The sequence below is a fragment of the Tachyglossus aculeatus genome, chromosome 15 (genome assembly GCF_015852505.1).
Source record: "Tachyglossus aculeatus isolate mTacAcu1 chromosome 15, mTacAcu1.pri, whole genome shotgun sequence".
NCBI classification, from domain to species: Eukaryota; Metazoa; Chordata; class Mammalia; order Monotremata; family Tachyglossidae; genus Tachyglossus; species Tachyglossus aculeatus.
Window position 1 is genome coordinate 6,624,508 of NC_052080.1, and position 121,896 is coordinate 6,746,403.

At 43.7% G+C, this 121,896-nt stretch overlaps 2 protein-coding genes across 7 annotated transcripts; one reads left to right on the top strand and one right to left on the bottom strand.

The window, feature by feature from the left end:
• Positions 1 to 76,940: 76,940 nt before the first annotated feature.
• On the top strand, positions 76,941 to 106,697 carry AP1S2 (adaptor related protein complex 1 subunit sigma 2). Of its 6 annotated transcripts, XR_005454138.1 has the most exons (7): positions 76,941 to 76,977; positions 84,314 to 84,492; positions 88,678 to 88,786; positions 89,461 to 89,598; positions 94,974 to 95,068; positions 104,167 to 104,175; positions 105,163 to 106,697. XR_005454138.1 is itself a non-coding variant. In XM_038757044.1 (6 exons), exons 2-6 carry the CDS (start codon positions 84,314 to 84,316, stop codon positions 105,208 to 105,210), a joined length of 483 nt encoding a protein of 160 aa, XP_038612972.1. In that variant the 5' UTR covers positions 76,941 to 76,977; the 3' UTR covers positions 105,211 to 106,697. The 6 variants fall into 6 exon arrangements, 4 of the variants coding, with proteins under 4 accessions (XP_038612972.1, XP_038612974.1, XP_038612975.1 ...); XR_005454139.1 differs by lacking the exons at positions 104,167 to 104,175; positions 105,163 to 106,697 and adding an exon at positions 101,618 to 102,937; XM_038757044.1 differs by lacking the exon at positions 94,974 to 95,068.
• Positions 106,698 to 106,846: 149 nt separating this feature from the next.
• On the bottom strand, positions 106,847 to 121,594 carry ZRSR2 (zinc finger CCCH-type, RNA binding motif and serine/arginine rich 2). The gene is made up of 11 exons (XM_038757043.1): positions 121,531 to 121,594; positions 119,646 to 119,725; positions 117,581 to 117,659; positions 116,097 to 116,205; positions 115,750 to 115,836; positions 113,240 to 113,278; positions 112,118 to 112,236; positions 110,479 to 110,692; positions 109,378 to 109,433; positions 109,049 to 109,158; positions 106,847 to 108,633 (listed from the first exon to the last, which is right to left on the bottom strand). Exons 1-11 carry the CDS (start codon positions 121,569 to 121,571, stop codon positions 108,164 to 108,166), a joined length of 1,404 nt encoding a protein of 467 aa, XP_038612971.1. The 5' UTR covers positions 121,572 to 121,594; the 3' UTR covers positions 106,847 to 108,163.
• Positions 121,595 to 121,896: the final 302 nt, after the last annotated feature.

Here is a 121,896-nt window from a genome sequence, read left to right on the forward strand (position 1 = left end):
CCTGGGTGGGCAGATTAGATCCAGGGTTGCCCTCGAGCTCAACCCCATCTTGGGGAGAGTCAGAAAGGGCGAGGACCGAGCTAAAAATTCCCTCCCTGAGAGAATCTGGACCTCGTCGAGAGTTGTGGGGAGGAGGGGGCCTGGGACCACCTCCCCGCCCAGGCACCTGCTTTAAGCTGAGGATCACATCTCTGGAGGTGACCCTAGCACACCCCAGAGCCCATTAGTTCCCCAATACAAATATGCTGGGATGTTCTGAAGCCCTTCCCGACATTACCAAAAGCATCCTATCCAAGTTCAGGGTTTGGGGAAGGTTATCATTCTTTCCACTCTCTTCCACATATCCTCTCTGTGCTGCAATTTCTAACGGTCAGACTCCCACATAGAGGAGAATTAAATCTCTGGGACGGTGGCAATAGGTACAGGTCCAGCTGCCTTGCAGCCAATATCTCCAGTTGCAATAATTGTGCTTCAATATATTTAAAAGATCATAGAGGATTCACTCTAGACATTTTTACTGAGGCGTATGTAAAAATGTGTTTGTCTCTTAATAGCCAAAAACCACCTAATGAGCACATTCTACTCTCAAATCGATGGGGAGGAATAAGATATGGAGGATTATCGCCAAGCTCTACGAAGTCAGCTCTCTCCTCTCCCAAAAGGCTGACTTGGATGGAGAAATTCAGCATCACCTCAGATGTACAAGTGCAGCCTTTTGGTTGCCTGAACGAACCAAGTGTTAGAGAACTGTAGCAGGAGACTTGAAATTAGACTCACGATTTGCCCGCCAGCTGGGATGTTCTCCTGGGATACAGCTCTGTGCAAAGCAGGAGCGTTTGGAGCTGTTGGAAGAAAACAGGAGAGGAGTGATATACATTCTCAGCTAATTCTCCTACAGACCATAAGCTCACGGACAAGGAACGTGTCTACAGACTCTGTTGTACTGTACTCTCCCAAGAGCTCAGTACAGTGCTCTCAGTATACAATAATGCTCAGTTAATACCAATGACTGATAATCACACATTTCCCTCACTCCACCAACACTCTAACATACCTGGCTTTGTCTGTTCACTTGTCTGATTTCTCCACTTTATCATTTAGCCATTATCATATTCTTTAACTACTGCATTTTCAGCAATTGGGCCTACTTCCCTATTCTGACTAGATCGTATCTTCCCCAGGAGCCTAGCACAGTGCTCTGCATATAGCAGGCACTCAAAAAGTACTTGACAGATTCAGGCAAGCTCATTTGATCTTTTAAGACAAATTCATTCATTCAATTGTATTTATTGAGCGCTTACTTTGTGCAGAGCACTGTTCTAAGCGCTTGGGAAGTACAAGTACAAGTCGGTAACATATAGAGACGGTTCCTACCCAACAACGGGCTCACAGTCTAGAAGAATGACAAATGGTCATTGTAGCAGCAGAAAACTTCACTATCACTACTATAGTACAAAATGGTGGGTGTCCCACTCTACAGGAACCCTGTGCTGATTTTTGCCCTAGTTTGGGCTTCTGTATTCATTTCTCAACACAGACCCGGCAGGAAAGGATAGAAACCATTCATGGCAGAGCCTTCTAGACATGACTGGTGGTGAAGGGGAAGAGAGAGAGTTTTTTATAATAGCATTTATTAAGCGCTTACTATGTGCAAAGCACTGTTCTAAGCACTGGGTTATCTGGACTATTAAAAGCATTTTACCAAGGATTTTTTTTATAAGCTCCTCTGCCAGACTGTAAGCTCTTGGAGGGCAGGAATCGCGTCTACCATGAGAAGCAGCGAGGCTCAGTGGAAAGAGCCCAGGCTTGGGAGTCAGAGGTCATGGGTTCTAATCCCAGCTCCGCCACCTGTCAGCTGGGTGACCTTGGGCAAGTCACTTCCCTTCTCTGTGCCTCAGTTACCTCATCTGTAAAACAGGGATGAAGACTGTGAGCCCCACGTGAGACAACCTGATTAGTTTGTATCTCCCCCAGTGCTTAGAACAGTGTTTGGCACATAGTAAACACTTGACAAATACCATCATTATCATTATTATTATTACCAACTCTACTACACTCTCTAAGCACTTAGTACAGTGCTCTGTATGTAGTAAATGCTCAAAGACTACTGAATGATTCTGCGTATGCTTATCCTCCTGGCGGGGGGAAGGGTTTGAAAGGTCACCAATGGACTTGGGTCTGTACCCTGTAAGTAGTTTGATTTTGACCCCATCCTAAGGTACTTATGTACGTATCCAGCAGTAATTTTTAGAAATAGCTGTCTCCTCGTCTAGTCTGTGTGTTCCTTGGAGGTAGGGATCATAGTTACCCTACTTGATTTTCCCAAAGAGGCTACCTATTCCAGGTTGGGATGCTGCTCCTTAAGGCTTAACTGATGCCTTCAGCTTTGGTTGTGTATTCAGCCCACTTGCATTGGAACGCAAACATCCTCAGACTGTTTAGAAAACCTTCATTCACTCTGTTATTGGATTTAATAAGAACATCATTTGATTGAATCACTTACTGTTACTTTCGGCCGGTAGTTCGGGCTCACCTTTTCTATACTGGCATTAGAAAAGCATATTGAGTGGACATGAAAAAAAAATGGGGAAGACCATATGACCCACTAAAGGCTAAATCAGGAACAGCATGATCATCTCATCCGAGTATTTAAAAGAGGAGCTTTTTCTAAATTCTTCTAACAGCAGTGCAAGATGAAGCACAAAGAAACTTCTTTCAGCTACCTTCCTGGGGCCCTGCTTAGCTCAAGAGACTAATCCTATCTAAACCATGACAAATATTCAGAAAACACATCAAGGTGACTGCACCCTGGGGAATGGAATCTTAATGAAGAAGGAGAGTGATGCCCTGATTAACAAGCATTAATAAGAAAGAGCAGATTTATTTTTTAATAAAGATACTTGCACGTTCCCCGAATGATAATAGGTGTGTTTACTAAAGCAAATGGCCTTCTACTTCAATATGAGGAGGTGATCAGCTCAAGGCTGATTTAATGCGTGGCCTTCAAAGAAGCCAAACGAATCCATCAGCTGACCTGTTAATGGGCACAGGAGTTGACCTAACCTTACGTAGGCTTCCAGAGAAATATTTTTGTAGATGCGGATGCTGAAGTACCCAACCTGCAGGGCCAACTATCGTCCTGGACCACCTAACACCTCCTCCAGAGAGCTACAGCCCAGCCAAGGGCCATCACTGCTTCTGGGACTTCCAAGGCGTCTGTCACAATGCAAGCTGAATTAGGCAGGAGAGGAGGACTCTCTCAAACTCCCCTTGAGGACCCTCCCCCTAGAAATAACCCACCACAGACTCCCTTCCCTTCACCTTCCCCAATTCTGTTGTTTTAAGTCAGGCTTTCTGGGTCCCTCAGAGAACAATGTGGGGTGTGATGGCAGAGTCCAGACTCATCCTCTTTGACTTGTGTTTGGAATAAGCCTTTTCTCTAGTGTTTTTCTTTTCCCTAAAACCTGTGCACATGAAGGTTTGGTTTTTTGGTATTCTATGACCTTAAAAGTCTTTCTCCTCTCTGAAACCATAGATCACTTCCAAGCAGAGGAAAAGGTTAATTTCACGGTCCTTCAAGGAAAGTTATTTTTGACTTCACAAATTTCAGAATCCTCCTGGTTCAGAGAGGAAAACCAAAAGGAAACCACACCGGCACCCAAAGGGCTCCCTGACCGGATGGTGCAGGAAACTGAACTGACAGCAGTTCGGTTCCTGGAGCTGGTTTCGAGGAAAGGTGCAGAGTCTTTACACTTCCTGTCTGCATTCTTCAGCCTGGACACAGGTTGTAGGAGTACTGGGAGCCCTCAGGAAAGATGTTTTCCGGCTTAGACAGCCTAATTGGAAAAACTCTCAGCAACCCTTCAAAGGCCATAAAAACAAGGGACACCAACATCACAAGCAAAAAATGTTTCCTAGGTAAGAAAAATAGAGCAAAGCACTACATCATTTCACCTGACTGCTAGGCCTCATCATTACTGCTAGACAGTAAAAAGAAATAGCCAACAAAATTAATCAGTTTAAGAGTCAATATACCTATGTGGCATATTCAACAGACAAATATTTTGAACAGGCCATTATTTATTAACTGACCCCACCCACATCTCACTGTAGAACAGACTGTTGAACAAACAGACAAAAAAATACATGGCCTACGGAAGAGAGTAAGGTAGGCCTAGTGAAAGAGCTTGGGACTGGAGTCAGAAAACCTGGGTTTGAATCCCAGTTCTACCCCTTGCCTGATCTGTGTCCTTTGGCAAGTCACATAGTTGTTCTGTGATTGTTTCCTCATCTGGAAAATGGGGATTAAATACCTGTTCTCTTTCCCCCTTTGACTGAGAGCTCTATGTGGGGCAGTGAATGTTTCTGATCTGATGTATAGCATCTACCTTAGCACACAGTAAGCTCTTAAATACCTCAATTATTATTAGTATTATTGCGCCACCATTCATTTAGTTTCACCGTGTGGAAAGTAGCTATGATTTACCTGTTACATACGTGTTTGATTTTCAATATTAGTCTAACCGACATATTTGGGAGGAGGGGGGGAAATCAATGTTCAAACCTATCTCATTTAGACTCACTTGGTTACTAGGAGCTCAAACATTAGCACATAGGTAAGGGCTAATTAAAAGTTTGTTTCACTTGGCTGAGGCCCCTGTTTTCTAATACTTTCTCCACCTAAGTGCAAAAGAACAATTTTTTAGAATTAGGATGCTCTCCCAAGCGTCCTTATGAAACCGTGATTTGATGAGACTCCAGAGACATCCCCTTAATTTTTTCCTTCAACCATTATAGCCTTGCCTCATCCGCTGCCCGCATTTGGTAAATAGCTTCAAGGCGCTGGATCATTTGGTGACATTTCTTATTTACACGTCCCAAATTGAAGGCATCACGGAAAAGAGCAACCAAGAGGGCTGACGATTCATCGTGTCCATTCCCTAAAGCTTTGTATGCCCCTTGTTAGACTGTCTTAGAAACTCCAGGCTGAAGTCATTGCCACAAAAGCCTAGATGTTCTTCAGACAGCTTGTCAAACCTTAGCCAGGTCAAGAAAAGACAAGATGTCCAGGAAAACCAGTCTTTAGTGTCGGTTTAGGCTGGGCAATGTCAGCTGTTGTAGAGTGAGCCAATCCTTCCAAGGGGCTGACCAGCTCAAGCGTCCTGAGCCTCCGGGGGTGAATCAGGGCAGCACTAAGCCAAACACAGTCTGGCCCAGGCCAGTTCAGATAATAACAATAATAATAAAAATAATAATAATTGCGGTATTTGTTAAGCAATTACTATGTACCAGGCACTGTACTAAGCACTAGAGTGAACACAAGTAAATCAGGTTAGAAACATTCTCTGTCCCATGAGGGGCTCACAGTCTTACTCAGCGCTTAGAACAGTGCTTTGCACATAGTAAGCGCTAAACAAATACCACCATTATTACCATTTTTACTCCTCACAGATGAGGCAACAGGAACAGAGGAAGTCGAGTGACTTGCCTAAGGTCACACAGCAGACAAGTGGTGGAGCCGGGATTAAAACCCAGATCCTTCTGACTCCCAGGCCTACTCTCTCCAATAGACCATGTTGCTTCTCTCCTCCCCCTACTGTTGTCACCCCACTGTACTCTAGAACTCAACTATTTATTTTAACTGTACATATTTACTACTCTATTTATTTTATTAATGATGCGCATATAGCTACGGTTCTATTTATTCTGACGGTTTTGACACCTGTCTACATATTTTGTTTTGTTGTCTGTCTCCCCCTTCTAGACTGTGAGCCCGTTGATGGGTAGGGACCGTCTCTATTTGTCATTGACTTGTACTTCCCAAGCGCTTAGCACAGTGCTCTGCACACAGTAAGCGCTCAATAAGTACGATCGAATGAATGAATGAATGAACTGGGCTACCTCCAAAAAAAAGCCCTCCATGTGGGCAGTAAAACTTTCGACCACCTTGTCACCTCTCCTCAACAATGTTATTCAGGCCAGCGTCCATCCACCCCAAGAGTCCTCTTCTGAGGGTCATCGGCCGCCTCAGCTAAACATCCCTCATCTCCCACAGGGCTTCTACCACATCCTCTGTTCCACCCAGGCAAACCTATTGCTGTGTTCTCTTTGACAGTTATCACGGTCTTCATTCATCTGGTGACTGAAAACCACCCCCGATCCCTTTTGGGATGTACCGTGCTCCAGTGCTGTTCATCAGGGCCTTCATTTGAATCACGCAACACGTCACTGAAGCAGAGTATACCAAGGGCTTTATTAAAAAGGACACATGGTTGTCTATTTTTCAGACAATTTTGTCGCTCAATCCAAAGGGCTGTGAAATTCATCTAGCAAAATGTGCTGCAAGCTGATGATTTTGCAGCTTGTAATTCCATTAGCCTTTAGAGGCTAATAGCATGTTTATCTTATTTACTAGCCTAAAATATGTGTATCACCAGGATACAGTCAAGGTACGATTAGGTGGGAGGAAAATAATTAGAGTTTTGGGTTTGTTATTTATCATACCAAAGGCAAGGTAAGAAAAAGCATCAAGACCTGGACCAAGTGACAAAATATGGCTTTGTGAGAGCTGAACAATTGGCGCTCAAGTTTCTATGAGCCAAGAAAAATAATGCCAATAAATCGAATTATTCCATCTCTAATGGATGACCTTTAGGGAAATGGAGAAAGAATATTTCAATAAGAGTATTTCCTAGTTTGAAGAGTGATTCAGTCAAGAAACCAATTTCAAATAAACCCTTTTCTTAAAAAAAGCAATTTGTGATCTTTTCAGATTATAGTGCATTGTCTGTTTGGTTTTTTTTTGCTGAGGCATCCTAAAAGCAGATGTACTTTATAAAGTGGCTCCAATGCCTCTTTTCTGTAAATTTTTCCTTTCTCTCAGAGGTATGCCCTAGATGCTTGTTTTAAATAGAAACTCTCTCCAAAGCAACTGTCTTCCCCTTTGAGAAACTTCAGTGAAAGGCACATCAAATATCCCACCCCAGTCTCAAAAAAATAACTCGGGCAAAACGCAACAAGTTCAGATTCTACTGATCAGAAAATTGTTTCAGGTTGGAACTAAGTGCTCATTTTTTACACCTTTTGTAATTGCAGATGAATGACATCTGAGAGATTATATCTGAAGGAAAAAAAATACTTGGATTATCTACAGACTAGATAAACCAACCTTTAAATAATCAACAATTGCCATTTGCCAGACAAAATTTTATTTTATGGCAAGTGGCTGCTCTAGTCTTCCCACTGGTTCCTGGGCTGTTAATCTACTATGAACACATGGGAAGAACAACCTTCACTCATATACATTTTGGTTTTACTGACACTTACTGGATCTTTTTTGAAGTTCCTGTGGAGCTTCAGACCAGAATTAAATGCAAAAGTTATTTGAATCTTTCTAAAAATTTAGACTGTCAAGAATAGGAAATGGCCTAACGAGGGAGTTGAGTCTACCTGGGTACTAATTTTTTAGGAGGCACTAAGTTGTAACCTGGTACTCTCCACTGGCAAGAGAACCTTGAAAGAATGACATAACTTTGGAAAGAACATTACTTCACTCCCTAGGAAAGTCTCCTGCCTGGGCAACAAATCTGTAATTTTAAACTGCTTGAAAACTAGGCTTCCAGTAAGTTTCACTGTGTATCGAACTGAACAACAGAAGTCAATTCAGTTTCAAAAAAAAAAAACAAAAAACAAAAAACAATCATCCTCTACAGAATGCTAAAAATTTATTCAGGTTAGTCAATACTTCAGGTGGTGGTGAACTGTGAAATTTACTTCCAGTCACTCAGCAGTATTATAATAATTATGGTGGTATTATAAGGTGCCACGTATATGAAGAGTATAACGGAGAATAATTAAGTTTATTCTGCAGTGCATAACCGAGAGAGAGAGACTCATGTACCTAATGGACTCTATTGGGATTGGCGAAACTTTAGGTTGTAAGCTATTTGCAAAGCTAAAGACCATGTAAAGAAAAACCTTATACACTAGTAAGATAAATCAAATCATAGGGATTGCCAATTTTGAACTTTCTCTCTAAAGAGGTACTGTGAAGACAGAAAAAGAGGTTAAGTGAATTATTTCAAAAAACTAGAACAAAGCCAGACGCTTCTAACGTTTATACTATCAGACAAATAAACCAATTAAATGCAATGCTCAGAGAAGTTAAGTGACTTGCCCAAGGTCACACAGCAGGCATGTGGCGGAGCCGGCATTAGAACCCAAGACCTCAGACTCCCAAGCCTGGGCTCTTTCCACTGAGCCACGCTGCTTCTCTGTCTTGCATAAGACAAGACAATGTGACAAGCAGTTTGGCATTATTAAACTCTTATTATGTGCCAAGCACTGGAGTAGATAAAAGATAATTAGGTGAGACAGTCCCTGTTCCACAAGGGGCTCATAGTATAAATTGGAAGGAGAACAGGTGTTGAATCTCCATTTCTCAAATGACAAAATAGGCCTAGAGAAGTTAAGTGACATGCCGAAGGACACACAGCAGGCAAGTGGAGGAGCCAGGATTGGAACCCACCTCCTCTGACTTTTGAAAAAGAGATGCTGTTCTAATACCACTATAGTTCTATTTTGCATGGCGTTTCAGTTTTCATACCAAGAAGGCGTTAAGATGAGATTATAGAGGAATAGGTTCCCTTATGTTTCATCCATTTGTCAAAGAGTTGGAAATATTAAAAGCATAAACCACAATGAACTGCGTGGGTAAGAATTATAAAGTTTCCCCATGATAGGATGAAGCTTAAAATAATTAAGACATGTTTATGGAACATTACAGAAGGCTGCTCTCCTAGAAAGAAAGTTCTACTCCTTCTTAGAGTTTGTGCTCCACGTGGGACAGGGGCTGTGTCTGACCTAATTACCTCACATCTACAAGAGGCCAGGCTTGGGAGTCAGAGGTCGTGGGTTCTAATCCCACCTCTGCCACTTGTCAGCTGTGTGCCTTAGGGCAAGTCACTTCACTTCTCTGTGCCTCACTCACCTCATCTGTAAAATGGGAATTAAGACTGTGAGCCCCACGTGGGATAACCTGATTACCTTGTATCTACCCTAGCGCTTAGAACAGTGCTTGGCACATAGTAAGCGCTTAACAAATACCATCATTATTATTATTACTAAACTGCTTGTCACATTGTCTTGTCTTATGCAAGACAGAGAAGCAGCGTGGCTCAGTGGAAAGAGCCCAAGCTTGGGAGTCTGAGGTCATGGGTTCTAATCCTAGCTTCGCCACATGTCTGCTGTGTGACCTTGGGCAAGTCACTTAACTTCTCTGAGCCTTGGTTATCTCATCTATAAAATGGGGATTAAGACTGTGAGCCCCACTTGGGACAACCTGGTCATCTTGTATCCCCCCCAGTGCTTAGAACGGTGCTTGGCACATAGTAAGCACTTAACAAATGCCATTATTATTATTATGCTGTCGAGTTGTTTCTGGCCATGGAGTCTGGCCATGGCCCATGGCAACTCCTTTTAGACTGTGAGCCCACTGTTGGGTAGGGACCGTCTCTATATGTTGCCAACTTGTACTTCCCAAGCACTTAGTACAGTGCTCTGCACACAGTAAGCGCTCAATAAATACCATTGATGATGATGATGGCCACATCTGTGCCAGAATGCCCCATCTCCGACTGCAATCATTCTAGTAGTGCATCCATCAAGTGTAAGCACTTAAATATTATTATTGCCTGGGCCCACTCTTGCCCACCCCCAAACATGGCATCAGTGGTATTCACTGAGTGCTTACCGTGTAAACAGCACTGTACTAAGCGCTTGGGAAACTACAATAAAATAGAGTTGGTAGGTGTGTATCCTGCCCACAAAGAGCTTGCACTCTATGGTCCAAGATGGGCATTGCAAAAAGGTACAGCAAAGGGAAATAAACTTTAAGGATATGTACATAGGGACTGTGAGGCTGGGGTGACTATCAAAGTGCTAAAGGGGTAGAGAAGCAGAGTGGCTCACTGGAAAGAGCAGGGGCACTCCAAAGAGTCAGAGGTCATGGGTTCAAATCCTGGCTCTGCCACTTGTCAGCTGTGTGACTTTGGGCAAGTCACTTCACTTCTCTGTGCCTCAGTTCCCTCATCTGTAAAATGGGGATTAAGACTGTGAGCCCCACGTGGGACAACCTGATCACCTTGTAACCTCCCCAGCACTTAGAACAGTGCTTTGCACATAGTAAGTGCTTAATAAATGCCATCATTATTATAAAGGGGTACCCAGCCGAGTGCATAATAAACTCAGAGGTGAGCATAGGTATGGGAAATAAAGGCAGAGTCGGGAAAGGCCTTTTCGAAGATATGATTTTCAGAGGGGTTTGAAGGTGGGAATAGCAGTGGACTGTCAGAAATGAAGGGGAGGGAGTTCCAGGCCCAAGGAAAGATGTGGGCAAGGGGTCAGCAGCGTGCTAGAAAAGACCAAGGAAAACAGAGTAGGATGGAGTTAGAAGAGCAGAATGTGCACATTGGGTTTTAATAGGAGATATCGTCTTTTAGTCTCCCAAGCACTTTGTACGGCACACAATAAATACCACTGAGTATTTAGAAAGGTGAGGTAGGAAGGGTTTTTTTTGTTGTTTTTTAATGGTATTAGTTAAGCGCTAGGGTAGATACAAGACTATCATTCCCCACATAGGGCTCACAGCTCTGAACCCCATTTTACAATGGGGTAACTGAGGCACAGAGAGGTTAAGTGACTTGCCCAAGGTCACACAGCAGACAGGCGGTAGAGCCGGGATTAGACACCAGGTCCTCTGATTCCTCGGCCTGTGTTCCTTCCACCAGGCCACACTGCTTCTCCGAGAAGGAGTGAGCTGACTGAGGCCTTAAAGCTGACGGGAAGGAGTCTGTTTGATGCAGAGGTGGAGGGCAGTCACTGGAGGCTTTTGGGGAGTGGGGAAGATATGGACTGAATGGTTTCTCAGAAAAACAATCCAGGCCACAGAGTGAAGTATGGGTTGAAGAGGGAAGACTGAGGAGGCAGGGAGATCTGCAAGGATAAGTACTTGGATTAACATGGTAGCAGTCTGGATGGAGAAGAAAGGGTGTATTCTAGAGATGTTGTTAAAGTACAAAGGACAGGGTTTTGTGACAGACGATGTGTGGTTGAATGAAAGGAGTCAAGGATAATGCCAAGGTTACAGGCTTACGAGAAGGGGAGGAGAGTGATGTTGTCTGCGGTAATAGGAAAGTAGAGGAAAAGGGGCAGTGTATGTTTTTCTATTAAACTACATTTGCCTGTTTTTATACTTGGTACATGTCTACTTGCTTTGTTTTGTTTTCTGTCTTCCCCCCTTCTAGACTGTGAGCCCGTGGTTGGGTAGGGTTTGCCTCTATCTGTTGCCGAATTGTACTTTCCAAGCCCTTAGTGCAGTGCTCTGCACACAGTAAGCGCTCAATAAATATGACTGAATGAATGAACGCATGCCTAGTAAAGTGACATTGTTGTTTTTCAAAAGCCTTTAACATGCATAATTTGAAGGGAGGCTCTTGAAAGTCGGAATATCGAGAAAGTTCTTGAGTAGAAATCACTGGTGCTTAGAGTGTTTCTAATTTTACATTCATTTTCAGCTTGATATCACTCATCGCTCCTCTATGGCACTTGCTCTGGAGAGGTAGGCAAATGGGGAAATTATTTAGGAGTCATGATTGGGGAGTTGGAGGCAGAAACCTGATGGAATGCTCAGAGAGATTAGACACGTTTTAATTCCCCTCTCTTGGAACTTCTATCGTGAGAAACAGCATGGCCTGGTGGACACAGGACAGGCCTGGGAGTCAGAAGGACCTGGGTTCTAATCCTGGTTCTGCCACCTGTCTGTTGGGTGACCTTGGGCAAGTCATTTCACTTCTCTGTGCCTCAGTTACTTCATCTGTAAAATGGGGATTAAGACTGAGCCCCACGTGGGACACAGATCGTGTCCAACCTGATTATCCGTAGCTACCCCAGTGCTTAGTACAATGCCTGGCACTGCTTAACAAATACCTTAAAACAACAATAGAGAAGCAGCGTGGCTCAGTGGAAAGAGCACGGGCTTTAGAGTCAGAGGTGATGGGTTCGAATCCCGGCTCCACCAATTGTCAGCTGTGTGACTTTGGGCAAGTCACTTCACTTCTCTGGGCCTCAGTTACCTCATCTGTAAAATGGGGATTAAGACTGTGAGCCCCACGTGGGACAACCTGATCACCCTGTAACCTCCCCAGCGCTTAGAACAGTGCTTTGCACATAGTAAGCGCTTAATAAATGCCATCATTATTATTATTATAACACAAAAAACTTATCTAATTCAACTCAAACATATTCGTATAGCGCAACTGTTCAGGTACAAGATTCTGTGTGATTTCAGCGTGATTTTAAGATTCTGTGTGATTTAGAGAAGCAGCGTGGCTCAGTGGAAAGAGCCTGGGCTTGGGAGTCAGAGGTCATGGGTTCGAATCCAGACTCCGCCACTTGTCAGCTGTGTGACCTTGGGCAAGTTACTTAACTTCTCTGAGCCTCAGTTAACTCATCTGTAAAATGGGGATTAAGACTGTGAGCCCCACCCCCGTGGGGCAACCTGATCTCCTTGTAACCTCCCCAGCTTTTTGAACAGTGCTTTGCACGTAGTAAGCGCTTAATAAATGCCATCATTATTATTATTATTATTATTTCAGTTGAGAGCCCTGGTTCAGGAAACAATCCTCCCATTTGCAATACTGCTCCCAGGAGGAAAGTGGTTTCCAGTTTACATGAGGACTGCATTTTAAATCAGTGGATTTCCTGTAATCGCTCACACCTGCTGTGAGGATGGAGCACTACAGTTCTCTGTAGCACCTCACAGGAGAAGTTTAACTTTCCATCAAGACACCTCTCGCACAGATCAGGTGAAATAGGAAGTAGAGGGTGTAATATTCAAAAATGGGTGTGTTCATGTGATTGCTCTAAAGATACTAAATGGATTAGGGGAATGACTATGGAAATATTTGGAAAGGACATAAAACAGATGGCAAAGGGAGACACATCCGGGTCTTGAGTGCAATAGCAGGACTTATTTCACATGTAAAATTCCATAACTGGCCCGATGATTGTATTTCCTTAAGAATTCTATTGTCAAAGGGGGGTTTGTTCAATTTACACCCAAAAAGGGCTTGCAAAAATATGCTTTTGAGCTATTCCTAAATTACTGAAGGACCTTCTCCATTCAGTCCATTTTGTGATTAATAAGAGGCAGTGAACTACTCATACCGGGAAGTTCAAAGTGCATCCCACAAAACCCCAGTTCATGCGAAGGCCAATGAAATCTTCAGCACTCTCATCTTTTAGAAAGGGGGCTCCTCAACAACGTTTACAAATTGGATTGCTGACTTTATCATACCTTTTGTCTTCTCTAGATTGGCCAACAGCAAGTCTCCAGCTCCTCTGTCAAGACATGGATTTTCCCAGGTCACTGCAAGTGGGGAGAACTTGGGTCATCATGGAGTCAGATCAGAAACCTCTTTAACCAGTTCAAACCCTAAAAGGTCTGCTCCTTCCTCCCGGTCTGTGGAGTCATCCCTATTGTTCCACCTTCCAAGTCCAAATGAAAATCCTTACCCCTTTAGGGGTCTTGACAAACCCTTTTAACTGCAGAAACAAACACAAACACCCCCCTTTTGGCAGGTGATCCCAAGTCTTCATTTTCACCCGTCCAGTGCACCTTTAGGGCCAGTAATTTTATTTTACATGCCCTGCTTCCAACTCCCACGGCTCGGACTTGGCACCTCTGTTGAGAGGGCTCTGGGGCGGGGGGAATACGATGGCTTTGGAGAGCAAGTGGGGTTGGAGTCCCCCCAAGAGGCACTCTCTAGGTTTGGGCACACTCCTCTATGGCATAATTATGATACTCTTGGTGTCCGATGCAGCGCTTGTTACAGTACCTGCATCTGGGTTTTCAGTACCCACCAGCCTCTTCCCTAGCCATCCTACTGAGATGAGGTGGGTAATGGGTAGAGAAGCAGCATGGCTCAGTGGAAAGATCCCGGGCTTTTGGAGTCAGAGGTCCTGGGTTCGAATCCCGGCTCCGCCACATGTCTGCTGTGTGACCTTAGGCAAGTCACTTCACTTCTCAGAGCCTCAGTTCCCTCCTCTGTAAAATGGGGATGAAGACTGTGAGCCCCACGTGGGACAACCTGATCACCTTGTATCCCCCCCAGTGCTTAGAACAGTGCCTTGCACATAGTAAGCACTTAACAAATGCCATCATTATTATTAATGCAAAAGCAGGGAAGGTCCTGGTGAGAGAAATTATGATGCGGTGGACAGAGCACAGGCCTGGAAGTGAGAAGGTCATGGGTCCTAATCCCAGCTCTGTGACTTGTCTGCTGTGTGACCTGAGCAAGTCACTTCACTTCTCTGGGCTTACGTTACCTCATTTATAAAATGGGGACTGAAACTGTGAGCCCCATGTGGGACGGGGACTGTATCGACCCCAGAGTTTAATACAGTGCCTGGAACAAGTGCTTGACAAATACCATTAATGCTATTAATAATAATGATGAAATTATAATAAAATGATCTATAATGCATTTTATATATTTTATATATAATATAATAATAAATTATAGAGCCGGCAGGAAGACGGTACATAAATAGAATGCTACCCTGAGTGGTGTAGGAGTACCTATGCATTTTTGAAGCCAGGTTAATTGGGTTTTGTTTGGTTCATAGATACATCTGTCCTAAAAATGAAGGGTATTGCTGCAAAAATGTTTCTGCACAACCACGCTCCTTTCAGTGAGTGCTACATGATTTTCATCCCCAGTAAAAATTTTTGGAAGTCCCTGGTGCTTTTATATCTCACTAGATAAGAGTCTGCAATTTTGATCAACATTCTACTACCAAAACAGTTTGACATAAAGTAAATTGATTCTAGTTTGAAAGATCTATAAAATCGATGTGATGTTCAAATAATGTTCCCCTGCATTTTAGAAGAGAGCTCATCCAAAGTTTGTATCAGCAGAAATATCTATATATCAAAGCCAATAACTGTATTCATTTTTGAATGTGCACATGATGGAGTACGCATCACTTAAGCAGTTGGGTACTCAGACCATCCTGTAGCATTTATGTACGAATCTTTATCCTCTATTCCTTCTCCCTACTGGGAATGTATTACAGTATCTACCTCTCTTGTTTGACTGTACACTCCTTGAAGGCGGTCTCATCTCCTCTAGGCTGTAAGCTTCTTGTGGGCAGGGAATAATAATACTAATAATAATGGTATTTGTTAAGCACTTACTATGTGTCAAACACTGTTCTAAGTACTGGGGTAGACACAAGCTAATCAGCTCGCACACAGTGCCTGTTCCATATGGGGCTCACGGTCTTCATCCCCATTTTACAGATGAGGGAACTGAGGCACAGAAGTTAAGTGACTTGCCAAAGGTCAGACAGCAGACACGTGGCGAAGCCAGGATTAGAACCCAGGTCCTGCTGACTCCTAGGCCCCAGCTCTATCCACTAGGCCATGCTGCTTCCTGTGTCTACCAACTCTGTGCACTGTACTCTCCCAAGCATTTAGTACAGTGCTTTGCACACAGTAAGTGCTTAATAAATACCATTAATTGATTACTAAATCTACTCTTGTAAATCTTGTAATAATAATAATAAATATGGTCTCCGTTAAGCGCTTACTATGTGCCAGACACTGTACTAAGTGCCGGGGTGGATACAAGCAAATGGGATTGGATGCAGCTCCTGTCCCACCTGGGGCTCACAGTCTCCATCCCCATTTACAGATGAGGTAACTGAGGCACAGAGAAGTTAAGTGACTTGCCCAAGGTCACGCAGCTGACAAGTGGCAGAGGTGGGATTAGAACCCACAACCTTCTGACTCCTAGGCCTGTGCCCTATCCATAATGCCATGCTGCTTCTCACTCTCCCAAGTTCTTAGATTGGTGAGCTGCATTCAGTAAGCACTAATTGACGGATGCATGCAGTAAATCACCTTTAGAATTTTTCAAATTCTACCTCAATTTTTGTACCAAATCTTTAATATCCACCTTTAAATATGCCCTAGTAAAATAAATGAACTAACAAAGGATTTATGTCCCTCAACAATATTTTAAAACTATTTTGAGAAAAAAAACCTGAATAATATTCTAATTTTATTATTATTATTATTGTTATTATTATTATGGTATTTGTTAAGTGCTCACTATGTGTCAAGCACTGTTAAATGCAATTTAATCGGGTCAGACACGGTCCAAGTCCCACATGGGGCTCACAGTGAAAGTAGGCAAGAGAACAGGCATTGAATCCTCATTTTATATATGAGGAAACTGAGGCACAGAAGTCACAAACAGGCAAATCACAGAGTCATGATTAGAACCCAGGTCCTCTGACTCTCAGGCCTGTATTCTTTCCACTAGGCCACGCTACTCTTCAGGGCTTAGATTTCAGGGCTTTCAATTTAGAGTGCTACATTCCCAATAAATATTCATGTTTCCTAGTTCTGTATTAAAAGCGTCTAGATGATCTCAATTGAAGTTACATGCTCCATACTCTTCTTTAGATAATTTTTGATACTATTATTATTCAGTTCTTTTTAAAGTACAATGCTCGATGTGAAATCCAAGAAATATTATGTTTGGTTGTCACTTCTTGTAAAATAAAAGGTTATTTTCAAACAGCACACATAATGATCACATCGATTACAATGGATTCTTTTTCTCTAAAAAAATTGCTCTTGTAAAAGCCTTAGGAACACAATTTAAAATCCAAGACGTTGAGAAACTGTGTTGTTTGGAATTTAATAGTGAATCTCTTTCAAAACATAGTAGGATGGAAAAAGATTTTGGAAGCAATTATCCTTCTACACCAATAGGTGTGGTGGGGATGAAATCAAGGCAAAGGGCTTTCAGGCAGAGTTCTGAACAATGGTCACTTCCCTGTGGGTATTCCTAGCTCCCTAACATCCCTCCATTCCCAAAATCCTCCAGCCAACCCCAGGGGGAGGGGGAGAACTGGGAGGGAGGCCAAAGCAATCAATCAATCCACTGGTGGTATTTGTTGAATAATAATAATAATAATAATAATAGTATTCGTTAAGCACTTATTATGTGCCAAGCACTGTTCTAAGTGCTGAGTAGATACAAGGCAATCAGGTTGTCCCACGTGGGGCTCACAGTCTTAATCCCCATTTTACAGATAAGGTAATTGAGGCACTGAGAAGTTAAGTGACTTGCCCAAAGACACACAGCTGACTAGTGGAAGAGGCAGAATTAGAACCCATGACCTCTGACTCCCAAGCCTGTGTTCTTTCCACTAGGCCACAGTGCTTGAACATCTACACCATGCAGAGCACTGTATTAGTCTCTTGGGAGAGTAAAACAGAAGCAGAAGGCACTTTTCATTGGCCTCAAGGAGCTAACAATCTAACAGGAGAGGCGGGTGGGGCCTCCACAAATGACCCATGGTCAGTTACAACCCACTAGCCTGCTTAATTAAATCCACCATATCCCTGTATCAATCAATCAATCGTATTTATTGAGCGCTTACTGTGTGCAGAGCACTGTACTAAGCGCTTATCAGAACCATGGAAACCATATCTCTCTGGACGATCTTCATTTTAGAATATTTGTATCACGTTTTGTTCTAATTCATTCCAGGATGGGAGGTTTTATTATTCATAAAATACTTTCAGGGTCTTCTTAGAATACAGATAACTATATATATGCATATATAAACATATAAAATATACACGGGAAGCAGTGTGGCCCAGTGGAAAGAGCATGGGCCTGGGAATCGGAGGACCTGAACTCTACTCTTGGCTCTGCCACTTATCTGCTGTGTGACCTTGGGCAAGTCACTTAACTTCTCTGAGTCTCAGTTCTCTCACCTGCAAAACAGGGATTCAGTACCTGTGCTCCCTCCTGGTCAGACCGTGAGCCCTATGTGGGACCAATTAATTAATCATATTTATTGAGCACTTATTGATATTATTATTATATTATTGAATATAATAATCATAATAATAATTGTGGTATTTGTTAAACGCTTACTCCGTGCCAGGCACTGTACTAAGTCCTGGGGTGGATACAAGCTAATCAGGTTGGCCCCAGTCCCTGTCCCACTTGGGGTTCACAGTCTTGATCCTTATTATACAGATGAGTGAATTGTGGCTTGGAGAAGTGAAGTGACTTGCCCAAGGACACACAGCAGACAAGTGGTGGAGTCGGCATTGGAACCCATGACCTTCTGACTCCCACGCCCGGGCTCTATCCATGAGGCCACACTTACTGTGTGCAGAGCACTGTACTAAGTGCTTGGGAGTGTGATTATCTTGTACCTTACCAAGTACTTAGTACAGTGCTTGGCACATAGTAAGTGCTTTACAAATACTACAATTATGATTTTTATTGTCATTATATTCATTCAATAGTATTTATTGAGCACTTACTAAGTGCAGTGCACTGTATTAAACACTTGGGAGAGTACATTATAACAATAAACAGCCACATTCCCTGCCCACAACGAGCTTTCAGTCTAGAGGACTGTATACCAGGGGACAATTATATACAATTATATGTCTATATATACTTTCAAGGTAGACACCTCCAATTCAGGCCTCTCCATGACAATCTTTCTTTTGTTCTCTTCTGGTTCTCCTTTCTAAGGAGTAAAATGAAGCACAAGCAATAAAAATAATAATTATTATACTTATTAAGCTCTTACTGTGTGTCGAGCCCTGTACTAAGTGCTGGGCAGATACAATACAATCTGATGGGACACCATTCTTATTTTACATGGGGCTCACAGACTCAGAGGCCTTCCCTGACTAAGCCCTCCTTTCCTCTTCTCCCATTCCCTTCTGTGTCACCCTCACACTTGGATTTGTACCCCACTCTCAGCTCCACAGTACTTATGTACATAACCATCAATAATTTATTTATATTAATCTCTGTATCCCCCGAAGACTGTAAACTCCTTATAAGCAGAGAACGTATCTACTGACTCAATTATGCTGTACTCTCCCTAGTGTTTAGTACAGTATTTTGCACATGGTAAGCGCTCAATAAATACGACTAATTGATTCTCAAGGGCAGGGACCGTGCCTTCTCCTTTCAATGGACTCTCCCAAGCTCCTAGTACAGTGGTCTGTACACAGTAAGGGATCACTAAAATTGTGGAATGAATAAATGCACAGGGTAAGGTCAGCAGGAAGCATGTACCAGGCAGGAAGCCAAACCTCATATCCTCAGTGGGCCTTAGTGAGCCCCACCTAGGGATCTTAAAGCCAAGAGAGTTCAAATGTCATAAAAGCACCAGTTATCCCAGATGAAAAGTAAGTCTGGAACCACCATAGCAGTTAAACAACAGAAGGGATCCACTCAGGGGTCGCCCCCCATCCCAATTAGCCAAGCCATTGCCTGTTAAGTAATTATGCAATAAAATGAAGAGCATTTTCTTGAACAAGAGAAAAACTCCAAATTGGGGATATTTGGGTGGTGAGGGGAAGAGAGAGAGGGAACGAGAGAACCAGTGTCACCTAGACCACTTCCCTTCCCTTAGCATGCCCAAGCCCAGATGATAATTCACCCTGCTGTTAGAGCCTTTTGGAGGTGGAGTTTAGGAGAGAAGATCTGGAGGAGATGTAATTTCAACAAGGCTTTGCAGACGGGGAGAACTGGTTTCTGGCAGATATGAAAGGGCAGGGAGTTTCAGACAAGGAAAGGCATTTAGCAAGAGGTCAGAGGCCAGAGACATGGGAATAGGGCCCAGTGAATAGGTTACCTTGAGAGGAGTGAAGATTATGAGCTGGGATGTAGTTGGAGAAAAAAGTGGATAAGTAGAAAGAAGGAGCTGACCGAAAGTCAACGGTCAAACGGCCAAATCAGTGGTCAGGAATTTCTGTCTGATGTGGAGAGGTTGGCAATATGACATTTCTGAAAAGTGATCCAAGATGTCAAGTATGGATTTGAGAGAGGAAAGATCAGGGGCAGGGAGATGAGAAAGGAGTTTTATGCAGTAGCCAAGTCAAAATATGACATTGATGATGCTGGTATTTGTTAAGTGCTTACTATGTACCTTCCAAGCACTGTTCTGGGGTAGATTCAAGGTAATGAGGTTGTCCCACATGGGGCTCACAGTCTTAATCCCCATTTTACAGATGAGGTAACTGAGGCCCAGAGAAGTTAAATGGCTTGCCCAAGGTCACACAGCAGACAAGTGGCGGAGCTGGGATTAGAACCCACGTCCTCTGACTCCCAAACCCGGGCTCTTTCCACTAAACCACACAGATGCTCCCTTGCTCCCTTGCCAGGATGGCTTCTCCTCTCTTCCAAGAAGCAGGGACATCCCGTGGTCATGAAGAGCCAGGTCACCATATCAATTAGCACAAGTCTGACCTCCCTACTGACTGTTCCATTCACTGCCCTCCCACCTCCTACTGATGTCTGGTCTCAGAGACAGTCTGTGCTCTCTCTGATAGTCAAAGACCAAGGGATTGCACATCACACAATCAATTGAGCAGAGTAAAACAGAACTAGTCTATTATTTATGTTTGTGGCTATTTTCTCCATTGGTTCCTCTTCATAAGCAGCCAAACACAGCAGTGCTCACAAAAGGACTGTATAAATATATACTTTTTTCTTTTTGAGCCAGCCAAAAGCTTTGATAAAGAGAATAAATGCTACTGGTTGCTCTTCCATTAAAAGTGATTCTGTTGGTACATTTGATACCTCCAAACTAGCTCTCTTCCTCCCTTCAAAGCCCTACTGAGAGCTCACCTCCTCCAGGAGGCCTTCCCAGACTAAGCCCCCTTTTTCCTCTCCTCCTCCCCATTCCCCCTCTGCCCTCCTTCCTTCCCCTCCCCACAGGACTTGTATATATTTGTACAGATTTATTACTCCATTCATTTTACTTGCACATATTTACTATTCTATTTATTTTGTTAATGATGTGCATATAGCTATAATTCTATTTATTCTGATGATTTTGACACCTGTCTACATGTTTTGTTTTGTTATCTGTCTCCCCCTTCTAGACTGTGAGCCCGTTGTAGGGTAGGGACCGTCTCTATATGTTGCCGACTTGTACTTCCCAAGTGCTTAGTACAATGTACTGCACACAGTAAGCACTCAATAAATACGATTGAATGAATGAATGAATACCATCTGGACTCCAAACAGAATGTTAACTATGAGTTCCGTGGATTTAAATAGCTGGCAAACAGCATAATGGGGTAGCTACTGGACCCAGGCACTTTGCATGATACCAAAAGCCCAGCTTTCATTATCTCAAAAATTAGTACTATAAAGGGTAAACTAATACTTGGTGTTAAAAACATATTGCTCAAAATGTGTTGTAATAAACTGTTTGAATACTTTAGCTCTTCTTTCAGGGGGAGAGCAATTAATTAATAATATTTGGAATTTTCAGTCCAGCATAGTCAGACCATCAAATAGCATGGCCAATATATTCCTTTAGTGACCAACACTCTTTGGCAGAGAAGTCCCTAGCTGGAAATAAAGTATCACTCTGGGAAAATTTCCTTTTTTATGGGCTCTTCATTCTCTTTCTGGAAAAAATCAATACAAAGATTCTGTAAGAGAATTTGAAGCACTGCCAGGAAAAAAAATTGGTATGTGGCTGGGATGCCTGCTTTGCAGACATTAGACAGGGCCCTTGAGATTTACCTTAGGCTAAAGTCTTCCCTCACTGAATCAGTTCCTTGGTAGTTTCCAGAGGAGACTAAAAGGGCCCAGTCTGGGAGACCAATAGCCACCTCGACTCCCTTAGGTGGGGAAGTCATCATCATCATCAATCGTATTTATTGAGCGCTTACTATGTGCAGAGCACTGTACTAAGCGCTTGGGAAGTACAAGTTGGCAACACATAGAGACAGTCCCCACCCAACAGCGAAGTCCAGAGTTCGGGACTGTTCTTGTCCAAAGACCAAGAAAGCAGAACTGACTGGTGCGATCTTAGGGACCAATGTACTTTGGAAAGTTTATTTCTATTTATACTGTCAAGGATAATAGTTCCTGCACCTATTGGTTTGGGATCAGGGCTGCTTTCCCTTTCCTTACACTGAATATGGAATTGAATCCTTTCCAAGCTCAAGATTAACAGTTCTTGCTTTGGCATCAGCTCTTTGGTAGTTTTGATGTTTACATTCTCCCAAGTCTAAACTTTAGCAAGGCAGGCTAGGGTACACGAGAAACTGCAACTCAGCCAATTAATAGTACTTCCTGAGCGCCTACTGTATGCGGAACATTTGTACTAACTGCTTAATGCAGAGATTGATTGGGCGTCTGGTGGCTCTGCCTGGATGTCATATCTCAGACCTCACCAGGGATTGCAGTGAATGAAAGTCAATGTCATTGCGCCCATCTAGTCAATGTCATCGTGTCCATCTCTCCCAATCCCCTGAGCTGGGGGGTGGGGGGGGGGGGGGGGGGCGTTTGTGAGTAATTCAAAGTACAAGCAAGTTCCAAAACGGGCTGGTCGACTGCTCGTGGCAGCATTACTTTATTGAGTTATTCGGGAGTTTAGAAATCGTATCTTTTCCATTCCAATCTGTCTGTACTGTCTAGCGCTTTAAGGTTTAGCCATTTAACACCATCCTGTGGGGCCCCAAACCAGCTTCACAAGTTTGCTTAAAATAATTCCGCATTCTCCACTTGGAACTAAAAGTTGGAGTGTGAAATGGCTCCCCAGCTTGCTGAATTTCTGCTACAGCATTGGGAAAATGTTCAACTTGCAAATAAATGGCCCACATCCCCGATGCTTGTTCTTGCTTTCAAATATGCAAATCGCTAGGCTTCACAGTTCCAGTCATAAATATATGTAAATCCTGAACTAAAGGAAAGAAGTCTTCCTGCCCAGCCCTGGGTTAAGATTCTACGAGTGGGTTCTTTGAGGCAGCAAACAGTCAAGACTAAAGTTTGCCGGAACGCTTGGAGGTTTGGTTTTCAGTTGGGTTTCTGGTCACTGCGGCCGAGGGTCACTCTCGCTGGCTGTCGCTGGCAGAGGCGCCAGAAATCTCCCTGGCACCGCCAGCAGTTGTCAGGATAACTTTACCCTCTCTGCCTTTCCTCTTCCCAAATCTTCCTTTAAAATTTCATTTTCCATTGTTCACGTGTCCTCGGTGCGCTGATAACCTACCCTATCGTGCCTTGATTACTGTATAAGCCTCCTTGCTGACCTCCCAGCCTTCTGTCTCTCCCAACTCCATTCCGTACTTCACTCTGCTGCCCAGGTCATTTTTCTACAAAAACATTCAGGCCATGTTTCCTCACTCCTCAAGAACATTTAGTGGTTGCCCATGTACTTCCACATCAAATAGAAACTCCTCACCCAGTGACTTTGAAGCACTCAATCACCTTGCCCCCTCCTATCTCACCTCTCTTCTGTCCTACTACAATCCAGACCTCACACTTCGCTCCTCTAACGCTAACCCTCTCACTGTACCTCCACTTCATCTATCTCACCGCTGACCTCTCGCCCACACCCTGCCTCTGGCCTGGAACGCCCTCCCTCCTCTTTTCAAACCTGACAATTACTCTCTCCCCACTTTAAAGCCTTACTGAAGGTACAACTCCTCCAAGAGGCCTTCCCTAAGCCCTCTTTTCCTTTTCTTCAACTCCCTTCTGTGTCGCCCTGATTTGTTCCCTTTTTTCATCCCTCCTCCCAGAGCACTTAAGTACATATCTGTACTGTATTCATTTATATCCATATCTATCCCCCCGCCCCGTAGACTGTAAGCTTGCCGTGGGCAGGGAATGTGTCTGTTAAATTGTTATACTGTACTCTCCCAAGAGCTTAGTATAGTGCTCTGCATTCATTCATTCAATCAATCATATTTATTGAGTGCTTACTGTGTGCAGAGCACGGTACTAAGCGCTTGCAAAGTACAATTCAGCAATAGAGACAATCCCTGCCCACACCGGACTTACAGTCTAGAAGAGGGGAGACAGACATCAAAACAAGTAAACAGGCATTAATATAAATAAATCGAATTATAGATATAAAATATGGAATGCATCTCTGCACACAGTAAGCACTCAATAAATGCAATTGACTGACTGACTGATAGTTGGCCAATTTTCTCTAGCACGGACCCAGAGAGAAAAAAGGGAGTGGGAGCCAGAAGAACAGGAAGACCTCGCCTTGCCCTGTCCTGCTCCACTCCACAGCAAGGACACCTGTTGAGACTGCACCCACTCTGGGCTGGTTTCAGACATGATTTAGCCGTATCATCCCGTTGGTCAACCCTAATCAATTAATGGCATTTAATGAATGCTTACTATGTGCAGAGCACTGTACTAAGCGCTTCTGAACTTATTTATACCCTCCTTAGCACTGATGTCTGTATGTTCACTCAATTACTTATTTTAACCATTCAATGTGTAGATATTTTTAGGAGTGACGCCCCCCCATAGCATGTAAACGCTCCTGGTGGGCAGTGTAGAATCAGTCAATCAATAGTGGTTATTGAATGCTCTCTGTAACCTTGGGAAAGAACAATACAAGGCAGTTGGTAGGAACATTCCCATTCCACAAAGAACTTAAAGTCTACAGGGGAGAGACAGACATATAATTGAATAAGTGATAGAGGAAAAATAGAGTATAAGAATACGTGACTTCTTCATTCTGTATTTTCCAAACGCCCACTATAGTGGACCTCACCAAAGTGGCGCTCAATAAATGTCGCTACTACTAGCACTACACTACTTCTACTGTGAACATGAGAGGTAGCCACTTCTGGTGTAACCTGACACTGCAACAATCTTCTATTCGACTATTTAGGAACAGCAATTTTTGAAATCCACTTGTAAAATTAAAATTGTTAGTAGATGAGATTTCTCATTTATTTTTACTTTTACTACTACATTTGTTCACACAGCTACTCCATTTTTTTGCATAATTTTGGCAACTTCAAAACAGGGAAGGGCTATTATGTGGGGTCGTAAAAAGAATTACATCTAGCAATAAGGGAAGCAGGAGAAAAAACAAGGAGGAAGACAGTTGGGGAGAAGGAAGAGAAAGGTAAGAGGGCACTTGAGATTGGGTCTTCTTGCTTTTATTGCACTTTCCAGAATGCTGCATACCACATTTGGTGCCTCTGGGCATTGTCTCTTTTTCCTATTTTACACTCTGTTAAGAAACAAAGGCACTTTGGGATACAGGAGCAGCATTCCAAGGATGTACTTACATCTGTCACTGGCAGTTTATGGGGAAGATACGTTTCAAATGGTTCACTCTAAATATGCCGTGCATTTGTAGTTTGGGTGGATATTTTGAAAATCACTGACCCCTAGAGAGACAAGGAGATGGGGAAAAAAATCAAAAGAACTAAGAAAAGAGAGTCAAGAAGAAAAACAAAAGAACCTGTATCTATCTCAGAAAGCACCAAAACAGAGCTGGCTGTGAATTAAAGTTGAGTTCTTTGAGAACATGAATTGGAGGCACATGCTTTTCTGATTCATAGACCTCTTCTGGTAAATGAGCTAGACTTCAGGATTTCAATTGAAAACAAAAAGAGAGAACATGGACTCAAGTTGTTTTGTTCTCTTAAAATAAACAACTAGAGAGAGGAAACCAGGAAATGGATATCCTGGACAGCATTAGGTAATGCTTTTTTATGGTATTTGATAAGCACTTACTACTTGCCAGGGACTGTACTAAGTGCTGGGGGAGATACAAGATATTTAGTTTGGACACAGTCCCTGTCCCTAAGTAGAAGAGATGAGGATTTAATTGCCTTTTGCAGATGGAGTAAACGAGGCACAGAGAAGTTGAGTAACTTCTCCAAGGTCACAGAGTAGACAAGTGGCTGAACTGGGATTAGAACTCAGGCCCTCTGACTCATAGGCCAAGCTGCTTCTCAGGGTGACATTCTTTAACCCAGCTACAGTCTCTGCTGGGCTGGAAGGATATATGTTGTCTAGAGCAATCAGCTTTGGTGCTTGAGGAGATGTGCATTCTGAAAATTCTAGAAGCCTGTGACTTGGCAATTCCTTGGCTGCGAAGTGGTTTTGGATGGGTTACTGCTCCCCAGGTCTTTAGGGCCAGAGACTCTGTCACTTCCCTTGGTGGTTCAGTAGAGTGTTAACACTCTCCACTGGCAGAAAATTCTTTCTCATATTAAACCCAAATACTGTCTGGTTTTGCCCCACTCTTGTCCTGGAGAACATCTGACCAACACTCTTGGCTATAATTTCTTTATATCAGTCAATCAATCAATGGTATTTGAGCACCTGCTGTTTACAGAGAACTGTGGTTAAGTGCTTGGAAAGTACAACCAAAGGCTGATTCCATGTCTAATTCCCACCTGTATACTTTCCCAGGGTTTAATAAAGTGCTCTGCCCACAGTAAGCTCTTAGCAAATACTATTACTACTACAACACCAAAAACAAAACTTCTGTTCCTTGCCCTCAAGGAGCCTACAACCTATTCACAATCTCTCTTTTTGATAATCTAATTTTTGTGTACTTCTACATCACCCTTGCACTTGGATGTGTACCCTCTGTTTACCCTACTCCCAGCCCCAAAGCACTTATGTACATATCTGTAATTTACTTTAATATCTGTCTTCGAATGTAGATTGTAAGCTCCTGTGGGTAGGGAATGTGTCTACCGAGTCTGTTGTATGCTACTGAGAGTACAGTGAGCACTCAATAAATATTATTGATAACTATTACTAAATGACCTCCTCTGGTCCCTGGATAAGTGTTCCATCTCACCAAATGGCTATCCAAAATTGCCCCATTGAAGGTAGTCCTCAAAACCAAACTATTGCTCACTAATTGTCAGAGACAATCCCAAGATGTGTCCCACTGTATCCAAAATCACATCCCAAGGAACACTTGGCATAGAGAAACAGCGTGGCTTTGTGGAAAGAGCACGGTCTTGGAAGTCAGAGGTTGTGGGTTCTAATCCCGGCTCTGTCACTTGTCAGCTGTGTGACCTTGGGCAAGTCACCTGACTTCTCTGTGCCTCAGTTACCTCATCTGTAAAATGGGGATTAAGTCTGTAAGCCCCACATGGGACAACCTGATAACCTTGTATCTACCCCAGTACTTGGAACAGTGTTTGGCACGTAGTAAGCGCTTAACCAATACCATCATTATTATATCAAAAATGGGGTTCTACTTTCCCATGATAATTAATAATAATGATGGTATTGGTTAAGCGCTATGTGCAAAGCACTGTTCTAAGCACTGGGCACTGTTCTAAGTGCTGGATAGTTTACTATACATCACATGCTGGGTTAAATGCAGGGGTAGAAACAAGATAATCAGATTGGACTCATTTCCTATCCCTCAAGGAGCACACAAACTGAGAGCATTTTATTCCATTTTACAGATGAGGAAACTGAGGCCCAGAGAAGTTAAGTGACTGCGCTTGTTCTTTCCCCTAGGCCAAATAGCTTCCCTGAAATTTGGCAAAAGATTACACTCCGGGAAGCCAATGGCCCACCTTGCCAATGCAACTTTGTATCATCAGACAAAGAAAAACACATTAACGGATTAGTCCACCTAGGCACTACAGCTATCACATCCTTTTGAAGCTAGGCAGTTAGATATCCTTTTGCAGTCCGTTTATTCACTCAAGCACTTAGTACAGCGCTCTGCACAGGGTAGGCGCTCAACAGATGCTATTGATTGATGGATTGAATTTTTAGGGCTCCACAAGCCTAGCAGGAGTGGAAAATGCCGACCTTCCCATAGTACCCAGTGCTTAGTACAGTGCTTGACAAATAGTAAGTGCTTAACAAATGCCACAATCATAATTATTATTATTACTGTCATGGCTCTGCTCCCTGTCAGAGTCTTTTCCCACTTTTCCTCATCTCCCACTCCCTTCTGCGTCACCCTGACTTGTTCCCTTTGCTCTTCCCCCTCCCCTAGCCCCACAGCACTTATGTAAATATCTGTCATTTTATTTATTTGTATTGATGCCTGTCTCCCTCCGTCCCCTGTTGTGGGCAGGGAATGTCACTGTTTATTGTCGTACTGTACTTTCCCAATCGCTTAGCACAGTGCGCTGCGCACAGTGAGTGCTTAATAAATAAGACTGAATGAAGGAATGAACATCAGTTTCGTAGGAAAAATTATTTTTCCTCAGAGTTCTGTAAGGGTCTGTGACACTGCCTGTATTCCATACATGTCAGAAAATAAGAACAATGATAATGTTGCGATGGTAGATACTTGTTTAGCAGTAGGAAGTTTATTCACTAAAACCAAATTACTTAGCAGCTGACTCTCTTAGGGTCCAAAATTCACTGAAATTCTCAGCTCCCCCCAATAACCCAATAATACTTTTAGTAGACAATTGCTCAAAATTAAATGGCTAAATGGGGGTGAGAATGGCTCTTAAATAATCCCACAGTTCAGCTTGGAGCAGTTTAATTACACACTGGGGTAAGACTTTTCATTCATAATAAATACAAATTTGGTCACAGCACATTTACAGAGCTTTTTCGCTGCATAATTCCTCTGGACTTCCTGAATGATGATAGCTCTAAACCAATCATCATGAGGCAGTTCAATCATGGCTATTCTTCTCTGTTGTGCAGTTATGTGCTTTTTATTTCACTGCTCCCAGGAATTGACAGTGGGGTTCCATCTGAAGATGATATCTATGGCCAGCTTAAATGCTGTCCAAGGAGACAGCCTTAAAGCCTCAGGGATTATCAACCTTGTAAACCTAAATCCTGGGCTCCCACTGATGAATGATTTTCTTTGTAGTTCATTCTCAAAGAACCTCCGGGGCACTTTCCCTCCCTCTTTGTTTAGAGACAGACAAGTTTAGGCCTGGGGAAGTGAAGTCACTTGCCACCGTTGCACACAAAAGCAAATGGCAGAATGGGCATTAGACATCCCAGCCCCAGGCAGCCAGACAATAAGTTATGACTGAGGCATAACTAGAGCAACCGGCCTCTCCATGAGATCGGTGGCTCCAAAGCTTTTCCAGTGATTTTTCTGGTCTTTAGGGAACCCCTTCCTTCCACCGAAAAAGCAGCTCTACAGAAGCAGATTAAGATGAATGGATTTAGAGATATTGACATCTGGCTAAACAATCACGCGGATTTGTTAAAAGCCGGTGTAGAATATGTCGGTATGCTGCCAAACACGTTAACTAAGGCCCATACACTTCTGCTGCTCTACCCAAAGTACACTAGGTTTGCGCAGGACTATCACAGACAGGAGAGTTTCCAAGGGGTCCCATTGGGGTCATCAGAGGGATCCGCCAATGATCTGTCTCCCCCATTCTCCCCTGGGACCTTTTCTACGCTATGCCATCTGCCCTCTAATAGAAGCCCCAGAAGCACTGGAGAGGGAAGAATGTGTTCAGAGCAAAAAGTGGGCAACAGGTACTTGAAGGCTACCTGCATTTCAAATGAAATGACTCCCCTTCAAATGGAAGGTCTTCAGCGGGATTTGATTCACACATGGAACATGTAAAGACCCTCTCTCATAGGGTCTTTAAACCAATGTCTGCTCCAGTATCATGAAGCCAGGAATAAGGTGGTGGGGGAAGAGATTCAAATGTATATTTTTCTCCAGGAACTTGCAGCACTTCTAAAGTTATACGTTCTTCTAAGCAGCCACTACGTTTGCTTTCAATATTCATTTTACTGCTTTGAAAGGATGAAACAAATCCAATGGTATCATGAGAGAATGACAGATGAACTCTGTCCAAACTAAGTTTAGATATTTGATTGAAAGTGACAAATGGCTCCAGAGATAAAGTCGGGTCTTTCTGTGGGAAAAAGGGAATAGCCATTTAGAAATATAGCTATCCAAAATAACCGCTCACCCAATTCTGTCGAGTGTGAGGGGAGAGAAGCCAGTCTCTGGGTCAGGAAAGGGAAAAAAGAGAATGCAGCCAATTACTGCAAACTCTATTTAAATTTGGTAACCACAACTAGAAGCTCAAAGGAAGAGTACTGCCTGATGTCTGCCCTTGGGCAAGTCACTTAACATCTAAGGGCCTCAGTTTCCTTAACTGTGAAATGGGGGTTGATACCAGTTTTCCTTCCTACTTAGACTGTGAGCCCCACAAGGGAAAAGGGACGCTTGTCCAACCTGATTGACTTGTATCAAGCCCCGTGTTTAGATCAGAGCTTCTTCATACATAGTAAGCACTAACAAATATAAAAATAATCATAATAATGATGATAATAATAATACCACCAGTAGAGATCCATACTGTCTACTGTGTAAGGCTTCATAATTTCCTTCCACATTTTTAGCCCCTAATTCATTCATTCATTCATTCGAATGTATTTATTGAGTGCTTACTGTGTGCACAGCACTGTACTAAGCGCTTGGGAAATGCTATCTTCTGGAAGCTACAGGTCTTCAAATTCCACCAGAAGGCAGGGCTGCTGCCCTGGGACTGGGGAGGTGCCTCTGCCGGGCTGGAGTGGCCTGTCTGTAGTAGTGGCCAGAGGCCACCCCGGGCTCAAGGCAGGCACTGCTTCAGGGCAGGAACCCTGACCTAAGCAGGAGTGTGTTTGGAATTGCCAGCTGGGCAGCCCTGGATCCAGAGGCAGTATAGTGTTTCTCCAAGACAAAATAGGTGGAAGACAGGTTCCCTGCCCTCTGAGAGGGAGTTATGGGATAACGAAGAAAAATTATCTGTAAAAACGTTTTACGAAAGGAGGCTATATAATATGGAAGATACATTGTTAAAATAATAGGGCATGCAGGAGATGTACATACATGCTATGGGAGGTAATGAGTTCACAAGTGCTCAGGTGATACTGAAGTGCTCCCCAGGAATCTGGGAAGAGGAGGTGTGATTTCAGTAATGCTTTGAAGGTGAAGGAAATCTGCCAGATTTGAAAGGGGAAAGAGTTCTAGGTAGGGACAAGGTTATGAGCAAGTGGTCAGTCAAGCGGAAGACAGAGGGGATGCGGGAAGTCGGGAAGGGAGATGAGAACAAGGCATCTGTTAGCTTGATAGGAGTGAAGAATGTGAGCTGGGTTGTAGTGGGAAGGAGAGGATTGACTGAGTGCCTGAAAAGTGATGTGGAGCGGAATGGATTACCGTCAGAGGCTTTTTGAACAGTGGAGAGATTTGGGCGAGAGACGCTTTAGAAAAATAATCCAGGTGGAGTCATGGATTCTAATCCCAGCTCTGCCAATTGTCAGCTGTGTGACTTTGGGCAAGTCACTTCACTTCTCTGTGCCTCAGTTACCTCATCTGTAAAATGGGGATTGAGACTGGGAGCCCCATGAGGGACAGGGACTGTGTCCAACCTGATTTGTTTGTATCCACCCCAGAGCTTAGTATACAATGCCTGGCACTTAACAAATAACAGTGACAAAAAAAAACAACCCCCAAAAAAACCCAGAGAGTGGAGAGAGTGGAAGCAGGGATATCAGTAAGGAGGCTGCTTCTTTCAGTGGTAAGTACTCAGACTGAGTGCTTTCTGTTGGCAAAACACTATTCTAAGCACTCGGGGAGTAAAATATAACAATAAAGACATATTCCCTGAAGGAGCTTAGCCAAATCATGATATGCATAGGGAAATGAATAAGTGAGAAAGAATCATCCTCAAGATAGCCAGTAAAACTTGGAGGGAAGATGACTGAAATAACAAGGAGCAACTCCTTTGTGCCATAAAACAAAAATATGAAGTCTATATTACTGGCCACCAAAACCTCTGCAACATCAGGGCCAGTACACCTCCCTCCCCACTCCCACACTCACCCCGAATGCACACATGCACGCAAGCACGCATGCATACACACACATGTACGCACACACTCTTTAGAGAAGCAGCATGGCCCTCAAATGTAAAATGGGATTTAAGACTGTGAGCCCCATGTGGGACAGGGACTGTGTCCAACCTGATTACCTTGTATCTATCCCAGCACTTAGAACAGTGCCTAGAACATAGTAAGCTTTTAACAAATACCATCATCATTATCATTAATTTAACACCATAGCCAACTTTCTAGAGGTCTGCTGTTCGGCTACCTTGCAGCTAAACAGCAGGCACTGCAAAATAATCTTTAAAGATTAAGAAAAATATGCACTGGCAACATAGGCAGATGTCAAATGAACTGATGTACTGACATTGAATGCAGTGGCTTTTACAGATGTTCGACATAAAACTAGCAATATTCCAACTGAATGCTTTTTCTGTTTGCCCTGACACTTTTACTGAAATGTACAATATAACATTTATGACTTTAGAATTTGTTCAGAGAAGCAGATTCTATTTTAAACTTGAAGGAAATCTTTTGACTCTAGATTTACTTTCTGTCTGTCAGTCACTAGTTATTGTGCCCACCAGCAAGATAGGAGAGAAAGATGCAAGGCTTACTGGAAATAGACTTTATACTACTCGCTACACTGTAAATTAACCATAGCAAGGGAACATGTCTACCAAACTCTGTTTGACTGTACTCTCCCAAGCGCTTAGTACAGTGCTTTTCACATGTAAGCACTCAATACTTACCACTGATTGATTGGGAAGAACATGGGTTTGGAAATCCGAGGAATCTAGTCCTGAATCTACCTCTTGCCTCCTGTGTGACCTTGAGCAAATCATGTAACTTCTCCGTTCCTCAGGTTCCTCATCCATACCTTGTATCCACCCCAGTGTTTAGAACAGTGCTTGGCACAAAGTAAGCACTTAACAAATACCATCATCACCATCATCATCATCTATCAAATGGGGATTCAGTTCCTGCTCTACCTCCCTGTTAGACTGTGAGGCCCCTGGGGGGCAGGGACTGTGTCCAACCAGATTATTTTGTATCTACCTCAGTGCTTAGTAAGGTGCTTTAAAAATATCATAAAAACACCACAATTATTATTATTATTATTATTATTATTGTATTGTGCAGTAAATTTCTGCTGGAGGAGGTGACTTCTAGGAGGATTCCAAAGAAAGGGAGATAGAGTTTTAATATCTGTCTCTCACTCTAGACTGCAAGTTCATTGTGGGCAGGGAATGTGTCTGCTAATTCTGCTCTATTGGACTCTCCCAAGTACAGTGCTTAGTACAGTGCTCTGCAGGTAGTATGGGCTCAATAAATACCACTGATTGATTGATGTAGTTTGGAGGACTTGTGAAGAGAGGCTTCTCAAGCAGTTGGGCGAGAGAGTAGAGAACAAGGCCCAGTTACGTTTGCTTGGAGGGAAGAACACCAACTGTGATGCTGTGAAAGAAGAGGAAGAATAGGTAAGAAGGAGGAAGCTAATGTGGAGCCTTCAAGTCAGTGGGAAGGAATTTTTGCATTATAGGACCCACTGGCTTCTTTTGAGCAGGAGAGTGACGGGGTCAGATACAAGTCTTTTAAAAGGCACAGCTACTACTACTACTACTACTACTACTGTTTATACTAAGTAAGGGTAATAATTGTGGTATGGCTATTGCAATTTGTTGGCTAAGTATATGGAGGATAGGCCACATAGAGGAGAAGCTAGACACGGACAGAAAATCAGGAGGCTGTTCAGGCAGGTGGTGACGGGAGTGTGAACTAGGCTAGCGACTGTGAAGGTAGAGAGGAAGGGGTGGGCCCAAGACATATCTCAGAGGAAAAATGACAGCAAGGAATCAAAGATGACATCAGGTTGCCAGTCTTGCGACAGAAAGGATGACGGTCACGATGGGAAGTTAGAAAGAGGGGTGAGTTTCAGATGGAACATGAGGGGTTTAATTTTGTCCAGTGCATCACCTAGATGGAGTTGTCTTCAAAGGAAGAGGTAAACTGTGGCACTGAAGGGCAGGTCAGGACTGGAAAAGCACATTCAGGAGAAGCAGCCTGGAGAAGGTAGCTAAAAACTTGTCCACAGATGAACGCCTAAGAGGGTGAATGTGAAGTGAGAGCAGGGGATTGTACACCTAAGCTTTGTGACCTAACTACAGTTTAAAGGTGAAAAGAGGAAGAAGAGCCGATTATTAAGACCCTATTTCTTAAAACGGTTTAACTGGAGGGAATTTCATCTCAACTCCATATTTATTTTAAAAGGACATGATCTTTACTTTCCTGAATTTAGAACACTGCAAGAGTCCAATGCTCGTTAGAAATATGAATCTTAATTACAGCTTCCCTGTAAACAAGAGATAAAAATCAGATGGTTTAACGTTCCCTTCTTTGCCTCCAGTTGCAATCAAGTCCTGGATAATTATCTAACATATCTCCAAGGAAATTCCAGGAATGTGGTTCTGCCTCATTAATACAGCTGTATTAAAATAAACATCCCCTAATATATGGAGTTTTAATAAGGTTTACAAATATAAAATGAATGCCTGACTAAGAGTACTATTCAGGGGATTGAGAGCAAGTGATGGTAATCCAGGAGGAAAGAACATTAATAGAAAACAGTGGGCACCAGAAATATATATATACAGTCCACCAACTGGGAAGTTCTGGATTCAGAAATTTCAGGAATTGATCAGTGTGGTGCTTAACACACATCTTACTTCACATATCCCGTGAAAACAACAGTAAGGTTTAAGCATGGAAGGGTTTTAGAGAATCTTTTCATTCTAGATTCTGGTCTTTATCCAATGGATGCCTGGAGAAGACTTTTCAAGATTCTGTTTCTAGTCATCATTTCCTAAAGCTCTAGGAGAAGATTAACACTCCTGTCAAAAAAATTCCAGCTCCGCCACTTGTCTGCTGTGTGACGTTGGACAAGGTACTTCACTTCTCCGTGCCTCAGTTTCTTCATCTGTAATATAGGAATTAAATCTTACTCCCTCATACTTAGAATGTGAGTACCATGTGGGACAGGGACTGTGTCTAAACTATCTTGTAACTACCGCGGCACTTAGTACGGAGATTGGCACAAAGTAAACCCTTAATGAGTACCAATAAAAAAAGAAAAAAAGTGAACTGAGTATTTCTGAGCATAAATTAGGGTCTTCACATATAAATCATCCAGATTATTCCGACCTAAAAACCCAGATCACCTATTATAAGTGAGATGGAAATTCTTTTGGGTCACAGGTGGGTAATTTGCTAGCCTAGAACTGGCCTAGGGAGGGCATTTTACAATAGGCTTTTAGTTTTAATGAGACCCAATCAAATGATAAAGATTTCTGCAAGATACAAGTACAGAACATTAATGCACATAAAAACACGCTGCTTGACATAATGGCCAAAAGTGGTAAAACTGTCAAATTAATGGATCCCCGTCATCCATATTGAATAAGCCTCTAAAGGCACTAAAGAGTCAAACCTGAATGCAGTCGGTGTTCAGTAAGTACTACTGACCAATGGAATGATTAAAGCCCACAAATCTCAACCCACTCTCCAATGCCCCAGGCCAGTTTTAGTTTAGGTGCGTGTAATGTTAGCTGTAATTTAATGTGCACTGTAAAGCTCCTTGTGGGCAGGGAGCACGTCTACCATCTCTGTCATACTATACTCTCCCAAGGACTTAGCACAGTGCTCTGCACACAGTAGCACTCAATAAACATCACTGATTGATGAGGACATTTTGGGGTACTGCTTCCTCTTTTTCTCCTACACGGCTCTCTTCACCCCTCTTCCTAGTCTCGCTGAAAGGAATCCATTTTAAAATGGGAACAAATAAAACCATTTTTAATGTGCAGGTAATATGTAAACATGTACTCAGTGCAGTGGGAGGGGGTGGAGATGGGCTAGGGAGGGAGTTTAAAGAGCTGAACACCTTGCCAATGCAATAGTTACACCCTTAAATTGCTAATCAACCCAGAACAATCTCCTGGAGCCATTACTTTGCCCCTTGCTGGAGGAGGGGGTAGGGAGTATCTCTAAGGCCCTGGGCAATTACCCTAATCCGCCCTACCCTGCAAATACAACAACATGCAAGCCATTTACAAAAACAATTATATGCAATTAGCCGTATGTGAGCATATGATAATGCTCAGATAATGATAATTATAATAATAATGGCATTTATTAAGTGCTTACTATGTGCAAAGCACTGTTTTAAGCTCTGGGGAGGTTACAAGGTGATCAGGTTGTCCCACGGAGGGCTCACAGTCTTAATCCCCATTTTACAGATGAGGTAACTGAGGCCCAGAGAAGTGAAGTGACTTGCCCAAAGTCACGCAGCTGACAAGTGGCAGAGCCGGGATTTGAACCCATGACCTCTGACTCCAAAGCCCGTGCTCTTTCTACCTAAGCCGCGCTGCTTCTCTAATAAAACAATATTCAAGCAAAGACTAAACATGCTACACTACAAATACAAAGTGTGCAGAGTTATTCAAACTATATAGACAAATACTGGGATGGCTCCCACTTGTTAGGGACTGCCACAGAAAACCCTCCATGGCCATTTTCTGAGGGAGACGTCATGTGCAACAGGAGACTGAAGCATGGTCCCACTCAGGGAAGCCAACCTGTTAAGGTAGCTGTATCCCCTAGACTGTAAACTAAGCAGGGCAGGGAATATGTCTGTTCATTCATTCATTCATTCAATTGTATTTATTGAGCGCTGTGTGCAGAGCACTGTACTAAGCGCTTGGGAAGTACAAGTCGGCAACATATAGAGACGGTCCCTACCCAACAACGGGCTCACAGTCTAGAAGGGGGAGACAGACAACAAAACAAAACATGTGGTCAGGTGTCAAGTCATCAGAATAAATAGAAGTAAAGCTAGATGCACATGGGTTTGAATTCAGGCTCTGCCAATTGTCAGCTGTGTGACTTTGGACAAGTCACTTAACTTCTCTATGCCTCAGTTCCCTCATCTGTAAAATGGGGATTAAGACTGTGAGCCCTCCGTGGGACAACCTGATCTCCTTGTAACCTCCCCAGTGCTTAGAACAGTGCTTTGCACATAGTTAGCGCTTAATAAATGCCATTATTATTATTACTATCATTGACAAAATACATAGAATAGTAAATATGTACAAGTAAAATAGAGTAATAAATCTGTACAAACATATATGCAGGTGCTGTGGGGAGGGGAAGGAGGTAGGGCAGGGGGATGGGGGGAGAAGAAAAAGGGGGCTCAGTCTGGGAAGGCCTCCTGGAGGAGGTGAGCTCTCAGTAGGGCTTTGAAGGGAGGAAGAGAGCTAGCTTGTTTATTGTTATATTGCAATATAACAATTTCACCCATTCAGCCTGTGGTGACAGTTCATCCAACTGAGGAGACAGCATTTGTCTCAAATATTGTCATACCAGTGTAAAATCTGGTTTCTCTATTGACACTGATAGTAGTTTCTCGAGTTCATTTCTTCATGTGCTGGCCCATTCCACACTCTTATTCAGCAGTAGTATTTATTTATTGTCTACCATGTATAGAACATAGAAGCAGTGTGGCTAGAGAAGCAGTGTGGCTCAGTGGAAAGAGCATGGGCTTTGGACTCAGTTGTCATGCGTTCAAATCCCAGCTCTGCCAATTATAATTATATTAAGCCCTTACTATGTGCAAAGCACTGTTCTAAGCGCAATTGTCAGCTGTGTGACTTTGGGCAAGCCACTTAACTTCTCTGTGCCTCCATTACCTCATCTGTAAAATGGGGATTGACTGTGAGCCCTCCGTGGGACAACCTGATCACTCTATAGCCTCTCCAGCACTTAGAACAGTGCTTTGAACATAGTAAGTGCTTAGTAAATGCCATATTATTATTATTATAAGTACTTGGAAGAAAGCAATGTAGTTAGTAGGCATGACCCTTGCCTTCAAGGAGCTTATTTTCTGAGTTTCGTGGTGAGGGGCTCCTCCCATTGATACAGCTGGATTGGATTTTCTTTTCTTCACATTGCATGGATGCAGGTTATTAATTATTTTCAGTCAGTCATATTTATTGAGCACTTACTGTGTGCAGAGCACTGTACGAAACACTAAGGTAGACACCAGATAATTGGGCTAGACAGAGCCCCTGTCCCACATGGGGCTTTCAATATTAACCCCCATTTTCCAGATGAGGTAACTGGGACATGGAGAAGTTAAGTGACTTGCCCAAGGTCACACGGCAGACAAGCGGTGGAATGGGGATTGGAACCCAGATGATCTGACTCCTATGCCCGGGCTCTTTCCAGTAGACGACACCGCTTCTAAAATCGAGCACAGAAAGACTACATCTGGGCTATGATCTTCTGTTTCAAAAAGGTTCAGAATCCGGGCGAAAAGAAGAGCGTCTGAGTTATAAGGATTAGACAGGGAATGAATGCTTGGCTTGATGTTTTCGGTGTTCTTATTTGCAATGATGAGTGGATGCCTTGATATACACAACTTTTGTATAACACTCAGCTTTTCCCAGCATTTAGGACAGTCCCTTACATTCAGAAGGCACAGTAACAGTGCCTTCAGGTGCCTAAATCTAAATAAACAGTGCCTAAATCCCGTGACTGTTACTACTGCTACTGTACATAGTGCGGTACCAAGTGATTCAACAGTCTGGCAGTTCTAGAATGAAACTGGGCCTTTGCAGGCTCCAGTCATACTTCAGACCATCCTCAGCTCTCTATTTTTTGTGTGGATGTGGCCATCAATCAATCAATCATATTTATTGAGCACTTACTGTGTGCAGAGCACTGTACTAAGCGCTTGGGAAGTACAAGTTGGCAACATATAGAGACAGCCCCTACCCAACAGTGGGCATCCTGACACTGTAGTCTGTGCCAAAGTCAAATGCTCCCAAATGCCACAAACCCATTTCTGGAAGGAAAAAGAAACACTGCAGAGGAAGTTGTTAAGAAACCTACACGCAGCTTGGCTTAATATACCCCTCACCGCAAACAGAAGGTCTTTTAAAAAATATGAAAAGCCTTCCAAGTTGGAAATTCAGAGAGGGGGCCGAATTCTGCAACATGAAAAAGGTTGCAGAGGAATTGTCATTTCTCACCAAATACTCCCGGGAATTTCTGAAATTGCCCAAGGAAAGGTCAATGAGACTTTTAGAAAGCATCTACTGGAAATCAGAAGGTGCTGTTGACAGAAGCCATCCAAATGTTAACCTGATGATTTGCAGGGCTGGTCACGAAGCAATTTAGAATCTGGGGAAGCGGATGCAACCTAAATCAAGGTCCCTGCTGAATCAATTTCAACTGCAGTTTGTAATTTGACAGCTTTTATGCCACCTATGTACTTAACTTGCTTATGCATTTGCTCTTTGTATTCTGCTTGCTTTGAAATTTGATATTGTTGTTCTTTGAATGTATTTTTACAATTTGGCAGGGGTTTCAGCAATCCAAAACATGTTTGAACCTCTTCAAGTCCATTTCCGTGTCCTTCATCAGATCCCCTTTCTCACCTCTAGGCAGACTGATGTCTCAAACCTCCCGACTGGACTCAGGAGCACGAGCTGGCTTCATGTAGGCCCAGCCATAGAAACCCAGCTCTTTAAATAATAATAATAATAATAATAATGGTACTTGTTAAGCACTTACTATGTGCCAAACATTGTTCTAAGTGCTGGGGTAGACACAAGGTAATCAGGTTGTCCCACTTGGTCTTAATCCCCATTTTCCAGATGAGGTATCTGAGGCACAGAGAAGTTAAGTGCCTTGCCTAAGGTCACACAGCAGACAAGTGGCAGAGCTGGGATGAGAATCCACATCCTCTGACTCCCAAGCCAGGGCTCTTTCCAATAAGCCACGCTGCTTCGAATACTTTCTTTTACATCCAACCCCCATTTCTGGAGGTCAGAAAAGAAGAACACTGGATGCAATGGATTAGTTGGGAGGAGGGAGGTCACGCTAAACCTTGTTTGAGGCAGCCAAGATGAATAAATCTTCAAAGATGAATGATCTTCTAGACTGTGCGCCCGTTGTTGGGTAGGGACCGTCTCTTTATGTTGCCGATTTGTACTTCCCAAGCGCTTAGTACAGCACTCTGCACAAAGTAAGCACTCAATAAATACGACTGAATGAATGAATGAATACAAAAATACCGATCCTTACTCTGAGTGCTGATGATACCCATCGGGCTGCATCTGGCTCCAGGCCTAAGGTTGGGTTAGAAGTGGAAGCTGAAGCCATCTGTAAAGGGGCTACAGCTGGGGTAAGGCACTCAATCAGTTTGCCCTCCCCTTACCTATCCTTGCCACTCTCCCACTACAACCCAGACTACATACTTTTGTTGCTTTAATACCAAACTACCCACTGTGCTGCGACTCCCTCGGTCGAACCTTTGCTCCTGCCCTTACTCCAGTCTGGAAGGCCACACTGTCCTCCTTCCTATCTGATAAACCACCAGTCTACCCATTTTCACAGCCCGACTATAATCATGTCTCCTGCAATAAACCTTCCCGACTAGCTGTATGCTCTTTGAGTGCAGGAGAGTATCTGCCAACTCTACTGTATTGCGCTTTCCCAATCCCTTAGTACAGTGCTTTGTACATACTAAGTGCTGCATAGAGTACAAGTTCAATAAATACGATTGATTGAGTGAAAACTATTTCTTTCTGGTTGTTCCAGCCACTGGGGTGCAAGGATGAAAAAATGCATGCAAAACATGAAGACTCTTTTTTATAAATGGTAATATTTTCAGATGACGGCTGCAAAATGCCCCTTTTCTTGTTTTGTGAGCAAGTGCTCGTACAAAAAGACGAATGGGAATGCCATCATTAAGCATTTTATGATGCTTAAGAAGAGGCATTAATTTAGACCAGTGCCTTTTATTCTTTATAAAAAAGGTCCTGGAATTGTCTAGTTCTGAGCCTGAGTTTGTCTTTTAGGTTGGGGTGAAGGGCGTGAGATTTTTCAGTAGTGGTGGTCCAGATATTGGAGTGGGAGTCTAGGTACAATTATGTGGAAAACAATCTTGCACCTCTACTTTTCCTTCCTTGATCTGGGTGTTTGCTTTGCCACATGCGCTGTATGCTTAACTCTCCCATTAAAATATGTAGCGATGTCTTTCTTATGGGGAAAACAGAATAAAACTCCAAACACCCTGAGTTTAGACATAATAGGTGAGAGAAAATTAAAGCAAAGGAACTTGCGCTATACGTTTTACAAGATCTGTGCATCTGCGGATTAGATTGATCTCAGATCTATACGTTTTACAAGATCTGTGCATCTGCAGATTGGATTGATCTCAAATCTCACAAAACATTCCCAATTTAAGGAACTTAGAAATTTCAAACATTTACAATGGTGACATCTTGTGCCGAAGAGAGGAGTTACAGGGCCTGGATTTTACTCGGAATTTCCAGGTAATGCTTCAAAGGAGCAGTGTGGAAGTCTAATTCTGCCATGAAATAATACAATTGCCGATTAAATAATGCCACAAAGCAAGCAGCCCTTTCGGGCTTGGGACGGGGATATGATACCCTCACCTTCTTCAACTAAATTGGCTTCAGAAGTATATAGGTTATTGTTCTGAACCCAATTCTTTGGTTTTGACCTTGCAACCTAATCAATCAATCAATCAATCAATCGTATTTATTGAGCGCTTACTATGTGCAGAGCACTGTACTAAGCGCTTGGGAAGTACAGATTGGCAACACATAGAGACAGTCCCTACCCAACAGTGGGCTCACAGTCTAAAAGGGGGAGACAGAGAACAGAACCAAACATACCAACAAAATAAAATAAATAGGATAGAAATGTACAAGTAAAATAAATAAATAAATAGAGTAATAAATATGTACAACCATATATACATATATACAGGTGCTGTGGGGAAGGGAAGGAGGTAAGATGGTGGGATGGAGAGGGGGACGAGGGGGAGAGGAGTCTGCCTAATGCAGGCAGACTGTGAATTTCATATGCACACCTGGAGTTTACCGAATGAAAGTTACTCTGGTTGATCCGTAAGATTGGCCGCGTTTTCATTCGATTAGATCAAAAACTTTCATTGATAAGGTCATGGGAATTGAGTTAGAATCACCCAGCTCCAGGGATCTCCATCGTGGACTTGAGCGCTGACCTCTCAACCTTCCTGGAACCTGACTCCAATCACCCAAGCTATCAATGAATGAATGAATGCTTTCATTGGGTGCTCATTGGGTGCAAAGCACTGTACTAATCACCTGGAAAAATACAATACGATAGAGTCGTCAGATGCTCCACCCGACCCTTTGTTTCATCTCTCAATGGAGAAACCAACTAGTTTAGGCCGGTCCAGCCTCAGAGGCGCCTGCAGAGTTCCTGAATCATCCCTGTACTGGAGGCCCAGCAGCCTCCTCTCTCCTGGAAGTCTGAATCCACTCGAGGCAGGAGGGGGCTGGGATTGGTTGGGAAAGCCACCATTGGGCTTGGGGTAACTCATCTCGTACGGGGAGGGCTCCATTGGTTGGGACCGGGCTTGGGAATCAGGGGTCATGGGTTCAAATCCCAGCTCTGCCACTTAGCTGTGTGACTTTGGGCAAGTCACTTCACTTCTCTGGGCCTCAGTGACCTCATCTGTAAAATGGGGATGAAGACTGTGAGCGCACGGGGGACAACCTGATCACCTTGAATCCTCCCCAGCGCTTAGAACAGTGCTTTGCACATAGTAAGTGCTTAACAAATGCCATTATTATTATTATTAAGTCACTTAACTTCTCTGTGCCTCAGTTACTTCATCTGTAAAATGGGAATTGAGATTGTGAACCCTATGATGGACGGGACTGTGTCCAACCTGATGGCCTTGTACCTACCTCAAGGCTTAGAACAGTGTTTGGCACATAGTACTTAACAAATACCATAAGTATTATGATTATTATCTTGAATTTCACATCCCCAAGTCGGTCCAAAACACCACCCACTCCTCTTCCCCTCCCTTGCCAGCAGGACATGGGGCAATCCTGGGTCCCTCACTTCCTGTTGGGGGTACTCAGAGTGGACAGAGCATGGGCCCGGGAGTAAGAGGACCCAGGTTCTAATCCCGACTCTGACACTTGTCTGCTATGTGACCCTGGGTAACTCACTTCACTTCTCTGGCCCTCAGTGGCCTCACCTGTAAAATGGGGATAATAATAATAATGATGGCATTTGTTAAGTGCTTACTATGTGCAAAGCACTGTTCTAAGCACTGAGGGGGGGGGGTACAAGGTGATCAGGTTGTCCCACGTGGGGCTCACAGTCTTAATCCCCATTTTACATGTGAGGGAACTGAGGCTCAGAGAAGTTAAGTGACTTACTTGCCCAATGTCACACAGCAGACATGTGGCGGAGGCGGGACTTGAACCCATGACCTCTGGCTCCAAAGCCTGCGCCCTTTCCACTGAGCCACGCTGCTTCTCAATCACCTTGTCTAAGCCCAGTGATGAGTTCAGTGCCCACTGGGTGGGGGCAAGAATTAGCCTTGGAGGGGAATCCGGGCCATCTGCCCAGGGCTCCCCTCGGGCTGGGGCTCCCTCTAGACTGTAAGCTCGTTATGGGCACGGAATGTGTCTATTTATTGTTATATTGTACTCTCCCAAGCGCTTAATACAGTGCTCTGCACACAATAAGTGCTCAATAGTGAACGAACGAATGATGGGGAACCAAGCTGTTGCAGAGTGGAATGGATCAGCGTGGCTAAGTGGTAAGAAAACAGGCTTTGGAGTCAGAGGTAACGAATTCGAATCCCGCCTCCGCCACATGTCTGCTGTGTGACATTGGGCAAGTCACTTAACTTTTCTGAGCCTCAGTTCCCTCATCTGTAAAATGGGGATTAAGACTGTGAGCCCCCCGTGAGACAACCTGATCACCTTGTATCCCCCCAGCACTTAGAACAGTGCTTTGCACACAGTAAGCATTTAACAAATGCTATTATTATTATTATTATTATTATTATTATTATTATTATTTATCTTGAGCTTGGAGCTCTCCATTTCTCCTACTGGAGAACGGCCAGGAGGTGGTGCTCAAGTATCTCCTCAATTCAGATCTTTGTTTCAATGAGAATAACGAGTTTTACTGCTTTGTTTTGTTTTTAATGGCATTTATTTAGCACTTACTATGTGCAAAGCACTGTTCTAAGCGTTTTAACCCCTGAAGTCAGGCTGTGCACATCTTATCCTACCTCAAATTAAACGGGTGGTGAATTAGAGCCTAAAGCCATGACCTAGGCAGGGGCTACAGAGTCAGCCCTTTCTTCTATGACAAGTTTACCTTTTCCTCGTTTTTTCTCTTGATATGGTCTGTCGTCCTAAGGCCCCCGTGATGCCATTGTACTGTAGTTAACTTCACTACGGAGTAATTAGGGCACATTTTTCTTGCAAAGGAGCTCAAATTACCCAAGACTCAATTACTCCAGAGTCTAACACCCAGGGGAAAAAATATTCTGGAGCCATTAAGAGGAAAAATGCGTGGGTGAATATTTCACATCTGAAATGGCTCCTTCCAAAACTGATATCCGATTAATGGGGTCTTACGACTTCAGTGATTCATGTCAAGCCCTTAACGTTAATTCCCAGTTTAAACCTCAATCTCTCAAAAGGAACTATAAGCCTGCTCTGAACTGATGAATTCCATTCATTCTAGGCAGAGTCATAAAGGAACTGACAGCACCTTTTAATTTCACCGTGCACATTTTTTAATGGTATTTGTTAAGCATTTACTATGTGCCAGGCACTGTACTCTGGGGTAGATACAAGCTAACTGGGTTGTACACAGTCCATGCCCCAAAGGGGGCTCGGTCTTAATCCCCATTTTCAGATGAGGTAACTGAGGCACAGAAAAGGGAAGTGACTTGCCCAAAATCACAGATCAAACAGAGGAGTGGAGACTAGAACTCAGGTCCTTCTGACTTCCAGGCTCTGCGACGGATACCACCGTAAGCTCTTGATTTAGACTAAAAGCTCCACATGGATATCATGGCATCCCTTAAACTGAATATGGTGAAAAACAAACTGCTCATCTTTTCTCCTAAATCCCCTCTTCCTATCTTTGCCATCACAGTCAATACCACCATCACACTCACTGTCCCACGTTGGTGCAGGGGCCCCGGGGGTTCAGGGTGGGGAGGAAGGAGTAGTTACCAAACATTAATTCCACCCTTAATTCTCCCCTGCCAGCTCAAGGCAACCCCAGGCTCTGTGTCCTTGGGGGAGCCCCTCTTCCTAGCAAGAGGACTCTAGAAAGTCGCCACAGACATGAGATGTGAGCTTCAGATCTTACTGGAGTTTATCACACAGAGGAAAAAACGCCTTTTTACATCTATGTGTAATGAGTGTCATTATCCAGATTGGATAGTCACATGACAATCATTCTACTTCTTGAGCTCAATCCTGATTTTCTGCAGTGATTGTCTCATAGTTCAGGTTAGCATGTTCTTGTATGCTCAACACTTCCCTGACTAGATTAGATTTTTCCGAGGCTGCCACAGGCAAAATTGGACTTGTTTTCCTATCAATCAATCAATCATATTTATTGAGCACTTACTGTGTGCAGAGCACTGTACTAAGTGCTTGAGAAGTACAAGTTGGCAACACAGAGTCAGTCCCTACCCAACAGCGGGCTCACAGTCTAGAAGGGGGAGACAGAGAACAAAACCAAACATACTAACAAAATAAAATAGAATAGATATGTACAAGATAAATAGAGTAATAAATATGTACAAACATATATACATATATACAGGTGCTGTAGGGAAGGGAAGGAGGAAAGGTGGGGGAGATGGAGAGGGGGACGAGGGGGAGAGGAAGGAAGGGGCTCAGTCTGGAAAGGCCTCCTGGAGGAGGTGAGCTCTCAGTAGGGCCTTGAAGGGAGGAAGAGAGCTAGCTTGGCGGAGGGGCAGAGGGATTGGGGGCATTCCAGGCCCGGGGGATGAAGTGGGCCGGGGGTCGATGGCGGGACAGGAGAGAACGAGGTACGGTGAGGAGATTAGCGGCAGAGGAGCGGAGGGTGCGGGCTGGGCAAGGAGAGAAGGGAGGTGAGGTAGGAGGTGGCCAGGTGATGGACAGCCTTGAAGCCCAGGGTGAGGAGTTTCTGCCTGTTGCGCAGATTGATTGGTAGCCACTGGAGATTTTTGAGGAGGGGAGTAATATGCCCAGAGCGTTTCTGGACAAAGACAATCCAGGCAGCAGCATGAAGTATGGATTGAAGTGGGAAGAGACACGAGGATGGGAGATCAGAGAGAAGGCTGATGCAGTAGTCCAGATGGGATAGGATGAGAGCTTGAACGAGCAGGGTAGCGGTTTGGATGGAGAGGAAAGGGCGGATCTTGGCAATGTTGCGGAGCTGAGACAGGCAGGTTTTGGTGACGGCTTGGATGTGAGGGGTGAACGAGAGAGCGGAGTCGAGGATGACACCAAGGTTGCGGGCTTGTGAGACGGGAAGGAAGGTAGTGCCGTCAACAGAGATGGGAAAGTCAGGGAGAGGGCAGGGTTTGGGAGGGAAGATGAGGAGTTCAGTCTTGGACATGTTGAGTTTTAGGTGGTGGGCAGACATCCAGATGGAGATGTCCTGAAGGCAGGAGGAGATGTGAGCCTGGAGAGAGGGGACTTGCTTTCCTGGCTTTACCCTGAATGGTGCTTTGCTCATATTGTTTTGCTAACTGATGCAAGCCAAACTTCTTCCTTCTTCTGGTAATTTTCATCCTGGAAGCAAGTCATTATCTTCATTTGTATCCGGATCTGGTGAGCATCTACTGTATGCAAAGCACTCTGCTACACCCTTGGGAGCATCTATCTAATAAATGTAGAAAACATTGTTCCTGTCAGTCAGTCAACTGTATTTATTGAGCACTTACTGTGGGCACAGCACTGTATTAAGCGCTAGGGAGAGTACAGTAGAACAATTAACAGACACAATCCCTGCCCAGGAGGAGATTACAGCCCTCGAGGGTCTTGAAATTTAATGGTGGAGTGAGGCAAAGACAGTATACTGTACACAAAATGGAAGCAAGAGGGAAAACAGAAACAACTGATACCGACTAAAGCCAGCCACAAATGAATGCATATGTGGAATATATGAACCACTTTATAGAGTCCATAAGGGCTAAGGGTGGATGATGGGATGGGATGAGCTGACTGGGGAAGTGTGGATTAGATGGGGAAGGCTTCCTGGAGAAGATGGCATTTTAAGAGGGTGAGAGGAGGGGGTTGGCTGTTAGACTCAGTTTTTCATTTTATTTCCATCTTTTACTATCCTATTCTAGTAAAATACCAACCTGAGCTCCAAGGTCCAGTTGAAAAGAAACCCCTATTCTGTGAATTTCCACTGCCAGGAGTCATGGTATCTCATTACTACTTTGGGGTTTTCCCTCATCTACATGAGATTCATTCGTGACCATTCAACAGTTTGCCTGAGAGGTTTTAGTGGTTGCACTAAGCAGCATCTTGCAAAATGGTTCTTCCTGCAACATTGTGGCACAGTTTCCAAATTACAGGACCTGGTTTAAGTCCTGGCAACAGGCCACTCTTCCTGCATGCCCACCTACAAGCTCTCTCCCCTTGATGGCTGCATTTGTGCCAGGTGACTCTATGCTTTGAGTGTGGGGCGGGAGGCAGGGGGAAGGGGACTCTGTACTTTGACTTTTTTCAGACTGTATTCTCTTCTGATTAGCTTATGGTTAGTCTTGTCGGGTGGATGGAACTCATTTGCCTGGATTTTGACATTTCAGCTATTCTGCTGATCAGGGAATTCTTATCTAAGGCAACGTTCCCTTTCCTCCAACAGCTTCATATTACAGCTTTGAATGATATCCCATAGAAACCCTTTCCCTTGTCAACCTCTGAAATTCCCCAAAGCACAGGTCTGACTCAGTGTCTTTAGGCCTGTGACACAGTGGTCCGCCCCCCGCCGCCCCGCTTCAATCCCCCAAACCTTCCAAATGGTTGGCTCTTTTCTGGTGTAAAATGAATCAAGTTGGTCAGTTTTTCCACTCATTTCATGTTTTCCTTTTTCAGACTTAAAAAAGATTCTTGTCTTTCCTCCTTTGTTGCCTCCCTAACGATACGCAGAAAAAAGGAGGATTTTGCTTTCTCTTTCAATCTCCCAGGCGATATGCTGCTAAATACAAACTACAACAATACAAACCTCTATCTGGTTTTCTAGAAGCCCGCCAGGCAGCTGAAGACAAAGTAGAGGTTGTAAAAGCATCCAGTTAACATTTTTGGTCTCTCTAGTGTACTAGGAGTCCTGTTTGAGGCAGGAAGAACTACCGAGGCATTTTTTTCCTTTTTCTCTTATGTCTCCCTGGGCTTTCCGTTCACAGCTTCCTCTGCCTTTCATATCTTTCCTACGTGCCACTTCTGAAGCTATGTAGTGATCTTAGGGCCCAGTAATTACAGCGTCTCTGTGAGTGAGGAAGGACAATAGGAAAGCAGACCCTGGCCTGGCAGGGTCCTGACTTACCCTTCAAGATGGAAAGCTGATAAGCCCCTACGGTAATTTCCATTCAACTCCAACTAACACAACTTTGCCCACTTTGGGCGAGACCCAACGGGAATGTCCCCCCCCTGAACCCACCCTCTAAAACAGGGACTTGAGGACCCACACAAGTCTCGCTTTTGACCACGTGGCCAAGAAAGCAGCAGCAGAACTGGAAGTAAAGCAAGAGCTCATTGTCATTGCTGCCACACTCTGTCCCCTTTCTGAATCTCTCTCTCGCTTTCTCTCTCTCTCTCCCCTGACCTTTCCCCCACCCACCATTGGTCGCACCCAAGGAAATCAGTCACAAGTCTGGTTCCAGTGAAGGCAGTTTGTCTAAAGACAAACTTCACTGCCCCTCCCAGCTGTTTCCTCACTACCACAGTGCATAAGGGCTGAAACTAGGGTTTTACCCCCGGGTAAACAGGTTTTCTGCACTTTTTTCTATTATACACTCCATTTTCTGCCCTGTTAAATTGTGTATGACCAGATCAACCCACGAGAGGATGGCAGGCCATCTGGAACACAGAGTAGGGAGCAGGAAGAGCAGGGAGAAATGCTGAAGGCTTTTTATTGGATTGCTTTTTTCAGGTGGAAGGGGTGGGAAACTGAAGAAATGCCATATGTTACAAATAAACTGAAACGTAACGTTCCTTGCACTGCAAACTTTTAGCCACAGAACATTTTAGAAATGGGCCTTACAATCAGTGGTACTCAATGTATGCATAGCACTATATTTAAGACTTAGGAGAATTCAACAGAAACAAGACACACGTTCCTCAAAGAGCTTACAAAGAAATGGAGGGAGACGTACGAAAGCTGCAGACAGATAGAGGGAGCAAGAGGAAGGACAAGGATATTATATCATATCTTATATATATATCCACACACGTTTATGCCAGTCATCAGCACTAACATACAGGTAAGGATTTAAAATAATTCAGTAGGAAAAAAAGCCTAATCAACGAGGCTTCTATTTTACCACCGCTATTATTATCATAATTTAACATTCCCTGAGTATCAAATATGGGCAAAATCCTGTACACCACTGAGTTTGATCACGTCCTTGCCCAGGGACTTGATAGCATGCACGTGTATTCTCTCGATCACAGCTAACGGTATTTTGGGAAATATCTAAATTGAATGCATTCCATATATGCTAAGAAGTAGGAAGCACCACTGGAAGCCACAGAATATTGACAGCAGCAGCTAGGAGACCGTAGAAACACTGACCATTTAAGCAAGGGCTGTCCTACCCATGGACGAGGAAGGTGGTGAGTTTGCTTAGGTTGTCTGGGGTCCTTCAGCCAAAGCTGCAACTCTGTTCCAAGGGATGGCCATTCCTGCCACCCAGCTGGGAGCCCCTGGGTATCCACTTTGGGTGAGGCCTGATTGAGGGGGGGGAAGAGAGAGAGAGAGAGAGAGAGAGAGAGAGAGAGAGAGAGAGAGAGAGAGAGAGAGAGAGAGAGTGTGTGTGTGTGTTGGGGGGGGGGGGGGGGGGCTTCTTAAGCCAACCTACTGCACTGACCCGCCTCTGAACACCAGCCTTTCTGGCCCTTTCCACTCTGCCTGCTCCTCCTGACAGATTTGTTTTTAAGCCTCAGGCAGTGAGTGACTTGCACTAAGACTTAATATCCTTGCCCCTGGCACCATTGCTGTAGGGGCTTATCTCCCAGCTGTCTCCTGGGGTGTCACTCTCCTTGGAGTGGGAGTGCATTTAATGCTGGTTTTTCTGGCCCCATTCACATCTGAGGGTAAACTTTATTCGTAGTAACATCTACAGCAGTGGAGGGCCGTAGTTTATGTATATAATATATATAACACATTATATATATTATGCACACACACATACACGCTCTTCCCGATAATCCAACCAACTGCAGATAAAAGATGCTTGCTAACATTTTGAAGTAATGGCAAAGTGTCCTCATCTGCAAAAAGAGGATAATTACAACTGTCTCTCCCTACCTCGCAGAGGGATGTTGTGAGAATAAAATGAGATACTTAATGTGAAGCAGAGCCTAAAAAATTAGACATTATAACAAAACAAGGCATTATCCTCTGTGGGCTACGCATTTGGAATGATAGGGAATGAAATGAAAATACAACTCACACTAGTCAGTAAGTTTAAGCAATATTTCAGGTTACCAGTTTTGCTGACAATTGCCAAAGCATTCTAAGACGAAAGGTCAGATACTAATCCGACATCAGTTTACCATTTTCTTTCAAAGGTGCTGAAGTGTCAGAATTGCGGGGCAACATGGTTAAAACCACTGGGCTGGAATGGGAGTGTTGGCTGTCTTAAAGGATGGCATTCACTTTCCCCAGATGGACACGGTCACTTTGACAGGATCAGCCAGGCCCGGCCAAAGTTGGACCAGACTTTTCTGCTTCCCCCAGCCACCCTCCCTTCTGTGCGCCCTTATGCCACTGACCTTCTGGGGGCCTTCAGAGACGTCACTGTTCTCCCTCCACCTACCTGCTGGGAGAAAACAAAATTGAAACAAAGAATGGCTTTTGGAGCATTTCAGAGAAAGGCATCATGGGGCTCATATGCCGTTATTATTATCAACACTAATAATACTCTTTGACCTGCGATAGGGTCAGCCCCCCACCCCCCATCCCCGGGGTTTTTGGAGAGATGTAAGGGTGTGTGATAAGGCCTCCCCCATAAAGAGAGAGAGGTACTAGCCACACTCTCCTGAGGCCAGATGAGCCCCAGGAAGAGGAATGGAAAAAGTGTGGGCGTTGCAGCTGCCCTCAATATGCCTGGCTCCTCCTGGTGCTTCTAGGCCTCACTTTTTCACAGCTCTAAATGCTCCGCTCTGTTCTCTTCCAAGGGTACAGCCATGCTCTGAAAAGTTAAAAATAAACGGTTTTAAATCCCAAAGGAAACCGTACCTGTTCAGCACAGAATACTGCTGAATTTTCCTAGGACTTAATTGAGAAGCAGCATGGCTCAGTGGAAAGAGCCTGGGCTTTGGAATCAGAGGTCATGGGTTCAAATCCCAGTCACTTAACTTCTCTGTGCCTCAGTTCCCTCATCTGTAAAATGGAGATTAAGACTGTGAGCCCCCCGTGGGACAACCTGATCGCCTTGTATCTCCCCCAGTGCTTAGAACAGTGCTTTGCACATAGTAAGTGCTTAATAAATGCCATCATTATTATTATTATTCCATCCATGAAATTCCTAAAGGCAGATAGACTTTTGGAGTGGAATACGAAGACTTAATCAACACTTTTTCTCCCTGCTTCCCAAAGCTGCCTTTCCTGACCCTTTTGGCTGGGTCCGTCACAGGTCCTTCTCCCCGCCGCACGGGTCTCAGTTGAGAAGGAGGAAGCAGAGGAGGGCAATACAAGCTTCAGCTGAAAAGAGCCAAGACTTTAGGAGGGAAGGCTGGAAAGACTCCCAGTTGGGTCTTTCTGACCCACTTGCCCTCTGAAGACTGCCTGGTCCCTCCAGCCGGCTTCTAAAAGGCCCCATCACATTTTTCACCCCCCATGCTCAAATAGGAAAAGTCGGCCTGTGATTGAAGAACCCTAGCTGGCCTGAAAGAATCTGAGATGCAGTGGAAGACCTCCCCCTCTTCGGGAAGTGAGGCTCTCAGCAAACACCTTCCTTCTCTGCAAGTCACGGTCTGGCAAAAAGCAATGGAAAAACTCTGCCCTAATGCGGTGGTCAGGCTGTCTTGGTTTCCCCAAATGGAAAACACCTCTGCAGCGTACAAATGCAAGTTAATGTGGAGGATGTGGCTTTAAGCTAGTGCCCCGCCTCCCTTCTCCCCCCACCCGCAACCCCGAATAAAAATAACCTCCCAACTAGAGGGGAATTTGTCACTTGTGATTCCAGTTTAGAGACCTTGTGGGAGAAGGGGGCAACTTCTGACTGCAGGCTGGTGATCCAGAAATAATTGGAAAGGTAGCTTAGGAAGGAGAATTAAATGTTTACCCGATTTGAGCCTTTCATTAGAGCAAAAGGCACTGTTTGTTATGCTGAAGTCTCCAAATATAAAACAAATTCTCCAGATTCAACATAAACTATGGAGACTGAAAACAAGCCAAATGGAAGCAGCTGTCACTAGATTAAAAAGTCATTTTCTCAGCCAACTCTGATTAAAAATGAGCCATTTTATAAACATATTTCTTCAGCCCAAGCAGATTCTTATTGCAGTGTGTTTCAGCCGCATGTAAAAATAAAAACAGCATGACTGTTTGCCAGAAATTCAATTTCAGATAAACAGATGGGGCTAAACTAAAAAATATTAGGAAGCTCTTGCCTATAAAATCCACATTTTCCTTATGTGTATTTGGTGGATTTTTTTTTTTTTTTAGCACGGTCAAAAATTGTTAGTAGACTGCATTTAGGGCCCTCTATTTGGTCCAGTGGAGAGATCGCTATGCTGAGAATCGGGAGACCTGGGCTCCAGTTGTGGTTCGGTCTGCCGGACGACACTGGGGGAGCCACATGCAGGTCTCTTTCACTCGCTGAGCAACCCGTGGTGACAATCTAGGTAACATATGCCTTGTGGCTCGATAAGGAGAGAAAATATACTGGAACGGGCTGGAAAGAAAACTGCTGGAAGGGCTCTTCCGATACGCAAATTACTCCACCGAGGCAGCAGTCTGCAGTGTGGTTGTGTCAGCTACCCTCCGGGTGGGGAAAATGTCTCTGGCTTGCCCGCTCCACCCCCGCTCGCTTAATCTGTGGCCCTTGGTCACATTACATTTTTGGTTTCCAGCTCTGTGATTCGTGAGACTGGGCCATCCCTGTGTCAGTGGTGAAGGTCTCTGACACAAGAACCAACTTAGGGCATTCTGCAAGGCACAGAGACACAGCAGGAAACCTGAGGAACAGTCGGTTGACATGGAGGAAAAGGCCAGGGTGGTTATCAAGGCAACTGCCTGTTGGGTCACGGCGCTACGCACAGCATGGGCAATCTGCGGCAGTCCCTTTGGCCTTAAGTGGGTCTTTTGCCTAGAAAAGAGTCAAAAAAATCTTTGCATGCACTTTTAAACGTGCTATACCGCTGCAGGCCTACTAGTTTGCTAACTCTACTGACCCTGGCTGGCAGGAACGAGAGAGGGCAAGTGGTCCTGCACAAAACAACTAGCACAATAATCAATCCCTGCACACAGATCCTTGGTCCTTAATCATAGGTCTGAGGCTCCCCCGTCACCCTGACCAGAGAATTGCATTGTCATCATCATCATCATCATAATTTTGGAATTGGTTAGGCGTGTACTATGTACCAAGCACTGTTCTAAGCACTGGGGTAGATACAGGGGTAATCAGGTTCTCCCACGTGGGGCTGACACTTTTAATTCCCATTTTACAGATGAGGTAACTGAGGCACAGAAAAGTTAAGTGACTTGCCCAAGGTCACATAGTAGTTATCATCAGGTTGTATTTGCTATTCATTTTTACTATTTTGGTGGCAGAATTTTGAATGGACTTAGCTGCAGATTTGACAAAATATCCCACTGAACAACATTAGGGTCCAGAGGTTGCCCAGTGTGACCCACATAAGGGCATATATACCTGGGCGCCCACCCTAGGGAGAGGGTACCAAATCTGTCCCCCCTCAGAGTGGCCAAATGTCTGAAGCAGGCCCTGGGCCCGGCCCAGTCTGCGTTGGCACTGTCAGTCTTGGGACTGAGCTGGCCCTCTCTGGGAGCATTGGGACCCGGCCTGGGGCCCCCAGCAGCGGAGCAGGCCTGAGCCTTAAATAGGCCAGATGGGGGATAATATGAACTCAACGGGGCTGGGTCAGACCAGCAAAGGGCCACACTCAGTCAGGCTCAGGAGGGCTTGGCCAGTCCTCGAGCCCCCTGCGTTGTAGCCTTGGGGAAGGAAGGAGGCTACAGAATTTCACTCTGCAACTAAGCGCATTGGGCACAGCTACGGACATGCTACAGACGTCTCGCCTCGCTTGCTTCTAAGCAGGTAAGCCCACCTATTCCACTGCAGCTCCTTCTTCACTTGTCTTCCCTCCTGTGGCTCTTGGAAACCTCCCCGCAGCTTCCCTGAACCTCGCCTTTGGACCCCCCCCAACCTCGTCCCTCATCCCCACAGTTCCCTGTGGCCTCGACTTCCCTTCCTGTGGAGCTGCTCAGCTTTCCCCTTTCATTTTGCTTCAGTGCCGCCACTGCTGCCTGCTCCTCTCTGACTTCTGGCTCCCACCTCCCAGAGGCACTGCAGCTGCAGGGACTAAACACAACAGAGATGGATGCCTGAGAAGGGACTTGCCCCCACTCCACGCTCCTCCACACTCCTGGGCTGGTCAACCTCCCTCTGACAGAGTACGGCGCCATGTCCGGCATCAGGAAGAGAAGCAAGCTCACCACACTATTGTGCAAGCGTATTGACAACAGGCCTGGAATCTTGAAACACTGAAAGGTTGAGCAGGGAGGAAGTGAGGAGAGGAGAAAGGGGTGAAAGGAGATGTGGGGACTAGAAATTCTTTTTGGAAATTTTATTTCTGTCCTAATTCCTTTCCCGATGACAGGAGATGAGCCCTTTTCAGGTAAGAGCATCCCTAGAGAGTTCGAGGCTGTGGAGTTGAATAGGGGATGCAACTAAGAGTCTTGAAATCTTACGCATGTGCAGTTATCTAGAGCCCCGGGGGCAGCCTCACAGGTTGGGCTCTCACAACTGAGAGTGGACCCCTGACATCTGGCCTGGGAGCCCACCCATTCTGGTTCAAGTCCTGGACGTCAGGGGCTTGAGCCAGTACTAGGTTGGGCTCAGGCTGGGAAGTGCTTAGTACAGTGCTCTGCACACAGTATGAGCTCAATAACTATGACTGAATGAATTCTGGAACGCAAACGAGAGGAACTCAGGCACAGAAGGCCCTGGGGCTTCCATCGAAAATAAACTTGGAGAAAACTCTCTTTTGGAAATATCCCAGGCTCTAGGAAATTCCTTTGCCCTCTCTTCCATCGGCCAGTGTTTTCAGAAAATTGAGACACAAATAAGGAGAAAAAGGAGGGAAGAGGGAGAAAACAAGATGAGAAAGGACAGAAGGGAGGGAGAAAAAGGGATTGGGCACAGAAATAGAAAAGAAAACTAGAGCAGAAAAGGGGGAAAGAAACAGAAAAGAGGCAGCAGATAATTAAAACAGGATCCCAAGGGGTAAAAAGCTCAACCAGAGGAAGATACGAGATCACTGGAAATTCTCGGCAGAACGGTACAAGGGAAAGGATGCTAAAACGGGAGTAAAAAGGAAAGGAAGAGAATGGCAGTGGCAGGGAAAGAAAGGATTAGAGGATCAAAAAGTGAGCAGAAAGTGGGGAAAGGGAAAGGATGACTGGGATAGGGTAGTATAGTGGTGAGAAGGAGACTCAGGGAAGGAGTCAGTAGTGGGGAGAGAGGGAGCAAGAGAGAAGGTAGGGATCTAATCACATGATGCTAACAAGCAGCAAATCACAACTGATGTAATTATAAGGCATCGGTGATGCTTGTTCTAGAAATTGTGGGGTTTATAGACTCCAAAACAATATAGACCTAAGTTCTTCCTATCGTGACCAGGTACCTTTCCCATTATCATTTCATCATTCATAAGCATCTGAATTTTTATACTGTTACCTGAAGCCCCACACTCTGGAAGACGATGCCCCCTCCCCTGTCTTGTTCTTGCACAGTGAGCAACTGCTCACTCAAAATGAAAAGTCAGAATCTGTGCTGTCAACGATAGGGGGGAGACTTCTTAAGCTTCACAATATATTTCTGTTTTTACGATCCCCACCATGACTGCCAAAAGATGCTTCGCTAAGCACTAAGTTAAAAGCTGCTTCATGCAATGAGACAGGAGAAAATTGTGAAGATTCAAGATTTGACGGCAGACATGCCATAATTTGTGGCCACAAAAACAAACTTCTTCCTCAGGCTAACCTTTCTGATGACTACAAAATCATGCCCCTAAGTGATGATCCATATTTTCCATTCCACAAGGAAGCCAGTAAATTATTTCTGAGGAATATTTTCTTGATTCTTCCTCTTTCAGGCCACTGTGGACTTCTACGTTCATCTTTTTTCAGCTCTTGTATACACTGTAGAATTTTTAGGGTAAAGAGGTAGGATGAAACTCTTCCCCAACTATTCCCACAACCATTGTAGTACAAGCTTATTGGATATTATAGCAAAGAGACGGCCCCATGGCTTTGGGAATGTCCGTTAGACTAGGCTGAGCATTTCCAGGTGCGGGAATTGGAGCCTGGAGAAGTTGAAGGTTTCACAGTAAGTCCATAAGCGGATTCAGGAAAACAATCCTTTTTTCCTGAATCCAACTGGGAAATACAATGACTTCAACAGGTTTTTGTTTGAGGAAATCTCTCAGTTATGATCAAGCCACTGATATCAAAACACATTTCCACCAGCAGACTTACTTCTTATTTTTTCTGGCTGGAGTCTTTGTCCTTCATTTCAAAGATTACCCTTTTGAAGGTATTATTTATTGCCCTGGGTCTTCCGCTCCCAGCATAACTTAATTAATACTTGACTTGATTACAATGAAGATGGCTTAACATAATGGCCTGCATGGCTTCTAGCCCATCCACCTATGCCTGAGGCAACATGTAACCTGGACCTATGGGGCAGGGGTTTGTTGCATGATAGAAGACTCAAGGTAAAGTTTGAAATCAACTGCAGATAAAAAAAAGGATAATGCAGTGTGTGCCTCCCTTATTTTTGGCTTGGACCCATGGACAGCCCCCAGTATCTCGAGGGAATAGGGAGGAAGAGGAAGCTCAGAGATTCTGAGGATTGTATTGAGGCCCCCAATTTGGTTTGCCCCCCTCTTTGGCATATTCTGAGCATGGAAGTGTGCCTGCCCATGTGAACAGAAACCACGGCATTCCAGGGCACTCGGAGGTATATGAGGAGGCTCCCCCAGTCACTCCAGTATCGGTATATCGGTATAGCTGTATTTTTGTGTTCAAAGATGGCACTGATGGTGAGACTGCATCAGAGAGAGAGAGAGTGTGTGTGTGGGTGGGTGGGGGGAGTTGTGGGTTAACTGACAGTCTTTGGTACAAGTTCTGGTTGGCACCTTTCCTCCTCCAGTGCCATTTGCAGCGAGCGTTGCTCCACTACATGCCCAGGCCTCTACAGTTCTGCTGAATGGCACTGCGGCTTTCCCTTCAGCAGCCTAGATTTTAGTGGCAGGTTGGAAAAGCAGGAGAGGAAAGAAATGCAGGGAGGCTGCAAACGGCAGGGAGGGTTTACCCTGAGGGCCCCAGCAACCAGCAGCACAATTTGCAAAGCAGCTGGTGAGGTTGGTGGGGGCGACCTGTGGTCACGGAACAGGAAGTCTCTGTGAGACTCCAGGAGCAGACACCATTAGGCCCTCACACATTTTGTCTGCGTTGGACTCCGGCCTTCAGGATGGCTTTTGAAAATGGTGTGGGGGAGGTGGGGCTTTCTTTTACATAAAGACCCACACGGTTCCAGAATCTGTTCCCTGATGGGAGCATAATTACAACCCCTCCCTCGTGGGTGGCAGTGGGTGAATACATGAAAGCATTCCAACCTCCCCCTGCCTGAGTCAGAAGCAACGCTGAGCTTATGGGGATCCGGGAGGGAAGAGCAATGTTGGGAGCAAACAAGAGGCTGGAGGGCCACCAGAAGAACCACTCTAGTTTGGGGTTATCTTTCATTGTCATCACAGTAAACTATACACCCGGAGCATTCCAGGGTGACTTGCCCAAAGTCACACAGCTGACAAGTGGCAGAGTCGGGATTAGAACCCATGACCTCTGACTCCCAAGCCCGTGCTCTTTCCATTGAGCCACACTGCTTCACAATCCCCCGAACTTAGCATTTGGGAAATACAAAATAAGGAAGGGACACATTCCCTGCCCACAAGAAGCTTACAAAATGCGAGTCCCCCGAGGGTCAGGGTCCATGTCTAATTTCCACTTGTGTATTCTCCCACAGCGCTTGGCATTGGGTAAGGGCTTAATAAATGCCATTACTACTACTTACAGTCTAATGAAGGAGATAGACCTAAAAGGATTTACAACTGGTAATGTGTCTACCAACTGTCTCGAACTGTACCAGACCAAGCGCTCATTACAGTGCTCCACACGCAGTGAGCACTCCATAAATACCCTTGCTGCAGACGATAATCAAAATAGAGCTTGCATCCGCCCTAATAATGGTTTTGTTAAGCACTTAGTATGTGCCAAGCACTGTTCTAAGCGCTGGGGTAGATACAAGGTAATCAGGTTGTCCCATGTGGGGCTCAAAGTCTTACTCCCCGTTTTACAGATGAGGTAACTGGGGCACAGAGAAGTGAAGTGACTTGCCCGAAAGTCACACAGTTGACAAGTGGGGGAGTCAGGATTAGAACCCACGACCTCTGACGCCTAAGCCCGTGCTCTTTCCATTGAGCCATGCTGCTTCTCTGCCCTTTTCTGCCCTGCTGACTTCCCCCTGCCAGAGCACCTGGTGGACAGAGCAAGTGGGGGGCTGCTGCTACTTGTCTGCTGTAGGTTTCCAGTTCAGCACTGCAGTGTGATGGAAGCTAAATTGGAAACCTCCGGGACGTGGCTGGGAAGCAGAGGGAGCTACTTTCCCTCATCTTCTTTCTCCACTCCTCTGCTGGCCAGCCAATCAGCTCCCAGCCAAAAGCAGGATCCTAATCGACCCAGCCAGGGGTATTCCAAGGAGTCGTGACTGCTCCCCTTAAAGTCGGACTCTTGCTCATATTACGCCGAAGGGTCACTGCACACCATTTGGGAAGCAATAATATCATCAGTCGCCTTTCTTAGCTATGGTATGGCTCCGTGCTTTCTCCACTGCATGCAGCATAGCTCTCTTCAATAGAGATAACGCCTGCTCATATCATTCCAGAGGACAAACTGATTCAACTACGAGAATGTAGGATTAGACCAAAAAGATAGACTCTGTGTGCTCTGTCACATGTTAGGGTGATCCACAAACCACCATTAATCAGGAAACGTCCATTCAACAGCAAATGTCCAAAAGGGAATAGTTCTGCCTCTCTCATCCTGACTGCCTTAGGGAGTCCCTGGCTCCCAAATCATTTTTCTTACCATTCTGAAGCTCCCGGCTTAGAGAGCAAAGGCTGGCTCAGGATCGGCTTTCTCCTGCAACCTCTCCCGGTCCCTCTTTGCTTCAACAGAGCAGGACTGAGGAAGGTAGAGGTGGCAGGTGGAAAGACGGGGAAGGGAAGAGGGTGATGTCTAGGGATAACACTGCAAATGTCTCCTGAGGAACTCAAGAGGTGACAAAAATATCTTTTCTAGAAAGGGGAAAGGTAATCAACAGAGCCTCTCTGAGCTACTAGAGACTCTGAAGTGGGGATTAATTTCAGCACCTCAGAAATCATTCCTCTAAAATCTTGTAAATCTCATGAAAATGAATGTTCGCCTGAAGGAGGGTTTTCTAAACTCCAAAAAGGTGGGTGAGCTGGTATTACACTACGGACTCGAGAGGCTTCTGCTCTCTAGGTTTACATGAATAGGGAGATCTCTCAGGGATAGTTTGCTGTTTGCTGGGAGGGAGGGCGCTATCTCCACCCTTCCTCACCCTTCCTGGAGCTAAAGAATGGGACTGAATGTCCTTTTGATGGGAGGGTGGGAGAGGGAAAGGTATGTCTTACGAGTGCATTGGCATACGTGGATCCTGCTTTATCCCTCCAATTTCCCAATCCACTTAGTTCAATCCAGTCCCACTGGACATTCTGGCAGACCCACCCTGTATATGCTTTGCCAGGCTATAAATAGCCAAGACCCCTGGGGTTTCAAAGCAGATGTGAGGCATCACTCATGCTGAGGAAGGGCATACCGATATTCGGTCCCCAGCCAATGAGTGCACATGCCTTCTAAGCAGACAATGATGATGGCATTTATTAAGCGCTTACTACGTGTGAAGCACTGTTCTAAGTGCTGGGGAGGTTACAAGGTGATCAGGTTGTCCCACGGGGGGGCTCACAGTCTTAATCCCCACTTTACAGATGAGGTAACTGAGGCCCAGAGAAGTTAAGTGACTTGCCCAAAGTCACCCAGCTGAGAATTGGCGGAGCCGGGGTTTGAACGCATGACCTCTGACTCCAAAGCCCGTGCTCTTTCCACTGAGCCACGAAAAGTGTTGTTGATCCCAAGGGAACTGGGCAACAGCATGTTGCTCTCTTACCAGCTCAGCCCAGCATTACCAGAAAAAAAGCCAGTCAAGTCTGTGTCCTGTTAATGGTTGAGCAAACTAGACAAGGCTGGCAGGCAAATATATTACTCAGCTGTTCAAGAGGTAGTGTGGCTATTTGATAGCATCTGGGAACAGCGCTCACTCAACACGGAGAACTGTTGCCTCAGCAGAAGACCAGGACTGGTGATCTTTAAACAATCAATCAAGGGAAGTTATCGAGTGCTCTCTGAGTGCAGAAACCTCTACTAAGCAGTTGGGAGAGCAAAACAGAGTAATCCCATGACTGAAAAAAAAATCAAAAACAAAGAAAATAACTGTGTCATGGGATATCGGGGAACTGTAATCACTCGGGAAAGAACAGTGGTGCTTGTACTTCAATCAGCCAAATGTGGACCACATTGCAGTGCTGAGAAGACTTCCTGATCAAGAGCAGTTTATGGAAAGAGCTGCTGGTTATCCTTTTTGTCTGGAGAGGCCTTCTCTCCTCTGAGCAAACATTCTCAGGAGTCAACTTCTGAAATTTCTTTCCTACTACAACCCAGCCCGCACACTTCACTCCTCTAATGTCAAGTTACTCACTATATCTTGATCTCATCCATCTCACCGCAGGCCTCTCGCCCACATCCTGCCTCTGGCCTGGAACGCCCTCTCTCTTCATAATCCAACCGGTGATCACTCTCCCCACTTTCAAAACCTAATTAAAAGCCCATCTGCTTCAAGAGGCCTTCCCAGACTAAGCCCTCATTTCCTCTTCCCCCACTCCCTTCTGCATCGCCCTTGCATTTGGAATTGCACCCTTTATTCACCCCTCCCTCAAGCCCCAGTGCTCATATCTGTAATTTATTCATTTAGATTAACGTCTATCTCCTCCTCTAGACTGTAAGCTCGTTGCGGGCAAGGGACGTGTCTACCATCTCTGTTATAGTATACTCTCCTGAGTGCTCGGTACAGTGGTCTGCACGTAGCAAGCCCTCAATAAATAGGATTAATTGACTGCTGAAATCCTTTCTCAATTGTCCAGGCTTTCCAAAATTGTCCAAAGGAATTAGGGAGTGTGATGACCTGATCCCTATTTCTAGAACAGAAATGCTGCCCCCATCAATGCAGCAGTGAAGAGAACGTGTCACCAAATAGCTGATAATGAACCAACTTATTTTTTTTCTGAAACTGACACTGGCCAAGCTAATCTATATGCGTGTGCGGAAACAAGAAACCAATTCCAAAATAAATATTCACACAATCATGTCGTAATAACATAGATTAGTGGGAGGTTTCTTCGGGTTCTCATTTCAACCAGCAGTTGGCTCATTTTCATTCTCTCCCTAACTTGTGACAGTTAACAGACTTGCCCTTCCCTCCTCCGTCTGTTCTCCCCCGCCCCACCACCTCCAGAAGAGCACTTCATTTCCCTGCCCTCCTCAAGTTTTGGTTAAGATTGTTCTCATGAGGAAAGGGAACGAATGAATCACGTCCCCTAGATAGAAACTTGTTAAACCCCTCAATCTGAACCCCAAAGGTACAAATTATCAATAGTTTTAGCATTTGAGACAATAATTGAAAACCTAATTGAAACGTCTCAGTGAGCGGTTACAATCACTCATTCATTCAATCAATCATATTTATTGAGCACTTACTGTGTGCAGGGCACTGTATTAAGCGCTTGGGAAGTACAAGTTGGCAACATAAGAGCTTAACAGTGGCATGTTGGGAGCAAACCTGAATGGCAGTAATCCTGAATCCCACAAAACTCACAAAAACACTGATTACACTGAATATCTGTCTGGTTTGGGGTGAGCTATTTCGTCTTGCCTTTGCCACATCTAGAGAGTAAAGATAAAACTTTCTATCATCTACCTTTGGTGAGAGAGTTTGCTTCAGGTCTTTCTTGAAATCTCCCCCTAACAATTACACCCTGCTTCTGGCTGGCTTCTATTCATAGTCTCTGTCACTGAGAGTGTGGGCGGGAATGGGCCAGGGGCAGGAAGGTTGGAATGTGAGCATCTCTGCAGGGGAGTAGAGCATCGGTACTTCTGCACACAGTAAACGCTCAATAAATACGACTGAATAAATGAATGAATGGGAAATCTTTAGCATATTGATCATATTGGCATTCAATGGGGGTCCGGACAATAAATCCATTGCTACTGCAGTCTTGAAACTAGATCCAAGTCATTTAGTACAGCAATCAAAAAAATCACCAACTTGCTAACAATGGGATGTTTGGGAGATGGGGGTGCGTTTTACCCTTTCACCTTCCTTTCTCTTTGCCAGAGCTTTTTTTCTCGCTGAGATTTTGGTCTGAGAAACAGCGTGGCTCAGTGGAAAGAGCCTGGGCTTTGGAGTCAGAGGTCACGGGTTCAAATCCCAGCTCTGCCAATTGTCAACTGTGTGACTTTGGGCAAGTCACTTAACTTCTCTATGCCTCAATTACTTCATCTGTAAAATGGGGATGAAGACTGTAAGCCCCACATGGGACAACCTGATCACCTTGTAACCTCCCTAGTGCTTAGAACAGTGCTTTGCACATAGAAAGTGCTTAATTAATGCCATCATCATTAATAATAATAATAATGATGGTATTTGTTAAGCACTTACTATGTGCAAAGCACTGCTCTAAGCGCTGGGGTAGATACAAGGTTATCAGGTTGTCCCATGTGGGGCTCACAGTCTTAGTCCCCATTTTACAGATGAGGTAACTGAGGCACAGAGAAGTTAAGTGACTTGCCCAGAGTCACCCAGCTGACAAAATGCCATCATTATTATTAAGTGGCAGAGCTGTGATTTGAACCCATGACCTCTGATTCCAAAGCCCTGGCTCTTTCCACTAAACCACACTGCTTCTCCATGCGAAGCCTCTTTTCTGGAGGGCTTTGTTTTGCCACTGAACATTTGAAAATACTTAATAACTTTATTGGTCCTCCCAAACACTGTGATTTCCTTCGTTTTTAATTTTCCCCATTTTACTCAACTTTTATAATTTGGAAAATGCCCTCAAATACTACGATGGATAGGCCTAAAAAGTTAAATGCACAATTGGTATTCCCAGGAACAGTATTTAGTAATTAAGTAGAAGGACATTCACTTGCAATTTTAAGCAGATACCAAAATGATAAAAATCAAAAACGTTCTTGTTTGGGAGAAATTGATATTGATAATTCTGCTCCCCCCCTTCAATTTATAAACATGAGGGAGATAGAAAGACCAGGTTAGAATTTTCTAATACACCGTTACCATTTTGAAACAAATTATTTTTATGATGTATTTTGCATTTTTTATTATTCATTCATAATTCATGGCATCATAAATATGGTATGTAGGTAAGAACTTAATGGAAATGTAGGATTTATTTTTTCATGAATTTTTAAGGGCCATAATGATTTTCCAAGGTGGTGCTCTAATGATACTGAGGATGAAAAATGCGAAACACGTATTAGGATTGATCATCAGTTTAAAAATTTATGGTGACACTGTTGACTCTAGCCAGGAATATCCTGTCCTCTGCATAGTGAATGGGTGGTGTTTTTCATTTTTATGACCCCAGCTGTTCTCCCTGCTATTGTTTACTAATGCCGTTGGTATATTATACTTGGAATTGTTCTGGGTAATGCAGGTACTGGCAGTGCGGGTGGTATAGTTCGGATATAAACCAGGATGTTTGTTACACAACAGCTTTTAAGTTTGCTGATTTGCAGGAGACATATTGTTGAAACGTTCACAGCCATCTGTTCTCTGCCATTTGAAATAACTCTAAGCATTTTAAACAAGTTCTCTACTTTAGTGCACTCTCTCACAGGCCCAGAGGTTTTATTTAGGGTGTGGAGTTGTTTGGGTTGTGCTGACTGCAGGAAATGTAGGCATTTTTGGCAGAGATCTCTCCCTGCTGCTCTCGGTTACCCTCTGAGGGAAATACTGAGTTTCTGAATGAATCTTGAGGGATCACTGTGTTGTTTTCTCCTTCTCTCATGAAAATGAACACGGCATTTCGCTGGATTGTTTTCCCTTGCCAAGTCGAATTTCAAAAGGCCTGGGCAGTTCCTAGTAGAATTTCAACTATAAAATTTGGGGGTGGGACCAGTCCCCACGCCAACATAAAATGATTTAATCTGCCCTGGATTGTCACGAATCTCCCTAAATAGTAAGCGTAGTTTCAGTTATAAAATTTGCAAGTATTGTACATGACATACACATACAATAAATGGGAAATGAAGACTCCCCCGAAAGGAATACAGTACTTCTCTAGGCAAAATCTAGAGGTGTGTTTATCAAGGTCTATTAATAAAACAAAACACAGGTGCATGTGGCTTATGTGGTGTGGTTTTTTTTTTAGAGGACAAATCTTAAAGTACAAAAGATAAAAGTCTTAAAGTCGATAAGATGCTTAACATCATTTACCAAAGATGATATTTTTTCATCTGCTGAGATTCACAGCAAGCATGACCGTGCCATTTTACAAAGACTGCTCATTATTCCCAGTTCCAGATGACTGCGATATTTAAGGAGGCTGCCAAGACAGATTAAAATCAATCTTGAATTCAGAATACAGGTCTTGGGTTCAACCGACTGAGCAACTGGCAAGGGAATAGCCTTGTAGAGCAGTGTACAAAGCTGCCTTGTTTCTAACCTTGTCTGTAGCTGTGCTGCGTGAGCTAAAACATTGGTCTTTGTGCTCTGGCACAATAATTGAGTCTGTTTCTGTCTCTGTTCCCCTAATGATGCATTAACTGTGTCTAATGACGCTCACCCATTTCTTCAAGTCGAACAAATGAGTGGTCTTGCTTCTTTGCTCTACTCCCCTCTCCCTGCCCCACAGCACTGGTGTATATATGTATGTACCTACAGTTCTATTTATTTATTTTGATGCCTGTTTACTTGTTTTGATGTGCATATATCTATAATTCTATTTATTTATATCAATGCCGGTTTACTTGCTTTGATGTCTGTCTCCCCCATTCTAGACTGTAAGTCCGATGTGGGCAGGGATGGTCTCTCTTTACTTCTGAAATGTACTTTCCAAGTGCTTAGTACAGTGCTTTGCACACAGTAAGCGCTCAATAAATATGATTGAATGAATGAATGAAGAAGGTGGCTTGCTTCTTTGTACAGTGGGGAAGATTGTGCTGGCCCCAGTGAGAAGGTAAAGACCTTAGACCATGTCCCTGGGAGAAATCCCAGGATCACAGTCACGGAAGGATGAATTCAAGTGCATGGTCTGTGCATGCAGCTGTCCCTAAATCAGGAGAGGCCAGCTAGTGTGTGCCAAGGGACACTGACACAGACACCCCGTGTGTGTAAAGAAAAAGTGTAAGTAGGTTGAAATCTGTCTGGGGGAAGAAATGTTCTAACTCCATTAGGGGTGGAGAGCTACTTAGAGGGGGCTTAATTGGCTAAACTAAATATATTGGCATACCAATGTCACAAACTGAGTTTGAGCTGATGCCTCCACTCCAGTCTCATCTAGAAGCAGGATGAGGCACGGTGGAGAAGACCAGCGAGAACAAATCCACTACATGCTGCTTCTGCCAGCAGCCAGGAAAGAAAAATGCCTTCCCTGGGAGGGATTTTTCACAAAACAAACAGAGGGAGCAGGAAAAAGCGAAAGAAAACAATTTGAAAAGGGTCACTTGGATGAAAAGGATTTCATAAAGATTGAAGGCAAGCGTGGGGAGGTGAGGTTTGGGGAAATTTGAAAACCTATGATTTCCCTACACAAAAGCAAGGAGTCATTTCCACGAACACCAAAGTTGAAGAAAAAGGGCTTATTCATGAGAGAAGCCAATTCAAGGTCAAATCATGCATATGAATAAGGTGAGGAATAAATTCCATTTTTGAAGGAAGAGGTTGGAGGCAAAAGTAATTGAACATGAAACACTGCCAATTTCTGGAAACATACCTAGCTGATGAGAGTTTGTACTTGCAAATTTGAGGCCAGCAAGAATGCTGAGGGGAATTTCCCAATTTTGTGAAACAAGGCAGCCAGTTGTGAAAAAAAAAAAGAAATCTGTGTTCTCTATTTACTGACTGCCATTCTGAAGAATGAACTGTCCTGTGATCGGTCCTTTCAAATTTTAACACTTGATTCATGACACTGTTCCTTAAACCGCTGAGGGCAATAATGCCAGTGAGCATTTCTGGAGGCGCTGAGAGTAAAATAAATGATTCACTATCAAGCTGAAAAACATTCACCACATTAATAAATGCTATGGTAACCCTGGCTCAGTATTTGCTCTGACCTTCAATCTTAACTTCACAGCCCTTCCTGACTGGATTAGGAAAGAGGCCCTAGAAATTATTCCCATTCCCATTACTGATCAGTAAGTGGAATGACCTGTTGAAGGCAGATATTTTGTCTTTTGAAATTAAGTTTAATTTGGAACCTATACAGTGTTTCCAGTTGTACTAATCATCCATTTAGTTTGAAAATGAACAAATTTCTGCTGGAAACAGTTACAGGAAGTCAAAGTAATTGATTCAGGTCCTTTCTTCTGAATAACAGTGATTCTGGGCCTTACCACAGAACTCTTCCACATCCTTAGTCTATCAGTCAATCAATCAATAGTATTTATTGGGCACTTTCAGCATGCAGAACACTGTACTAAGCACACAGGAGAGTACAATACAACAGAATTCTTCAGTTACCTCATCTGTAAAATGGGAATTAAGACTGTGAGCCCCATGTGAGCCAGGGACTATGTCCAACTAGATTTGCTTGTACCCACCCCAGGGCTTAGTACAGTGCCTGGCACATAGTAAGTGCTTAAAAGACACCGCTATTACTATTATTCTTATGATTATTAACAAACTTACAGTCTAGAAGGGGAGATTTTGGCAGGAGATAGAAAGTTCCATTTTCACTTGCCTCACAAACACCTGGGAAGATAAACACCTAGGAAGATTCAATGTTACATTTTCATAATCAAAGCTACCAGGGAAAGAGCATTTTTTGTGTGTGGTATCTGTTAAGCATTTCTTTGTGTCAAGTACTGTTCTAAGTGCTGGGGTAGATAAAAATTTATGAGGTTTGACACAGTCCAAGTCCCACATGGGGTTCACAGTCTAAATCGGAGGGAGGAGACTTCAATTTCCATTTCACAGGTGAGGTAACTGAGGCAGAGAAAAGTGAAGTGACTTGCCCAAGGTCACACAGCAAGCAAGTGGCAGAGCTGGGACCAGAGCCCAGGTCCTCTGACTCTCAGGTCTGTGCTCTTTTCCACTAATAATAATAATAATGGTATTTGTTAAGTGCTTACTATGTGCAAAGCACTGTCCTAAGCGCTGGGGAAGTTACAAGGTGATCAGGTTGTCCCCGGGGGTGCTCACACTTTTAATCCCCATTTTACAGATGAAGTAACTAAGGCCCAGAGAAGTTAAGTGACTTGCCCAAAGTCACACAGCTGGCAGAGCCAGGATTTGAACCCATGACCTCTGATTCCAAAGCCCGGGCTCTTTCCACTGAGCCACGCTGCTTCTCTAGGCCATTCTGCTTCTGCTTCTGCATGTAATTTTAGTCCTACAACTTATTAAACCAAATGTTGTTCTTTCCTCCTCAAATGCCCCAGGTTGGAAGAGCAATATGAGGTGTAGCACAAGAGGTGAAACCGGCTAAGGCGCAAACACTGTCAACTGATGATGACCCGAAGAAAAAAATGTATTGGCTGCTGAAGGCCCCAAGGTGCCTGGGTTCTGGTAAACAATAATAATAAAAATAATAATAATAATAATGGTATTTGTTAAGATCTTACTATGTATCAGGTACTGTGTCCTGGGGTGGATACAAGCAAATTGGGTTGGACACAGTCCCTGCCCCACGTGGGGCTCAGTCTCAATCCCCATTTTACCGGTGAGGTAACTGAGGCCGAGAGAAGTGAAGTGACTTGCCCAAGGCCACAACGCAGACAAGCGGCAGAGCCGGGATTAGAACCCATGACCTTTTGACTCTCTGGCCCGGGCTCTAGCCACTAGGCCACGCTGCTTCGTGCCGCGGAAAGGGCAGCATGGTATCATTGCCCGGTCCCGGGTCATGGCAGGGGGGTTATGACAGTGGAAACAGAACCCAGATCCACGCAGAACTCTGACTCCAAGGCAGAGGCAGTCTTAAGAAATGGTCCAAAACAGCCACCCACAGAGATTCTGAGCTCATCCTGGGAGGCAGGCAGCTCGATTTGCCTGCCCTGGTGATTTGGGGCAAGCCCCTTAGCTGCTCTGCACTTCAGTTTTCCCTCCTGGAACGCAGTGGTGATCCCCACTGCCAGAATACAATGCTACAGTTTTGAGAGCCTCATTTGTAAGGTCCCGTATAAAGACCTACAGTAACTAGAAAGAAGTATTTCTCTATTTTTGTTCCGTTCCGACAAGCACGGAGCACTATTTATTTCCATATTATTTAAGGGGTCCTCGTAAAGTTAGTATTCAAATATGCATTGTAGTAGTTTTGAGCTTGAAGAAGACAATGTATTGGCATTCTGCCTAAACGATCATCGATAGAGGTATTCTAAAACTCAAGGATAGACCATCAGTAATAATGAAAACGATTATTTTGTCATTTATTTAGTACTTTCTATGGGCTAAGCATTGAGGTAGATATGAGATTATTTTCGGGCACAGCCCCGTCCCATACAGGGGCTCATCCTCATTTTACAGATGAGAAAACCGAAGCTCAGAGAGGCTAAGTGACTTACCCCAGTTCACACAGTAGGCCAATGTCAGAGCTGGGACTCAAACCCAGATCTCCTGACTCCCAGTTCCAGAACTCTTTCCACTAGGGCGAGATTTCTCTATTTAGACAATTATTTACCTTAAAAATAATAATAAAAAAAAAGAATTTACATGCTTTTTCCAGAGGGTTAAATGGGACGAAGTCTGCTAATGACTTTGTTGGTGAGGAGGGGAGGAGGGAAAATGTGCCCCACTCTGGTCTGGTGATTGTCCAAGTTTGGTGGTGAGAGTAGAGCAGCCCATGGTGGGGTCCATGTATGATTTATGCCCCACTGAACCCTGCCCTTGTTTCAAGTCATGCAGGGACATCCCACACAGAAACTACTTTGGGGTTAACTATCTTGCTTACGAGAAAGATTTTGGTAGCAAGATATCAATCTATTGTATGACAGGAACCAGCTTGAGGTAATAAAATCAAGCCGGAGTTTCAAAGAGGATGTTGACTATAGCTCAGGAAGACTGATTCTTACCAAGATTGAGAAAACAAAAACTACTCATATTGAAGAGGGCCAAGGAGCTGGATAAAAGTCAATGGGGCATTTTTTTCTCCACAAATACCGTTTCTAATTCTTTATGTTAGGAAAATCTTGTCTCAGGAACAGAGATGTATGTGTGTGTGTGTGTGTGTGCGCGCGCATGCTAATTTTTATGTGATTACGCTTCACAATAAATCTACCTTTCAGAGAAGCTACTGGCTTCCCATTAATTAGACCAGATAATTTCACTGTATCATCTCAAGAGGGTAATGAGATGCTGTAAGCTCATAAACCAAGTCTTTTGTTCCTTGACCTAACGAGGCTAGTACTGCTAGGGTTAACTTTTGATTACTCCAAGGAATGACCATCTAGCTTCTGGATACTCTTCCTCCTGCCTACCTTCAGGCCATTTTGCTGTTTATTTGCACCTCAGACAGATACTATTGAAAAGAAAGGAAAGAAGATATAACCTACATCATTAAATTTATGGTTTGAGGATTACTTATTGGTTAAACAGACAAGAGTAAATGACTAAACAGTAAATGAGAAAAACCGACCCCAAAATCCAATCACCTACATCCAAGCTCATCTCCCCAACCCAACTTCCTTCTCAAAGTAATAGCATCCTCAAACTCCCAGGACCCCTGGCTTCCTCTGATGAAGGGTGCCTTTCTCCCAGCCTGCCATTTGGACTCAAGGTGCTTCCTGGCAGCACCATCCTTTATGGGCTGTGAGAAAAGGGAGGGATTTTAGAAGGTGCACCCCTAACTCCGGAGCTGGATGACAAAAGGGGGGTAACCGTTGCTCGGCTCCTTCAAACCACTGTCAGGGTGTCCCTATCAGGGACACGATCCTGGGTCGGAAGGACCATTAGTCTGGGTTTTGCCAGAAAGGGAACTGAACTCTTAATGAGAGATGGTTTTCCAGAATTTGGGGGCTGGCTGAATCCTTAAGGAACCAACTTGGCAATTTCCTGCGGTCCAAGGAACACTCCCACCGGCATTCACTCTTAATACAGTCATCAGTCATATGATTATATAAGACGACTCTACTAGCTATGTTACATTATATTCGTTCATTTGTTCGACTGCATTTATTGAGCACTTACTGTGTGCAGCTCACTGTACTAAGCGCTTGGGAGAGTAAAATATAACAATAAACAGACACATTCCCTGCCCACAGCGAGTGCTCTGCACAAAGTAAGCGCTCAATAAATACGACTGACTAATTAGACATGCCACTTCAGAATTTCATTGTTTCACATTTTCTCCTCCTGTCTACCTTTAATTCCCAAGCTCTTTGAGGGCACAGATTGTGTCTACTTAATTAATGAATTAATGATGGCATTTATTAAGCGCTTACTATGTGCAAAGCACTGTTCTAAGCACAGTGGGGGGGATACAAGGTGATCAGGTTGTCCCACGGGGGGCTCACAGTCTTAATTCCCATTTTACAGATGAGGTAACTGAGGCTCAGAGAAGTTAAGTGACTTGCCCAAGGTCACACAGCAGACATGTGGTGGAGATGGGATTAGAACCCATGACCTCTGGCTCCCAAGCTGTTGCTCTTTCCACTGAGCCACGCTGTACTTACGCATCTGTACTCTCCCATATACTTAGTACAGTGCTCAGCATACAGCAGGTGTTCAATAAATGCTATTAAATAATTGATTTCCTATAGCACGCAAGTTATTGTCAAGCTAAATGTTAGTTTTTGAAATGCTATAGCACTAAATCAAAATTACCACTTGGTGAAAGAATGATAATAATAATAATAATGGCATTTATTAAGCGCTTACTACGTGCAAAGCACTGTTCTAAGCGCTGGGAAGGTTACAAGGAGATCAGGTTGTCCCACGGGGGGCTCACAGTCTTAATCCCCATTTTACAGATGAGGGAACTGAGGCACAGAGAAGTTAAGTGACTTGTGCAAAGGCACACAGCTGACAACTGGCCGAGCTGGGATGCAGTCAGTATTCCAAAAATAACAAACGCAAATACTATGAACCCTTTCTAAGGCCCACACAGTTCAAAGGGGTAACAATGCCACAACATATGTTGTAATGCATGCCCTAAAAGCTCACTCTTCAGAATATTTGAAATCAAGGGTGCACTTAATTACTAGGAAAGCTGGTGCCACAGGGCTTGCTGCCTTCACAGAGCCTACGCAATTAACATTCAATACTGAAAAAGGATAGCGAAACACCATCTACTCCAGCCCATCTGCTTCTGTAAATTCTGTTCTTGCGTTTTTGCCAGAAAAGATGGGTAAAATGATAGAGAGGCACTGACCCCTAATTGCTGGGTTGCTTCTAGTGGTGTCACGACTTAAAAATGCAAGGAGCTAATTCTGTAAAATTAATGTGTAGCTGAGGATGTGCGGTAGTTAAGCGATCCCCAATTTCTCTTTCCCTACAAACCCCCGAGTTCGTACCCCTGGGAACTGACAGCTGGCATGAGGACTACCTGTCGAGGTGTCATTCAATTTATCTACGTACCACATAAACAGATGCAGGCTTTCATTTTCGGAGAATCACAGCAACTCACTGGCGGTGCAGGAAGTGATTTCTTGCTCTGCAGGCAGGCAGGCACTCCCAGAACATCTTTTGTAGGAAAAAAATGGGATTGTTCAGAGAAATAGAGGGTAGCTTTTCATGCCCGTGAAACAGTCATTACCTCTCCCCTAGCCAGATTAAGAGAAGGGTTTTTTTTTTTTCCCCTGGTGGGGAGGAATGTGTTTAGGAAGGACATATGGGGAGCTGGACAGGAGGGAAGGGAGACAAAGTTCACACCACTTCTCGGAATAGGCAGGACACATATTTTTGCAGGAGAAGGCTAGTTCGGGGCTGGATAGTAAGCCCTTAATAAATACCATAATAGGGAGGTCTGCTTAAGTTCCCCCTCTCTCCTCCAAAGCCCCCGGGGTTGGCAGCCCTTGGCTATTGAGATTTGTTTACCCCTCCACCCTGCAGCCCACTTCCAGGCCAGGCCAAGTGTGCAGACTGTGCCCCGATCCAGTTACAGAGCATCGCCTAACTCCACTTTTAGAGGGCAATTTTACATTTCCTTCCCCTCTGCCTGGAAGGTAAGGTTCAACAAAAGAAAGACATTTAAATCCTCACCCTGCTCAGCTCTACAGTGCTCCTCCCTGGGTAAGCTCTCAATCTCCCAACTGCTTACAAACACAATTAGGGCTTGATAACTGCCATTGACTGAAATACTACTGATTGATTAATCTGTGCTGTTTGGGAGCCTGGGATGGAAACATGTCCATCTGAGAAAACAGATGGCACGCGTGCTCGAGGTTGTGATGGTACTTTCCCATAACCTTGTCTCCTCCTCCTCTCCACTGCCCATACTCCTTCTGGGAGAATAAAGGGCAACCGATTGTCCCCTTCCCCGTCACACACCGGGAAATGTCAGTTTCTTTGGGCAAGGTTTTAAAAATTCCAAATGCCATTTGAGAGTTTCCTCCTTCCCCGTCCCCGTCACTTCCCCAAACTACTCTTTTCCTCTGCCGGGGTCTCTATCCTTCCCCCCTCGCCTGGGCCTGTCACCCTCCCTCCAATCAATCAATCAATCAATGGTATCTACTGAAAGCTGTGTGCACAACACTGTACTAGCTCTTGGGAGAGTGCAACATAACAGAGTTGGTAGACACTGTCCCCCCAGCCCCGCCCCTTGATGGCCGGGTCACTTTGGGTCACTTTACCCAAGGGGATTGAGACTGCGAGCCCTCATGTGGGACGGGGACTGTGTCCAACCTGATTTGCTTGCAAAATAATAATAATGGTATTTGTTATGTGCTTACTATGTTCCAGGCACTGTACTAAGCTCTGCGGTGGGGTTCAGCGCTTAGAACAGTGCTTTGCCCATAGTCAGCACTTAACAACTGCCATCATTATTATACAAACAAATTCATTCATTCATTCAATCGTATTTTTTGCGCGCTTACTGTGTGCAGAGCGCTGTACTAAGCGCTTGGGAAGTACAAGTTGGCAACATATAGAGACGGTACCGACCCAACAATGGGCTCACAGTCTAGAAGGAGGAGAAAGACAACAAAACAAAACATGTGGACAGGTGTCAGGTTGTCAGAATAAACAGAAGTAAAGCTAGATGCACATCATTAGCAAAATAAATAGAATAGTAAATATATACAAGTAAAATAAATAGGGTAATAAAACTGTACGAACATATACAGGTGCTGCGGGGAAGGGAAGGAGGTAGGGCGGAGGGGATGGGGAGGGGGAGAGGAAGGAGGGGGCTCAGCCTGGGAAGGCTCGGAAATCAGACTGGACACAGTCCCTATCTTAGGTGGGGCTCACAGCCTCAATCCTCATTTTACAGATGAGGAAACTGAGGTGCAGAAAAGTGAAGTGACTTGCCCAAGGGTCCCACAGCAGACAAGTGGCAGATCTGGCATTAGCACCCCTGACCTTCTGACTCCCAAGCCCGGGCTCTATTCATTCATTCAATCGTATTTATTGAGCGCTTACTGTGTACAGAGCACTCCACCATGATGCTTCAGTGCTTACTTCAGTGCCTGGCACCTGGTAAGCACTTAACAATAATAATGATGGTATTTGTTAAGTGCTTACTATGTGCCAAGCAGTGTTCTAAGCACTGGGGGAATACAAGGTGATCAGGTTGCCCCACGTGGGGCTCACAATCTTATGAGAAGCAGCGTGGCTCAGTAGAAAGAGGATGGGCTTTAGAGTCAGAAGTCATGGGTTCTAATCCCGGCTCTGCCAATTGTCAGCTGTGTGACTTTGGGCAACTCACTTCACTTCTCTGAGCCTCAGTTCCCTCATCCGTAAAATGGGGTTGAAGACTGTGAGCCCCCCGTGGGACAACCTGATTACCTTGTAATCTCCCCAGCGCTTAGAACAGTGCTTTGTCAATAGTATGTGCTTAATAAATGCCATTATTATTATTACTATTATTATTATTAATCCCCATTTTACAAGTGAGGTAACAGAGGCCCAGAGAAGTGAAATGACTCGCCCAAAGTCACCAAGCAGACAAGTGGCGGAGCCGGGATTAGAACCCACGACCTCTGACTCCCAAACCCGGGATCTTTCCACTGAGCTTAAAAGAAGTTTCTCTGTGCCTCAGTTCCCTCATCTGAGAAGCAGCATGGCTCAGTGGAAAGATCCCGGGCTTGGGAGTCAGAGGTCGTGGATTTTAATTCATTCATTCATTCAATCGTATTTATTGAGCGCTTACTGTGTGCGCAGCACTGTACTAAGGATCCGCCCCTTGTCTACTGTGCGACCTTGGGCAAGTCACTTCACTGGGCCTCAGTGCTCTCCTCTGTAAAATGGGAATTATTAAGACTGTGAGCCCCACGTGGGACAACCTGATTACCTTGCATCCCCCACAGCGCTTAGAACAGTGCTTCGCACATAGTAAGCGCTTAACAAATGCCATCATCGTCATTATTATTACTTTTAACAAATACCACTATTATTATTATTATTACCGCTGCTTCACCTTCCCTCTGCGAAGTGGCCCGTGGGTCGGCGTCTGACCGGCGCTGCGCGCGGGGGGCGGTATTCCGGTATAAGGAGAAGCAGCGTGGCTCGGTGGAAAGAGCACGGACTTTGGGGTCTGAGGTCACGGGTTCGAATCCCGCCTCCGACAATTGTCAGCTGGGTGACTTTGGGCAAGTCACGTCACTGAGCCTCAGTTCCCTCCTCTGTAATAATAATAATAATGATTATTATTACTATTACTATTATTACTATAATAATAATAATGATTATTATTACTATTATTACACACTTACTATGTGCCAAGCACTGTTCTAAGCGCTGAAGCACTGTTCTAAGCGCTGTGAGCCCGTTGTTGGGTAGGGACCATCTCTATATGTTGCCGACTTGTACTTCATTCATTCAATCGTATTTATTGAGCGCTTACTGTGTACAGAGCACTGTACTAAGCGCTTGGGAAGTACAAGTTGGCAACATATAGAGCCGGTCCCTACCCAACAGTGGGCTCACAGTCTAGAAAGGGGGAGACAGAGAACAAAACAAAACATATTAACAAAATAAAATAAGTAGAATAAATATGTACAAGTAAAATAGAGTAATAAATAAATACGTACAAACATATATACCTTATACAGGTGCTGTGGGGAAGGGAAGGAGGTAAGGTGGGGGGGTGGAGGGGGGAGGAGGGGGAGAGCGCTTAGTACTTGGCGCTTCCCAAGCGCTTAGTACAGTGCTCTGCATACAGTAAGCGCTCAATAAATACGATTGAATGAATGAAAATGGGGATGAAACCTGTGAGCCCCACGTGGGACAACCTGATCACCTTGTAACCCCCCCCCCCGCCAACACTTAGAACAGTGCTTGGCACATAGTAGGTGCTTCACAAATGCCAGAGAAGCAGCGTGGCTCAGTGGAAAGAGCCCAGGTTGGGGAGTCGGACGTCATGGGTTCAAATTCCGACTCTTGTCAGGTGGGTGACTTTGGGCAAGTCACTTCACTTCTCTAGACTGTGAGCCCACTGTCGGGTAGGGACCGTCTCTATATGTTGCCAACTTGTACTTCCCAAGCGCTTAGTACAGTGCTCTGCACACAGAAAGCGCTCAATAAATACGATTGATTCTCTGGGCTTCAGTTCCCTCATCTGTAAAAGGGGGGACTTGCATTTATTAAGCGCTTTACTATGTGCCAAGCACTGTTCTAAGCACTGGCGGGGGGATACAAGGTGATCAGGTTGTCCCACGTGGGGCTCACAGAAGCAGCGTGGCTCAGTGGAAAGAGCCCGGGCTTTGGAGTCAGAGGTCATGGGTTCAAATCCCGGCTCCGCCACTTGTCAGCTGTGTGACCCTGGGCAAGTCACTTCACTTCTCTGGGCCTCAGCTCCCTCATCCGTAAAATGGGGATGAAGACTATGAGCCCGTGGGACAACCTGGTCAACTTGTAACCCCCCCAGCGCTTAGAACAGCGCTTTGCACGTAGTAAGCGCTTAATAAATGCCATTATCATTATTATTATTCATCCCCATTTTCCAGCTGAGGCAACTGAGGCCCAGAGAAGTGACTTGCCCGAAGTCACCCAGCTGAGAATGAAGAGTGCGAGCGGCGCGGGGGACCACCTGATCACCTTGCTACCCTCCGCAGCGCTTAGAACAGTGCTGGGCGCGTAGTAAGCGCTTCCTAAATGCCATCGTTGTTAGGATTAGCGCTCCCTCACCTTCCCCCTGCGGGGTGGCCCGTGGGGCGGTGTCTCCGGCCTGCGCCGTGTCGGCTGCGTCCGGCAGGGGGCGCTGCGGGGTTTGATCCGGTGCTGGGGGGGGGCGCGCATGCGCCGGGCGCCCCGGGCGGGCGGGAGGGAGGGGGAGCAGGAGGAGGAGGGAGGGCGAGCGCGCAGGCGCGGCACGGCAGCCGGGCCTCGGGGCGGCCCGGACTCTGGGGTCCTGCCCGCCCGCCCGCCCCACTCTGCGCCGTGGCCACGGTAAGTCAGTCGCGGCCGAAGCCCCCCCTCGCGCGCTCCCGCCTCGCGCGCGCCCCCCCTCCGCGCGCGCCCCCGCCACGTGCTCCCCCTGGCGCGCGCCCCCCGCCCCCCCGGCCCGGCCCTCCTTCCATCCATCCATCCATCCATCCCCTCGTCTTTATAATAATCATCATAATAGTGATTATGGTAGTAGGCGCTAAGCGCTTACTATGTGCCAGGCACTGTCCTAAGCGCTGGGGTAGATACAAGGGAGACCGTGAGCCCGTTGCTGGGAAGGGACCGTCTCTATCTGTTGCCAACTTGTAGTTCCCGAGCGCTTAGTCCAGTGCTCTGCACACAGTAGGCGCTCAGTAAATTTTTTTTTTTACTGAGCGCCTACTGTGTGCAGAGTATCATCATCATCATCAATCGTATTTATTCATTTATCATCATCATTTATTCATTCATTTATCATCATCATCATCAATCGTATTTATTGAGCGCTTACTATGTGCAGAGCGCTGTGCTGAGCGCTTGGGAAGTACAAAATGAGTAAATACGGTTGAATGAATGAAGGCAGGCACTGGCCTAAGCGCTGGGGAAGATACAAGGGAGACCGTGAGCCCGTTGTTGGGTAGGGACCGTCTCTATCTGTTGCCAACCTGTAGTTCCCGAGCGCTTAGTCCAGTGCTCTGCACACAGTAGGCGCTCAGTGAATACGGTCGAATGAATGAATGAAGGCAGGCACTGTCCTAAACGCTGGGGTAGATACAAGGGAGACCGTGAGCCCGTTGCTGGGAAGGGACCGTCTCTATCTGTTGCCAACTTGTAGTTCCCGAGCGCTTAGTCCAGTGCTCTGCACACAGTAGGCGCTCAGTAAATCATCATCATCATCAATCGTATTTATTGAGCGCTTACTATGTGCAGAGCGCTGTGCTGAGCGCTTGGGAAGTACAAAATGAGTAAATACGGTTGAATGAATGAAGGCAGGCACTGGCCTAAGCGCTGGGGAAGATACAAGGGAGACCGTGAGCCCGTTGCTGGGAAGGGACCGTCTCTATCTGTTGCCAACTTGTAGTTCCCAAGCGCTTAGTCCAGGGCTTTAGCACACAGTAAGCGCTCAGTAAATACGGTTGAATGAATGAATGAAGCCAGGCACTGTCCTAAGCGCTGGGGAAGATACAAGGGAGACCGTGAGCCCGTTGCTGGGAAGGGACCGTCTCTATCTGTTGCCAACTTGTAGTTCCCGAGCGCTTAGTCCAGTGCTCTGCACACAGTAGGCGCTCAGTAAATCATCATCAATCGTATTTATTGAGCACTTACTATGTGCAGAGCACTGTGCTAAGCGCTTGGGAAGTACAAAATGAGTAAGTACGGTTGAATGAATGAATGAAGGCAGGCACTGGCCTAAGCGCTGGGGTAGATACAAGGGAGACCGTGAGCCCGTTGCTGGGAAGGGACCGTCTCTATCTGTTGCCAACTTGTAGTTCCCGAGCGCTTAGTCCAGTGCTCTGCACACAGTAGGCGCTCAGTAAATCATCATCATCATCAATCGTATTTATTGAGCGCTTACTATGTGCAGAGCGCTGTGCTGAGCGCTTGGGAAGTACAAAATGAGTAAATACGGTTGAATGAATGAAGGCAGGCACTGGCCTAAGCGCTGGGGTAGATACAAGGGAGACCGTGAGCCCGTTGTTGGGAAGGGACCGTCTCTATCTGTTGCCAACTTGTAGTTCCCGAGCGCTTAGTCCAGTGCTCTGCACACAGTAGGCGCTCAGTAAATACGGTTGAATGAATGAATGAAGGCAGGCACTGGCCTAAACGCTGGGGTAGATACAAGGGAGACCGTGAGCCCGTTGTTGGGAAGGGACCGTCTCTATCTGTTGCCAACTTGTAGTTCCCGAGCGCTTAGTCCAGTGCTCTGCACACAGTAGGCGCTCAGTAAATCATCATCATCAATCGTATTTATTGAGCGCTTACTATGTGCAGAGCGCTGTGCTGAGCGCTTGGGAAGTACAAAATGAGTAAATACGGTTGAATGAATGAAGGCAGGCACTGGCCTAAGCGCTGGGGTTGATACAAGGGAGACTGTGAGCCCGTTGTTGGGAAGGGACCGTCTCTATCTGTTGCCAACTTGTAGTTCCCAAGCGCTTAGTCCAGTGCTGTGCACACAGTAAAGCGCTCAATAAATACGATTGAATGAATGAATCTGGTTGTCCCACGTGGGGCTCTCATTCATTCATTCAGAATTGAGCGCTTACTGTGTGCAGAGCACTGGACTAAGCGCTGGGATAGATACAAGGTGATCAGGCAGTCCCACGTGGGGCTTCCATCCATCCATTCCCTCGTTTTTATAATAATAGTAATGGCATTTGTTAAGCGCCTACTATGTGCAAAGCACTGTTCTAAGCACTGGGGGGATACAAGGTGATCAGGTTGTCCCACGTGGGGCTCGCAGTCTTCATCCCCAATTTACAGATGAGGGAACTGAGGCTTAAAGAAGTTAAGTGACTTGCCCAAAGTCACATAGCCGACATGGATTAGAACCCCTGACCTCAGACTCCAAAGCCCGGGCTCTTTCCACTGAGCCACGCTGCTTCTCTATAATAATAATAATAATGGTAGTGTTTGTTAAGCACTTACTATGTGCCAAGCACTGTCCTAGGCTTTGGGGAGGATATGAGGTGATAAGGCAGTTCCCCATGGGGCTCCCATCCATCCATCCATTCCATCCATCCATTCCATCCATCCATTCCCATCTTTATAATAATAATAATGATGGGCCTTGTTAAGCGCTTACTATGTGCCAAGCACTGTTCTAAGCACTGGGGAGGTTACATGGTGATCAGGTTGTCCCCCGTGGGGCTTACAGTCTTAATCCCCCTTTTCCAGATGAGGTAACTGAGGCCCGGAGAAGTGAAATGTCTTGCCCAAAGTCACCCAGCTGACGAGTGGTGGAGTCAGGATTCGAACCCACGACCTCTGGCTCCCCTGCCCGGGCTCTTTCCAGTGAGCTACAGTGCTTCTTTATTGAGCGCCTGCGCTGTGCACAGCACTGTAGTAAGTGCTGGGGAAAGCACAGGTCGAGAGTGCATACACCTGGCCACATGTGCCTCAGTGGCAAGAGCCCGGGCTAAGGAGTCACTGGTTGTGGGTTCTAATGCCGCTCCGCCACTTATCTACTGGGTGACTCTGGGCAAGTCACTTACCTTCCCTGGGCCTCAGTTAGCTCATCTGTAAAATGGGGATGAAGACTGTGAGCCCAAGGTGGGATAACCTGATCACCTTGTACTCCCCCCAACACTTAGAACAGTGCTTCGCACATAGTAAGCGCTTAACAAAGACCATCATTACTATTACCTGTCCGAAGTTGTAATTGTGGATGTTAAGGTCCATTTCCTCCTGCCCGAAATGGGAGGTCGTTGCGGGCAGGGAACATGTCTGATTTATTGTTGTAGTGGACTCTCCCAAGTGCTTAGTACAGAGCTCTGCACACAGGAAGCACTCAGTAAATGCAGCAAGGAATGAATGGATAGTATACAGCAATGAAGAGGGGCAATCCCGGCCCACAATGAGCTCACAGTGTTGGGGGTCCGGGGGTAAGACAGACATAAATACAAGTCAACAGACATTATTATAAATAAATAAGCCCCCTTCATTCATTCAGTCATATTTATTGAGCGATTACTGTGTGCAGAGCAGTGTACTAAGCGCTTGGGATGTACAAATTCCTTGCCCTTCTCCTCGACCTCCCGGGGTCCCCGAGGATGGGGATGATGTGGGGCGCCCCTTTGTCTTTCCTCCACCCCCCCCCGCCCTGCCGCTGCCCCAGAGGAGCCCCAAAATACCATCTGGCCCTTTCTTCCCCAAACACAGCGCCCTTTAATAATAATAATTATGGTCTTTGTTAGGCAATTACTATGCGCCAAGCACTGTACTCAGCGCTTGGGTGGATACAAGTTAATCAGGTTGGACGCAGTCCCTGTCCCACTTGGGGCTCCCAGGCTCAATCCCCATTTTACAGATGAGGTGACTGAGGCCCAGAGAAGTGAAGTAATAATGATAATGATGATGGTATTTAAGCGTTTACTATGTGCCAAGCCCCGTTCTAAACGCTGGGGGAGATACAACCTAATCAGGTTGGACACAGTCGTTGTCCCACATCGGGCTCACAGGCTCAATCCCCATTTTGCAGATGAGGTGACTGAGGCCCAGAGAAGTGAAGTGACTTGCCCGAGGTCACACTGTAGACCTGTGGTGGAGTCAGGATTAGAACCCACGACCTTCTGATGGGCAGGACCGGGCTCTTGCCATTCCCCCATGCTGCTTCTCTTACTTGTGCTGCTGCTTCTCCATGTAGCTGAGCCCCTTGCATCCCCTCACCCGCAGGATTTGGTGATTACGAGCAAAGAACCCCGGCATCAGCAGTAGTTCTTTTTTGTAGCCATTCGTTCAGTCGTATTTATTGAGCGCTTACTGTGTGCAGAGCACTGTACTAAGCGCTTGGAAAGTACAGTTCAGTAGACAATCGCTACCCAATAACGGACGCACAGTCCAGTAGTATAATGTGATCTTCAGGCATGTCCCATAAAACTATAGAATAATTTGCAATTTGTAGCCCTCCATCCCTCCCATCCCAGCGCTTAGTACAGTGCCTGGCACATAGGGAGCCTTTTAACAAGTGCCAAAATTATTATTCTCCTCCACTTGTCCCTCTCCACCTCGGCCTCCCCTTGTTCAGTAAGAGCGCGGATATATATCCAGGAATATGGACTGGATCCTTTTCCCAAACTCCGGCAACAGATTTACCTGGTGTTGTGGCACTGAATTCCGCCTGATGTTTCTCCACCGGGTACTTCATTTTCCTCCTTCGGGAAAATGCAGATCACTCCCGGGTGGTGGGCTATTTTCACAATCATCAAATAAAGTAGAATTAAAACGGTTATTTTGTGTGAGAAAAATATTTGAGAAGGAGGGGGATTTTGATCACTCGGGTAAACTTTTGGCCATTTACATCCCAGCCGTCTTCAAAATAACAAAAACCAGAACTGCTACTTGACTGTTAATCATTGTTACTACTAGAGGTCTATAAAGCACATCAAGGAAAAAAATTAATGCACCTTATAATTTATCCCCAAGTTGCCGTATACTGACCAATTGCAGTTTAGGTTTTTGTTTATGGGAAATTTCCCCACAGTATTTGCCAGGTTTTTCTTTTTGATCAGTTAAAAAATGTAATTTTTTTCTGTTAGTCTTAAATATCCCAGATAAAGGAATTTTGAATTAAGGTTCTTAATGTTCGAACATCTTCCATTTTGCCTATAGGTAGCATTTGATGTTGCTTTTCTCCATCATTAAATGATTTTAATTTTAAAGGGCATTTGTGGTTCCTAAATTCTTGATTTGTCTCCTTTTGAAGCTTAGGGTTAAATGAACTGTTCTTGCTTTGCTTTGTGTTTTTGTTTATAGTTTTTGTTGTTGTTGTTTTTTCAATGAAAGAGCAGAAACTGATTTGAAATCATTTTCCGTAGATGCAAGTAGGGACCCGGGCGAAGGAAGGGGGGTGTTGTTGCTCGCAAATCCTCGTGGTACTTGCATATTCTTGACATTTTAGATTTATGATTTCACATAAAAGATGCCAGGTCAAAATAATGTCTTGCTTAGCAAACTCCAGAGCATTAGTACCGTAGTCCTTACTGAATACAAATTTGGAATCAGCGGTTGTTAAATGGGTGGACGTGGCATAGGAAGAGAAAGGAGCCCGTAAGTCACCGGTTTCGACCTAGCATAAAGCACCCACGCATTACCAACTCATCCTTTTCCCTCTAAAGCTTACGGACTAAACGTTGGTGGTACGGTGAACTGATTTGACACTCTTTTCTGCTCCTGAAAATCTCCTTTGTTGTGGCGGCCTCAATTGAAATTCACTTCCTTGGTTCGTAGCCATTCCACTCAGGGATTTGGATCTGGTACCTTCTGAGAAAGCCAAGGGAAGAAATTGAGGGGGAGCTTGAGGGGAGGCTAAAAGTTTATGGCACGGGTTTCTGAAAGGGGCTACTCATTGCTGCTGCCTCCACTAACCAAAGTGGACTTCATGTTGAACCTATGTAGCATCAGTGTAAATCACTCGGTAGTTTTGAGTGCTTACTACTTGCGCTACACTGTACTAAGCACTTGGAAGAGTACAGTACAACAGAGTTAGCAGACACATTACCTGCCCACGCTCCAAAGCTCTTGCCACATCTTAGGGAAGAGATCTGTGAAGTACCTTGCTAATTCTGTCTCCACCCACAGTCTCCCCTAACCACACACACGGAAGTTTGTGGGCAAGCGGAAAGCTGCGGTGGCCAACTGCAAAGCGCTTGCCGTAATCTGGTAGTGTGCAGTTGCCCAAATCTTGGTTACAGTTCCTTTTCTCAACAGCCTCGGCTAAGCACGATAGATAGGTGTGGGTGTGGAAGAGAGAGTGAGGTTGATATCTAAGGACGTTCTCCAAGTCCCAATAAGGTGATCAAGCCTTGGGGAAGAAGATGGAAAATTTCCATCTTGCTATTTCCGCATCATTGGTGTGAAGCAGGAAAAAGGCTGCGTCCACCAGCCTTCCGAGCTGGAAGTGACTACAGCAGGTAGGTGTAAGGAGACAAATAAGTAGAATTATCCCTGTCGGTCAAACCGTGGTATTTATTGAGTGCTTACCGTGTGCAGAAAATTGTACAAAATGCTTGGGAGAGGAGAGTAAAACAGAGTTGGAGGATAGGGTCCCCGCCCTCGAGGAGCTTGTTCTACTTGAGTAAATGCAGTGGGGATGGTAGGAGGGGAGGAGTTGCCGGAAGGAACTTGAGCAGAAAGGTGACCGCTACTTGGCAGGCTCGCTGCCATGAACAAGGAATTAACCCAACTTTTTGCACTAATAATTCAGATCCAACTTCTGGAATTTGAGACCAGACTTTGTGACAAAATGAAATTAGCTTAATTGAAATTCAAGTGGAAAAATTTAGCCTTTTGGTGTTGGATGGGGTTTGATCAGAATTTGCTTTTTGAATTGAAGACAAAAATTAAGATACTTAGACTGTGAAGCTGCTGCAGGCCGAAGACTGTACACGGAGCTCAGTGTTGGAAAATCGTGCCCTAGTAATAGTGGGATCGGTGTATTGTTTCTTCTTAAAATCGGGAAAAGCCCTTCTGACGAGACTTGTTTATATTTGACAGGTTCCTCATTTTTTAATTTCAGCTTGGAATGGGCACTCTTGGGAATTCTTTCAGCCCTATAGAAAGCCAAGATGCTTTAAAAGAAATGAATTCCCACGTCTTCAAAATGAAGGCCTGAAACTAATATTGATTTTATTTATTTTAACAGATGCAGTTTATGTTGCTTTTCAGTCGCCAGGGTAAACTACGACTTCAGAAATGGTATGTCCCGTTGTCAGACAAAGAAAAGAAAAAAATCACAAGGGAACTTGTTCAGACCGTTTTAGCTCGGAAGCCGAAGATGTGCAGCTTTCTGGAGTGGCGAGATCTGAAGATTGTCTACAAAAGGTATAGCTTGTATTCATCCAAAAGTTGACGTAGCTGAGGGCAAGGCACAAATGTTGGGTCACTTTCTGCACATGACAATGGTTCGTTTTGAAAGAGGTTATTTACAGACATTCATACCCAGAGGCTACTTCTGCCTTTAGAAATGCTTTGTAGATCTGAGGGTGAAACTGTCGAAATCCCGTCTTCCTCCGGCAAGAAGCAGTCGACGCATGGAAACAGGTTGTTGAGCAACTGCTTATTTAGGGTTTCTTCTGTTATTATTTAGAAATGATTTAAAGTGGTTTTTAATGAATGTTAGCAGTTTTGATTATGTACAAAAATATTTCCTAGCAAATCTTATGGTATATGAGAATGTGGTTTTGTAACCAGAGGAAAAACAGACATTTGTCTTGGGAAGTATCATCAATAAAACCCTTTTACAATCTGGAAAAAATTACAGTATCCGTTCTTCATCTACTAGACGTAGATATTTTTCCCCCATCCTACTTTTTTTGTTCAGGCAGTTCAATTTAGGGGACCATAACAAGTCTCAAGAAGAAATATTCCTGAATTAAAAAATCATTTGTTAATCAGAAAAAATAAAAATTTGCCAAATGCAGAATTATGAAGATGAGTAGAGAAAATTTCGTTGAAGGTTTCAAAATTTAGTACCAAAGAAAGATGATTTCATGGATCAGTCAATCTGTCACTTATACTTGTGCCCACTGTGTGCCAAGCACTGTACTAAGGGTTTAGAGAGCCGAGCGTGGTTGGGGCAGCGTACTGTGAGTTCACCCCATCGTGACTGAAATATCTGAAAGCAAGATGCTCGACATTTGGATCTGGTGTGGGGAATTCTTTACTCCGCAGCATAAACAGGCAGGATGCTAAACTAGAATTCATCAGAATTGAGATTATAAGCTCCTGGAGGATAGGGAGTCTGCCTACCAACTGTTTTGGGGTGTACTCTTTCAAGGGGTGAGTACGGGGTTCTGCACACAGTAAGCGTTCAAATACAAATAACGAGGCCCCGGGAGTCAGAGGACTGGGTTCCTTCTAATCCCGGCTCTGCCACGTTTCTGCTGTGACCTTGGGCAAGTCACTTCACTTCTCTGCACCTCAGTTACCTCCTCCGTCAAATGGGGATTAAGACTCTGAGCCCCACGTGGAACACGGACTGTGTCCAACCTTGTTAGCTTGTATCTATCCCAGAGCTTAGAATGGAGCCTGGCATAGAGTAAGCACTTAAAAAAATCATTTTAAAAAAGCTATGGTTAACTGAGGTTGGGCAATGCCATGAATGACTAGCTTTGTCACTGGACAAGTGGTTGAGAGGTTCCCAACCTCAGAACAGGGACAATAATTCTCACTTGGTCTTTCCTGAGCAGGGGAAGAGATCAGTTGTAATTAAGAGTATGTAAAATGCCTGACCTCCATGAAAGATATTCCGTATCAAATTTCTTTTTCTTGGCCTAAAGAGTGTACACATTAACATTTTCAAAGAGGGTAAAAAACCCCTTCACACCATGGTGTATTGCACTCTGAAAAAAGGTCCTTTACAGAGGTTTTCTCTTAACCCTTTGTAGAAGGTTTCTCGCTGTAGTTATTGTTAAGTAAAGGCTGTTCATATGAACAGTTGCATAGTCTGTTCCGGATTGACGGTTCCTGGCTAACTACTTTTGAAGGAGTAGTGCTTGCAACATTTGATTCACAGTTGTTTTTAAGACATCCAAATTTTTTTTCTTCCCAAGTAACTGTGAGGTAGGTAAAACTGAAAATCTGTGCTTCTAAAAAATTCTCAAATCTATTGACTTGCTCGGCTAGCAGAATAGTTCATGAAATACAGATTATCAGTGGGTGTTTAGAGAGCAGTTCAGCAGTGGTCTAAAAACCATCAGCTGATGTTAAGCCGACTTAGAGAAGTCATGTGCTTGGAATAAAAGAATAGTTGCTTTCAGATTTGCCATCTATTACAGCAGTTAAATGAAATGTGCCAAAAATATGCCAGTAGACCTTTTTTCCTTATTAATCTGAAAATTTGCTTCTGCAAATACCTGGAACTAACTTAACATAATGAACCCGTTAATGAAATTTTAAAAGCCATTAGGAAGGGATTGTTAAAGAAAACAACCTAAAACTAAAATAGTCTACCTTTTCCCAAGTATATCCATTTTTTTGGTTCTTTGCCTCTCACTTAAGATTTTTAAAAATCATTTTGACTTTGCTCTTAAACCTGGTTTAGTTCAGGAAGCCATATTTCTGGGGCACCTCCTCTTTGCCATTTTCCATCATCCTCCCTTTCCGACACACAACCCTTCTCAAGGAAGACTCTCGGTCCCTTGGTATCTCAGACAAAATCATCACCAATTCAGATTTTCGCCATCCATTCAGTTCCACACCCTCACGTGCACTACTGTGGATTGTTGGGCAAAGGTTTTCCATCTCTCCTGAAATTATATCACGGCTGCAGTGCTGGACATAAGCGGGAGCCCGCCGGATCCCGGCTGTGGTATATGAAATGGTCCCATAATGGGTGTTATAAGGTGGTAGTGGCCCCATCCATGTGGGATGCTCCTTCTGTCCACATGGTTCACCCGCAACAACAACCCAGCCTTCCCATTTTACCCTTCCCCGGGCCCGTATGCCTGGCTTCTTCACTGACTGGCATGCGTCCACCTCTCGCCAGCCCCGGAAAGCAAGGGAACCATGTGTGCCTTGGTTGTTCCCAGATGAAGTTAACCTCTTTCCCAGTAGCCACCTGGAAAGCTTTGCATGAATTTTCTGCACCGGAGTAGATGCAAGGTTATGAGATCAGACCCAGTCCCTGCTCCAAATGGGACTCACAGTCTCTTTTCCCATTTTACAGGTGAGGAAACTGAAACAAAAAGTAACTTGCCCTAGGTAACATGGCAGGCCAGTTGTGGAGCTGGGGATTTAAACCCCATTCTCCAGAATCCCAGTTCCCAGCTCTTTCCAGTAGATTACGCTGCTGTTTTGTTCTTTCTTCTACTTAGACTGTGAGCCCTATGTAGGACAGGGACTGCATGACCTATCTTGTATGTACCCAAGTTCTTAGAACGGTGCTTGGCACATAGTAAACATTTAAAAATACCATTTTACTATCCTTGTGATTTTTATAGAAGAATGGGAGGTGAACTGAACTGAGTCAAGTCCTGATGTTTTCCTCCTCTGCTGAGTGGGGGCTATTTCCTTTCTAGTTTTTTTTCCCATTCATTATTAAATTTCTCCTTCCAACTTTTTGTCTGTAATGCCTACCTATTCCATTGTATTGTACTCTGCCAAGCACTCTGCACTCAGTGAGCGCTCATAAATGCCACTGATTAAAAACCCCCAACTAACTGCCGTCCCTTCAGCCTGGATAGGCTCCTCGGGTTTTCTGTGGAGTCACAGTTGGCTGATTTGAAGGTAATTCATTATTTTGGAGGAACATTGAAAGCCCCTTGTGGAATTGGCCAACCCCTGCCTTTTTTTCTCACCTTCTCAAGGCCTCACTCTGCTGGGGCCTGGGCCTCTGCTCCTCCCCGGGGTCTCCTCTTCTAGTCCCTAATGACTTTGAAAGCAAGGCAGATCTTTCATTGAGTCCCTTCTGCCACCGAATTGCGTTTCGGGATTCCTAAAGCCGGAGTCTCCCCAGATGTGCTGGCAGACAGTCACGTGTTGCCAGGGCCTTCGGCTATCTGTCCTCAGGTCAGGTCTCGATCCCTGCACGAGAATCGTTCTTCCAACATTCCCCAGTTTAATTATTCTAAATGCAAAATGAACCATGTTTGTCTTGATGCTATTTCAGGAAATGTGTTCTTTTTTTAGAATAGTTTTCCATTGTGTCCTTCTGCACTCTGCTTTTTTCCAGATAACAACTAGTTTTCTATTTTAATGAACTCTGGGTGAGATTTTGGGAAAAAGGATTATCTTTAAAATTAAATTTCTACTCCGTCTTCCCAAAACTTACCTACTCAAAATTCAGCTGCTAGGTATTATTAGAAAAATGGAGTCTTTGCTTTTCATTTATTTCCTTTTTCTTTGAAAAAAAAAAAGAATAGCTATGAAAATATAAATGGACTTTTAAAATAATGTGGAAAGTGGAGAAAAATTATTAATTTTATGTTGTATTGAACACTGTAAAATTGGTGCTGAGAAAATTCAGTTATACAATGTGGAGAGTTTTGTGTATGTGTTTTCTTGCAGGTACGCCAGCCTATATTTCTGCTGTGCTATTGAAGATCAGGATAATGAACTAATTACCCTGGAAATAATTCATCGTTACGTCGAGCTACTTGATAAATATTTTGGCAGTGTGAGTAGTATGTAGTTTTTTAGAATTAAGAGTTCCAGACATCTTTGCATTTTACCCTTGCATTGTTTTTATGGACTAAGACAGGCCTGTGTCAGGAATTCTTAAAACTGGAGAAAAAAAAAAAGGAAGGAATGAATCTTCTTTTTGTTTATGTCTCTAATACATGTGCATTTGCCAAACTTGCCTATTCCCGTATGACTGCTCTTTTAATCACACTGATGGGAATTGGATTTAAAACGGTAATGGAAAAGAATCCAGGAGCAAACACATTAATTTTCTTGAGGCTTAGTATAGGATTTACATTTGTGTTAGCATGTGTAATCTTCCTATCTAGGGAATGTGTTGGCAAAAATCAATTTCTGTGTGTAAAACCCAAAAGTGTAATTTGTCAGTGCTGGGGAAGTTGGAAGAAACCGTAGCTGTAGGTGTCACAGCAGGATTTTAAAGTATTTGTGACGGGTAAGATGTGAAAACGAAGTTCCATTAATTTTGCTTTCGTAGCAAGACTTAGGGTTTGCAGAAAGCATAGGATCGGTTCATTACCACAAACCAGGCAGTTATTCCAGATGGTCTGCTTTTCCTGTTTACGAAAGTTGCTGATCTTACTGACACTGAAGCGTAAAAGAATAGGGTTTTTTGCATACTGAAGCATTTATTTCTCTGTGTTGCTCCAGGTGTGTGAACTTGATATCATCTTTAATTTTGAGAAGGCTTATTTTATCCTGGATGAGTTCCTTTTGGGAGGGGAAGTTCAGGAAACATCCAAGAAAAATGTTCTTAAAGCCATTGAGCAGGCAGATCTGCTGCAGGAGGTAAGTTAGTTGTAATTCTCTTGTCTGAGACTCAGCATGATGTGGTTTTGCTAGGAAGATATTGTCATCTTTCTCAATTGTCTTCTAAATTGCTTCTTTGCATGCTTAGCATGTGACCTCGAGTTTATCTTTTTGTTTATGTGTAACGTGTCTCCTATCGCATTTCATTCCAGATTGTTTCGAATTTTCATCTCATGTGCAGAACCTGCATCGTAGCCTAGCAGTTTAAATTTTTCAAGAACACTTGGGGTAGCTTTATGTTAGAAAAGCAGATGCTTTCACTCGCGTGTGGTTTAACCTAAGCTACTTAGAGTTTTCATGAGGTTAGAAGTTTTTCTAGAGTCTTCCCTTCAGGTAGTCCTGCTATTGGTCTAGTGGAAAGATCCCTGCTCTGGGATTCAGGACACCTGGGTTTGAATTCCTGTTTGGCCTGAAGCTGGCTAACATGGGTGAAGGCTGCAGATGCACTTCACAATGGGCCGTACTCCTTTCTTCCCGCTCCTGGTACGTTGGGTCCCAGTAGGAGCGTGACTGGCAGACACAAGAGCTGGTGAGTGACACTGCACTGCACTGCCACTAGCCTTCTAATCCGTTCCCCTCGGCGGCTTCTCAATCCCGAAGTCTCAGCGTGAGGAGGCTCTTCCCCGTGGGGGACTCCTTCACCTTCTAAGGACAGACCCTTGAATGATAACTTGAGATTTGTTTTGTCGTACGCACGGTCCGTGTGCAGCCTGGTATCCTGTTGCAGAAAGCTAGGCCCTCTTGAAGGCTCTTGCAGGTAGAGTTAATGCTGCCTTTATAAAGGTGATCTTAATGTTATCGTACGTTCTGTGAAGTTCAGCTACATTGGAGGAATGGAGCTATGGCATTTGTAGTTGTAGGAAACGGATAGGTTGAAACAAACAAAAAAAGACCTACGTTCAAAATGGAAGACTATTTTCAAGAGTATTTTCCTTCACTGTAAGTTGTTAGGGGTATAATCAAAGGTATGGTTATTTTTTTTCCGGATAATAGGTTCATTTTGCAGAAGTGAAGTAGTATTTATTTTTGAGATGAGAATGAACAGAGTAAGTAATCTTCTCTTTTGAATTATTGAAGGATCAGCGTCTTCTCCAAGTGACTAGTTTGTCACTTCATTTCAGAGGGTTCTTTCTTTGCTAGGGAAGAACATCTTTCTAAACTGTTTCCCTACTATTTCAGTTTTGAATGAAAGATCTGGCTTTGAGGGGATGCTCTCTGAAATGATAATGAGAATGCAAATTTTTTTCTCTTTTATCTGTAGCCTTTGTTCCTAACTCTACTCCCATCCCACGAGAAGATAATGCTTTCACTGACAAGAATTCGGGTCATTCCTGTGTAGGTTACTGATTCAACACTGTTGTTGGAATCATTTGAATAAAAATGACATCCCCGTTAAAACTATCATTGAAATGTCCAACTTATCTGAATAGTACTAAGAATTTTACACTTATAAAATATACTTTATTTTCTCTTCTTTTCCTAAGTCTGCCTTTGTAGTGGTATAGCCCTCTAGTTGAGTTATATGACTTTATATTTTGGCTAAGTTTGAAAGCCTGTTTCACTTTTCCCCATCAATATCTACTCTGAGCTTTAGGATTTTTCTTTATGTGCCAAATGATGCACTTAGAATGTGTATTCATTGATTGCTTCGAGTTAGATAATCAATAGCATCTGCATTCTTTGCAGAGATCTAGGTGTTTTGAAAGATCCCTATTTTTTTCTGCTACTTGCAAACTTCACTGAAATTCTATAGGGAATTCACTTGCTTTTGAAATATGGTGTAATTTAATTTCCAGAATTACATGCATCTCACAGGAAACAGACCTTAGTACAACTGATATTCAATATAGGATCTGGTTTTTTGTATCGATAAGTAAAGTCGGCAGGCAGGCTTGTTTTGGTGGTCATTTTGCAGCAGTTTGTTCACTTTGCCACCTCACTGAAATGATTTGTATCTTATGGTTGTTTCTACGTTTTGTTCTAAGTACCACTGGAGTGAAGCACATTAAGTTGTGTGGCACTGTATTGTCCCAAAGTTTATTCATCCTGCTCTGTGTTGTCTTTGATTTTTAATGGCATTATTTTGTGCTTAGTTGGTCAGTCCGTGTGACACCAGGCAGACTACATCTGGCTCCCAAATCTCACTCCGTAACATACTTTCCATTGTCCTGTGACTCTCAAAATTCTGCTTTTGGTTGTCAGGTAGTACTTATAGTACTGCCCATTTTGGGGTGCCAGACACTGCAGTGTTTTTTCTTAACTCCAGCAATAGAAATTTTTGCCAAAATCTGAGCTAGGGTAACATTTGTTTTTAATGTTTTGAAGCACGTTCGGTAAGACACAGTTTCTTTTAACTTCCTTTTATCTAGCTTGCCCTTCAAAGTCACTATATTTTCAGTTTATATTTCCCATCCTAGAGAGTTAGGGGAAGTAAGGCTCAGGGTGGTTTCTCCTGAAAGAGATTTTACCTGCTCTTAAGACAACAGAAACTTACTTGTTAGTGAAATTTAACCCATGTGAAAATGAGATTGGGACTGGGGCCTGATTCCTGTTGAGTTTTGAACTCCTTTGCCAGGATGATTCTGTTCAAACTCAATATGCAAACAGTATTTATTGGGCACCTCGTGTGTGCAGAACATTGTACTAAGCGCTTGGGAGAGTACAAAAGAATTAGCAGACATGACCTGTGCAAGCAAGCACCCAGGCTCAAGCTTTGTATGTTTTAGACTTTTTTGTATAATCCAGTCTGAATGGAAAGCTCCTCAGTGTGGCACAGAGATCCTGGATAGAGGTTGGCCTAATGGCCTAAAGATAGTCTGGTCTAGGAATTGGCAGAGTTGAGTGCTTTCTGTTTTTTGTTGTGTCATCACTGCCGTTCCAGACCGGTGATGAGGAAGTGGGAGCCACTGCAGCCTAGTAGAAAGAGCATGGGACTGGGAATCAGGAAATTTGGACCCTATTTCGGGCTTCGCCAGTCGCCTGCTGTGTGACCTCGGGAAGGTCATTTAGCCTCTTGGATAAAATACCTTTTCTCCCTCCTTAGACTGTAAACCCCATATGGGACAGACCTCTGTGCAATCTGATTATCTTCTATCTACCCCAGCGCTTAGCCCAGTGTTTGACACACAGTAATTGCTCTATAAATTCTGTTATTACTACTAAGTGGGCAGGGCATGTGCTGCTACTCTTCAGTTGAGAAATAGTCCCAGCTTTGCCCATTTTGCTACTACCTACTGTGTTGTTCTGCCTCCCACATTGTGTCACTGCTCCAGGATCCCAGTGTCCTTGGCACAGGGAGCGGGAGGGGGAAAAGCTGATGGTGGGGAGAACCACCGAAGGATCAGGACAAGTCTAGGGACTCAGAAGCAGCCTTGTGAATCCCAGGTCTGCCCACGCAGTGGCCATTCTTGGCATATAGGCTACCTGCTGCCAATATTTGGCCTCCCCTCTATATTCAGAAAGGGGGCTCAGGTCCTCTTAAGATCTCTATATGTAAACTGGTCCTAAAACATATAGGGGTAGATGGGGCTCGAGACTTTGTTTTAACTTCCTGGCTTCTTATTTTAAAGTTATTTTTACTGTTTAAGCCACCTGCATATTTTCTGAACAACTGCACAACTGGCTGAACTCTGGCATGTTTCCCAGGCCTTTTTTTTTTTCTTTACAGAAAGTAACAAATCAGCACTAAAAAAAACTGGCAATTATTGTGCATCACTGTTCTTTTTTAAGAGCCCCAAACCCCAAGAATATCAAGCACACACTGCCCAAACAGTTCCTGGTATGTTTATACATCCTGGCCCCATAAATGAGGCTTGAGTTGCCTAGTAGTTAAGCGGTCTAATAGAGAAAAACCTACCTTTGCCCAAAGCCTTCATCTGTGTAGAGCTGGCCCGGATCACCTAAGGACATTGAAACCAGATCTCACTTAAGCTGCATAACTATTTTCTCCAAGGTCCTCCAGGAAATTACAATCATTATTAACTTTGTGAGTACATAGGAAATAATTTGATATTCATTCCTGGGGACTAAGGTAGAGAGCAAAACTGAATTTCTGTTTTCATGTACCACAGACTGACATCCAACTCAGGCATGCCTTTTCTCAGGCATGGGAAGCAGTGTGGCTCAGTGGAAAGAGCATGGGCTTTGGAGTCAGAGGTCATGGGTTCCAATCCCGGCTCCAACACCTGTCAGCTGTGTGATTTTGGGCAAGTCACAACTTCTCTGTGCCTCAGTACCCTCATCTGTAAGATGGGGATTAAGACTGTGAGCCCCACGTGGGACAACCTGATCACCTTGTATCCCCCCAGCGCTTAGAACAGTGCTTTGCACATAGTAAGCGCTTAACAAATACCATCGTTATTATTATTATTTTCACTGTCTCTGCTCTCTTTGTGAGGACATGTTAAAATGTATCTATGGTCTTAAATTGGGTGCTTCTGCATTTTGTGCTACATGATTAGGGTTTTAAGACTGGGCTTTTGGTTAAAGGGATCCATATCTTTTTTTTTTTCCTGTTCTGAAAAACTGCCCTCAAATTTTTCCTTCCAAACCTCTGTTTAGTTAAGGATTGCATTGGCCCCAGATATTGCAGGGAGGGCACGGGCTTCGTGGATTCCTTTTTGATAGTAGAGGTGTGACTTGCTATAACACATCATTACTGCCCAGTAATAATCAGTAGTGAGGGGAAAGGGTCATTCAAATGTTGTATTTAAAGAATGAGTAGCCCCAGGTAACCACCAACATTGGACATAGCATAAATCTACGCTACTTTTATCGTTAGCTGGGTGTTATGATAGATTACAGCATAACCGAAAGACTCAAATATGTTGATTCGCAAGTTCGGACGGGCATTTTAAACTAAAATACTATTAGAAAATTATTTTTTGATGATCTCTAGAAATTGGTTTGTAATTCTCTTTTTAGTTTGTAACTGGGTTATTTTTGAAAATGTTCAAACATGCCACTGGTATCAAGTTTTCAAACCCATGGGAAAAAAAATTTCAATCCAGAAAAGTCTAACGTATGAAGATTACAGATAACTCTAATAATTTTTATTGTTGTAACTGACAGACTCATTCTTTTACTTGTTATAATCTTCCCAAGAGCACACTATTTAGCTAATGTAGCAAATGTCTTTTTCTTGCACCGTTAAATTAATTTAACTGAATGTGCATTTTTTGTAAGGTAGTAAAAAACTTTTCCCCCATCTCTCTCGTGTATCACAGAATTATAAGGCTGGCAGGGCCAGTACGTTATACCAGCACAGTATAGTCTTATACATAGTGAATATTTTTTGTAAGACAGACACTTACCGATTTTTTTTTTCCCACTGCTGCTTGACTTTGTGTTTATAGAGCCAGAATGAAGACTGGGGAGGTCTTTCTGAGGATATCTTATGATTATGAGCAATCTAAGGCTTTATGCCCTTTGACCCCCAACTTAATTATTGGTAACTACTAAATTTACCATTTTGGTGGCATGGATCAATGGGGTGCTATGCAGAGATTGTTGCACGTGAAATGAATTCCAGTCCTTGCTTGATCAGCGAAGATAAAAGCAGTCGATAACGGGTGTTGGGCTTTAACCCTCTGCAACATTTGCATGATGAAATATTGGGACGGTGCTTTTGGGTGCGTTCACCTTTCCTTGTCGTACTAACAGCATCAGTTTGAAGTGTGTGGTGCTCCTTTTGGTTTTGAGCTTTGCTTGATGTTGGTATTATTTCTCACCAAGCGGGGGACCGAAAATAAGCAGTGAGCTGATGAATTGGGTGCTCTGAGTTCTAGATGGGAAGGTGGTTGTTAATTTGCTTCTTTAAGGAGGGCGGGACCTCTAGCAAATGAATGCTGCTGAAATTTACTTGATTCATACATGGTGCTGCATAATAGAACTAAATGTACTTTAGTGCATTGCAACATATACTCGTAGAGGAAGAAATGTGTGGCAGTGCCACCCAAAAAGGTAAGTCTTAAACACTTATTTCAAACAGGAAATGCTATCATTGTAGTCTTGTGTAGATTTTAGCTGTTTGGAGGAATACAGTTTTGCACGTGTCAGAATGTTTTTCATGCCTTTTAAGTATTCCAAACAAAGAGAAGCTCTGGGCAGAATAAAGCTTTTTCTTTTGTAAAGTAAAAGCTTTTCTTTGGATATAAAAAAAAAAGCACTAGCACTGGGACTGAAGAATTATTAAAACGTGTCAGACAGAATAAAGAAAACCGCCATATGTTGACTTGTTTGCATGTGCTAATCTTTCGCATGGTAAAAGTTCTTTTTTCTCTCAACTAAAAAAACACACTATTTGATGTGTACCTTATCTAATGACTTTTGTAACTCCTTGGGATCAGGCATTGAGTAAGATGGCAGCCACAGCACATATGCTGCTCTGATTCTTTTAAATGTGAATGGATTTCTGACCAGCCAATTTAGGCAGACTAGATGTAGCTGTCCTTTTATGAATTATGAAGTTAGGATTAGCACTGGATAGGACAGCTAGTGTTGGCTAAATTTGAAATTGTGACCCTGTGACTTGCATGCTGAATAATGGACTAGAAATGAAACTTGGAGGGAATATTCCCAATAGAGAGCAACAAGGAATAGCAGTTATTTGTTGGGGGAATAGAGGGCAAGAAATGGAAGCTGTTTGGAGGCATCCAAGTATTTCTCCTTCCCTCTGTCACCTCTACAATTCATAACCCCAAGGTAACAGAGTCCTCATTCTGTGAATCTTTGGCATATTGGAGGGGTTTGGGATATCAAATGTCTGGGTTTTGCCTGTGTTTATATCATCTAAATATTGTAGTGTCCTTAATTTTGCACACACTTATGATTTGGCCCCTGACCAATTCCTATTCAGTGTTTTGCCTGAGCCCTGTTATCTCCTCCCTGCTTTAGTGGCTGGGTGTTATGTCTTCCCCACCCAATACTGTTGCTCCTTTCTTGGTTGCTTCCCCGACTACCACCTCCTCTACCTTTCCTTCTTCTGGGTTTCCATCCCTCTTCCCAGTGTGTTTGCTCTGCTTTCTGCTGAGCAAGTGACTTGTGTCTCAGGTCCCGTTTCCTACCGCTCTCTTGCCTTGTCTCTTCTCATCCTTGCTGCTCCCTAAGCCTCTTTCAGTCAGATTCCTTCTTGCCTCTCCCAGAGCCCACTCTGCTTTTGCCCCTCTGCTGTTTCTCCCTCCTGCCCTGTCCATTTGGGAGACCAACTTCTCTCCACTATATATGCTGCTCTTCGACTACATATGCTGGCCTCCACGGGACTGCATGCCCAACCGCGTGTGGGACTGGGAGGGAAAGCTGGGAGACTGGGAAGTTGGAGGGGGGCGGCTTCACACCCGCTTAAATCCAGGCACCCCAGGGCGAAAGTCCAGGGCAGCGGTCATGGCTCTGACACTAGCTTTCCTTGGAAATCTTTGAGGCCCTGGAGCGGGAGTAAAGGGCCTAGGAGAATAAAAAGGAGGGGAGCAGAGGTCCGCTTCAGGTGAAGCGGACCTCTGCTCTGGCCTCTTAATCCTGCTTTTTCTTGAGGCAGAGTGGGAGTGGGGAGTCTGGGCTCCCAGCAGGCTGGCACACTGGCTTTCTCTGCACTCCCATCCGTGCTGCACTTAGGACAGCGGCTCCTCTCCCTCAGTCATGGTCTCCCCCACGGCACCCGCTCTGAAATTTGTTCAGAGTGAACTTTTATGTTCTCAAAGAACAGAGGAAAAATAAATTTATCTGAAAATGACTCTCCCGAATGCATTGCTTGTAAGCCCGGATTGAACAAGCAGCACAACTTTCTACTGCATTAGCTTAATGACACTTAAATTATTCTTCCTTGTGAGCCAGTTTGAGCTTAAAGAAGTCCAAGAAATCTTCATGCCAACTCAGCAGTTAAAAAAGAACCAAATATCAATAGTTGGTTTTAGAAAAGCAGCATTTTAAGTCCTTACACTTAATCGTCTAATCTGCAGGGTTTTCTTGATTATACCTCCAGAGGAATCCTTAATACTTTGTAGCTATTGGTTATTACCCTTGATTTTAACTGCTAGGAAAAAAAACCTCAACTAAGCAAAGCCCAGTATCCATAGCAATGAACAGTTCAGCATTTTTTTTTCTTTCTAGCCTATAGGACTTAGTTGGAATTTGGATTGTATCTATGCCAGTTGCAAATAGCAATAATATCCTTTGGTTTGGGATATTCTGGACTATGTATTGTGGGGGGTTTTTTGAGGCCACAAACTGCCAGGGAGTTGTCCTTTTTGTGTTTCCAACTCTTAAAAGAGTTTTTGCTGCAACATTTTAAGTTGTTTTGAGATGTGGAAAAAGTGCTTCGTACAGGTGAGGGCATGACTGAGGTAGCAGCTGTGGGCTGGTCTCTGCCCATTCATTCTTGTTGGGGATTTAGCAGAAGGGAAGAAAGCCAATAGGGGCTGGCTTTTCTTTGCTCCTTTCACTGCCATTCTGCATGTTGTGACCAACATTATCAAAGACCCATAGTGAGCAACACAGGTTACACAAATAACTCCGAGGGAGGAAGCAAGTGAGGCTTGAGTCAGAAGGACCTGGGTTGTAATAGCTCTGCCACTTGTCTGCTGTGTGACCTTGGGCAGGTTAATTAACTTCTCTGTGCTTCAATTATCTTATCCGTAGAAAGAGGATTGTCAGTCCCTTATGGGATATGGACTGTGTATAACCTTATTAGCTTGTATCTTAGCTGAGTACAGTGCCTGGCACATATAAAATGCTTGGCAAATATCATTTAAAAAAAAATTTAAAAAAGAGGGTACCAGCTTTTCATTGGGTTTAAATCTTCCTGCAGGTCAGTCCCCAATGACCCAACAAGAGTCCCAGTTTGCATGAGGCCTCAAAACTCCCACATCAAGCTCAGTGACTTAAAATATATTCTATTCTGACTTTAGAAATCTTTGGATGTTAAAGGAGAAGATGCAGCTCAGTCTTATATATCTGATTCTGCAGATCCACTCTGCTGTTTCCAGACTATCCTCAATTCAGGGTACAGTAGGTCACTGCAGTTGTGCTTGCATATTTTTAAAAATGGTATTTGTTAAGGGGTTACCATGTGCCAGGCATTGTAATAATAATAATGATGATGGCATTTGTTAAGCACTTACTATGTGCAAACCACTGTTCTAAGTGCTGGGGTAGATACAAGGTAATAAAGGTGTCCCATGTAGGGCTCACAGGCTTCATCCCCATTTTACAGATGAGGGAACTGAGGCCCAGAGAAAAGTGACTTGCCCAAAGTCACACAGCTGACAAGTGGCGGAAGTAGGATTAGAATCCACGACCTCTGACTCCCAAGCCCAGGCTCTTTCCACTCAGCGACGCTGCTTCTCCTAAGTGTATTGTACTAAGTGCTGGGAATAGATAGGAGCTAATATCAGTTTGGACACAGTCCATGACCCACATGGGGCTCACAGTATTAATCCCCATTTTACAGATGAGGCCACTGAGGCCCAGAGAAATGAAGTGACTTGCCTAAGCTCACACAGAACACAAGTGGCAGGGCAGGGCTGGCCACATTGCTTCCCAGCTTCCATCTTCTGGGATTTGTGGCAAGGTGACCAGAAGTTACCAGGTGCCAGCAGTGGATGGTTAGCCTCTGTTGTACTGCTCTGCAGTAAAACCCAATTAAGCTTCTCTCTCTGGACTATCCAAATATTCATTTGTGAATCGTCCTGTTTTCAACTGATCCTTATCAAGGGAGCTGTACTGTATCCATGGGCTTATCCAATCGTAAACTTGGCCAAGTTAAAAGAAAATGATTTAAATTGTAATATTCCTTGTAAAAGTCTTAAACTTAAATTACAATCCTGAACTGATACATAAATTGAAACGTACCACCGTATGGTATGTATGAAGGATCGTGCCTAATGGGCAGTAGAGGAGGTTCACTAGTGTCTAAGGGAGATTCATTGATTGGGTCTGATCCTCGGCCTGATGTAATGAAATGTTTTTTTTTAAGGTGTGTGTGTCGGATGAAAGACTGCCCTCCCCATGAAGAATCGTAAATTGGGTTATGGCTAATAACTGGATAACTTGAATAAAATTCAAATGGTCTGCTTAAAAGGGATGAAAGATTAGTTATTCAGTAGAGGGCAAACCCAGAAGACAGATGTTGGGAATGACCGGGCAGCATCAATAGAGGAAGTCCTGGTGTCAAAGAAGATAATAGGCTGATTGTATTTTAGTGACTGTCAACAGTGTCATCAGTTTTACTGAGCACCTGCTATGGGCACCACCAATATTGTTTAATTTTTTATAAAAGCATCTCTCTGAGATTCAGATACCTGACTATGATAATGATAATTGCAAAAATAAGTATTTTTTTATTAGACTCTGCGGTTCTGATCTCCATAATTTAAGATGTACTGGGGAAGAGAAAGGGTTGGAATTGTGAAGTTTGTTTACCCATGTGAAAGAACAGATTCTGAGTTTGAAAGTGAAAAGGCACTGGGGAGAACCTAGCAAGGAAGATATTTGGGAATAGGATATAGGTGTTGAAGGGGCTACGTGTAATTATCTGTCGTGGATGGGTTGGGTGTATACCTGCAGGAAAGCTGGCTTAGGTGACTTCAAAATTTGACCAGTGTATTGCAGGTGTAATTCTAGTATTATAACTACTTAGATATCTCTCTAGGTACAAGTGTACAGAGTCATGAGTATGATCCCTTCCCCTGCCATAGAATCCACTGTTTGAGTTTCCTCTAAAAAAAGGAAACACTTTGGTGCCCATACCCAACCCCAGCATGCATCCCTGAAACTTACCTGCTGCCTCTGGGCTGCTAGTCTTTAGTCCTCCTGACCTGGAAATTAAGGGGAAGTGGCATTGTAAAGCTCTGAAGATCCAGCCCACTATCCTGGGCACCACTGAAACGTTGTCATTGAAAGAGCTTAACAGATTTAAGCCTGGGGGGAGTCAGGCCAAGGTGACGACGCGCAAGACAGTTTACAGTACCTCTACTGACAACCAAAAATTAAGTATTAATAATAGGCTTCACTATAGTGCTTTTTAGATGTAAAGATTCATTTTATGACCTGAAACTGTTTCCCTTATACTCATGTGAATGTTCTGCCCCTAAGATTACTAATTGCTTGAAACAAGATTCCTTTATCAATGCAGTAATCCCTTTGGGCCTAGACTTGCCTTCCTCTCTAAGGGATTACCACTAGGTGATTTTAGTGTTTAATACGGTTCCCTCACTTTTTTTTTAATGACATTTATTAAGTGCGTACTATGTGCAAAGCACCCTCACTTGAGGGTGGTTATATCTACAAAGGGTTGGGTTTGGGGTGAGGCTATTTTCCCTTTCTATTTGACTGCAAAAAATCCTCAAGGCAAGGCATTTCCTTTTGTCTGGCATTCTGAATATAATTGAGTACTGGGTGTTTTAATTCTCTTTGATCTATGGTGACCAGATGAACTAGTTGAAAGTTCAGCATTGTTTATAAGAGTACAAGGACAAAAATCCTTTACAATTTATTATAATTAGTGTTAAGTGGCAAGTACCACCAGACTGATTTCTAGGATTAATGAACCTTTTTACTGTGTTTTCCAAATAATAGGTAAAATTTCAGCCAGTTATTAATTAGCATTTGGGATTAATAAATCAATGACTAGAAGGTAGGGGAGAAGCAGTTAGATACATAAATAATTTAAAGCCCGTACATCCCCAAATCACATTTCTCAAGAAAGTCAATAAAACCTGGTCCACGAAAAAGAAGTTGCCAAACGGGTGAGTACTTTGTCTGGGAAGTTTTTCTCTCTCAACTGTAAAGGACTGTAGATATACCTTGAACGCTATGATTTCAGTCAAGTCTCTTGGATCCTCGTACTAAAAAAAAAAAGAATGGTTCTTCATCAAAGTGTAAGCAAACAAGATTTTGTTCTTTAGAACTTCTTCTTGTAAGTAAAAGGAAAGTTTCCCAAAGGGAATTAGTATTGTGTATACATCCACTTATGTACTGAATAAAAGAATGTGCATTTCTTTTGTAGCCACGGCATGAATACTTTAATGTCCCTGTGTACTAAATGACTTCATCATGCATGCAGGATTGCAGAGGAAATGGAGAGCTGACTTACTCATGACTGAACCTTATCCTCTCCTTGATGAATCCAATCATCTTGAACACTTTGTTTATAGCCCTGCTGTCATACAAACCTAACCTGTTCCTGTCAATATCTGGTTTTAGCTTTTTTTCCCCCTTTGACAACGGTTTTTTGTGTGTTGGTAATTTTTTCATCTTCAAACATATGCATTTAATCTATTGTGCAAATTTATAGAAAATTTTGCAACTTGATTAAAATAGGTTGCATAGAATAGGATCAGAAACATTCCATGGAGTTGTTTGTTTTAGCGCTAATCTCTTAAATACCGTGGTAGTGATCATCTCTATTAAATGTATACGTATGCATATTTGTGGTCTGGACAAATTATAAGCAAAATCCAATCCATGAATGGGGTATTGTTTAGGAGATTTATCTCTAACTGCACGAGTGGGATAATAAAATGAGGATTAGCTATGCATTTATTTAACCAGATATTTAGCCCCCAGTGAATAAGTACCAGATGTAATACTCCTTTGAGTGAATTCAGAGAGCTAATGGCAGATGAGCTGAAAGGCAGAATTGAGAGAATTTTAGCTTAATGCACTGATTGCTAGTATTGCACATTTGTGGTTCGGTTAGCGAGCTATAACTTGGAAGTTCATATGCTTCAATGTTGCTATTTCTGAATATGTAGGGTACTTGAATATGATTAAAATTGATGTGTTTGCCAATCTCACCAATCAGTATTATGGGTTTTAAATATACTATGTATATTCCAATATGAGGACCGCCATAAAGTATGTCTTAGGCAACTTTGAGAGCTCAAACTGATTTATATAAGTCATTCAACAATTCACCGTTATAACTTAGTACGTTATGCACTACATTTGAAATGTGAATATTGGGTCACACAACTGGACTGTCACAATGACAGTAGTCTGGAAATAGGTCCGTGGGGTGGGCTTTACATTTGCAATTCTTTACACCTTTTTTTCCTAAAAGTTTTTCTGAGTATATGTATGGTTGATGCTGCTTCTACCTGCATTCTCAAGCATGTTTGCTTTAAACACTACGCACGAAGCTGTACCAAAATGATGTTTCCTTTGTTTTGAGTATAGAGCTGCTTGCTTTAAGTGACTAGCCTCTGAAATAGCTTTAATGGCATGTCTGAAATAAAAGTACTGCATGCACTGCTGTCTCATGTGAATGGCTTTACCCCTTCCTCCCTCCTATCTGTCATGGAATAAAATGCATTTTCAACTACAATTTGCCCAGGTAATTCTGTGTTTGTTTCAATTATATGCACGAGAAATGTGAAATCTATACAGTCTTATCAAACATGTCCCCACCCCGCAACCCTCCCCCAACAAAAAAAAACCCAACCACCTAAGAAGCACCATAGAAATTTTTCCAAAAATGGTTATGTTAAATTATTAGAGGTTCATTATGTGACTAGTCACTGGCTGTCTGGATCCAGGCAAGGCTGGGCAGGTCTTAAATGAGGAGAAATACAACACTTGGGGGAATTCTGGACAACCAAAAGGGGGCTGGCTATTTGATTTTGTTGATCAAGTGATGAACTGCATAAAAAAAGGTTATCTTGTGAAATTATCCAGCCACCTACATTCCATATATTAAGTCTGTCCATAGCTCAAAAATTAAGTGCTCCTTTCTTTAAAAAGGAACAGAGAGCAGAGGAGATACTTCCTAGGCCTTTGAAACTGGAAGATGTCATGTGCTCCCATTTTCCTCCTAAGTATAATCCTATAAGGCCCACAGTTCTAATTATTCATTGCTTCGTGCCCTTTAACGAGCACTGTCAAGCAACTTAAATGCGACTAAGAAATTGATTTCTGTTGGATGGGATCTGACTGTACTAATTTAGATGTTGCTCACAAAAGGATGCTTTTAGTTCATGAGGGTAAATTCATCAAACCCAAATAATTTTGGGTCTTAACCTCTTATTAAACAAAATTAAACTTACTAACCATCAGAAATAGATAATAGAAAAATGGGAGAAAATACCTGGGTACAATTCAATGCCTTTTGTTCCCAGATTAGAATGGATTCTTTTATTTATCAATTGAGTAGTAAATAAAAACATCCGGCAGTTTCCTTTAGTTATACTGCAGCAGTTTTAAGGGGGTCATTGCCTATATGGAGGGAAGGAAGTAATTTAATTCAATCTGGGCACTGCACATCCAACTACACATTACTGGCCTAAAAAAAAAAACAACTTTTTAGCATAATTTGAACTAGTTTTTTACCATTCTATATTTTTCTGCTTATTTATGGCAACATATTAAATGTCAAAATAGTCTTAAGGCCTCTTTCTTAAAAAAAAAAATAACATCCCCAAATATGTTGATTTAAGATTCTGGTTGAAAAACTTATTTTTATCATACTGGAGTGCAGGAATATTCAGAACTTACTCTTTTACAGTTATGTTGTTTAACAATCTCTCTTCCTTGCTTTTATGCCATGCCGTGTTTTAGGATGCTAAAGTAAGTTTATTCAGTTTTTGGGGCTAAAATAATGACATTGTTCACTTACCTAAGATACAGTATCCCATTTTTCTTAGTAAATCAATTTTTGATCTATTTAATGATCTATTTAAAAGTCCTCCTTTCAGATCATGCAAAGTTAGGTACTGTGACCTTTTCAAACTGTTTTTCTATTACGTAACACGTTATGCAACGAAGTTACTGCTTCGTGAATTTAACAAATTTTACTGAACCTTTTTACACATTTCCTCTGCCAGAGAGGCTTTGCTTCCTATAGTACTCATTTACATAATCCTGTCACAGCTACTGCTGAAACTGGGTAAACTGTTGAAAACTTAATTTGAAATAGATGATTTTCAATTTTATATCTAAAATTTAAGAGATCTCAAGGAAAATGAGATTAAGTATACGGAGGAACCGTGAACATGTAAAGGATACTGTTTCTGCCGCCTTCATAAGCAGGGCTCAATCATCACAAGTCTGCCCGTCAGCTATGAATGAAAAAAAATCAAGGTGACGAGGTAATCCGTAGAATTAGCAAACCCAGCCACAAAACAAAGGGACATGATTGAAGACATTCAGTTAAAAAACCAAAAGAATGGTATTTTGAGACAGATGAAGTGAGCTTATAGCCCTGCTCATGAACCATTTTCATATCTCTTTACAAGTTTTCCTTTTAGCTAGCTTGTAACTAACAACTTTTTGGGGGGTTTTAAGCTAATGTTTTTCCACCTAAGACATTGAATAGCAATGTCCATTGATTTTCATGCTGGTTGGGCCCTCATGCCTTCATGTAGAAATGATACAATGTTTGTGTAATCTGCCATTTTCTTTTTATCTGCTTTTCTTTCTGGGTTCTTGCATAGTTTTGACTTGTGCTCATTTACAGTCTTCTTTTGCACCTTTCCATGTGAATTAACCACCGAAAATCTTGATATTTCAAGACCGTGGATCTGCTTACCAGTGTGTCAAATTTTCCCTCCACAGGAAGCGGAAACCCCACGTAGTGTTCTTGAAGAAATTGGATTGACATAAACCTCCTCCCTTGATGGCATCCTGTGGTGTTTCACATACTGTAGATGTTCACTGCCTTCATATCACTGTTTAGCTAATGGTGTAAGATGCTGTTTGTCAGTATTACTGTTTTGCTAAGCTGCTTCATTCAGGCCTACATGAAATAGTTCAATTTGAAAAGGGAACAAAATACTAAAAGAAAATCAAAGGATAAAATAAAGGGAGTTGATTAGCAGAATACAGTATTTAGTAGGATTCAATTATCATTTTCCCTGTCTTACTTTAATGTAACAAGTATGCCTATGAAACCATGCACACTACTTTACTACAGTACTCTATTTTATGGAAAAAGCTTACAGTTTAAAATTTCAGTATTGTGAATGTGGTTTTGTGCGACCAAAGACCAGTATAACATTCAGTGTTAATGGAACAAGTCTTGACTCTTGCTAATTTCACATAACAAAATGACTGAAAATTAACTCTTACTGAAGCATTTTTTCATTATACTAAAGACATCAATTTGGAATGTCAGTTCTTAAACTGGTACCTCATTTGACAGAACTGATCAAAGTATTCAGTACCAAGAATTACAACATATTTAGTGGAATACATATTAAAGGGAATGCAAATGATATGAAATGTCTTGGAAATTAAAACAAACTTATTTTCATAACTATTTACTGACTAAGTAGCCTGGCCATTGTGGGTTAAATGTTCCATACTCTACTCTTTGCATTACAGTGAGCACATAATGTAAACCCCAAGAGGTTCAGGCACATCAGTAGGTAATGAGGGATTTTTTTTTTTAAGCATGTACCCGCACAGTTTACATGGCTTATGGGGATACCCAATGGTTAAGCCTACACTGCCATATTTATGTTTTTTGAGAGGGTTTGGAACTATCTTTTTACATTTACACTGCATTACAGAGGGATAGGCTAGGTTTACAAAAGCTTCCTACATCTTCTGGGCCGTGAATTTCAGTCTCCACCCCCATTCACTCCCCATCCAGTACTGAACTCTTTATCAAGTGCCACTCATTCATGGTATTCCCCTTCTCTTTTCAAACGTTTCAGGGACAGTGAAAAATTTACAGTACACGAAAGCTTTCATGTAGCAAATGTGCTAACAGATGGGGTAAATAGCATCAGTATGCCCTTTGGCTTTTTTTTTTCCTTTGATGTTGTTAGACTCATATTTTAAAGTTTCAATACTGCTTTTATATGTATTGAACTAACTGTCTCAAGTTTACACTTCCACCTGTATGTGCTTGGCTGGATTAAGCTTTGTTGTAATTGTGACCAATATTTAGGCTGTGTGACCACTGTCCTATTACCACATCAATTTTGTTGTAATAAATGTCCACTCTTACACCACTGTAGTGTGTTTATCTCTATCAATCCAAAGGTTTGTTAAATTATGGAGAAGGGTGAGGGGAAGACCATTTTTAAAAACATTTGTAAAAAGTTTTTTTGTAAAATGGAAATAAAGTCAAACGTCAAACTGAATGTGGTTATTCGTAGAAATGAATACAGAAGAGTGTTTTTCAAAACGTTACATATTTATGCTTTATATTTACCTACTGTAAGTTTTCAGCCAGCAGATGCGATTATGCCAGAGAAACTGACGAGCATGAATAACAAATGAAGAGTTCTTATTAAAGTGTCAATGGTCTTTCTGGCTTTATTAAAAATACAACACGTAGAACTGACGTCCCCTGCAACTCTGTACAACTTTACAAAATAAATATTAACTGTACACCTCAATTTTCCACTCTGCAGCGGAACAGTTCCACGTGTTGAGTGGGAGCATGGCATCGGACATCATTCCATCAGATCCCCCCAAAAACCTACACTGTCCCTGAAGCGGCCCCTCATGCCCTTTTGTGATCCACATTCATCTTTAGCGGCTTGTGTACACAATGGGACTTGAATGGACTTGGCTACTGTACTGTCTGAAGAATTGCTTTCACTGGAGAGCGTGTGCCACCGGCTCAAAATATCTGACTTAATCATCTCTTTGGCCCGAGCTTCTTTCTTAGGAGTTTTAGACTTAAAAGCTGGCCTAGGGCAAGAGCAGTAGTAAATCCCAGGCCTGGGAGCACTGCCCATTTTCAGAATATTACAATTCATCTTGGAACACCAAAATTATGTACCTCCAAAAGTCTCGCCTGGCAAAGTTATTTGCAACCATTTTCAAACTAACGCAATGATATTCCACTAGGAAAAGGGAAACTATTACACATTATTTCTGGGTCTTGCAGTAGTTGGACCCAGATTGATGACTCAAAACATTCTCAAAGAGTAATTGATAGTAGTGGAATGTTTTTGCAACTACTTTCTATTCTGCATTCAAAATAATGGATATTAGTGACGGAATCTCTGATAATGTTGTTTAGATACAGCTTATGTCACCTAACCTCTGGCAGGCATTTTTTAAGTGTTTCCCCGGATTTAGACTACCCTGAGACCTAAGCTTCCGGCCAGGGGAAGTTTACCAGAGGGATACAAGGCAGCCCCTGGTATGAGAATGCTCTTCCCAAAGCAGCCTTGCTTCTTCACAGCCGGTAGCACTGATAGAATATCCTCCCAAGGACAATTATAAGCCGCAGTGCAATCCTATCCTTCACCATGCTTCTCCCTCTTCTGCTCTAGTCAACTGTAAGATATCACCGCTCCTTCAAGGAGTATATTCAACAGCCAATGAAATTGATACAATTTATTTCTTAAGCCCAAATGCAGTTCCGACCCCACACGTGCCGCCTCGGTAAAGCCAGCGCGGAACAGACCTCTGTCGTTCAGATCCTGTGACGTGCCGCCCACCTTTGGGTCCACAATAATCTGAGGATTTTCCCTATTCTGGGGGATCTGACTACTAGTTTGAGGTTTTTACTGTGTGGGTGGTAAAGGCTTTTTAGCAGCCCAGGAAGATTAAAAAGTGGTGACAAAGAATTCTGTGCAAATACAAGAGGTTTTTACTTGGATTTGGGACTCTGCGGGTTCCTCTCTCTGCTGGCTGACCTCCTCCTGTCCCGACTCCTGGACCTGGAAGGGCTCCTGCTCTGGCTCCTCCGGCTTCTGCTGCGGCTGCGATCCCTCTTTCTCCCTCTGCTGTGCGAACTTCTCTTGTCGCTGCTTCTCGAGGAGCTCTTATGATACTTGCTACTACTCCTGTGGCTGCTGCGCTTCTTTCTCTCCGACTCCCCGTTTCTTTTATAAGAATAATCGGGACTGGGGCTGCGTCTTCTCCGTGACCTTCCGTGATAGTCTTCGTAATGGCTCGGCCGGTCCCTCCTCTCCGAGCTCCTGCCAAAGGATTGACTAGTCCGGTCCGGGGACATGTGGATGTCTCGGTTAGCTTCCCAGAATTCATTGTTGGGATTTCTGAACACATGAAGAAAGTTACAGTGCTTCCCCCTGGGGCACTTTTGCCTTTCAAATAAACCTAGAAAAGAAACAACTTTTAAAAATCACTTATTTTGGACTACCTTCTTGATTTTGACATTTTCATCAGAAAAGATTTAGGTTACAGATCTGTTCAAGAGGGGCTAGATGAAATTCTAGAATGTTTCCATTACAAATACAAGTGTGGGTCCTCAATACCCAGCTGACAAGCGATAATCGCTTTTCAAATTGTGGGTATTCAAATAGTTAAAATGATCTACAATTAAAAAAAGTTTAAAGGCGATTCGCAAGATACTTAAACCCCTTGAGATTTTCCAGATTCCCTTTTCAATTCTGCTTTTTCTAAGTAAAAGTAAAATCTGGTCACTGATAGCCAAGTAGAATTCTGGTATTTCCTTTTTTTAAACTTTCTCTGGAGGGCACTGGTTCGTGTCTGCAGGGATTCACTTTCATACCACAAATAGCCATTTTCCAGCGGGTCACTGGGCAGAATTCACACTGAAGCTGTCGTCCGGCATACCATCTTCCATTGAAGAGAGAGAAGGCTTCCTGACACTCTTCTTCCCTTTAAATGTAAACGAAAGTAATTTACACAAAAGACTTTGGAGGTATCCCACCCAAAATGGTAAGTGTGGCCAAAATTTGGCAAGGTGACTTTTCAAATCCACTATCACTGTAACGGATGACCTAAATTTCCACAGCAAAAACTTTTTTTTTTTTCCAATTTGATCAATAAAACTTTAGAACTTACGGTTTTAAAATAGCTAAACTGGAGAATACTTACGACTGATATTGAACATACACATTGCCCCGTAGATGAGGCTCAAAGTTGCAGCTGACCTAAGGAAAAAGGCATCAAAACATTTACTAGCATCAAAAAATTTAGGAAATGATAACAGAGTTATATCTACCTGTTCCAATTTACTTCTCATCCTGAGGTATCAAAATGCAGGATGCTTCTCCACACCTTAATTATACTGAACTGAAATAAATACTCCCTGATTTACTGCACCTGCAGTTGCAGAAATACTTTAGCATTGTTATAAGGCCAGTTTACAGTGCTGGGACTTTCTAGTTTATAATCTAGACACAATAATGCCAGTACGTAAAAGGAAATTACGTACAGTTTTCCTTAATATGACACACTTAGGAATTAAGCAGCACTGATTTTTTTTCCCAACAGTGCAAGTACCTAGTTTTCCCACCCACATTTGCCCTCTTGCTCAGAGGCTGCTTTGGTCTGGACTTTCCTGCTCCTGTAGTCATCCTGCCAAGACACCCCAAATCCTCATTTCTTAGACTCCTTCAGGCTCCGGCTCCTCTGGAGTCAAAGAGTATCCACAGGAAGAAGAGTTCTAGCAGGTAAACCCATTGTGTGGAGGAACAATCCGGGGCATATGAAGGGCAACGGTACTAGGGTAAGCAGGGATAGGAGAGCTGTAGTGTGAAGAGCCAAAAAGAGTAATATTTGTCAAGTGATCCCTTCACATTCCCATCCTTCACGCCTCTTAACATGTCCAGAACAGAACTCCCCTGTAACAGCTCCTTCTTTGAGAGACCACTGAACTGGCACAGTAGGTGAGCGTCAGGATCTAAAACAGGGTCCAAGTTTCCCTTTTCTCCACCGCTCCCCCAAGTTTATGGTCGGGGAACAAAGACCTTCTCTGACCTGGAGACCAAGCTACAGAAGGTTAAGGGGCAAGCTTGGCCCTGCTCCAAATCCTGGTGGGACCAAAGGGGCTGCACGTTTCGCTGGGTTTGTTTCCAAGACGCAAACTACTTCTTCTCAGGGCGGGGAACACAAGGTCCTTTCCCTAATGGCTCCATCTCGCCCCTTGCACCTCCTCTCTGCCCTGAGGCTACCATCCTCACCCCCAACACCTACCTTGAACTGAATAACCTTTCCCACATTCTTGAATTCAGGAAGCACATCCTCATAGAAGTCTAGGAATTGTTGATATATTTCTTCCTCACTGTACTCCAGACTTGCATCGGTGTCATAGTCATCCCTCCTGCACTGCTCCATTCCAAATGTTATAAACATACTTCTGATGAGGAGTGTTGGGCTCAATGTTGGGTAGTTATGCTTACGGGAACACCTGAACATGAGGAAAATACCACTCTTTAACCCAATAACCTTTAACACACCGTCAGCTCATTATGGACAGGGAACGTTACCCGCTAACTTTGTTGTGCTGTACCCTCTCAAGTGCTTAGTTCAGTGCTCTGTACACGGTAACTGCTCAATAAATACCACTGACTGATTGTTTTGTTTAAACTACTCTCAAAGGACAGTGCTTTTACCCCTCAATTCACGGCTGGAATGTGAACATGAAATTTCACCGAAAGTGGAAATTGCTCATTCTGTGCCCGCAGAGGGTATAAGTAACCCAGCCGCCACATCAATAGCTGGCGGGGAGACAGCCAAGAGAAAGCTCATCGATCAATCACAAGTATTAATTGAGCTTATGCGTACTGTACAAGAGTATTAGAGACAATCCCTGCCTTCAAGGAGTTTAATAGGAGAGAGCAAAAGAGCAGCAGGGCTTAGTGGATAGAGCCTGGGCCCGGGAGTCCGAAGGACCTGGGTTCTAATCCCGGCTCTGCCACTTTTCTGCTATGTGACCTTGGGCAAGTCACATAACTTCTCTGGGCCTCAGTTTCCTCACCTGTAAAATGGGAATTACGACTGTGAGCCCCACATGGGACAACCTGATTACCTTGAATCTACCCTAGTGCTTAGAACAGTGCTTGGCACATAGTAAGCGCTTAACAAATACCGTCATTTATTCATTTTATTTACCCCAGTTCTTAGAACAGTGCTTGGCACATAGTAAGCTCTTAAAAAGTACCATTATTATTAATCAAAGGCCATTAGAGGAGAAAGGTAGAAAGATGCAAAAATATACACGCTACAGCTGCTGACATAAAAATGGAAGGACTGTAAGTTAATATAAATGACAAAGAGGAACTGCATGCAATGCAATGAGAAGTAATGCAAAAGCCTGGTGCAAGGAGCGTGGGATGGGGAGTCCAGAGACTTGGTACTAGAATCAAAAACAGTCCCATTTCTTTCACTGGTGAGCTACATGATCTTGGGCAGGTCACAGAACTGTTCTGGGCTTTGTTGCCACCTCTGTGAAACAAGGAGGCAATGTGCTCTCCCTACCTCTTAGATTTTTGAGCCCCGAGTGAGGAAAGGGATCCTAAACAATCTGATTACCTTCTATTTACTCCATACAGTTTCACATATTATTTGGTTCAAATACCATACCACAGTGAATAGCATAATTAAGAAACTCTATATGTATGAGAGTCTTATCTTTAAAACTATAATCATAAAAATCTTATACTCCATACAGTTTCACATATTATTTGGTTCAAATACCATACCACAGTGAATAGCATAATTAAGAAACTCTATATGTATGAGAGTCTTATCTTTAAAACTATAATCATAAAAATCTTATGCTGGAAGCATTTCAACCCCTAACTGACACCCCCCAAAACTAATTACCAATTACCTGTCTCCAAATCTGCAAGCTCCTGTTTTGATGTAGAATGGACAATTAGCTCGATCTTTCTCCGTTATCCGTACATCTGCTGGTGGTTCTGGATTATGCCACGTGACTCCGTTTTCCAGCTATGTAGAAACACCATTAAATAAAAGAAATATCTACTAAAATACCTTGATGTGAAATGCCCACATTTTTACTGAAGACAAAGCCAATGCATTTAAAGTGAATAAATACATATTTGAGAATAACAGCACGCCACTGGTATTCTTCTGTGCTTTGTTAATATAATAGGCAGTTTTCTATGAAGATGTTCCCAGACACATTTGTTTCCGTCTCTGTGGTGACCAGACATTTCCCCAACTGCCCGAGTGATCAAATGTCACCAGTTTTTTTATTATTTTGATCAGAATATGTTCTCCTCACAGTATTGTGAAGAATTCATTTCCATTTTACTTACCCCTCAAAGACCTCGCTCATATAAATGAGCCCGACTGCAACCTTGAAATTCTTGCTCCATCTCTGAACTGAGATTTACTTCACAATAATAAATTAAACTATAAAATGGCCAGAAAATGGTTGTCCTAAGACAAGCTAACCATATTCAAAATATTAGCATTGGCTGAACAAAGACCCAGAAACCAGCTTTGTGGCCGGCTTTTTGACTTCATAATAAAGTAGCAGAGTTAATCCAAGTCACTGGAAATGATTAAAATCCCCCCAACAATCCAGATGGTGATTCATTCATTCAATCATATGTACTGAGTGCTTACTGTGTGCAGAACACTGTACGAAGTTCTTGGAAAGTACAATTCAGCAACAGAGACAATCCCTACCCAGTAACTGACTCACAGCCTAGTCGTATAAGGTGATCATCATGCATCTCCCATAAAAGTATAGAATAATTTGCTTTGGCAATATAGACAATACGGCTGGTGCCTGAATAAGAGCAGGTTATTCAGTGATGTTATTCAGGCACTAGCCACATTCTCTTTATAAATTATTTGCCAGGACTGTTTCCAATCCCAGACCAAAAGGGCAAATTCAGGAACAGAGAAAATGGGTTATTAAAGTTTTCTAAATGGAAACCTGAAGGGATTTCAAGTACTTCATTCAAAGGTTTGAATTTACCTGACTTTCAGCCTGATCCAGCATCTTCTGTACAGCTTCCTATAAATGGTGTAAACACAGGACTAGTGAAAACCCTGAAGTCAGGAAACGCATATCTGGTTTCTCCAGTTAAGAACCTCAGTTGCGACATTTTCTGACCTTTCAGTCCAAAACCCCTTGATGATTCTTACAGCCTTTTAAAATATTAACTTTTCACTACCGTACTATATCCTGGGAAAGCATACCTCTGAGACAACTGATACTTGGGGTGGCCGATACAAAGGGTATCTTTACTTTACGTTTCAAAGACTATAGTCACAAGAAACAATTTTCTTTATACTACTCAAGCTTTTATTTTGAAGATCTGGCCAAACACACTACCGGTCCTCTTAGAAGAGATGAATTGTTCTTAATGAGCACTAAAAGGACCTTGTCAGAATAAAAGAAAGCCCTGAGAACAATTAAGCTGTGATCCAAACATTAGTAATGCAGGTTAATTAGTGCGAGAACTCTTGATTTTCATAACTAAGGTATATGAAGCTTCTATGCTAATGCTACAGATCTCTATTATCCTGAGACACTTGAAACGGGTTTTTAATCAACTCAGGCCAGAGATTTCCAATACTTGCAGGTATTGCTGAAAATGATTTAATTAAAAACTGTAACTATGCTGGAGTGGAAAGCTAGTTCAAACTAAATTCTTAAAAACATTCCAACTAAATTACTCACTTCTACTTTTCCTACCTCTCCTTAATACAGCTCTCCTTCGACCTATGCCATGCTTTGCTTTCCTCATCCATCTTATTTTCAACAATTCCTTCTGTACAAACAACTGACTTCATTTAAATCCACTCCTTCCCCTCTTGACCTTTCGTTTCAAAGCAGAAGTCTTTAAAAGATGTCCCAGTTCCTTGCCTGTCTCCAAATGGTCCTGAATCAAGCACACATTTCTTTTAGATAAAGGATGAATGCAATTTCCTAAAGAAACATGCCAGCACCCAAGTCTCTAGCTTCCCGCTAGTATAAGAAATAAAAAATCTGAGCTGGTTCTGGGGGAGAAAAAAAAGAAACGATTTCCTGTTTCCTAAAGGGAAAGTATCTGATTCTGTAGATACCAGGCTCGCATTATTAACTGCTTCCTTACTTATTTTGTCCTTCCCAGCCTCCTTTGATTTCTTTTTCTTCTTAAAGCACCTCTGCATTCACTTCCACCCTCACCCAAGAGCAAGAGGATAAATGGGCACAATTTTAAGCAATTTCACTCAGCTAATACTTCATGGGCTGACTGTAGAGGAGTCCAGGGACAATCGCCTATTGTCAGGGCCCATATGAATCCTTCAGGTGGACCATCAGTCTCTTTGCCTTCATACTTTTAGAAGAGAAGAATAAATACTGTTCTACTTGCTAGTACTCTGCTCAAGCACACATACCTCAAGGAGATTTCAAAAGTGCTAATTCCCAGTATTGTACAATGAATTTAAAATCCACCATAAGGTCAGTCTTAATATTTAGTTGCATATTTAATAAACAACACTGATAGTAACAGCGTGTTTCGGCTTCCTGTGTTTAAACTGTATTCTGTACTTCTAGCGTATGATATATTGCTGTGTGCCCTTGTCATGTAACACAACATTACTAATGGTAAAAAGGACTATCCCAAACCAGAACTTACATCACAAGATCTATGCTTTTAATTTTTACTCCCTTCTGTGATCTAATCAAAAACCTACTCAGTGACCAAAAAAATTCAAAATTCTCTGTCCTGTCCTAACCCGAGGATTAGTAATTTAATTTGACAGCTTTAACAGCCACTGTGTAGACTGAAGATGCCCTATGACATGGTGCTTACTGTCTTCGAAGAGCAAAAGATTTTAGATATCCTTTTCCCTCACCCTCTAATAGCTGGCCAGCCCTGCTATTAAGTCTTCTGAATTTCATCATACAAGCACAATCTAGCAACAACTGCACATCATTCCCACCCAGCAAGTTACATAAAAAGATACATCCTGATGAACCAGTCAAGGAAAGGTGAGCTGTGACTTCTTTTGAATAAACACACTGTTAAGGAACAGCAGTAAATTATCCACGTCAATGGGGAAAAAAAATCCTGAAAGATCATATTATGCACATTCAAAACTTTTTTCAAAGCAAATGCTCTCAGGAGACAACTAGAATAGCCCAGAAATACACTCAATTGTAAAGCAACTCATGGTTTACAAGAAAATACTATCTGTGACTCAATTAAATCCAAATAATTTTAGATAAAACAACACAAAAGCAAATAGATTCTTATGGGCTACATATGTTGTAATTCTAGTCAAATTATTACCCCTAGGTACACTAATACCCAATATACATCCAGTACAAACTGGGGGTGAGGTGGTGGGGGAGGACTGTTAACTTCTAAGTTTATGAAGGTAACAAATCTGAATTTGACTTGGGAGATCCATTCCTGATGCCGATCACACAATACATCAGGTATTATTATAAGAGGATACGCAGCGCGTTTATCCTCCAAGGGCAGGAATCACCTCTCTGTCTCTCTTCTTCTGTAGTTTCTGTTCCTCTTCCTCTCTCTCTTTTCTTTGCTGTTCTTCCCATTCTTCCTTGATTCTTCTCTTTGAAACAAAAAAAAAAAATGGGACACACGTAAGCGTTTTACAGAGATGTTTCCCCAGGTGGAACGTTCATAACGAGGTTGACAAATAAAAAGGAAATCACGACATTTACATAAAATGAAATGAGATCTAGATTATCCGGGTAAAATGTGCATCTTGTCAGAGGTCAAAAATTTTGATTTCAAAGGTTTCAAGCCCCAAATACCCTGAATTTTGGTTTACAATGAGAAAACAAAATTGGTAATGGATTAGTACTGCACCTCCTCTTCTTCTTGACGTCTTTTTGCTGCCTCCTCTTTCTCCTTCTTCAGCCTGAATTCCTCTTGAGCCTTCTGTTCCCTCAGCAACCACTCTTCATGTAATTTTTGCCTACCAAATAATCAGATACTCAGAAAACCAACAGAAATAGCTGCTGCCCTTGAGATTTCTTACCTTCAAGATGTGCCAAAATATTTATTCGGTCTCCCCCATTAAATAATAAGCAATTTGAGGGCAAGGATCTTGTCGTTTCACTCTATTGGATAGTGCTTAGTACTTTGCTTCCAAAGTCCTTGGCACAGTGGTCTGCACATGCAGGTACACAATAAATACCACTGATTGATTGTGTTTATAATAAAAGCACAGTATTATTTCAGGCCTCGAGACCCTTTCCAATGACTGAAGGGAAGGCTGAATATCACAAGCCAGGAGATCCTGGACACCCTGCAGCCTGGAGAGCGGCAAATGGCTTTCTTTGTTTCTGGCTTATCGGCTTCATCTTGCTCTTTTGGCTATGAATTAATGAGGAATACTATATAAACCCAAAATGCAGAAGTTCTTTAGAATCCAAAGTATTTAATACTGTTTCCAAAATCTGAATATTTAGGAAAACTGAGAAGGAAGGCATACAAGAGAAACCAGCATCCTGTTACTGCCCCTGAGGTGGCGTAAGGTCTCAGGGCAGGGGCAGGCCAATTAGGCCGTGTCCAGAGCCGCTGGCAACTGAGGACATGAGTTGGGCGCCCTTGGACCCTGGAAACCCCACTGCATAGTGAGAAACTTCAAATATGCGAGAAGCAGCATGACTCAGTGGAAAGATCCGGGGCTTGGGAGTCAGAAGTCATGGGTTCTAATCCCGGCTCCAATACCTGTCAGCTGTGTGACTTTGGGGAAGTCACTTCACTTCTCTGTGCCTCAGTTCCCTCATCTGTAAACTGGGGATTAAGATTGTGAGCCCCATGTGGGACAACCTGATCACCTGGTATCTACCCCAGCAGTTAGAACAGCGAGTGCTTGGCACATAGTAAGCGCTTAACAAGTACCATCATTATTATTATTATATCACCTATCTACATGTTCAGCTATCAGAAAAAAACAACAAAAAAGGGCTGATAGTGACACATGCTGTGTTGTCCTTTACATGGTTGTTTATAAAACCTTTCAAATTTAATAATCTGCTTCTGCTTACAGATACCAAAAGTATTATGGTGTCCTTTCTCACTCAATGTACTTGCAAGATTTCAATTTGTAATTTCAAACAGTAGCTATTGAATGAAAACTATTTAAAACAGTTCCCTCTTTTAAACACCTGTAAGTTCCTGTTCTAGACTGTAAACTCATTGTGGGCAAGGACTGTGTCTACTAACTCTGTTTTATTGTACTCTCTCAATCGTTTAGTACAGTGCTTTGCACACAGGAAGCACTCAATAAATATGATTAACTGAAATGGTTTATACTGGCTTTAAAATTTCAGAAGAATGATGACCTTTCAGCTTCTAATTGTTTCTCTTCTTCCAGTTCTTCATCTTCAACCACGGAATTTTCCTCATCTTTTTCTGCAAAGCCTGAGGAAGGTAGATATGATTTATTCATGACTAACAAGAGTATGATTTTTTTCCCCCTGAACTTTATATAGCAATTCAGAAAACAGGAGACATGGATTTATGAATTTTCATGAATAAGGGAATGGCAAAACTTTTTAAGGTAGCTTTTAACTGTATGCCCCGCTCCCAAACACTCAAATTTGATTTTGAGAGATAAATGCACGATAATGCTTAATTTCTCACATTCAACATGACTTACTAAAGTGGTTCTCAAGAGAAAATGCTACTGTGGCTGCACCCTTTCAAAAATTAGGCTAATAATGAAAAATTAGAAGAAACCTCATGAAACACTTGTAGAATTTTAAAAACACTCATTTCCCTCTGTTCTTATGGTTACATGGACATCTGCTTTAAGATTACCTTTCAGGACATGTCTTTTACTTTCATTGTATGCTCCCTAAATGTTTTTGTACAGTGATCTGCACACAGTCGGGGCTCTGTAAATACCTGATGATTAGGATGTTCAGATACTTTTAACGTCAGCAGGAAACTTTAGTTTTCTATTAAGTTTTTTGTGAAACATTCATGATTCTTCTTTTACCTCCTCTCATCTTTCATATTTTTTCCATTTCTTTTGTCCCTGTTGTTTCTCTCTCCACCTCTCTAGTCGCTTCTTTCCTTTTGAGCTACTACATTTTTTCTCTGCCCCCTCACCTTTCCTTCCACATGTTCCACTGCCTTCTTCCCACTGATAGCCATATTTTTGTCCCATACGTCATCTTAACTCCCTCTCTAACTTCTTCCCTCAAGACTCCTTACCCAGCCTGGCCTGTAGCACAACTTCTGACTCTTTTGGATGCTGGGAGGTTCTAACTGTTGGGCTCTGGACTGAAAAACATCCTGAAATAATGTACTGTACCTCTTATGGCCTTGATTATTATCCCTTTCTCCTTAGAAAGTTTTGTTATTCTTATTGTGTTCAGCTTATGACACGTGACTGTCACCAACCTCCTCTCCCTCATGGACCAGGTACGGGCCTACTCCACGGAGATGGTGGCCTCTATAAGTTTGTTGTGCTGGGCTCCCGACCTAACTCTTCCCGTCTTTGACAGGACTGAGTGTTTCCGGTCAGGGCTGGAAAGACTCAAAATGGTAGCTTTCTGGTCTCTTGGTTCCTTGGAATTTGTCCTCCCCAGGATCCATCCCCACTGAGATCCTGGCCCATTTTTTTCTCCCATGCTCAAAATGAAGAGTTGCCACTGATGGAGCCAAAGCCCGTTGTCTGCATTATCATCCTTATTCTTTGGCCCCAGAGCTTAGTACGAAGCTTTATAAACACTACTCGTCCAACAAATATTCCTGAATGGATGAATCTACAACAGTTAATAAACAGTGGTTTATCATATTTTGGCATTATCTGCATTCAGAAGCCCCAGTCAGAGACTTTTAAGGAACACTTGCTGCTCCAAATAGCCTGACCCTAATTCTTCATAGGCCTCCTGACTTTTGTCATATTTGTGTAACACTGAATAAAATAACAGTATTCTGTCCCCACCCCATGGTGTTTTATTGGGCATATTGTACTCATCACCTTGGAGGAAGCACCCTTGGGAGAAGCAGCATGGCCTAGTGGCAAGAGTATGGCCTTGGGAGTCAGAGGTCATGGGTTCTAATCCCAGCTCCGCCACTTGTCTGCTGTGTGCCTTTGGGCAAGTCATTTAACTTCTCTGTGCCTCACTTACCTCACCTGTAAAAATGGGGATTAAGAATGTGAACCTCATTTGGGACAGGGACTGTCTCCAACCTGATTGTCCTGTATGTACCTCAGCACTTGGAACATTACTTGGCACGTAGTAAGCGCTTAACAAATACCATGATTATTATTATTACCCCTTCTTCTCCTTCTCACGACACACAGTGCTCTGCACAGTAAGCGCTCAATAAATACAATTGAATGAATGAATGAATGACTGCCAAGCTTCCTGGGGCAATTCCATGCCTAATTACCTGAGTCCCTGAGCCTAGCGAGTTCCTGTCGCCGTTTCTTTCGTTTCTCCTTCTTCAGGGCGGCTCGGTACTTTCTGTGGCTGCAAGACAAAGCATGGTCACCGACCTTAAACTGATGATGAAAACTGATAAAGAGAATCAGTGTGACTTAGTGGAAAGAACACAAGCTTGGGAGTCAGAGGATGTGGGTTCTAATCCTGGCGCTGCCACTTGTCTGCTGTGTGACCTTGGGTGGGCCACTTTACTTCTCTGTGCCTCAGTTACCTCAACTGTAAAATGGGGATTAAGACTGTGACCCCCATGTGGGACAATGGGGATTAAGACTGTGACCCCCATGTGGGACAATCTACCTTGTATCTACCCCAGTGCTTAGACCAGTACTTGGCACATAAGGAAGCAGTGTGGCGTAGTGGCTAGATGACAGGCCTGGGAGTCAGAAGGTCATGAATTCTAATCCCTGCTCCATCACTTGTCTGCTGTGTGACCTCAGGCAAGTCACTTCACTTCTCTGTGCCTCAGTTCCCTCATGTGTAAAATGGGGATTGAGACTGTGAGCCCCACGGGGGACAACCTGATTACTCCATACCCCACGGCAGTGCTTTGCACAGAGTAAGTGCTTAACAAATACCATCATTATGATGATGATGGTGTCCATCCTGTCACCCGGGGTAGGGGCTCGAATGAGGGGGCTGATTGGGATGGTCGGTGCTGCATTGACAGTTGGGACATAGCGTAGAATTCATTCCATGTGCAAAGTACCGTTCTAAGCGCTGGGGGGTGGGATACAGGGTGGTCAGGTTGTCCCATGTGGGGCTCACTTTCTTAATCCCCATTTTACAGATGAGAAAACTGAGGCACGGAGAATAATGGCATGTGTTAAGCTTTTAATTGAAGCAGCGTGGCTCAGTGGAAAGAGCCCGGGCTTTGGAGCCCGGGCTTTCAAGGCCCTGCTGAGAGCTCACCTCCTCCAGGAGGCCTTCCCAGACTGAGCCCCTTCCTTCCTCTCCCCCTCGTCCCCCTCTCCATCCCCCCATCTTACCTCCTTCCCTTCCCCACAGCACCTGTATATATGTATATATGGTTGTACATATTTATTACTCTACTTATTTATTTATTTATTTATTTATTTTACTTGTACATTTCTATCCTATTTATTTTATTTTGTTGGTATGTTTGGTTCTGTTCTCTGTCTCCCCCTTTTAGACTGTGAGCCCACTGTTGGGTAGGGACTGTCTCTATGTGTTGCCAATTTGTACTTCCCAAGCGCTTAGTACAGTGCTCTGCACATAGTAAGCGCTCAGTAAATACGATTGATTGATTGATTGATTGAGTCGGAGGTCATGGGTTCGAATCCCTGCTCCGCCACTTGTCAGCCGGGTGACTCTGGGCAAGTCACTTCACTTCTCTGGGCCTCAGTTCCCTCATCTGTCAAATGGGGATGAAGACGGTGAGCCCCACGCGGGACAACCCGATCACCTTGTATCCCCCCTCGGCGCTTAGAACAGTGCTCGGCACATAGTAAGCGCTTAACAAGTACCGTCATTATTAATATTATTGCTATTATCCCCCCCAGCGCCTGGAACAGTGCTTTGCACATAGTAAGCGCTTAACCAATACCATCATTATTATTATTATTACGACGGAATGAATGAGTGAATGACTCCCCCCCCGCCCCGCCCCCCGCCTCCGTCCCCGTGAGGAGAAGGGGCGCGCATGCGCGCGCGGGAAAGGCGGAATCGGGGTGTGTGTGTGTGTGTGTGTGTGTGTGTGTGTGTGTGTGTGTGTGTGTGTGTGTGTGTGTGTGTTGGGGGGGGCCCACCCCCGAAGCCTGACCGGCCTCGTGCCCTCCCTCCGAGCTTCCCCTCCGTCCCCGCCCGGGGCTTGCCTCGGTTTCTCCGGTAACTGCCTCCCCTCGGGCGCCGCCATCTTGCCCGGCCCCGCCCGCCCAGCGCGGCCGGAAGGGGCGGGGCCAACAGAAGCCGCCCGCCCATTGGCTCCCTCCCGGAAGCGGAGGGGAGCGCGCGCGCGTGCGCGCGAGGCGGGGGAGGGAGCGAGACGCACGACGGTTGGCGCATGCGCGCGCCGAATCCGGCCACTCGGGTCCGAACGCGGTTGGGAGGGTGGAGTCGTGTCACCCATCATGCATCGGGATCTAATAATAATAATCGTAATAACGATAATAATAATGATGATTATGAAGGGATTTATTAAGCAATTAAGAGAAGCATAGTGGCTCAGTGGAAAGAGCCCG

What these genes read in the sequence shown, in the direction of transcription:
- AP1S2 (XM_038757044.1), top strand. Translation starts at nt 84,314, where the DNA reads ATGCAGTTTATGTTGCTTTTCAGTCGCCAGGGTAAACTACGACTTCAG. An exon ending in CTGAAGATTGTCTACAAAAG is followed by an intron (nt 84,493 to 88,677) that starts GTATAGCTTGTA and finishes GTTTTCTTGCAG; the next exon opens with GTACGCCAGCCTATATTTCT. An exon ending in TTGATAAATATTTTGGCAGT is followed by an intron (nt 88,787 to 89,460) that starts GTGAGTAGTATG and finishes GTGTTGCTCCAG; the next exon opens with GTGTGTGAACTTGATATCAT.
- ZRSR2 (XM_038757043.1), bottom strand. Translation starts at nt 121,571, where the DNA reads ATGGCGGCGCCCGAGGGGAGGCAGTTACCGGAGAAACCGAG. An exon ending in CAGTTACCGGAGAAACCGAG is followed by an intron (nt 119,726 to 121,530) that starts GCAAGCCCCGGG and finishes TTTGTCTTGCAG; the next exon opens with CCACAGAAAGTACCGAGCCG. An exon ending in GTGTATGTTCAATATCAGTC is followed by an intron (nt 109,159 to 109,377) that starts GTAAGTATTCTC and finishes TTACATTTAAAG; the next exon opens with GGAAGAAGAGTGTCAGGAAG.